The sequence below is a fragment of the Scyliorhinus canicula genome, chromosome 19 (assembly GCF_902713615.1).
Source record: "Scyliorhinus canicula chromosome 19, sScyCan1.1, whole genome shotgun sequence".
Lineage (NCBI taxonomy): Eukaryota > Metazoa > Chordata > Chondrichthyes > Carcharhiniformes > Scyliorhinidae > Scyliorhinus > Scyliorhinus canicula.
In genome coordinates, this window is record NC_052164.1 from 94,721,457 (window position 1) to 94,865,635 (window position 144,179).

General features: G+C 48.6%; 1 protein-coding gene across 1 annotated transcript; it reads left to right on the forward strand.

The window, feature by feature from the left end:
• Window positions 1-19,652: 19,652 nt before the first annotated feature.
• On the forward strand, window positions 19,653-98,061 carry c19h11orf53 (chromosome 19 C11orf53 homolog). The gene is made up of 5 exons (XM_038779885.1): window positions 19,653-19,789; window positions 56,098-56,210; window positions 73,222-73,267; window positions 88,497-88,804; window positions 97,604-98,061. The coding sequence occupies exons 1-5, from the start codon at window positions 19,780-19,782 to the stop codon at window positions 98,039-98,041; spliced, it is 915 nt and encodes a 304-aa protein (XP_038635813.1). The 5' UTR covers window positions 19,653-19,779; the 3' UTR covers window positions 98,042-98,061.
• The last annotated feature ends 46,118 nt before the right edge of the window (window positions 98,062-144,179 follow it).

Here is a 144,179-nt window from a genome sequence, read left to right on the forward strand (position 1 = left end):
TTCTGGCACCCACTGCTTCACACCAAGAAACATGAGCAATAATAAATAGATATTGTTGATAGTGACAGACCGTAAAAATTCAGCAAGTCTTTGAGCAAAGGATGCCTCTGTCGTGTATCATTTACATTGAAAGCAGGCAATGCCCAGATGTGTTTCAATGAAACTTGCTTCTTCTCATTGTAATGTTCTGCTTTCGATAAAAAATAGTGCCCCTTGAATAGATTGGGTTCCATGACAGTTGCTAATTCCATAAAAAACACTATTTTAGCCCCCAGCGGGAGCACTGAGCCCAATTCTAGGCTCCAAGCGTGAGAAGGGTTTGGATACGATACAGTAAAGATTAACAAGAATGATTCCAGTAATGAGACATCATCCATAGAATCCCCATGTGCAGTGCAGAAAGAGGCCATTGGGCCCATCGAGTCTGCACTGACCCTCTGAAAGGGCACCCAACCCAGCATCCCCGGCCCCGCCCTATCCCCGTAACCCCACGTAACCTGCACATCATTGGACACTAAGAGTAAGATTTGCCTTATCTCTCGCTCATAGATAGGTCAGTCCGGTTGAATGGATTTCAGTAATGTTTATTCCTTTAATTTGGAGATGCCGGCGTTGGGCTGGGGTGAGCACAGTAAGAAGTCTTACAACACCAGGAACTTCCAGGAAAGAGCAGTGCTCCGAAAGCTAGTGATTTGAAACAAACCTGTTGGACTTTAACCTGGTGTTGTAAGACTTTATTCCTTTAAGAACACATTTTGGTACATTCATACAAAATTAACTGGAAAATACTTTTTCCCTGTGTCTCTCGAAATGTCTGAGACACCAACGAGTGGAAGCAAAAAAGATAAAAGTGACTTGAGATTTACAAATCATTTCAACAAGGCCTTTAAAAGTAATTTTTACCAATGCTTCAAGGATTCTCCGACGGCTATAATTTCTCTGCTGATCAGTTAAACGGATCACTTTCTTAAGGGTACTCCTTATCACTGCGGTGGCTCGCAAGATGAGTTCTCCCTTCACTGAAAGCACAATACTGCTGATACTGGAAATCTAAACTCAGCAGGTTTGACAGCATCTTTGGAGAGAAACAGTATTAAGGTTTCGGATCAGAGCTCACGGATGAACAGATCTCATATACACATAGGGGTTCATGCATGTGCAAAGTGATGGACATAAACTGTTATTCAGGCAGTGTATTGACCGTCAGAAAGGTTCAATGTGATCTGTCACTGCCTGGAAGGAAACTTACCAACGTAGCAAAGACTGCTGCACTTACAAAGTAACTCATTATATGAACAAGTACACTGGGATATTTCAACATGTACAGTATCATGTTACAGTCAGGGACTGCCCCTCACAACATTGAGACGACTGACACTTTGGAGCAAAACTTTGAGCAACTTTACTTGGTGTTTGTTGCTTAGAGATTTCCAGCTGGGCACACAACTGTACCTTGGGCAACGGTGAAAAAAAGGAGATGGTGTCCTGACTCAGCCTGAGCCATTGTAATTTCTCTCTCTCTCTCAACCTTCCCACAGCCTGATGGAGCGACCGACGTCCGTCTGTTTCTGTAGCTAATTATCCCTGGAACAGGTTGCTAGTCTGTCGCCAGGGGTTGATAGATTGAGGGGAGCCGCTCCACATCAAGCATAGCCGCGCACACACACACACACACACATGCGCAAACTAAGGGCAATTTATAATGGCCAATCTTCTAACTCACATCTCTTTGGACTGTGGGAGGAAACCCGAGAACTCGGAGGAAACCCACGCTGACACAAGGAGAATGTGCAGACTCCATACAGGTAGTGACCCAAGGCCGGAACTGAACTCAGGTCCCTGGGGCTGTGAGACAGCAGTGCTGACCCCTCCGCCACCGTGCTGCCCTTATTGTAATTTCGTACATTGTAATTTAATATCCCATACATGTATTGCCTTAATGCAAAACACCCCTCCCTCTCTCACAGCAGGCCACCTGCGTTTTGTTCTCAAAGGTTTTTACCTTTTGATGCAGTTTCCGCAACTCAAACACATTTTCCCTCCCTTCAGTTCGGACAAAGAGTCAAAGGATCAAAACGATGGGCGCGATTCAGCGGACTTCAAACTACTGTCGGGTGGGTTTAGCGGGGTGTTTCTGGGTGGCTGCAGCGCTATTCAATGGCGTTTTGCCATTTCTTTGGCCTTGGGGAGTTTCCATTAACAGATCGGGGCGCCATTTTGACCGGCTGCACAGATCTCCCTCCCCCCCCCTTCAGGTCCCCCTCCACGTTATTCACCCCCTTAACACCCCCCTCCTCCCAACCTGGGGTGGCCCCTGTGAACCCCCCCCTCCACACTCCCCTCCAGGTGGCATAGCCCCCGCCCCAGTTGGCATTGCCAGGATGTCCAGATGCCAGGAGGAGTGCTAGGGTACCACCCAGTCCTGTCCCCGACCACCCAGGGGTCTCCAAAGGCCTGACAGACCCTCCCACCCCCAGGTGCCATTATGCCTGGTCCACGTTTGTGTGGGCCGGGACTAAACAGCGCCCTCTTGAGGTCTCCCAGGCGTGGCTGTTGAGCTCAGTTAAATATTCAGATCTGGGTTCTGCCCAGCGAGGGCAAGTTTCCGATTGCGACAGGTGGAGTGAGTCGGGTGACCCGCGATCAGTCCGGCGCCTGGAGTGGAGCCCAATTAGGGGCTCTTGCACGATTCAGCGCAACGGGCGGTCGCTGAATGGCACCCATTAACTCTGTTTCTCTCTGACCGGATGCTGTCAGCCCTGCTGAGTTTTAAATACCTGCTGGAATGATGGTTCATTCACTATTGCTGGGTTAAAATCCTGTATCCGCTCCCCAACTGCATGGTGCTTGTGCCGACACCTCACTCCCACCGCAGCACAATAGCATTGTGGGTAGCACAATTGCTTCACAGCTCTAGGGTCCCGAGTTCGATTCCGGCTTGGGTCACTGTTTGTGCGGAGTCTGCACATCCTCCCTGTGTGTGCGCGGGTTTCCTCCGGGTGCTCCGGTTTCCTCCCACAGTCCAAAGATGTGCAGGCTAGGTGGATTGGCCATGATAAATTGCCCTTAGTGTCCAGAATTGCCCTTAGTGTTGGGTGGGGTTACTGGGTTATGGGGATAAGGTGGAGGTGTTGACCTTGGGTCGGGTGCTCTTTCCAGGAGCCGGTGCAGACTCGATGGGCCGAATGGCCTCCTTCGGCACTGTAAATTCTATGAAATCCTCCAGGGCAATTAGGGATGGGGAATAAATCCTTGATGTCACGCTGATGTTCACGTCCCAACAGCAAATACAAGGAATCCTCTCACTTTAAATTAATTTGAGTTCATGTAAAACTTATTTCCTTTCAGAGTAACAATCACAATGATCTCTGAGCCGCAGATGTATCATCAAATTGCCTGAGGTTCAAACAAACTAGATGTGTTGTTTGGGTTTTTAATCTGGTCCAGGAGATGGCCTGTGTTCGGATTGGGCAGAAGCTGTCACAATTTTCTGGGACATGCTGGAGAGATCACCTCTCGTCTCCTCACTGTCCATGGGTGCGATACATCACCGGGAATCACCCCGTTATTCACCTGCACTTTACTAGGTTTTTTTTTGCCTCGGGGAGCTTACCTCGCCGAAGGCTGCACTTAAAAGGATTTCCTGAACAGTTGCTCTTATATTGGAACACCATTTTGATCAGCAGGTCTGATCTCCCCCCTTCCCTTCTTTCAGGCCTCCTCTGCCACTTTGTGCCCCCCCCCCCCTCATCCCCCAACTTTGGCACGGTTTCTGGGGACACCCCCCCCCCCCTCTGATTGGCAAGCCCCACCCCCACCAGGCCCAACCTCTGGCAGTGCCAATCTGGAACCCAGGCACCCTGGCACTGGCACTTGGCACCCTTGAAGGTTAGGTGGATTGGCCATGCTAAATTGCCCCTTAGTGCCCAGGGATGTGCAGGTTCAGTTTTGGGTTTACAGTGTTCGGGCAGGGTGAACGGGTGAGTGGACTGGCTCTTTCAAAGGGTCGGTGCAGACTCGATGGGCCGAATGGCCTCCTTCTGCACTGTCGGGATTCCATGTAAATAATTCTAAGAATCAGTAAATACTTACAGTTAACACACGTATGATTACGGAGACTTCTTCAGACCTATCGAAATGTATCAAACGCCCAACAGCCTTATGGCAGCTTCTGGCAAAACCTCGGAGAAAAATGCAAAGAAAAATGGAAAAAATTCAGCAAGCCAGTCTGAACTGAAGCGAAACTCTGGAAGCACAGGCACAGAAGAAAAATCCTCAGGAAAAACAGCTCCAAAGGAAATTTTGGAAGCAGGAGCCAGAAATTTAAAATTCCTTAATTTGGGGGGGAGGGGGTCTCCATTAAATCTCCTTTGGATGTTTAATTTCTAATCCCAGTGCGCAGAGTCAGCAGACCTAGCTGGGTGATTAAAATCTTGGGCAGGTCATTGTCTTTTTTTTCAAGCTGAATCTGCTCGCCGTTGTGGCAGAGCCCGCCAAGTGCGGCAAATCGCTCTGTCTCCAACGGTGATGCCATCTTGAAATTGAGAAAGTTCTTAAAGCAGAACCGACACTTTTTACCCGTGGATCAGAATTTCACGCATCCAGACCAAACATTACGAAAAATTCGGGGGAGAGGGGGCGGATTCGACGGCCCGCCATCCGCGATTTCCAGCAGGGTGCACCTCAGCCGGCAGTGGGATTCTCCGTTCCTGCTGCCGGCCAATGGGGTTTCCCATTGTAGTCACCCCCACGCTGTCAGGAAACCCGTGGGCATGGGTGCGCTGCCGGCGGACTGAAGGATCCCGCCAACGGAGAATCCCGCTGCGGGTGTTCTGGAGAAGAGAATTTCTAATCCACAGGAGTACATCAGGTCCAAGTAGAAAGTCAGAAAAAGTCTAGATTGATAAATTTTTGTGCTGGTTTGGTGAACTTGTGTGGATGAGGAAATCCTGATGCAGTGGATTTATGAATCCTCAACCAGCTGTAATGAAATATTAAAAGTCTTTGTTAAATATTTAAACCTGCAAGTTGTGGAGTGTGTAAAGCAGAAAGAGAGGGATAGAAAATCCCCAGGATAGTTTCAAAGATCTAAGGTCCAAGGCATTACCCACGCTGACCACACAAGGGCATCAGAGAGGCAAATAACTTTCTGGAAGTCCCAGAAATTGATCATTTTGGGAACCCGGACCCATTTCCTAAAACTGCAGTGCGACATAAGCAGCTGACTGTGAATGAAGGAAAGCTATCTGATGAAGTCCAAAATATACAAACCCTGCAAAAAGAAAATGAAATAAGGGCGGAAAATGTTTGCGTCACAGCTGAATTGGAATATTTGAAACACAAAATTCGGGATAAGTAGATGTGTGGGACTCTCCATTCCGGGACACCTGGAATGCGTTCCCAGATGGGACGGAGAATTGGGTGTCGAGGGAAAATTGGGAATGGCGCTGATCTGAACGTGATGCTCTGCCCCCCCCCCCACCCCCCGCTGGTGGTGTGAACGAGGTCCATGATGCGTCCCAGTGGGTGTTTGTAAACGAATGCAAATACATCTTATTGGGACCCCTCAGAGACCTGTGTAATTGGGGGACCTGTCACAGGGAAACCCCCCCTGCAGGGAACTCTGTATAGGGGGACCACCCCAAAGACCTCTGTAAAAGGGAGACCCCCATACAAGGACCCCTGTATTATTGAGATTCTCCACAGGGACCCCTGTAATAGGAGACAACCCAGGGACAGGATCCCTGTAATATGGGGACCCCCCGAGGGACCCCTGTAATATGGGGACCCCCCGAGGGACCCCTGTAATAGGGGGACACCCTACTGGGACCCCTGTAATGAGGAACTCCCCACAGGAACACCTGTAGTAAAGGGACCTCGCAGAGGGATCACTGTAATAGGGGGACCCCACCACAGGGATCCCTGTAATAGGGGGTCCTCCCAGGGAACTCTGTAAAGGACCATTGTAATGGGGGGGGGGGGGGGGGGGCACTCTCAGGGGCCCTTGTAATATGGGGCCCTCCTACAGGGGCCCCTGTAATACAGGGACCCCCACAGGGACGGAAAGCTGGGAGAGAGAGGTTGCTTGTGCATGATCATAGTGTTATTGACCTGCTGTTTTGTGTATAGTTGACCCACAGTTAATAAATAATTTATAACTTTAGCTACAAGTATTCTTGTAATGTGAATCAGGCCATCCGACAAGAACATTACAAGTATGTTGCCAATCCAACCAGGCAAGGATCCACACTAGACTTGGTATTGGGGAATGAGCCAGGCAGGTGATTGTTTCAGTTGGGGGAGCATTTTGGGCTTAGTGACCATAATTCCATAAGGTTTTGGGCAGTCATGGATAAGGACATGAGTGGCCCGCAGGTGATGGTGCTTAATTGGCCGACATCCAAATTAGACAGGAACTGTGGAATGTGGATGGGGAGCGGCTATTTGAGGGCAAATCCACGTCTGACATGTGGGAGGCTTTTAAAGGCCAGTTGATTGAAGTGACGGACAGGCATATCCCCGCAAAAATGAAGGATAGAAATGACAGGATTCGGGAACCATTGATGACAAGGGAAATTGTAAGCTTAGTCAAAAAGAAAAAGGAAGCATACGGTAGGTGTCGGCATCTAAACACTGACAAAGCCCTTGAGGAGTACAGTGAAAGTAGGAAGGAACTTAAACGTGAATTAGGAGGGCTAAAAAGGGGCCATGAAATGTCTTTAGCAAAGCTGGTCAAGGAGAATCCCAAGGCTTTTATGCCTATATTAGGAGCAAGAGGGTAGCGTGAGAAGGAGTAGGCCCACTCAAGGACAATGGAGGAACGTTATATGTGGAACCACAGGAAGTGGGTGAAATCATTAATGAGTACTTTGTATTGGTATTCACCAGGCAGGAGTACATGATGGATGTAGAGGTCAGGGATAGGTGTGTGAACTCTCTTGAGAACGTCAGTATATCAAAGCAGGAAGTGTTGAGTATCCTAAATTGCATTAAGGTAGACAAGTCCCCGGGATAGGATGGGATCTATCCCAGGCTACTGCGGAAGGCAAAGGGAGAAATAGCTGAGGCCTTAACAGATATCTTCACATCCTCTTTGACCATTGGTAAGGTTCCAGAGGACTGGAGAATAGCCAGTGTTGTTCCCTTGTTTAAGAAAGGAAGCAGGGATAATCCAGCAAATTATAGGCCAGTGAGCCTGACATCAGTGGTGGGGAAGCTTTTGGGAAAGATACTGAGTGTCAGGATCTATGCACATCTGGAGGAAAATGTTAGTGACAGGCAGCATGGTTCTGTACGGGGAAGATCATCTCTCGCCAACTTGATTGAGTTTTTTGAAGAGGTGACAAAGAAAATTGATGAAGGAAGGGCTGTGGATGTAGTTTATCTGGACTTTAGTGAGGCGTTTCACAAGGTCCCACATGGCAGACTGGTACAAAAACTAAAATCACATGGGATTTGGGGTGGGCTGGCTAGATGGATACAGAACTGGCTGGGTTATAGAAGACAGAGAGTAGTGGTAGAAGGGTGTTTTTCAGAATGGAGATCTACAGCTGGTGGTGTTCCATGGGGATCAGTGCTGGGATGGCTGTTATTTGCAGTATATGTAAATGATCTGGAGGAAAATGTGAGTGGTCTGATTGGTAAGTTTGTGGATGACACAAGGATTGGCGGAGTTGTCGATAGTGCTGAGGATTGTCAGGGATACAACAGGATATGGATAGATTGGGGACTTGGTCACAGAAATGGCAGATGGAGTTTAATCTGGACAAATGCGAGGTGATGCGTTTTGGTGGATCAAATCTAGGTATGAATTATTCTGGAAATGGCAGAACCCTCAGGAACATTAACACACAGAGGGAGCTGGGCGTGCAAGTCCACAGTTCCCTAAAAGTGGCAATACAGGTGGCCAAGGTGATTAAGAAGGCATATGGCGCTCGTCTTCATCAGCTGGGGCATTGAGTACAGGAGTTGGGAAATCATATTGCAGTTATATTAAACCTTGGTTAGGCCGCATTTGGAGAATTTCTTGCAGTTCTGGTCAACACATTATCAGAAGGACATGGAAGCTTTCGAGAAAGTGTAAAGAAAGTAGGATGTTGCTTGGTCTTGAGGGTGTTGGCTATGAGGAGATGTTGAATAAATTGGGATTGTTTTCACTGGAAAGATGGAGGCTGAGAGGAGACCAGATAGAGGTCCACAAAATTATGAGAGGCATAGACAGGGTGGATAGTCAGAGGCTTTTTCCAAGGGTGGAAGTGTCAATTACAAGGGGCACAGGTTCATGTTGAGGGGGAAAAATCTAAGAGAGATGTGCGGGGTAACGTTTTCACACAGAGGGTGGTGGGTGCCTGGAACGCGCTGCCAGAGGATGTGGTGGAAGCCGGCACATTAGCAACATTTAAGAGGCATCTGGATGGATACATGAATAGGGAGGAAATAGAGGGATACGGACTGAGTAAGAGCAGAGGTTTTTATTTAGTTAGGGTATCATGATCGGTACAGGCTTGGAGGGCCGAAGGGCCTGTTCCTGTGCTGTGCGTGTCTTTGTTCTTTGTTCTATTCTAACAACAACAATAATCCATTTCCTGTTAATCGATTGACTCAAGAGTTAAAATAAACGCCGACTATAAAATCTAGGCTTACGTCTGACAGCAATGAACCATATATCTAATTTGTTTCTGACATGCTTCAGGAGAGAAAGAGCCAAATTTCCAGCGTGGGGGACAGAAGCCATTCGACAAAGCCTCTTGGAAAGGAAAGTGTTGTTGCAGCTTTCTTGGATCCTTCAATGAATGAGGTCTCTCTGTTGCAGCAGAAGTTGCTGAATGAGTTGTTCAGGGGCAGAAGCTCCAATCAATCAATTCTCTCAGTTGCCCAGTGATACAGTGCCCAATTGAACTGCTCCCAATCCAACCCCAGCTGAGATTGAGGCATTCATAAAAGAACAAAGATTGCACTGATACCAGTCTGTTTTATACGGAGCAGTACGCACAAAAACACAGCATCGTGATAGGCAGGAGCTCCATCAATTGAAAAGAACAGCGAGAATCCAGTGACTGAGATCCATAGGTTGGTTGCTTATCTCGCATCCACTTAAAAAAAAACAATATTGCGCATTTCACGACTTCGGGACAATCCAAAGTGGTTACATTTGCAGCCAATTACGTTTTTTTGAAGTGTTGTCATTGTAATGGCAGAGAATTTAGATCAAACAAACAACAATCAGAGAAATAGCCAAACAATCAGGTTAATATTTCAATCATGTTGTTAAAGGCATTAATCATGCTCCGGACGTTAGGAAAACTCTTCTTGAATTAGGACCACCTGAGAGGGCATACGGGACTTTGGTTTGGTTTAATGTCTCATCCACAGATAACGGGAGCGATTCTCCCAAAGGGAGACAAAGTGCCGACGCCGGAGTGAAAACTGGAGTGTTTCACTCCGGCATCGGAGGCCGCTCCTCGCCCCCTATTCTCCCCCCCCCCCCCCCCCCCCCCCCCCCCAGGGGGCTAGGAGCCTTGCCGCTTTCGTCAAAGCGGTGCCGCCTGAATGACGCTGCCGGCGGCGCTTAACTGACGTCACCCGCGCATGCGCTGGTTGGCCGGCGCAGCATGCGCGGTTGCCATCTTCCCCTCTGCTGCTCCGCAAGACATGGAGGATTGATCTTGCGGGGCGGCGGAGGGAAAAGAGTGCATCTTTCAGAGACGCCGGCCCGACGATCGCGGGCCAGACACCTCCAGAGCACCCCCTGGTGCTCGATCCTCCCTCTCCCCCCCACAGGCCCCACACGCAGCGGTCACGCGCTGTTCACGCCAGCAGCGACCAGGTGTGGTTGGCGCCGGCGTGAACCGGTAGTATTAGGCAGGCCGCTCGGCCCATCCGGGCCGGAGAATCGCCGCTCGACCGGAGCGGCGATTCTCCGAGCGGCCTATCACAAAACGCGACACGCCATTTTGGGGGGGGGGGGTGGGAGAATCTCGTGCGGGTGCCAGGGCGGCGTGGCGTGAATTGCCCGCCACTCCCGTGATTCTCCCACCCGGCGTGGGGGTCGGAGAACCGCGCCCAACACCTCTGAGAGTGTAGCACTCCATCAGTGCTACACTGAAGTGTCAGTCTAAATTATATGCTTAAATCTCCAAAATAGGATTTAATCCCACAGGGTCTGATTCAGAGATGAACATATTATCCATCCAGACAAGATAGATGGGGAGATAGGTCTCTGGTGTGCAAGGATGGGCAATGAATACTGTCAGTAATGCTACATCCCCGGAAGCCATGAACATAAATGCTGCATTGGGCAGATGTTGGATTTCATTGATTAATATGTTTGAATGGCCCAAAGATTTCTTCTACGTATATGTCCTATGAAGCTATGAGGGCGTAACTATAATTATTCTTGATGTGGCGATGCCGGCGTTGGACTGGGGTGATCACAGTAAGAAGTCTTACAGCACCAGGTTAAAGTCCAACAGGTTTGTTGAATTCAGGTTTGGTTCAGGTGAATGAGGAAGGAGCAGTGCTCCGAAAGCTAGTGATTTGAAACAAACCTGTTGGACTTTAACCTGATGTTGTAAGACTTCCTATAATTATTCTTGACATTGTTAGATGAACACAGAACATTTACTGAGTCTGCAGAGGTATTTAAACAGGGGATTTATTGAGATACTGGCTATATTTTAGACAGAAAACCATGTGAGATTGCATCACTCACTGTGATGAGGATCTGATTAGCATAACACGTCGTTAGAGTTAACCCTTTATATTACAGTGGCAGAGCTACACGCATGCTGATTATTTGCTTTGGTAAAGGAGCCTTAAATATTCAATATATATGTATGTATAGTCACCAGGTCACTGAGTAGTTAGACAGATACTTTATCCTTCAAATGCAGGATGGAGGTGGAGTCAAGAATGCTAAAGAATGTCTAGTTGCTTGCTGCCTCAGGAAATGTCAGGACTAAGTCCAATTATCAAGTTGATGAATGTGACCTGGGAGATCAGTTTGGCCGTTTTACGGCCACAGGATGCCCCACAGTCGGACGGGATCTGCCAATGTAAGTGTGCGTGCATGATGTGACCATCAATTCACTCGGAACACGATTGGAAGTAAATTATGGTTTTAATAGTCTTACAACTGAGCCTGCCTGCGACCAGAAGAACTGAGGGCAGGCTCACACGGCTGCAGCACTTTATACTTCCGGTAGTGGGAGGGGCCATGGGCAGAGCCGAGGGTGGAGCCCTGTACAAGCTCCTCATCTCCCCCTATGGGCAGAGCCGCACAATGGCTCACATACAGAGCCCACAAGGACACAATACCATACAATACAATAGTGCGAATTACATTCACCACAGTGCACTGTTGCTATTTTTCCACAATTGTGCCGCAATATTTTAAGTTCCCTGTCTTCCATGTCACATTTCATGGGTGGGATTCTCTGTCCCGCCGCACCCATTTATGGTGTCCCCCCCCCCCCCCCCCCCCACCCCACTCCCCCCCCCCCCCCCCCCCCCTCCCTGGCCGGCAGCGAGATTCTGCATCCCGCCAGCCGGCCAATGGGGTTTCCCGTTGTGGGCACCCCCACGCCAGCGGGAAATCCGAGGGCGCTGCGGCAAAATGGAAGATCCGGCCGACGGACATGGTGAAAACAAGGAGGAGCAGAGCGAGTACTGGCTGTGACATAAATTCAATCTTCACAAACCCAACAATGATGCACACGGTAGTCACTCGCTGGGAAATAGAAACCTGATTTCAGGGGAAATATTCAAAATATGCAGCACATCAAATGTTACAAAATACATCACTCCTATTCCATGAATCACTTTGGCAAATAACTAGACCCATCCTTTTTCTAACTCGTAAAAACTGGATTTAATTTGGCGTTGTCCATCACGTGGACATAGTTTATTGCCAACTTGTTTGGATTGGTCTGTGCAACACCAACGTTAACTCCCACACCGTTCCTGACACCGTCACTCCTCACCGTTTGGAGATAATATATTTCAGGTGACATAAGCAAAGTAACCAGTGTAAGCACACGTCCTTATCAGTTAATTCCTGGTACGATCACTATCATCTCTTTCACTTGTGTTTACAGTTACAGTTTTTACAGTTAAGGCTTACAGTTTACAGCTTATGGGCAAACTTAAATCTCATATATATGAAAATTTTAAGCAATAATTCTGGAAAAATGACTCTCTGATCAGGACCAATGTTATTAACTTTTTTTTCAAATTGGCGTGCCACAGAGTCAATTACTGAGAATGGTTAAACACTCGCTTCGTGTATTTAAGAACGCTACAAAGGATCCAGTTTTTAATGAATGCTACAGGTCATTGCTCTCAAACTGTTGGAGGGTCAACAATCAAGGAACATAGTCAGGCTCAAAGTTCATCTCTTAGACCTTCAGCAGCCCAGACTGTTCACCAAAACAACTAAATAAATGACACTTTTACACCACAGTAACAGGACAAGTCAGCTAGTCTGTGTGCTGTACACCTGCCTCCTCCTCGAGGCAATATGGGACTTCAGTAATGTAGCTTTACTTGTGAAAATACATTTTGCACAGCGGCTAGTCTATATGGTAAATGCCTATCATCAATGCTACGTATCTTTTATAGACCACAAACGGGTCTGGACCGAGTCCATTTAAGAAACTTGGTTTATTAACACAGTCGGGGTGCAATCCATTGGCTACGCTGCACCTGAAAGGCAGTGCGTCACAGAGCAGCATGGCCGATTAAATGCCGGGAGACCTCTCTCCTGGGAGCTATCCAGCTCGCAAGATCCAACGTGATCTCACGAGACGTTGTGATGTAAATCCCGCCAATTGTAGACGGGAGCAGTTTTTGGCAGATCTGCATATTAGAGCGAGACAGCTAGTCTCACCCTAATGTGCAGATTCATCCCCTTCGCCTCGGAGATCTTGGACGAGCGCCGTTCATCACCGGACCCCACAAACGGGGACCAGACGGAACGGAAGTTGTGGGGTCTCTCCCAGGGGACCCCGGAGGCCCCCAGCTCCGTGCCCTTTGGGCAGGATGGTGCCCTGGCACTGCTGGTGCCAGCTGAGCACCCTGGCACGGAAGCCTGTCACCGTTACAGTGCCGCCTTAGTGAGCTCCCCAGTGTACAAAACAGGGCTGTGAATGGCTTTGGCCACGCATCCCCAGCTGAGGCCCCTTGTACAAAGCAGCTAGACGTGCTCACTATGGGACATTGTTCCCAATTAGTTGAATCGAGCCCTTGTAATTACAATAGACACCAGATCCCAGCGGGGCCTGAACTTAAATGAAGTACCATACCTGTCTGACTTTATATGAACTTAACTATGGATGATTTAGGGTTCCTCGCATCTTTAGCGGGGGAGTTTGTATTCAGTGAGACTCACGAGCAGGTTGATTGCTCCAACCCTGTAGGTCTTGTGTGAGTTCTAACAATATGCCACAGTAAGGTTTTTTTTACCTCTCATGGCAACCCAGGCAGGGATAGTATTGTTACCCATCCTTAATTGCCCTTAAACTGAGTAGCTTACTAGTCCATTTCAGGGGGCGGTTACAAGTCAACCATATTGCTGTGGGTCTGGAGTCAGATGTTGGCCAGATTGGGTAAGCGTGGAAGATTTCCTTCCCTAAAGGGAACATTAATGAACCGGATGGGTTTTCACGACACTCTATGACTGTTTCATGGTCGCCATCACTGAGTCTAGCTTGATAATTCCAGAATTAGTGAATTAATTTAAATTCCACCAATTGCGCTGGTGAGATTTGAACCTACGGCCCCGGAGCAGTAACCTGGGTCACTGGATTGCTAGTCCAGTCACATTACCCCACGGCCACCAATGAAGAAGGACAGGATGAATTCCTGGTGTACTTTGTTGGGTTGGGAGTTTTTGTGAAAGAACATCTCGATTTTCTGTCACCAGAGTTAGATCCGGGGCTGGATTCTCCGGCAGCAGGATTCTCCGGGGCTGGATTCTCCGGGGCTGGATTCTCCGGCAGCAGGATTCTCCGGGGCTGGATTCTCCGGGGCTGGATTCTCCGGCAGCAGGATTCTCCGGGGCTGGATTCTCCAGCAGCAGGATTCTCCGGGGCTGGATTCTCTGGGGCTGGATCTCCGGCAGCAGGATTCTCCGGGGCTGGATTATCCGGTGGCAGGATTCTCCGGCGGCAGGATTCTCCGGCGGCAGGATTCTCCGGGGCTGGATTCTCCGGGGCTGGATTCTCTGGGGCTGGATCTCCGGCAGCAGGATTCTCCGGGGCTGGATTATCCGGTGGCAGGATTCTCCGGCGGCAGGATTCTCCGGCGGCAGGATTCTCCGGGGCTGGATTATCCGGTGGCAGGATTCTCCGGGGCAGGATTCTCCGGGGCTGGATCTCCGGCAGCAGGATTCTCCGGGGCTGGATTATCCGGTGGCAGGATTCTCCGGGGCTGGATCTCCGGCAGCAGGATTCTCCGGGGCTGGATCTCCGGCAGCAGGATTCTCCGGCAGCAGGATTTTCCGGGGCTGGATTATCCGGTGGCAGGATTCTCCGGCGGCAGGATTCTCCGCTGCGTCGGAAGCGCACCCTCGCCCCTGGGTTTCCCAGCGGCATGGGGTGGCCAAAGTGGGAAATCCCAGTGGAAGGAGGTGGGAAGGGGGAGTCCCACTACCAGCGAGGGCGCGCCGCCCAGGAAATCCCGGCTGGCAGAACGGAGAATCCCGCCCTCCCCCCATATTTATGCCACATGGCAGCTTGAGAAGCGATGGTTTATTTGGCTAAAGGGAGTGGTTTATTTGGTTCCCATGGTGTAAGTCTTTTCCCGTAATTCTTCAGAGGTCCATAACCACGGCTTCTTCAACCGAACACTAAAAGGTTTCTCTCCATCTCCCTCCCCGAAACTATCACTGGGTTTCCCCCCTCCCTTTTATAATTGCCAAACTACACCCAGCTCTTCAACCACAGACTGACGGATATTTGTGCTTTGCTTCTATTTATTCCGCTTATTCCATCCATTCCACCCATGCTGCTCAGCAACATACATATTGAGTATGTACTGTGCACGTAGAGTGTTAAGTGAATGTGTAAGTATGTATATTGGGTGGGATATTCCCGCTCTTCCCGCCGACGAGATCCTCCCTGTTGAAGCTGACCCCCCCCTCAACAGCTCCCCCCCCCCCCCCCCCACCCCCACACCCGCCCACCTCAGTGGGTTCCCCGGTGTCAGGACCAGGTGAGCCACGCAAAACGCTGTCGCCATCGGCAGGACCGCAAGATCTTGCCAACGGTCAATGGCAAACCGCCACAGGAGGGTCGGGAAATGAGGGTGTGGCGGAAAGGGGAATCCAACCAAATGCTTTGAGTCCATCTGACTCTTTGTTGGCAATTTGAAACTGAACTCAAAGCATTGGGCACGATTTAAAGGGAAAAGTTCTAAGTGTCATATCGGGCAAGCCTTACCGGGTGCTTCCTGATGGCCGAGCCAGCAAGATCTTATTTGTCGGATCCGCATCTGCTAACGTGGGGGAGCTGCTCATAAACGCTCCCTCGGAACTAACTCCCAGGCAGCACACAACCATGGCACCACGTAGACCTGCTCCACGCTTCGGGGATGCTGACCTGGCCAAGCTGCTGGACGCCGTGGAGGCGAGATGGGACACCCTGTTCCCCCGAGGGGGTCTGAGGACCATCAACATTGACGGCAATGGCGCCTGGGGGGGGGAGGGGGGGCAGTGGCAGCGGGCGTTAGTTCGAGCAACGTGACCAGGAGGATCGCTGTACAACATTGGAAGGCCAACGTCCGTCATCGGGCCACAAGGATAAATTAACAACGGGCTCCTGGCATCAGTCCAGCCTGCCACTCCTCTGACTTCCACCCCCCCCCCCCCAACAATTTGGCGGCTGGCACCGCGCACCCCCCTCCCCCCTCCACAGCATATCAACATGCTTGACCCGGCACATCCAGGCACCCACCAGCACAACCTCACCATACCCAGGAGCAGTGCCCACATGTGCCACCTGCCATTGACCCCCAGTTGCATTAAGCGCGTCACTCAAAATGCATTCATTCTGACCCCGCGGGAGAAATTGGCCCATGACAGGTGGGAAAGGGCCCAGACAGACTGCAGCGTTCCGGACATCAGAGTCTTTAATCCCGAGGAGCAACGGATCCTGGAGATCGCGGAGTTGGCCCAGGAGAGCGTGTCGCGTCTTTTCGTCCGACGTCACTTCGTCCAACGACACTTCGTCCACGTCTTTTGGTCCAACGTCTTTTTGTCCGCCCGTCTTTTGGTCCAACGTCACTTCGTCCAATTATCCAATTACAAATTAACTCCGTATAAAACCATTTAATTGATAAAATGCAAGTACAATACAGCAAGTGAATTTAATTGCTAAAATGCAAGTAATTGATAAAATGCAAGTAAAATGCAAGTTGAAAAATGCAGTTAAAAAGTTAAAAAATCTAAAAGTGCAGTTAAAAAATCTAAAAGTTTACTAATTACATAAAATTCCCGAAATTACTTAAAATTGATGTAAATTGTAAATTCCCGAAATTCCCTAAAAGTTAGATTTCCAGAACTGTACCCGAGAGAGAATAATGGGGAGAGGACAAGATGATTTGATATTCTACAATTCCGACAGACACAGATATAAGTGGGAGTCTAATTGGATTTAGACAATGAGTGCAGTTCTGAAAGAAGCAGATTTATTTCTCGATTTTCGTCGAGTGATTAAAACCTCTGGTTGGCAGTGGGTTCTGACATTACAGGTCTGAAATGATCAAATATTCCATCAGATACAATGGCTCTCATCACGCTGGAGCATACATGGGTGAATATCCTGCAGCTTATCTTAATAATGTCTGGAGATCAAGCAGCACAAATGCAGAACTCAACATCAAGAGGCGAAATAGGTGGAGAGGATCCTTGAGCAGTAACATTGAAAAACTAAATTAAACTTTTTGTAATTGGATAATTGGACGAAGTGACGTTGGACCAAAAGACGGGCGGACAAAAAGACGTTGGACCAAAAGACGTGGACGAAGTCTCGTTGGACGAAATGACGTCGGACGAAAAGACATAGCACCCCAGGAGAGAGCGGTCACCGACAGTGAGGCTGGCCTGCGCCCCACAGGTGAGGACTCACTGCCCCGTCACCAGGTGACCTGGTCTCAGGTGAGTTGTTCATGTCAGACAAAATGATCCTTCCTTCTCACTGACCACATGTCCGTTCTCTCGCAGGATCTCCATCTGATGGGGCTGGGCCATCTGGTGTTGTGCTCCTCCCCCGCCCCCCCCCAAGAGCACACTTTATAGGGGAGCACCGAGGAGACCACCATCGTGGTAATCCCCACCCTCCACCAGCGCAGCGACAAACATCTCAGTGGGCGACATTAGTGGACAGGCTTCTGGAGTACATTCTGGTGAACACCACACAGTTACTGATGCACATCAGTTGGAGGCAGCAACGCCCAAGGGATTCAGCAGTCGGAGGTCGAAACCCACGCAGACACGGGGAGAATGTGCAAACTCCACACGGACAGTGACCCAGAGCCAGGATCGAAACTGGGACCTTGGCGCCAGCATAGAGGTATCCTTGCACTTGTGGGCTGTAGAATGGGAAATGCCGCACAAATCCCTGCTCGAGCCCTGTAATGGACCCGCTGCATAAAAGCTCAGGGCTGCAGTGACCTTCAGGGCCACCAGGTGCGGGCATCCTCCTCCTGCACAGGGTGCCAAGTTCTGAAGGACATGGCACAGGTGCCACCACGTCTCCTTGCCGAGACGGAGCCTCCTGCGGCACATGTTGTCCATCGTCTTATTGAAAGACCAGCGACACCTGTACACCTTGGGCCGTTGCTGGGTCACCTCCTCTGGGTCCCTCCTCAGCCTGATGGGCAGCCGGGTCTGCAGGGCGTGCGGTGGGCAGCCCCATGCACAGGGGGTGCTGCCTCCAGCCTGCGTCGTCGCTGCTGCTGCCTTCTCTGGTGTGTGGCTGCTGGGCTGCCACCAGCACCGAGAGGTCAGCCAACCTTGGTTGCTGTAAGGACTTGGAGAAGGAGAGAGATCGACAATCAGTTAGGGCTACCCTCCCCCCCCCGGACCCTCATATCTCTCCAGCCTACCCCCACGCTTATGCGTCCTGCCTCTTCTCAGATTGCCATCCACCAAGCCAGTTGCGTTGGACAATCTCTCTCTACACACTTACCCCCAGTCACAGCAGAATCCCCCAGATCCCAGACCCCTGCTGGGAACATCAGGTTGATCATGCTCAGGTACACTCCCCTAATCCATCCGCTCACCCTCTGGTTGGGGGTATATCCCCAGTGCTGAGGCCCAGCCCTTGGGTGTTTGATTGTTGGCTGCTGCCCCTGTGGTCTGGATGCCCCCAATGTTTCAGGCAAAGTGTCCAGACCTCACAGTTTGATTGCAATGCTAGGCATTGAACCTAGAGCCTGAGACATGGCACGTGAATGCACTTGAGAGCTGTGAAGTTCTCACATAACTAACAATGCCAATTCTTTGTTAACAACAGCCTTCAGCTGTGCAGCCAGAGGCTGCTTACAGTCAGAGGGAGTTAAAGTGACCTGCATCATATAACCCCGCACAGGTTTCTGTGTTGGGGGTGTTTGGTAGGACAGGCAGGCAACAGTCATGGTCCCTGTTATGAGCGTACACAATATCGGAGGATGGTTTGCAGGCCCCGCAGAACCTGAACCCCTCACCCCCCAGCCCAGGGGCCACCCTGACCTATGGCGCCCAACCCTCCACCCCGACCAGGCCCGTCCCCACTGAGGGATCCCGCACCATCCCCGACCCACTGAGGGGTCCCCTACCCGCCCCATTCCGAGCACTGGGGCAGCAGCTCCAGTGCCTCTGGGCTGCATGCCAGGGAGTGGAAATGGCTGCTCACCTCCTCAACTCCCCTCAGCAGCCAGCTTCCCATGTTTAAATAGGAGTGCTAAACGGCACCTGCGTGACCTCTCGGTGGGCAGCTGGTTAGTTCCCTGGAGGCCGTTAGATTGGGTTGCCATCTCACTGATGAGATTGTGATTGCTCTTAATTGGTGTCAATTGGTGCCTCGCCACATCAGGGTGGGATCCGGAATCCACCACTCGGAGCGGCAGATCGCGAGCCGATTCACGTCCAGTGCTGATCCCGATTTCGGCCTCTCCCGCGATTTAACTGGCCCACGACGAGGGTGCAATGCGGCCGTGAAATCTCGCCCATCAAGTCTGTTTCTCTCTCCACAGATGCTGCCAGACCAGCCGTGTTTTTTCAGCGTTCCCTGTTTTCAGTGCTCCCACTGTGACTGGGATCAGCTCAATTTACACTGAGCAACGATCACTTCTGGGGCATGACTGTCCTGTGGACTGTGACCTCACTCCTGACCTGCACCTGCTAAACACAAGCAGAGTTTACCATCCGACAGAAGAAAAATATGTCTCTCGAATTCATATTAACTCTTTGAAACAGAAACCAAAACACTAATTGTGCGTTTGACTATCTTCCAACCACCTATAATGTCGATGCAAATTCCAGAAAATCAACTGCTGGCATATGACTATTTGCATTTAAACAAATTGCGAAAGGTCAAACTATTCGCTGTATTGTATTGATATATATGGGAAATACACTTCAGTAGACCCACAGTGCATTCTGGAAGGGTGCAATGTTCTCAAAGTTCTAACACAATTGCTGGAAATCTTTGCGGCCAAAACTGCTTATTCCTTGAGAACAAAAAGAAAAGAGCCAATCATCATTTTGAATTTTTGAACGAGTCCCATCGTTACTGCTGCACCATGGAAACTGGTAAGCGTCGTTCATTGCCAAGGTGTTCTTTTATTTAGTGAATATGATTGGTTATGTTTGTTAAAAGTCTCACCGGTAAACTTTCTTAACAATAACAAAACTAAGAGCAGCCTTTTTCTAATGGACTGTTGTTTGAATTCTGAGCACGTTCAACTTTTTTCTTCTTTTTAAAAAAAATATAATTTTAGAATACCCAATTCATTTTTCCCAATTAAGGGGTAATTTAGCGTGGCCAATCCACCTACCCTGCGCATTTTTTGGGTTGTGGGGGCGAAACCCACGCAAACACGGGGAGAATGTTCAAACTCCACACGGACAGTGAACCAGAGCCGGGATCGAACCTGGCACCGTGAGGCTGCAGTGCTAAGCCACTGCGCCACCGTGCTGCCCTAGCATGTTCAACTTTAATAACCCCTGTGTCCCTTTTCGAGAAAAGATGCCCTTCTGAATTTTAAAATGGATTGCCTAATTGAGATGTTCCTCCTTCACTGATTTGAAACCAGGGGAAAATGATCAAGAGTAAATCTTTGAATCCTCACTCTAAACTAAGGTGTGTGCCTGGGTTCAATTGTTATTCGGTGCTGGCTTGGCTGACTTCAGCAATAATAAGACCGGCACAACTGAACTAAAAGCGAAATATTGCGATTGCTGGAAGTCTGGAATAGAAATAGCAAGTGCCGGGAAAACGTAGCAAGTCTGGTAGTGGAGAGAGAAAAACAGAGAGTTACCGTTCCGTGTCCAGAACTCTTCTTATTCCAAAGCAGAGTCGTATTGGACGTAAAACATTAACTCAGTTTTTCTCTCCACTGATGCTGCCAGACCTGCTGAACTTTTGCAGCACAGTCTGTGTTTTTTTTTAATTTCAGAGACACAGGGGTTCCTGGATTATAGAATGAAAAATCCAGCACTGGTGATATGCAGAAGCTGTGGTTCCTAGGGTGGCTCTAAACAGCTGGGTTGCTGGAGCTCACTACCAGTTGATGCTCCAGCTTGGTACAGACAGGTACCTCATGCCCCAGGAAAACTGCCCAGCAAGTAGTCAACACACAATCAGTAGGGAAAGGATGAATGTGCTGGAAATTGACAAGGAAAATAAAGGAAGCAACCATTAACTAGGATTTCACGGTGGACAATTGAATATATATTAAATCTCAAGGAAGAAAAAATACGTAGGAAAAGTAACTTAGCTCTGTGTACAACAGGCTCAGAGGCTGATTTACTTACAGCAGACTCAGAGGTGTCTGGCTTTTCAACATCCCACATGAATTATTTGAAGATAATTTAACCACAACAACAGAAACTTTGTTTCACTGAACAAGACAATTATTTCAGAGGGGGCTGTTGGTACGTTAATAATTCTCTTTGCAAGTATAATTTCCAGCAACTGCCACGAGGTAATATGAGGAGGCTGCGATGTGTGTCTGGCAAGACTGGTGTGTTAAATGAAATGTTGAACTGGTAAATGGTTATTGATGGTTACAGCTGTGGGCAGCATTGGGTGTCTTTGAAAAGGAAATGTGGATGCAATCTGCTTTAACTTCGAAGAAAGTGGAAGAATACAATGCATTGGAATATGTAACTAGACAGCCATTGACCAGAGAATTACTTTCAAATTAGTCACATCTTAGCTCTGCTGGTTTAATTTAATATCATCCCATCATTCCATTTGAAACATTCACAACTCTTACGTTCCTTCATCCAAATTTTTGGAGATGTCATTATCTTAAGTGCTGCAACAATAAAAAAAAACACATTTAGTAACTTTAACTTAAGAGCAGTTTTTCCCTGAAGATTTTATGCATTCTCGTTGCCAAAAGCTACTGATAATTATTGGTCTTTGTCAATATGAAAGGTTTTTTTTTTGCATATTTGAAAGATGTGTCACCTTTAGGTATTTTATAGCCATCTATCGGGAGGTGCTCACACTGTACTCTAGGATTCTTTACTATTTCATTGACATGCAAAGCTGTACCCTCAAGTTGGACTACACGGACATTCACCGGGCTACCAGTGTATCTAGAAATTATAGGAAGAGCGGAATACAGGAGGAGGAGTAGTAGGCCATTCGGCCCGTTGAACCTATTCCACCATTCAAACAGTTCACGGCTGGTCATCCACCTCAGCGCCATTACCGTGCCCCCCCCCCCCCCCCCCCGCCCACTATCACCGTCTCCCTCGATGTCATTAGTGTCCAAAACCCCTACCAATTTGTGTTTTAAACATTCTTAATGATTGAGCTTCCACAGCTCTACGGGCCAGAAAATTCCAAAGATTCATCACCCTCTGAATGAAGAAATCCGTCCTCATTTCAATCCCAAACGTAATTCTGAGAAAGAACATTATATTCATTTATTATTTATTATAATTATGATATTAAAATGCTACATTTAACTTTCTTTCCCATCCTGACCTTAAAAATAATCCGTATTTCTATTCTCACTTTTTGATAACCTTTCTACTGCTGAAAATTGGTGGAAACGGTAAACAGGTGATAACTTGCAATTAAATGTTTCTTATAATAATAATAATCTTTATTGTCACAAGTAGGCTTACATTGCAATGAAGTTACTGTGAAAAGCCCCTAGTCGCCACATTCCGGCGCCTGTTCGGGTACACAGAGGGAGAATTCAGAATGTCCAAATTACCTAACAGCACGTCTTTTGGGACCAGTGGGAGGAAACCGGAGCACCCGGAGGAAACCCACGCAGACACGGGGAGAATGTGCAGACTCCGCCGCACAGACAGTGACCCAGGTGGGAATCAAACCTGGGACCCTGGTGCTGTGAAGCCACAGTGCTAACCACTGTGCTACCGTGCTGCCCTTGACTCAGTTTGTGAAGCTGGCCTGTAATTGATGACATAAGCCATCCCATTTCACGACTGTTTTGTTTGGTGTGTGCGCTATTTTTGCAGTGTATTGCAATGGAATCATTTCCCTACCCACTTTGGGAAAATATACACCCAGTCCTGCATAATTTCAGGACAAGTTGCTTAAATTTCAAAATGACCCACAAAGCAAAGGGGCAGTTTCAACTCCAGATCCGCGCATCCGTGTTCACGATTTTGTTATTGGGAATGAATGGTGATAAACGAGGGCCGGGATTCTCCGTGGCAAGTCCGCCCCGCTACCGCTGCCAGTCAGAACGGGGAATTTGGCGCTCATCCAAAACTCCCGGCGGGATTCTCCCGTCTGGTGGACGCGGGTTTCTCGGTAGTGCGCCGCTCTCTGGCGGGAGGACAGATTTCCGCCGCTTGTCAATGGGATTTCCCATTGTAACCACACCACACCGCTGGGAAACCCGCTGGTGGAGGTGCGCTGTCGGCAGGAAAAAAGAATCTCCAAGGCCGGAGAATTCCAGCCTCCATTCACTTCAGCGGGAACGGAGAATCCCGCCTTAGATTGTTCCCGTTGCACAGGTAGAAACTGTTTGTAAACTCCTCTAATATGAAGTACAACTAGGACAATGTGCACCTTCAAATGACTTCCACAAAGACGGAAATTAGGTTTTGTCGTAAAACCATCTCAGAATTTCCCTTGGACATATTGCTTTTCATTGTAATTTATATTAAGAATGACTGGTGAAGTTGCAGCTACGCAGCAAATCAAAGGTAATTTTTCTGAGAATATAATCGGGGCTGGTTAATCACGGAGACAAAAACGCAAGTATGCTCCCTGAATAAGGGTAATTGTTTGCTCCCTTAATTAATAAGGAAAGTTTTTCTCACCCCCACTCACATATATAAATATATTATTCCACAGAAACAAGATATTGATATCAAAATCAGTCATTCAGTATATTGTAGACTGCTTTTATATAGTCTATCTGCTGTTATATAATCTGAGTTTATGCACAGTGAAATACATGGGGGGGGGGGGGGGGGGGGGGGTTGCAGAAAATGTGTTCAAACCCAGCCATTGTGTTCATTAAAGCAACTTATGGAACCCAAGCAATTTAACACTCACATTAACCATTTGGTAGAGGGTGTGTGAAGAGTATAGGCTAGAACCTGTGGCAAATGATGTCCCATCGGGGTCAGGGAGATCATGCGGTGTGAGATGAACAACTCCCTTCGTGACTCTCATGCTTACACACATTTAACGTTTGTGGAGCTTTGCCTATTAAAAAGGTGAATGGAATATGGAATAGATTAGATAAAAGTGGCTGTTGAATCACCATGGGCTGGATTCTCCGGTGCCGTGTCCGTGTGTTTTTTGGCTGCAGTGTTCACTGCTAATGGGATTCTCTACTCCCGCTGCTTGTCAAAGGATTTCCCATGAAAGACTCCCCACTCCGCCGGTAAACCCACGGGGATGCACTGCCGGCAGAGCTTTCCGTAATATCCCGAACAGCATAAACAGCCGGGAAGTTCCACCCATTGAATTCAGCAAAGCTTTGATGTCTTCTTGGGGTTTTTAATGGCAGCTCTTAGACAACGGGGTTTGATGCAGAATATCTCACTGATTGATTGGCTGGTATTGATTGCTCAGCGTATCAAACTAATGTGACACATCAATATTTACGGAAACAATTGAGAATCAACAAATGCTCGTGTATCATTCCACTTCCTCTCACATCTCCCCGTTGACTTTTCACAATTCCTCTGCTTGCCCTCCTTTGTTAATCCTCTCCTCTCACCCATTCTTCTTTTCTTTCATTCATCCCTCCCTGTGCATTCTTCAGTTACTTGCGTTCGAAGTTTCCCTGCTCAGGCACCGATCTAATGAGCGCACCCACACCAGGGATCCGATAGGCTCACCTTTGTGATTCCAAATTAGAACACCCACTCCACCGAGAGATGATGTTTTGAATTTGAAAAACCTGCTGATCTCGGTGGGCCGGCACCCACTAAAACAACAATGAAAGCAGCTGGATTGTCATGGTGATGAGGGGTGTGAACAGAGAAAACAGGGAGAAATCTGTCCCCCTTGCCCAGAGGGGCCAAGAACCAGAGGACACTGACTCAAGGTGATTGACTAAAGAGTTAAACGAAGGAAAATCCTTTTACACAGCGAATGGTTTGGATTTGGAATGCACTGTTTGTGGGGGAAGATTCAATTGTAGCTTTCAAAGGGGAATTGGTAAATGATCTGATTTGCAGGTGTGTGGGAAAGGCAGGGGAGTGGGGCTGGTTGAGTTGCTCCTGCAGGGCCAGCATGGACCTGACCGGCCAAATGGCCTCCTTCTGTGCTGTTAGCAGTCTACAATTCAGGGGCTGGTTTAGCACACTGGGTTAAATCGCTGGGTTTTAAAGCAGACTAAGGTAGGCCAGCAGCCTAAGGTTCAATTCCCATACTAGCCTCCCCGAACAGGTGCCGGAATGTGGCGACTAGGGGCTTTTCACAGTAACTTCATTGAAGCCTACTCGTGACAATAAGCGATTTTCATTTCATTTCAATTCTCTGAAAACCTGAGCTGGCTCACCAATATGTCATCCCGAAAAAGGACCGTCTACACATGTCACCAGTCCAACACAATGTTGGTGACTCTTAATGCCTTCAGAGCCAGTAGATTACTTTGACGTTGTACCCACAATCCAAGAATAAAGGGCTGAATTCTCCGATTTTGAGGCTATGTCCGGAGGAAGTGTCTGGTCTTGCGACAAAAAAGTTGGTGTCACTCCCGTACTGATCCTTTGACCGAGGAGGGGTTAGCAGCCGCGTCACGTAAAATGCATGGCCTTCCCAATATAAATGCCTGAGGGATTGCCAGGTAGGTGGCTGCGCATGCACACGTCGACAACCTGCAGCGGTTGCACCGTACAACATGGCGCCGGGCGCAGGTGGACCTGGCCTGCCAGAGAGAGTGCCCCCCTGGACATTCCCTCGTCACCCCCTCGCCACCCCCCACCAGTCCCCCAGCCCTCGCTGAAGCCCCCCCCCCCCCCCCGGCCAGTGGCATGGCTCCCTCCAGACAGCGTTAACGAAAGCTAAGAGCACACGTGTCTTGCGTGGTCGGGAAGTCGGCCAATCGGGGGCGGAGCATCGGGGGAGGGCCTCCAGGTTATGTCCTGAGACCCCCCCAAAACGCGTTCCTCGATTGGGCCGTTTTGGAGGGGGCGGAGCATCTGAAAACAGGCTCCTCCCCCGATTCGGTCGTAAACAGGGATTCTCCGCCCGATCGCCGATTACGATATCGGCGCTGGGGAATGGAGAGCCCGCCCAAGCTGTCTGTTGAATTTCTTTGGGTAAAATGTGCCGTCTCAGAAATGTTCTTGGAAAGCCTGGCCGGATATTTCTCGACTCTTCTGGGGGCAGTAGGAATTCAACGGGTTGGGGAAACTTTGTGCCAAATTCACAGCTTTGTACATCTTTGGACGAGGGTGGCATCGGGTTCAATCCTTGGTTCCACACAGATGGTGAGGTTCGATTATTAGGCATTTGATTTTTCAGAGGGAATTAGATAAGTTATTGAAGGGTAAAAGCTGCTTCAGAGGAAAGAACAGTGGAGTGGATCTGATCGGATTGTTTTTTCAAAGAGATGGCACAGGAATGATGGACTGAATGGCCTTCTCTTCCGGAGGATTCCATGACTACGGCAATTATATCCAATGCTGTTGGAGGTAGGAATGGTAAGAATCTTTCATAGTTCACGCTGCTCACTGCTGTTTCATGATTGTTACTGGAAAGTCCGACTGGTGAAAGCACGACCAGGGAGGTTTGCGATGACCCTACGTTTGGCACTCAGAGTTTAAGTTCACATTGAAGACTGCACTTAGGTGGCTACTGGAGAGCTGGTTGTACAGCTGGATTCCTGATCGTGAAAGGATGATGGTGGCACAGTGGTTAGCACTGCTGCTTCATTGCGCCAGGGTCCCAGGTTCGATTCCCGGCTTAGGTCACTGTCTGTGCAGAGGCTGCATGTTCTCCCGTTCTCCCCGTGTCTGCGTGGGTCTTCTTTTTCATTATTGTCACAAGTAGGCTTACATTAACACTGCAGTAACGTTACTGTGAAAAGCCCCCTAGTCGCCACATTCTGGCGCCTGTTCGGGTACACAGAGGGCGAATTCAGAATGTCCAATTCACCTCACAAGCACGTCTTTCGGGACTTGTGGGAGGAAACCGGAGCACCCGGAGGAAACCCATGGAGACACAGGGAGAATGTGCAGACTCCAAACAGTGACCCAAGCCGGGGATCGACCTTGGGACCCTGGCGCTGTGAAGCAACAGTGCTATCCACTGTGCTACCGTGCCGCCCAGTTGAAAAACAGTGAAACCCCTGTACAGGGTGGAACAATCCGCACTGAGATCTTATTTGGTGATAAAAAGAAGTGTTGATATTTTGCTGTTGAAGTATCGAGTACTGCAGATTCAATGTGGATATGAATGATGTGGTGGCTCGAGGGAATACCAGGCAGATGGTCAATGTAATAGCTCACACGGGACCTGAGGATGGGAATGACTATCTTCCTTGTGGTCCTTGCAGAGTACGAGCTCCCCCCGTTTGGGGCGGGAGAACTCTATTAAACAGCATAAAATGTCGGCCAGTAAAGCACCAATCAGAACAGGACCTTGGTCGGGATCTACCAGGCATATCATGCTGGAAATAAAACTATGTTTCTTTATTGCATTCGGTGTGGACTCCCTGTGACCTTCTTAAACGAGTAATGAAGTATCTACTGGCAACTAACGAGGGTAACTGATGTACAGGCAGAGAGTATCTAATTTACATGTTAACACACTGACCCCTGGGTTCACTCTGACAAGAACCCCGCTCCCCGGGACTCGCGCTGACCCCTCATTTTCGCAACACTGCACAATAGGCCCTGAACCAGTCACAATGGACCACGAGGGCACGCCCCTTAAAGGAGCCGTGCTACCACAGAAGGATGTGGAGATGCCGGCGTTGGACTGGGGTGAGCACAGTAAGAAGTCTTACAACACCAGGTTAAATTCACCTGAGGAAGGAGCTGCGCTCCGAAAGCTCGTGTTTGAGACAAACCTGTTGGACTTTAACCTGGTGTTGTAAGACTTACCACAGAAGGAGATGGAGAGGTGCAAATATGGTTAAAATATACAATCAGATGTGTAAAGTAGTTCTGGAATCAAAGGACATTTATCAATGAATAAAATTGCAGGCGTGCAGTTGCATTTGTGAAAATGCAGAACAGTTTTAAGTACTCACAGATGCAGAAGTAACAGCATATAGCAAGACTTCAGCAGTCTGACTCCATGGTCTATTACAGCAATGGTTGTGATATTATGTTCAGCAGAAGTGAGATGTCATGTCGCATTGGTTTCAGCCTCCTGTCAAGTCACAGTCCGATGAACCTTGCGGGAATTTCAGAAATTCAACTTTTTAATGTTATGAGAGATCTATCATTCCAACCTGCCACCCACGGAGCGGAGCCCACAAACACTGGGCTTTGTTGTTGCATCGACTTGGCTCAATTGAGGCAACCTTGGACCAGAATTTGCTGAGAAAGCAACAGTGTGTGAATGATGCACACTATCACTTAGCAATAACCTTCTCACTGATGCTCGGTTTGGGTTCCACCAGGGTCTCTCAGCTCCTGACCTCGTTACAGCCTTGGTTCAAACATGGACAAAAGAGCTAAACTCCAGAGGTGAGGTGAGAGTGACTGCTTCTGACATCAAGGCAGCATTTGATCGAGGATGGCATCAGGGAGCCCTAGCAATACTGGAATCACTGGGGAGTGGGGGAAAACGATATGCTGGTTGGAGTCATACCTGGCACAAAGGCAGATGGTGGTGGTGCCCGGATGTCAGTCATCTCAGTCCTGGGACATCACTGCAGGAGTTCCTCAGGTAGTGTCCTAGGCCCAACCATCCTCAGCTGCTTCATCAATCACCTTCCTTCCAACCTAAGGCTAGATGTGGGGATATTTACTGATGATTTGCAGTGTTCAACACTATTTGCGACTCCTCAGACACTGATGCTGTCCACGTGCAAATGCTGAATGACCTGGACAATATCCAGGCTTGGGTTGACAAGTGGCAAGTAACAATGGCACCACGCAAGTGCCAGGCAATGACCATCTCCAATTAAAGAGAATCAAACAATCAGCCCTTGACATTCAATGCCATCACCACCAGTGAATCCTCTACTATCAACATCCTAAACTGTACTGGACTAGCCATAAAAATATTGTGGCTAGGAATCCTGCGGCAAGTAACTCACTCCCTGACTCCCCAAAGCCTGTCCACCACCTATAGTCCACCACCTACAAGGGATAAGTCAGGATTGTTATGAAATATCCCCATTTGCCTGGATGAGCGCAGCTCCAGCAACATTCAAGAAGCTCAACACCATCCAGGACAAAACAGCCTTCTTGATTGGCGCCCCTTCCACAAGCATTCACCCCCTCTACCACCGAGCACAGTGGCAGCAGTGTGGACCATCTACAAGATGCACTGCAGGAACTCATCAAGGCTCCTTAGGCAGCACCTTCCAAACCCACAGCCACTACTAACTAGAAGGACAAGAGCAGCATAAACCTGGAACCCCACCTCCTGGAGGCTCCCCTCCAAGTCACTCACCACCCTGACCTGGAAATATATCACCGTTCCTTCACTGTCGCTGGGTCAAAATTCTGGAACTCCCTCCCTAACAGCAGGGCAGGTATACCTCCACCCATATGGACTGCATATGTCTGCCTGGTTTGATGTTAAAAACACCAATTTTCTCAATTCTTCCTCTGTTTATTTCTCAATCCTTAAACGTCATGGATTAAGGATATTCCCTTTTGGTTCTACTGCTTACTCAATACCGGGTACCCTCGGCGCACCACTACCAGCTCACACATCTAATGACTCAGTAGGCAAATGTTTTGACTGTACAGGAACAGGTCCAACTACCAAGGCCATGTCCCAGCACATTCTAGGCCTCCACCTCTGAGCTATAAAGCCATGAGTTGATGGCAAACTCCAGAACACTGAGCAGAGCATTTAGGCTGAAATTTCAGTGCGGGTTATGTGAGATAATAAACTACGTTCCAAGCACATGTTGGGAAAGATGGTGGTGTACTCGTAATGTCATTGGATGCAAATGGTCCAGAGACTCAGGTTACTGCACGAGAGACATAGGTTCTAATCCCACCACGGCAGGTGCCAGAACTTAAATTCAATTAATAAAATCTGGAATTGAATGGTTGGCACAGTGATCGTGACTATCCCAGGAACTGGAACTGTTATCAATTATCGTCAAAAACCCATCTGGTTCACTAATGTCCTTTAGGGAAGGAAATCTGCCGTCCTTACCTTGTCTGGCCTACATGTGACTCCAGACTCAGGGAAATGTGACTGATTCTTAACTGCCCTCTGCAATACTCTAGCAAGCCACTCAGCTCAAGGGTAATTAGGGATGAACAACAATGATCACCACTCAGGAAAGAATACATTCAAAAGGTAGGTGTGACATGTCCGATTACTTTATTTACAGAAAACGTAGGTACTAGGATCAGGAGTAGGCCATTCAGCCCTTCGAGCCAGCTCCGCTATTCAATATGATCATGGCTGATCCTCAATCGCAGTGTCATATTACCATTTTCTCACAACACCCCCTTGATGCCATTAACATTTTTTAAATGATCTCTTTCTTGAATACATTCAGTGACTTGGCTTCTGTAGTTGAAAATTTTACAGGTTCATTACCTTGGAGTGAAGAAAAGTCTCCTCATCTCAGTCCCAAATTATCTACCCTGCATCCTGAAACTGTGTCCCTGGTTCTAGGCTCCCCAACCAGGGTAAACATCCTCCCCATATCTAGTTAGAATTTTAAATTCAATCAGATCTCACCTCATCCTCCTAAACTCTAGTGAATACAGGCCCAGTCGAACCAATCTCTCCTCACAGGACAGTCCCACCAAGACATGTTTCAGCCTAATGAATATCTGCTGCACTCTCTATATGGCAAGTATATCCTTTCTTAGGTAGGGACATCTAAAACTGCACACAATACCCCAGGTGTGGTCTCATCAAAGTCCTGCAGTAAGACATCTCTACTTCTGAACGCAAATCCTCTTGGAATGAAGGCCAATATAGTATTTGCCTTCCTACTTGCTTGCCGCATCTGCATCTCCACTTTCATTGACCAGTGTACAAGGACACTCAGACCCCTTTGTACATCTACACTTACCAATATATCACCACTTAGATCCATCCTCTTCTGTTTTTTATACTTAACTGTATAACTTCACATTTAGCCACTTTGTACTGCATCTGCCATGTGTTTGCCCACTCACTCAACTTGTCCAAATCACTGGGCAGCACGGTGGTGCAGTGGGTTAGCCCTGCTGCCTCACGGCGCCGAGATCCCAGGTTCGATCCCGGTTCTGGCTCACTGTCCGTGTGGAGTTTGCACGTTTGCGTGGGTTTCGCCCCCACAACCGAAAAAAAAAATGTGCAGGCTAGGTGGATTGGCCACGCTAAATTGCCCCTTAAGTGGAAAAAATGAATTGGTACTCTAAATTTATAAAATTTGAAAAAAAAAACTTGTCTAAATCATCTTAAAGCCTCCTTGCATTGTCCTCACAACTCATAATTCCACCCAGTTTTATGTTGTCAGTAAACTTGGAAGTGTTACATTTGGTCCCCTCATCCATCTCATTTATTTATAGCGTTGACAGCTGGGCCCAAGAGCTGGGCCCCTGTGGCACCCCATTAGCCATTGCCAGTCGCTGGGAAAAAGATTCATTTATTCCCACTCTCTGGTTCCTGTCTGTTAACCAATTCTCGATCCGTGCTAATACATCACCCCGTATCCCATGTGCTTTAATTTTGCCGACTAACCTCTGTTAGGGGAGGTTTCCTGCTCAGTATTTATCCTTCACCTGAAACAGGTCAGTTGGTCGTTTACTTTAGTCACTCAGCGGGATCTTGCTGTGTACAAATTAAATGCTGTGTTTGCCTACATGACATAGTACACTTCAGAAAAATTCATTGCTAATGCGGTGCAGTGGGATGTCCTGAGGGTAAGATGTTGTATGAAGGCACGTTCTTGGCTGGAATTCTCCGGCCGTTGAGATTTCCTTTTCCCGTTGGCAGTGCACCAGTGGGATTCCCGGCAGCGTGGGGTGGCTCCAATGGGAAACCCCATTGACGAGCAGCAAATTGAATCCCACCACCAGCGAACAGCGCGCCGCCGAAAAACACACGGCTGGAGGACCAGAGAATCCAGCCCATCTTGCTGAGTTCTATATGAGGTGCAATCCACAGTATAGCTGTGATCTGACGGTTGAACACTGAACTCTCTTTAAGTTCCAGTCTGTGACAGGCAAATTTATTTTAAGTGAAAATACGACGGAAATTAATTAATTGAAACCGAGCAGCGTGTTAATTCTCTGCTTTCAAAAGATAAGTGAATGAAGACTCATCTTTATGAAGCTTTAAATGCTGCACCTCTAATAGTGGAAACCAGAAAATGCGCCTTTTTCTGAGGTGATGAATGATCATGCCAGTAAATCATAGTGATGCCACTTGACTTGGAAAAGTAGTTTCTGCAAACGTAATTTAATCAGCAGATTATCCATTGTGGAGAAAGACAGGGAAACTCTCCTCATTTTCCATTTAGCGGGAGAAAATGAGCTCTGAGATATCAGGTCGCTGGTTGCTTGACTTTGATCCAGTGCCCAGCGTGCTGGACAACAGTTGCAGGGGAGGACAGCTGGGCAATTGTGGGACATTTGGGATAAAAAAAGATGGCAAATCTGGGCTGAGGGGGCTCTGGTACTCCGCAGAGCGTCCCCAATGAGCCCCAAGTCAAACGCCTCAATGGTTGTGCCATCTTTTATGTTCATTGGGGAGCTAATTCACCGCCAAGGAAACAGGAAAGTTGAGAGGGCAAACACTAACAGGCACACGCACTGACTAAAGGGAAAAGGAAAGGTGCAGAGGGTGAAACAACAGTTTGCAGTATAGTTGTATTCGCACAAAGATTGCTTTGTGTCTGCTGTTTGCTTTCCTCTTACCGACACAAGCAAATCGTATTCTCAGTAAATGCACATCGCCGGAAACATGCTTCCTTTTGTTTCTCTGGTGCATTTAACAGCAGCGATCAGGCCTACCTGATATTTGAATAGTCTCCTCTACAAATAATCCCCAGGTGCAGGTGGTGTTTACCTGCAACAGATTCACTGTGCACTGGCTTTAAAAGATGCTTTGTGCAGGAATGGGAAGCTGTCGTCTCTCAATTCTATTTGATAACTGGCAGCTTCTGAATTCATGTCAAAAAAGCTTTCAAACATATGTTTCCTTGATGTATTCCCCTTTTGAAACAGCCGTTTCTTTGATATAACAATGTGGCTGTCGCAATACAGCGATTTGGTCTTCTTCTCAATACTGCATTTCATATTGGGCTATTGACTACAACATGAGATGTGAAAATATTATTGTTTGTGTTTGATTCACTGATCATTCTTTTAATCCTCTGGTGTAGTGTGCGCTGTAACGGTTATGGCTCTGAGTGACATCCAGTAATAAACGAGCAGAAATTTAAGGACTTGAGCACGGAAATCTATGCTGACACTCCATTGCCATACTGAGAGGTTGCTGCAGTGTCACAGCTCTCTGTATGTGCATGAGATCTTAAGCCAAGGCCCTATCTGCCTTGATTTGCTTGGATGCACATCACTATATTGATCAAGAGCAGGAGGGTTATCCTTTGTCTCTTGGCCAATATTTATCACTTAATCAACATCAATGGGGCAGCACGGTAGCATGGTGGTTAGCATAAATGCTTCACAGCTCCAGGGTCCCAGGTTCGATTCCCGGCTGGGTCACTGTCTGTGCGGAGTCTGCACGTCCTCCCCGTGTGTGCGTGGGTTTCCTCCGGGTGCTCCGGTTTCCCCCCACAGTCCAAAGATGTGCGGGTTAGGTGGATTGGCCAGGCTAGATTGCCCGTAGTGTCCTAAAAAGTAAGGTTAAGGGGGGGTTGTTGGGTTACGGGTATAGGGTGGATACGTGGGTTTGAGTAGGGTGATCATTGCTCGGCACAACATTGAGGGCCGAAGGGCCTGTTCTGTGCTGTACTGTTCTATGTTCTATGTTCTATGTTCTATCACAAAAAAATTAACTGGGCATTAGACATGATTCCCTGGTCCCCCAGGCTCGCTGTTTCTCGATGGTGTGCCATTCACGGGCATCAGCATTCTCTACTCCTGCCACTTGTCAATGGGATTTCCCATTGAAGCTATTCCAAGCCACCGGGAATCCCATGGGCGGAGATGCACTGCTGGCGGGAAAAGAGAATCCCAATGGCTGGAGAATTCCTTCCATTATCACATTAATGTTTGAGGCAGCTTTCTATGTGTGCAAATTGGCTGCTGTGTTTCCTACAATAAACCTCAATCCTGCTCCAGGTTCAAGGATCTGGGTAACCTACTCTTGTTCCAATGCTCCTATATTAATATAACTTCACTTTGATTCATCTAAGAATGAAGCCAGTGCCTTGCCTGAATTTTTATTGTCTTGTTAACTTTTATTGCTACTTTTAATGGCTTGTACAGCCCCAGATCCCTTTGTTCCTCCAATACATTCAGACTGAATTTATAAGGAGAGTGTGACCTCCATATTCCTCTTGGCAAAATGCATCACCCCACACTCAACTATTTTGAAATTAATTTGCAATCCGTGTGCCCGTTCCATAAGATTATTGTCTTCTTTTAATTCATTGTAGTATTCCTCAGTCTGAACTGCACAGCATTTAGTGTCGTCTGCGAATTTTGAAATTGTACCTCTAATTCTCAGGTCCAAATTGTTTATGCAAATCTTGATCAGCAGTTACCCGAGTACTGATCCCCGTGGAAAACCGCTGCCCACTTTCTGTTGGCCTGAATACCTTTAACTCCTCTTTTTTGTAACCAGATCACTAACTATTCTGCTGCTGGTTGCTTTATTCCACAAGCTCTCTGATCTTAGTCACGTGGCTACTACACAATATCTTACCATATAGCAATATGGGAGGAAAACAGAGAAACTTGCAAATGACTGGAACCATCCAAACTGGAGTTCCACTTTATAGTAAACAAAACTGGTTCAGACCAGTTCCTCGACCAATCAGAGTCTACTTGCCAACCAAACAGCACTCTCTTCTCACACAATGTATTTGTTGGTTTCCCACCCATCGTATTCCTGCCAATGTCCTGATCAGTGCAAGGTGAAAAAGTTCCGCGAAACATGTCTCCTTTCTCCAGCAATACTCAAGTTGTGTATGACCAAACGTCTAAAAGACTTTTAAAAATTCCAAGTAAATGAATAGCAATATAGGGGGCGGGATTCTCCAGTTCCCCAGCCGGGTGTTTCTTGGCCACGCCCTGTTCACTGGCAGGGGGACTCTCACTTCCCACCGATTGTCAATGGTATTTCCCATTGTAACCCCCCCCCCCCCCCCCCCCCCCCACACCATCGGGAAGACCACTGGCAGGGGGACTCTCACTTCCCACCGATTGTCAATGGTATTTCCCATTGTAACCCCCCCCCCACACCATCGGGAAGACCACTGGCAGGGGGACTCTCACTTCCCACCGATTGTCAATGGTATTTCCCATTGTAACCCCCCCCCCCCCACACCATCGGGAAGACCACTGGCAGGGGTGCGCGTGCCAGCAGGAAAATGGAATCGCAGCGACCAGAGAATTCTGCCCAAGCTTGTCTTTGTTCACGTTTCCTGCTGTTTCTTCACAGAGTTCCATAAGATTGATCCAGTCTGACCTTCTCTTCTCTGGTGTTTGGAGTTAGTGGGATACTGCAACTGTTGAGTGATTTTTCTTGTTGAAAGTAACACTTGCACTTACATATGTAGCCAGTAGAGTACTTTGCAAGTATGGTCATTGTTATAATCTCGTAACCTTCGCAGCCAATATGCGCGCATCCTGGTCCCACAAAAAGTATTTGAATGAATAACCAAGTCATAGAGTTAGAGATGTTTACAGCATGGACACAGGCCCTTCGGCCCAGCTTGTCCATGCCGCCCAGTTTCTATCACTAAGCTAGTCCTACTTGCCCACTTTGGGCCCATATCCCTCTATACCCACCCTGCCCATGTAACTGTCCAAATGCTTTCTAAAGGACAAAATTGTACCCGCCTCTACCATTGCCTCTGGCAGCCCGTTCATCACCCTCTGTGCGAAGAATCTTCCCCTCTGGTCTCTTTTGTATCTCTCCCCTCTCACCCCCTGTGCCCTCTAGTTCTAGACTCCTCTACCTTTGGGAAAAGATGTCGCCTATCTACCTTATCTATGCTCATTATTGTATAGACCTCTATAAGATTATCCCTAAGCCTCCTACGCTCCAGGGAAAAAAATCCCAGCCTATCCAGCCTCTCCTCATAACTCAGACCATCAAGTCCTGGTAGCATCCTCGTAAATCTCTTCTGCACTCTTTTTAGTTTAACAATATCCTTCCTTTAATCCTTCCTAGGTCACTTGTGATGGTTGAAAGATAAATATTGGCCAGGATGTGGGCAGGTCTCCCCTGCTCTTCATCAAAACATTGTCATGGAATCATTCTCATCCAACTGCGAGGACAGACAGAGCCTCGATTTAATATCAAATCCAATGGGCTGCACTTCCAACATGCAGCAGTCCCTGAGTACTGCACTGGAGTGTCAGCCGAGGTGATGTGATCAAGTCTCTGGAGTGGATTCTCCATCAAGACTTTAATGGCGCCCGTAGCAGCTTTAAAAGTTACTAAAGCTCTTCAGTGTGCATCTTTAATGCTTCTCTAACGTTGTGTTTGTTGCTTTCCAATTTGTGTCCAGTAGAATGATTTCTGAGTGCAGGCTCTAACCACTTCTTCATTGTTTTTAAAATAAATTTAGAGTACCCAATTCATTTTTTTTCCAATTAAGGGGTAATTTAGCGTTTCCAATCCACCTACCCTACACATCTTTTGGGTTGTGGGGGCGAAACCCACGCAAACACGGGAAGAACGTGCAAACTCCACACGGACAGTGACCCAGAGCCGGCTCGGCGGCGTGAGGCAGCAGGGCTAACCCACTGCGCCACCGTGCTGCCCTGCTTCTTCATTGTTAGACTCTGTTAGAACATAGAACATAGAACAGTACAGCACAGAACAGGCCCTTCGGCCCTCGATGTTGTGCCGAGCAATGATCACCCTACAAGCCAACGTATCCATCCTATTCCAGTAACCCAACAACCCCCCCATTAACCTTATTTTTTAGGACACTAAGGGCAATTTAGCATGGCCAATCCACCTAACCCGCACATCTTTGGAGCCACATGTTGTGGCTCCTTCCTGAGAAGTGGTGATGTAATAGTAGACCACAGCTTCCTTTGAGAATATTTCGTTTCTGGGAACACTTCCTGTCAATGCAAGTTTGCTGAAAAAGTGGCCACTTGCTCAAACCAATGGCGCCATCCTGCTGCGCCTTTCTTACTGCTTCACGACCAAGTTTGAGTTTTCTTAACTTGAGTCATTTGATAGGCTTTGAGACTAGTTGACTGGAAATAGTTAGTGCGCCCTAGCCTCATACCATTAATCTTGTTTCAAATTTTAACGAAGAATTCAAATACTGTAATGACGGGATTTGTGGATTTTAGCTGAATAACAGAGTATGTTAATAATGCTCTGAAATCATATATAATAGGTGAAGTTCTCCAGTCCTCCAGCCACGTGTTTCTTGGTGGCGCGTTGTTGGCGAGATTCTCTCTTCCTGCCGCTTGTCAGTGGGATTTCCTATTGAAACCACCCCTCGCGGCAGGGGGCACCCACGGATGGGGGTGCGCTGCCAGCGCAAGACGAGAATCCCAACGGCCGGAGAATTCTGGCTAATATTTTATAAATGAGTGGTCTCAAACATTGCCTTGAAGTTTAGTCGTGGATTATTCTGTGTGTTAATCTGGTTTGCCGATATTACACCCATAGCTGGATGATTACAGGGGCGGCATACGGCACAGTGGTTAGCACTGGGGCTGCAGCGCTGAGGACCCGGGTTCGAATCCCAGCTGTCCGTGTGGCGTTTGCACATTCTCCCCGTGTCTGCGTTGGTTTCACCCCCACAACCCAAAGATGTGCAGGGTAGGTGGATTGGCCGTGCTAAATTGCCCCTTCATTTGAAAGGAAAACTAATTGGCTACTCTAAATTCGAAAAAAAAAAAATAGCTGGATGATTACGGACATCGGAAAATGTAGTTCGGCGGGAAGCAGCTTGAAAAGTTAGTTTTGGGCTACCACAACATTTGATGTAAGTCTGCATCACCTCCTAAAGTGTCCTGTAGATTTGGGGGTGGGGCGGGAGATGAGGAATGCTGGCTAATGAAGCAGAAGTTGCAAAATACTGCCCTGCACCCCAACTCCAACAGCTTGCTCCTAGCTGCTGCCCGCCTTGTGCTCTCGATGAGGTCATGGAGCTAACCACAAGAATTGTGCAAAGCAGGACGTTGCAACAAACACAACCTTCCCTGAAAATATCCAACCTCACGCTGGTTAGCTCGCTGGGCTAAATCGCTGGCTTTTAAAGCAGACCAAGCAGGCCAGCAGCACGGTTCGATTCCCGTACCAACCTCCCTGGACAGGTGCCGGAATGTGGCGACTAGGGGCTTTTCACAGTAACTTCATTGAAGCCTACTCGTGACAATAAGCGATTTTCATTTTTTAATTTTTCAACTGAGTAGTCTGTTGGATAGCCAGGTGATTTTCTACCACAGGCAGGGGTTTGCTGTGTGCACACCACCCTGAATTAGACAGCCACTGCCGTCCTGTTCACTGGACAGAGGAAGTAGAGCTTAGCGCTGGTGTCCGGAAGCCAAATGGATTTTAACGTTCACGGGGCAGGGTCAGGCAGGTAAAACAATAAAATCTTAAAACTAAAATATCTCCAGACCATTTCAAACACAATTTTGCTCTTGTTGCAATAAGTGCTGGACGTAACTATTTGCAGCGTAACCAGAGAAGTAAAGCCCATTAACAAAACACTTGGAACAAATGTAGCAAAACTCTGGGTGGGATTCTCCGGTCTGCCAGCTTTGGGGATAAAGAAGCAGTGATATAGTTCCAACTCAGGATTGTGTGTGGCTTGGTGTTCCTATACATTTGCTCTTTTGTTCTTCCAGGTTGTTCAGGTCAGTAGTTTGGAAGGGGCTGTTTGTAGTATAAAGGGTTAACTGATGAGTTACATTAATGTATAACATAGATGATGATGTACCACCGACACCAGTCAGTCACTTTTTTAGACACTTGAACATGAGAGGTTGGAACATGCCATGTAGCTCTGTATCTAATCCGAAACCTGTTTAAATGTGATGCTAATAAACACGTGCTGAGCAGATACGAGAGTATGGGTGGGATTCTCCGGCCCCCCACCGGGTCGGAGAATCGCCTGGGGCCGGCGTCAATCCTGCCCCCGCCGTGTCCCGAATTCTCCGGCACTGGAGATTCGGCGGGGGCGGGAATCGCTCCGCGCCGGTCGGCGTGCCCCCCCCCCCCCCCCCCCCCCCGGCGATTCTCCGGCCTGCGATGGGCCGAAGTCCCACCGCTGTCATGCTTCTCCCACCAGCGTGGATCAAACCACCTACCTTACCGTCGGGAGCAGGCGGCGCAGGTGGGCTCCGGGGTCCTGAGGGAGGGAGCGGGGTGATCTGGCCCGGGGGGGGGGGGGTGCCCCCATGGTGGCCTGGCCCGCGATCGGGGCCCACCAATCGGCGGGCGGGCCTGTGCCGTGGGGGCACTCTTTTCCTTCCGCCTTCACCATAGTCTTCACCATGGCAGAGGCGGAAGTGACCCCCTCCCCAGCGCATGCGCGGGGATGACGCCAGCAGTCGCTGACGCTCCGGCGCATGCGCGGACTTCCGCCGGCCGGCGAAGTCCCTTCGGCCCCGGCTGGCGTGACGCCAAAGGCCTTCCACGCCAGCCGGAGGAGAGCCAACCACTCCGGCGCGGGCCTAGCCCCTCAATGTTCGGGCTTGGCCCCTAAAGGTGCGGAGACGTCCGCACCTTTGGGGCGGCCCGCGTTGGAGTGGTTCACGCCACTCCATCACGCCGGGACCCCCTGCCCCACCGGGTAGGGGAGAATCCCGGCCTATATCTACAGTCTGTCTAAGAAGAAAGTCCCACGCCTGAAGTCCAAGACAGAATGATCCTATCTCAGAACTATTGGCATTATTTAATGGCCTCTTCAATCCCGATCTGGTGACCCAACAAGGCCGTTGAATCTTTTGGAAGACCTCTCAGGGGATTTGCGATGCTCAAAACATCTCTGGAGTTTCAACGGAAATGCTGCGATCTGGGTCTAGCCATCACATCGCATAAATGAATTTTTAAAATGTGAAAATTGGAACTGGTGCCATTAATATTGAGAGCTTTGTGAATGGTTTGCCTGGCAAGTCTCCACTCCAACATCACATCATATCTACCATTCAATATGAGATTTTGTGGAATAATTAAGGAATTAAATGTTGGTTGAAATGAAATGAGGGGTGCCATTTGTTATTTTATTCGATGAGGTTGTGGGATGTAATCACTGATTCGTGATTGGCAGCAATGGGTCGGCACACCAAATATTATTTCTTGAAAATAATTTTGTCATAAACATTTGTTTGGAGTTTGTATGTTTGTGATTGGCTTGGTTGCAGACACGACTCTGTGGCAAAGTAACCACTTAGGGACTGAGGCTTTGTGTTGGGACAGCATATGGACTAGAGAAGAACGGGTTGTGTTGCCAGTAAAGGAGGTGTGGGCTAGGGTTTCCTGCCCAAAGTCAACGGATGCTCTCCTAATTCTCTGGTCGTGCCGATGCAGATTCCTGCTGCGACCCGGGCGAGATTGGAAAATCCCGGTCATGGATTCAAAAAGTCCTGCGATTGACTTGCAGCCACAAGCCCAGATATAGTTGTCCAGTTCCAACTTTTTAAAAATCATAATATCCTGTTCATTCAGCAACACCAGATGTTACAAAACAACTAGGCGGCGAAACCGCTGAACCCATATCACGTTACATTTTGGATTAAGATGACATTGAAGATACAGTATGAATGAAATTGGTTCAAAGCCAACTTTACACCATTTCTAACTAATGTGTTGACAATGGATCATAATTAATTTCCCAACAACATGCAGCTATTTCAAATAAAAATACTATCGCGCCCATCATATGGTACTGCCGATCTCAAACTTTCAGGCATAGTTCTCGTCATTAGTGTTCACTGATATCATTTTCACCAATGCTTTTCTTTAAACTCTAACAGATGATGGGTAGAGTTGCGTAATGGTTACTGGTAATCCAGGACGAATGACCCGGAGAGGTTCAAATCTCACTCCCACAACAGCTCGGGAATTTTAAATTCAGTTAATTAAATCAGTCTGCAATTTAAAAAGGTAGTATCAGTAATGGTGACTGTGGAACTACTGCATTTTTACAGAACCCACAGTGTCCACTGATGACCTTTAAGGGAGGTAACCGGCTGTCCTTACCCTGGCCTATAAGATATAGGAGCAGAATTAGGCCATATGGCCCATCGAGTCTGCTCCATTATTCGATCATGGCTGATCTCACCCTGTCCTTGACTCCACTTTCCTACCAGTTCTCCATAACCCTTCAACCCATTACCAATTAAAAAACTCCACCCTAAATGTACTCACTGCATCCACTGCACTTTGGGGTAGCAAATTCAACAGGTTCACAACCCTTTGGGAGAAATAGTTTCTCCTCAACTGCGTTTTAAATTTGCAATCCCTAATCCTAAGGCTATGTCCTCTCGTTCTAGAATGCCCCAGAAGAGGAAGCATCTGCTCCACGTCTACTTTATCCATACCTATTATCATCTTGTATACCTCAATTTGATCTCTCTCTCTCTCTCTATATATATATATATATACATATCAATGTGTACGGACAAGGAAGGCCATCTCCATCTGGTTCCTGTTTAATTGTTCGTACCAGATTTAGTTTGAAGCCATTCCCCTGTCCTACTGCTTTGCCTTCAAGCAGTGTTCTAATTTTGCATCTTTAATCTATTTGCGAACTTGGATATTTCATTAGGTTTCTGGCACTGTCAGCAGGTCTTCACAGCACCTAATAGCTTGATGATTTTCCTTACTTCATAAATGTTGTTCCCTGGGGCAGTTTTATGCTCAATATAGTCACTTCTTGATCGTTGATCTTCAGTCAACTCTTTAACATCATTAGCTTAATCTCTTCAAAATTGGCCTTCAATTACAGTATCACATTACTAGACATTTATTATCCTATATAATTACCTTTAATTTAATATAATGTTATGTCTGTTTGCTGAAACTGCCCTTTGAGCAAGTTAGTGCTTCATTGCTGGGGTTATGTTGTCAGACATTATCGTTCCCTTTAATGGTATCGGCTAAAATTGAACTAATTGCGCACTTGTTATCTTACACAACTACAATCATAGTGTCATAGAATCGTGGAATCACTACAGTGTAGAACAAGGCCATTCAGCCCATCGAGCCTGCACCGACCCTCTGAAAGAGCTCCCTAACTAGGCCCACTCCCCAGCCATATCCCCGTAAACCCATCTAACATCTTTGGACACGAAGGGGCATGACTTAGCATGACCAATCCACCTAACCTGCACATCTTTGGACTGTGGGAGGAAACCGGAACAGCCAGGGGGAAAGTGAAAACTTACCACAGTCACCCATTAGAACATAGAACATAGAACAGTACCGCACAGAACAGGCCCTTCGGCCCTCGATGTTGTGCCGAGCAATGATCACCCTACTTAAGTCAAAGTATCCACCCTATACCAGTAACCCAACAACCCCCCCCCCCCCCCCATTAACCTTATTTTTTAGGACACTAAGGGTAATTTAGCATGGCCAATCCACCTAACCCGCACATCTTTGGACTGTGGGAGGAAACCGGAGCACCCGGTGGAAACCCACGCACACACGGGGAGGACGTGCAGACTCCGCACAGACAGTGACCCAGCCGGGAATCGAACCTGGGACCCTGGAGCTGTGAAGCATTTATGCTAACCACCATGCTACCCTGCTGCCCTAATGCCGGGATTGAACCCGGGTTAGGCAGCAGTGCTAACCACTGTGCCATCCTGCCTTCACACTCAAAATGATTTCCATTATTAATCTATATAATGGGCAAATATTTGACATTGATCATCTTAACTTGGAACTATCGCTATTCCATTACTGTTAAGACGGTTAAGAGGTGACTTAATTGAGGCATACAAGATGATCAGAGGATTAGATAGGGTGGACAGCGAGAGCCTTTTTCCGCGGATGTTGATGTCTAGCACAAGGGGTCATAGCTTTAAATTGAGGGGAGATAGATATAGGACAGATGTCAGAGGTAGGTTCTTTACTCGGAGAGTAGTACGGGCGTGGAATGCCCTGCCTGCAACAGTAGTGGACTCGCCAACACTATGGGCATTTAAATGGTCATTGGATAGACATATGGATGATAAGGGAATAGTGTAGATGGGCTTTAGAGTGGTTTTACAGGTCGGCACAATATCGAGGGCTGAAGGGCCTGTACTGCGCTGTAATGTTCTATGTTCTATGTTACAGGGTTAAAAAAACCTAAAACTTCCTCTCTATGGGGTCTGCGGCTGTACCAAAGCCACAGTGACTGGAGTGGTTTAGAAAGGCAGCTCACCACCACAAACATGGAAGCATAATGGTTAGCATAGTTGCTTCACAGCTCCAGGGTCCCAGGTTCGATTCCCCGCTGGGCCACTGTCTGTGCAGAGTCTGCGCGTTCTCCCTGTGTGTGCGTGGGTTTCCTCCGGGTTACTGGGCTAAGGGGATAGGGGTGGAGGATGTGTGTGCTTGAATGGGGTGCTCTTTCCAAGGGCTGGTGCAGACTCGATGGGCCGAATGGCTTCCTTCTGCACTGTAAATTCTATGAAACACGAAGCGCGATCGGGCAGAGAATTAGTCGCCTGGCCAAAGCTGAGGTCCACACCCGGCACAGATTCAGGCGCCACGCTCCGGTCCCTCGATAATGAGGTTTGCGTCCGCGCAGGCGGCAGCACGCAAAACCGCCATTTGCATTAATTTAAATGTGATTAGCGCATTTGACCCACCATGCTCCGGGTCTCTGTGCAAGTCAGGTGGGTGCGGTTTGCTGCAGGTATCTGGAGGCCTCCTGACACGGCTCTCAATTCTGGGGGGGGGGGGGGGGGGGGGGGCTTCCTGACAGGGGACTCATTTCAGGTTGGTCTGTGGGGGTTCTCCCTATATATGGGGTCTCTCTGGATCGTCTTCCTATTTAGGGGTGTCCCTGAGGATGTCTCTTTATCTCGGGGCCCTCAGATGGACTTTGGGGGCATCTTCCTTAAGGAGTTACCCGTCTTGGTCCACTGCAATGTCCACCATGTCAGGGCCACCTAGGGCACTACTTGTTATGATTTTGCCCACGTGATCCCTGGCCCAGGGTGCTGGGGCATTGAAAAGGGCACTGATCCTGTTTATTTTACCCCAATCCCGATTCTGTAGCATATCGGGAACCCTGCTCCCAGCGGAGGGCGACGGAGAGGTTTGACCATCGTCTCCAAAACGGAGAATGTTGTCCTCTGTTTTCAGCCCGTTGATTGAGGGATAAGTATTAGCCAGGATGCCGTCTTGCTCTTTTGCAAAATCATGACATTGAATCTGTTGTACCCACCTGAGGGTCGATGCCACATCCAAAACTCCCTACATTTTTATGCTGAAGTCTCTGTCGTGGGACCTGAATTAATGACCTTCTGTTGTGGCGATGCAAGAAACTGAGCCACAGCTGACACATGGGAAAGGGTGTGAACTGGTCCAAATCCATTATAACTAGCACTTCCCAAGTGTTTTTCCTTATGGGTGTGACTTTTATCCTTTCGAAACACATCTACTTGCACAGAGTTATAATTGGGCACTTCCTTCCCGTTGTCGGGAACGTCCAGTCCCACTGAAGGAGACCTGCCCCCCCTCGTGATGGTTTCCCTGATGGCAAGCTGGGCAAGGCACACAAAACACCTCCAACGCCTGCGGGAAGATCCCACCGCAGCCAATGGTGGCCTCTGTCACTAGAAAACGCACCGTGGGGAGGGGGTTACTTACTCACTGGTCAATGCTACTGTGCTTGACCAGTGAGTAAGTAAAGTCTCCACAGTCCCAGGTGACCTCAGGCTGCTTTTCCCCTTTGAGGGGGGGAGCTGACTGGTGGTGATTTAACCTGAGGATCACCGCACCTCAGGCAAGGGGCAAGGTTGAGGGGTCTTCATGAATAACCTCAGCCGGTACGGGAATTGAACCCGCGCTGCTGGCCTCGCTCTGCATCTCGAATCAGCTGTCCAGCCAACTGAGCTAAACCGACCGCCATGTAAAAATCATGCCAGCTACCTTGTTTAACAGTTAACAATTTCCTGATACCTTTTCCGCCAATCATTTTTTCAAACTTTATTTCTGTAAATACTTCCCATTTAGAAGGTCTAGTTCAATTAATAATGCGTGTAAAAACAATTTTATGTTCTAGTTTGGCCTAGGTATTCTCTCTGGTGATTGTGATACCCATGGCTAGATTTTGTCGGGGGTGGGGCGGGGGTGGATAGCTCTCTCTCTCTCTTCTCCCCCCCCCCCCACACAGGAAGTGAAGGCCGCCATCAATGCACCAGAAAGAAACCTGTCCTGCAGCCATGAAATGCTGTCAGCGGGCTAGACTAAGTGAGAAGGGGGGACTTCCTCCCCTCAGCTCAGTCGTGGGCGCTGCGGGGACGGCAAGAAGGAGGAGGAAGGAAACTGATGGCTCCCAGAGACAGCTAAGTCCTGGACTTTTAGGGCAGGGAGGGATCTGGGTTCCCAGGAGGAGGGGGGGGGGGGGGGGAAGAGGAACGGAGGTGGGCGGGGGTTGCTGGGTTTCGGAGCTCACGTGGCGAAGCACAAAGGGGTCGGGGGTGGTGCCCATGATGAGCGCAGGGCAGCCACTGAATGATATTCTCCCCTTCCTTCCAACTCTTGTTCAACCAGGCCTAAACATACGCATTGCCCAGCCCAGCCCAGTCCTACCCGCAATTGTATTATGGTGTGGACAGCATAATATCCTGTTCATTTGGGTTGGCAACCAGCTCAATTGATCTGTAATTACATATTTAAACATGGTGGGTGGGCCGCCAGGTTCGGCTCCTGCCCCCGAGCTGGGGGTGGGCTGGACACCCCTCATGTTTTTACCAATCCCCTGCTGATAATATGCTGGGTTGGGGCCATAAAACGTAGCCCCTGGAGATTTACAGCTGGCTGTTACATTGATATTTTAGCGGTCACTGTGTGAGATTAGATCTGCAGTAGAACTGATGTCACCACCTGCTTGGCATTCAAATGATATCACAATAGACAGCCAGACTCGCTTTTCATTTGGGAAAGAAACATAAACCACAAATATCTGAAATAAATGGAACTGTCACAACAGTAAGCCGTCATTTCTGGAGAGGTTGAGCCAAGCTCATGTAATTTTTTATTATTCTGTCACAAGGTGTGGGCATCGCTGGTTGGCCGGCATTTAATGCCCATTCCTATCCACCCTTGAGAAGGTGATGGTGGGCGGCCTTCCCGATCCGCGGCAGTCCATGTGGCATAGGCGCACCCACAGTGCTGTTAGGGAGGGGGTTCCAGAATTCCGAGCCAGCGGTAGTGAAGGGACGGTGATACCGTTCCAAGTCAGAACAATGTGTGGCTTGCAAGGGAATTTGCAGGAGGTGTTCCCATGTGTTTGCTGTCTTTGTCCTTCCTGGTCGAAGAGTTTGAGTATTTGGAAAGCCCTCTTGAAGGGGGCATGATGAGCTGCTCCGTTGGGCTTTGCAGGTGGGACACACTGCTGTCACCGGGCGTCAGTGTGTAGGCGGTGCATGTTTAAGTGAGTGGCTTGATCAAGCAGGCTACTTTGTCCTGGGTGGCGTTGAACTCCTTGAGTGTTGTTAGAGCTGCACTCATTCAGGCACTCCTGACTTGTGGCTCATGGATGGTGGACAGACTTTAAAGAGTCAGGAAGTGAGTTACTCGCTGAAGAATTCCCAGCCTCTGACCTGCTCTTGTAGTCACAGTACAGTTCAGTTTCTATTCAGTTGCATCCCGCAGAATGTTGTTGGTGAGGGATTCAGCAGCGCAAAGGCCATTTAAGGCGGCGGGGTAGTGGTAATTCAGAGGCCTCTGCGGACACAAGTTCAAATCCCGCCAATGGCAGCTGATGGGATTTAAATTCGGTTGAAGAAATCTTTGCTGGTTGTCATAAAAACCCATCTGGTTCACGAATGTCCTTTGGTGCAAAAAATCAGCCTTACCTGACCTGGCCTACACGTGACTCCAGGCCCACGGCAATATGGGGCCTTCCCTCTGAAATGGCCGAGCAAACCCCTCAATTGCTGCAAAGTGTAAAAGGGATGAAAGTGGGCAGACCGCCCAGCATTAACCTAGGCCCCAGAAATGGCAGCTGCACGCCCTGCCCTATTGACAACTCTGTCTCACCCCCACAACCCAAAACGATGTGCAGGATAGGTGGATTGGCCACGCTAAAATTGCCCATTAATTGGAAAATTGAAAAAAAAAATTAACAGCTGGCGGCTTGTGCCAAAATTAGGAGAGCTACCTCACAGCCTAGTCAAGCAATAGCCTGACATAGTCATACTCACAGTCATATCTTACAAGATTATGTCCACGATGTCGTGCCTAACTTTTGTCCTGGGTTAATCATAGAATTTTGGACACTAAGGGCAATTTATCATGGCCAATCCACCCAACCTGCACATCTTTTGACTGTGGGAGGAAACCGGAGTACCCGGAGGAAACCCACGCACACACGGGGAGGATGTGCAGACTCCACACAGACAGTGACCCAAGTCGAAATCGAACTTGGGACCCTGGAGCTGTGAAGCAATTGTGCTATCCACAATGCTACCGTGCTGCCCTTAAGAAGAAATGAATCTACACTCCATTATTCTACCCTAATCCATGTACCTATCCAATAGCCGCTTGAAGGTCCCTAACGTTTCCGACTCAATTACTTCCACAGGCAGTGCATTCCATGCCCCCACTACTCTCTGGGTAAAGATCCTACCTCTGACATCCCCTCTATATCTTCCACCATTTATCTTAAATTTATGTCCTCTTGTAATGGTTTGTTCCACCCGGGGAAAAAGTCTCTGACTGTCTACTCTATCTATTCCCCTGATCATCTTATAAACCTCTATCAAGTCGCCCCTCATCCTTCTCCGTTCTAATGAGAAAAGGCCTAGCACCCTCAACCTTTCCTCGTAAGACCTACTCTCCATTCCAGGCAACATCCTGGTAAATCTCCTTTGCACCTTTTCCAAAGCTTCCACATACTTCCTAAAATGAGGTGACCAGAACTGCACACAGTACTCCAAATGTGGCCTGACCAAGGTTTTGTACAGCTGCATCATCACCTCATGGCTCTTAAATTCAACCCCTCTGCTAATGAACGCTAGCACACCATAGGCCTTCTTCACAGCTCTATCCACTTGAGTGCCAACTTTCAAAGATCTATGAACATAGACCCCAAGATCTCTCTGCTCCTCTACATTGCCAAAAACCCTACCGTTAACCCTGTATTCCGCATTCATATCTGTCCTTCCAAAATGGATAACCTCACACTTGTCAGGGTTAAACTCCATCTGCCTCTTCACAGCCCAGCTCTGCATCCTATCTATGTCTCTTTGAAGCTGACAACAGCCCTCCTCACTATCCACAACTCCACCAATCTTCGTATCATCTGCAAATTTACTGACCCATCCTTCAACTCCCTCATCCAAGTCGTTAATGAAAATCACAAACAGCAGAGGACCCAGAACTGATCCCTGCGGTACGCCACTGGTAACTGGGCTCCAGACTGAATATTTGCCATCCATCACCACTCTCTGTCTTCTATCGGTTAGCCAGTTCGTTATCCAACTGGCCAAATTTCCCACTATCCCATGCCTCCTTACTTTCTGCATAAGCCTACCATGGGGAACCTTATCAAATGCCTTACTAAAATCCACGTACACTACATCCACTGCTTTACCTTCATCCACATGCTTGGTCACCTCCTCAAAGAAGTCAATAAGACTTGTAATGACACCCTGGACTGGTGCATGGTCAGTTCCAGCCTCACTTGACCCAGAGTTGCAACACAAGTAAAATTAGATTTCATCATAGAATTTACAGTGCAGAAGGAGGCCATTCGGCCCATTAAGTCTGCACTGGCCCTTATAAAGAGCACTCTACTGAAGCCCATGTATCTACCCTATCCCCCTAACTCCATTTAACATGTTTTGGACACGAAGGGCAATTTAGCACGGCCAATCCACCTAACCTGTACATCTTTGGGCTGTGGGAGGAAACCGGAGCACCCGGAGGAAACCCACACAGAAACAGGGAGAACGTGCAGACTCCGCACAGACAGTGACCCAGCCGGGAATCGAACATGGGACCCTGGAGCTGTGAAGCAACTGTGCTAACCACTATGCTACCCTGCTGCCCGGTATTTATTTAGACAGCTGAGGTCTTTGGTTGAGTCCAATAAACTACAGTCACCAGGTTTATAACCTTAAAACACGAGTAACCTTTTATTATGAACAGTATAGATAAATCGACAAACCGGAAATGTGGCTGGCTATCTACTACCCATTTCCCAACCTTCCCCTTTCAAACTCGCTCCACACTTTATACACAAACATACACACACATGCCATATTGAGGGGAAAAGGTGGTGAAAAGGGAAGGAAAATATTAATGAAATAAAAGGATAAGGATCTCTCATGCCCTGGGATGACTTCCAGTCAATGTCTTTCTGAAGTTCAGGCTTTTGGTTTGGTACTTCCTTTCTTCCAGGCCCGGTTTGATTTGGATTTGGATTTATTTATTTTATTGTCATGTGTACCGAAGTGCAGTGAAAAGTATTGTTCTGCGTTCAGTCCAGACACGTAATTCTATACATGAAAAAAAACATAGGGCATACTTAAATGCACAATGTTATACATAGACACAGGCATTGGGTGAAACATAGAGGAGTGTAGTACTATTCAGTGGAGAAGATGCGTGAAGAGATCAGTTTAGTCCATAAGAGGGTCATTCAGGAGTCTGGTAACAGCGGGGAAGAAGCTGTTTTTGAACCTGTTGGTGCGTGTTCTCAGACTTTTGTATCTCCTGCTCGATGAAAGAAGTTGGAAGAGTGAATAATCCAGGTGGAGTGGGGTCTTTGATCATGCTGCCCACTTTCCCAAGGCAATGGGATGTATCCTGGGGATGTAGATAGAGTTAATGGATGTGAGGTGGGTTTGCGTGATGGACTGGGCTGTGTTCGCGATCTTCTCAGGCAAGGTTGTCTATCTTCCCTGCATTTCAGATTCACAGCAACGGATATGCTAGACACTAACTGCTTTCAAACAATAGATCCGTTCTTTTACTTTTGCCACTGAAGAGCAACAAGATGCTGGTTTTAATACACTTAAAAGATCTTCAGCTTTCACCTACTGACAGCAGGCAGAAAAGAGAAAAAACAGCTTCCTTCACTTCTGATAACGTCTCGAAGGTTCTCGGAGGAACATCACCCATCAGGAACAAATCATTGACTGCTGTCAGGCAGAACATTGTCCCTGGCCAACCCATTGGCTGCCATTAATCAATCATAAATCCCAGCCAAGCTAATATAAAAGCTCCAAAGCCTAGGACTTGGCTGCACGATTTTTGCGTGTCAAACTTTGGTTCCAACTCCATCTACAAGTTTGATGACCATACGACCATAGTGGGCCGGATCTCGAATAACGACGAGTCAGAATACAGGAGGGAGATTGAGAACCTAGTGGAGTAGTGCAGTGACAACAATCTATCCTTCAATGCCAGCAAAACTAAAGAGCTGGTCATTGACTTCAGAACGCAAAGTGCTGTACGCACCCCTGTCAGCATCAATGGGGCCGAGGTGGAGATGGTTAGCAGTTTCAAAGTCCTAGGAGTACACATCTCCAAAAATCTGTCCTGGTCCACCCATGTCGACGCTACCACCAAAAAAGCACAACAGCACCTATACTTCCTCAGGAAACTAAGGAAATTCGGCAGGTCCACATTAACCCTTACCAACTTTTACGATGCACCATAGAAAGCATCCTATCTGGCTGCATCACAGCCTGGTATGGCAACTGCTCGGCCCAGGACCGCAAGAAACTTCAGAGAGTCAGGAACATAGCCCAACCATCACACAAACCTGCCACCTATCCATTGACTTCATCTCCACCTCCCGCTGCCTGGGGAAAACGGGCAGCATAATCAAAACTCCCTCCCACCCGGCTAACTCACTCTTCCAACTTCTTCCTTCGGGCAGGAGATACAAAAGTCTGAGAACACACACAAACAGACTCAAAAACAGCTTCTTCCTTCCCCACTGTTACCAGACTCCTAAATGACCCTCTTATGGACTGACCTAATTAACACTACACCCCTGTATGCTTCATCCGATGCCGGTGTTTATGTTTTCACATTGTGTACCTTATGTTGCCCTATTATGTATTTTCTTTTATTTCCTTTTCTTTTCATGTACTTAATGATCTGTTTGAGCTGCTCGCAGAAAAATACTTTTTACTGTACCTCGGTACACGTGACAGTAAACAAAATCCAACTTAAACTGATTCCCTCAAAAACTGGTTCCTCCCATCTACTTGGCGCCAAAGAGTCTGGCTTCTCCTTCTCCCAAACACAACGCCAGGCAAGCAGGCTGCCTTAAACTTTGATTAGGAAATTATGCTGTCTCCTCTCTACTTAAAGGTACACCCCAATTATTGAACCATGGACCAAAACAATAAAATAAAATAAATGGGAACAAAGGAATTAGACAGGAAGGACTCTTACACGTGGCATCTGGTCAGATATGGACAAGCAAACCACCTGTTGATTACTACATACTGATGAATTAGTACACTTCTGTGTACACTTGGAGGAAGCACTGAGTGTGGTAGCATTCATCTATCCATGGCCACATTATAGGAGTGACCATTGAACGGTCCTTTGGTGAAAGGTGCTGCCTTCACATTGAGGGTACATTTCATGTGGCACTACCACAGTGCCACATGGGACAGATTTCAAACAGATCTAACAGCTCAAGACTGGACACTGTGGGTCATCAGCAGCATTAAATTGTACTCAATCACAATCTGCAACCTGATGACTCAGCATATCCCTCGGTCTACCATTTTTTGTTTTATAGATTTAGAGGACCCAATTAATTTTTTCCAATTAAGGGGCGATTTAGCGTGGCCAATCCACCTACGTTGCACATCTTTTGGGTTGTGGGGCCGAAACCCACGCAAACACGGGGAGAATGTGCAAACTCCACACGGACAGTGGCCCAGAGCCGGGATCGAACCTGGGACCTCGGCGCCGTGAGGCAGAAGGGCTAACCCACTGCGTCACCGTGCTGCCCCTCACTCTACCATTAACACCAAGCCGGGAGAATCAACCCTGGTTCAATGAAGAGTGCGGGAGGGCATGCCAGGAGCAACACCAGGTATACCTGAAAATGAGGTGTAAACCTGGCGAAGCTACAACACAGGAATACTTGTGTGTCAAACAGCAGAAGCAGCAAGTGATAGACAGAGCTAATCGATCCCACAACCAACCTAGACAGAGCTAATCGATCCCACAACCAACCAACCAGATCTAATCTGTGCAGTGTTGCCACATCCAGTTGTGAATGGTGATGGAAAATTAAACAACTCACTGGTTGAGGAGGTTCCACAAATGTCCCGGTCTCAATAATAGGGTACCCCAGCACATCAGAGAGTGCAAAAGATAAGGCTGAAGCATTTGCAACAATCTTCAGCCAGTAGTGCCAAATGGATGATCCATCTTAGCCTCCTCCAAAGGTCCCCAGCATCACAGATGTCAGACTTCAGTCAGTTTGAATCATTCCATGTGATGTCAAGAAATGGCTGAATTGGGCACTGGATACTGCAAAGGCTATGGGCCCTGACAATTTTGTGGCAATAGTACTGAAGGTTTGAACTCCAGAATTAGCTGTGCCCTGAGCCAAGCTATTCCAGTACAGCTACAACACTGGCATCTACCCAGCATGTGGAAAATGGCCCCGTTATGTCCTGTACAAAAAATGCAGAACAAATCCAACCCAGCCAATAACCTACCCCATCAGTCTACTTTCCATCAGCAATGTGATGGAAGGAGTCATCGACATTGCTATCAAGTGGAACATACTCATTAAAACTTGCTCATGGGCGCTCAGTTTGGGTTTCGCCAGAGTCACTCAGCTCCTGACCTCATTACAGCCTTGGTTTAATGTGGACAAAAGAGCTGAACTCCAGAGCTGATGTTTTGAGTGACTGCCATTGACATCAAGGCAACATTTGACCATCAAGGTCAATGTGGCATCAAGGAGCCCTAGTAAAACTGGAGTTGATGGGAGTCATGCAGAAAACTCTCCACTGATTGAAGTGGACACAAAGGAAGCTCAATAAGTAATCTTACAACACCAGGTTAAAGTCCTATGTTTCTTTCAAACACGAGCTTTCGGAGTACTGCTCCTTCCTCAGATGAATGAAGAGGTATGTTCCATAAACATTTATATAGAGAAATTCAAAGATGCCAGACAATGCTTAGAATGCGAGCATTTGCAGGTAATTGAATCTTTACAGATCCAGAGATAGGGGTAACCCCAGGTTAAAGAGATGTGAATTGTCTCAAGCCAGGACAGTTGGTAGGATTTTGCAAGTCCAGGCCAGATGGTGGGGAGTGGATGTAATGCGACATTAATCCCAGGTCCCAGTTGAGGCCGTACTCATGTGTGCGGAACTTGGCTATGCGTTTCTGCTCAGCGATTCTATGTTGTCACGCGTCCTGAAGGCCGCCTTGGAGAACGCTTACCCGGAGATCAGAGGCTGAATGCCCTTGACTGCTGAAGTGTTCCCCGACTGGGAGGGAACATTCCTGCCTGGTGATTGTCACCCGATGTCCGTTCATTCGTTGTCGCAGCGTCTGCATGGTCTCGCCAATGTACCACGCTTCGGGACATCCTTTCCTTCAACGTATGAGGTAGTCAACGTTGGCCGAGTCGCATGAGTATGTACCGCTTCTTACTCTGCTCACCCCAGTCCAACGCTGGCATCTCCATACAAAGGAAGATGGTTGGGGTTATTGAAGGTGCCTCAGGATAGTGGCCCAGGCCCAAAAATCTTCAGCTACTTCAACAATGACCATCCCTCCATCACAAGGTTTGTGATTTTGATAGGTGATTGAAATGAAATTGAATAATCTTTATTGTCACAAGGAGGCTTACATTAACACTGCAATGAAGTTAATGTGAAAAGCCGCGAGTCGCCACATTCCGCCACCTGTTCGGATACACAGAGGGAGAATTCAGAATTCTCAGCTGGTAGAACATAGAACATACAGTGCACAAGGAGGCCATTCGGCCCATCAAGTCTGCACCGACCCACTTAAGCCCTCACTTCCACCCTATCCCCGTAACCCAATAACCCCTCGGAATTGAACCCGCGCTGCTGGCCTTGTTCTGCATCATAAACCAGCTGTCTAGCCCACTGAGCTAAACTCAGATTGGATGAGTTCATTACCATTTGCAATGCCTCAGATACTGAAGCAGCCATGTCCATGTGCAGCAAGACCTGGAAAATAATATTTATGCCAGACAATGACCATTTAGGCAATGACCATCTCCAACAAGAGAGAATCTACTCATATCCCCTTGACATTCAATGGCATTACCATCGCTAATGCCCCCACTATCAACATTCTGGGGGCTCCATTGACCAGAAACTGAATTGACCTACCCATACAAATACTGCGCTGCACGAGCAGCACAGAGGCTGGGAACTCTGGGGAGTAACTCACCTCCTGACTCCCAAAGCCGGTCCACCATCTACAAAGCAAAAGTCAGGAGTGTGATGGAATACTCTCCACTTGCCTGGATGAGTGCAGCTCCAGCAATACTTGAAAAATTTGACACCATCCAGGACAAAGCTGCCTGCTTGATTGCCACCCCATCCACGACCTTTACCATTCACTCCCTCCACCACCGGCGCACAGCTGCACCATTCTGCCTTTCTACTAAATGAGTTGCAGAACTCACCAAGGCTCCTTTGGCAGCAGGTTCCAAACCTCTGACCTCTACCACCTGGAAGGACAAGGGCAGCAGGTGAATGGGAACACCACCACCTGCAAGTTCCGCTCTAAGTCACAGAGCATCCTGACGTGGAAGTATCTCACCCTTCCTTCACTGTCGCTGGGTCAATATCCTCGAAACCCCTTCCCAAAAGCACTGTAGATGTTCCGACAACATATGGCCTGCAGCAATGCAGCTCACAACCACCTTCTCCAGGGCAATTAGGGGCGGGCAATCACCAGCAATGCCTACACCCTGTGAATGAATTTTTTAAAAGTCAGAGTTTAGATTTATGTAATATAAATAAACTACTGATGGCCCATTCATTACTCATTTATAATAATTTTTAACAAATAAATTATTTTTTTGTCGTAACAATGCTGAACAAAAAACATGAAAATAGCCAAGACCCGAACATACAGCTCAATTTTTGCTGGCCAGGGTCTCTCTCAATGCTTATAAATGCAGTTTTTGAACTTTGTGTGTTCGAGTAAGTTCCCTATTTACAGTGGAGCATAGGGCCCTGATCAAGCAGTGAAGGTTTAAATGTTTCGAGGGCTGATCTCCTTCCCAATATTGAAGTGAGCTTCTTGTAATGCCTGGCGGTCTGCAGTGGATTCTCTGAAGATTCTGTAAAGCAGGGTTGGCAGCTCGCGTCCTGTGCCAACCCGAAGAGGAGTAAGGTTTGGAAAGCTCACATCATTTCTGCTCAGTCCTTCAGACCGGCTGCCAGATTCACACGGCTGGTTTTGGAATTTGTTGGCTTGGAAGCATGTCTTTTAATTGAATTGGTGAAAACCTACCTTTCTCTTCATACATTTACCTATGTAAAGGGAGATAGCAATTACACACCAACATGTAAATCTCCACTTCTCTGCTGAATGACCTTTCCTTGGCCGATGCAGCACTTGGCCTATACTTGGCCTCAGTGTCCTTGGTAAGGAAGGCGGGGGATTGTCCAGTGACCCCACACCTGATTTCTAACCTGTGACCCTTTGCTGGAAAGTATAGATAGGTCAAATCAAGTTCATGCTGAGCTATGCTGATCACCTACAATAAATTGTCCCTTCAACAAATTACATGCTCCTGCATTTGTATATGTGCAATGCATTTGCTTATTTTTTTGTTAATGTTTAAATGTTAGATACCATTCACTTTTAATGCCATTCATAGCAGGATGCACGGGGAGACGGTGCTCTCAAGCTGCTGCTGTGCTCATCCATGAGCAACCTTTCCCCTGACACTTTGTCGTTATTTTAACAGTTCACACGGAGCATTCAAAACGTGTTTATCAAGGAGTTCGTGTCAAGCATACAGTCAAAGACCTACTTGCAGAGAAACGGTCCCGACAGACAAATGTGTCCTTCAAGTACAACGTGAGTAAAGTAGGTTTTTGTTCCCTTTATTCGAATAGAAACTGGGCTCAGTCGGGAACAAGGATTAAGACATGTAGTTCTCCATCAAAGTCCCCGTGCCTTTCTTCATAGCCAAAAGACTGTGGTGAAGCAGTTTGCATGTTACTGGTGGGGGTGGCCGGTGGTAGGATTGCCTTTGAAAACTGGAAGACTATACAAAAAATGCTTATGAATAGCTTTCCTGCCTGTTTGATGTCAACTTAACCATTTGTTAACCAGGTGTTACATGCTTCTCTCATGAAGGGATGAATTGGGTAGTAAAATCTTTGAATGAGAGCCTACATTTTAAATTTACGTCTATTTTCTGTTAATCTATTCCTATTTTTCATGCGAATGGTTCATTTGTTGTCAGAAGGCAAAGTGACATACTGCGCATTGAAACAATATCGTTCATTCAATAAGAAGCTGTCTTTTTATTTCTGAGAATTAATCTTTAAACCACAATAACCAACAGGTAGCTAAATAACATCATTGGGTCAGAGAACACACAAATCTTTGTTTTGTTGCAAAGGCCACGTTACAGGAGGAACCAAATGATGCAGAAATGTAGAGGCAACCACCTTAGAGTTAGACTAATCTGGGTTGGAAGATTCTCGCGAGCATGTTGAAATATTGGGATTTTTTGCGTGCAGTTGGGAGTATTATCTTTTTGAATCAGCTTTCAACTCAGCTCCAACTTCTAATGAATTTATTTTCATATATGACGCAGTGAAGTCATGGAGCATGCAGTCCCAGCACCAGGAAGTGTAGTCACTCGCAAATGACATTCAAATATCCCCGAAAAATTTGGATGCGATCCCGAAGGCCAGTTCACCAGATCCAGATACTGGGACTGATATGCAAACTTCCAAATAATTTCACAGACAAGGAGGTCAAAATCTTGCCTCAAGGAAACAGCGCCCTGCCAAAGGACTTTTTCCCCCCTCCCCCAAGTGTGAATGGAGAGACTGCCTGGCTCTGTTAGAATCTGGAGACTAATTCGATGGGCGAGCTTACTTTTCCAATTGCTGGCGGCACTTTTCCACGGGGTGCATCTATGTTCTAGTGGCAGTCAGAAGCAAATTCATGCTTCGTGCAATGCTGCTCATTCAGTCCATCTCGCAACCGGCTTGACCTCGTTCACATTGTGTGACGAGAAAGAGACAAATAGGCTTATAATTATATAGTGCCCTTCATGGCCTTAGAATATCCCAAAGCCCTTCCTGGGCAAACGAGCACTTTGTTATGATGGAAGCAGTGGTGACTCTCCTTAGAAAGGGGAGGAAAGCAGAGTTCCTTTGCATTTGAGTTGGTTTTAAGATGACAAGGGCATGATGGAAGACTGGAATCAGAGTCAATCCTCTCTGGCTGAAAAAATACTTTTACCCTCTATCAGTGGGCAGCACGGTAGCACAAGTGGCTAGCACTGTGGCTTCACTGCGCCAGGATCCCAGGTTTGATTTCCCCGCTGGGTCACTGTCTGTGCGGAGTCTGTACGTTCTCCTCGTGTCTGCGTGGGTTTCCTCCGGGTGCTCCGGTTTCCTCCCAATGTCCAAAGATGTGCAGGTTAGGTGGATTGGCCAGGCTAAATTGCCCTCAGTGACCAAAAAGTTAGGAGGGGCTATTGGGTTACGGGGATAGGGTGTAGGTGAGGGCTTAAGTGGGTCGGTGCCGACTCGATGGGCTGAATGGCCTCCTTCTGCGCTGTATGTTCTATGATCAGGCTAGGCGCATAGCCTATTCGGGAACTGGTGATAAATATGAATAACTAATCAGCTTGACTCATACAGGCAGACGAATTAGAAACAGGAGTGAGCCTGATCTTGCTCTGTTATTCAATATGATCATGGCTGATCTGATTGGAACCACAACCTCCCATTCCTGCCTGCCCCCGATAACTTTTCACCCCCTTCATAATCAAGAATCTATCCAGCTTTGCCTTAAGGATATTCAAAGACTCTGCTTCCATTGCCTTCTGAGGAAGTGTTTCAGAGACTCACGGCACCCTGAGAGAATAAAGCCTCTCCTCCTCTCTGTCTCAAACGAGTGACCCCCTATTCTTAAACAGTTCTGGATTCTCCGACAAGAGGAAACATCCTCTTCATGTCCACCCTGTCAATACCCCTCAGGGTCTTACATGTTTCAATCAAGTCGCCGCTTACTCTTCTAAACTCTAGTGTATACAAACTTACCCTCTCCAACCTCTCCTCATAAGATAACCCGCCCATTCCTGGTATTAGTCCAGTAAACCCACTCTGAACTGCATCTAACACATTTACATCTTTACTTAAATAAGGAGACCAATACTCTGCACACAATACTCTGATTGTGGCTCACCAATGCCCTGTACCATTGGAGCATAACCTCCCTACTTTTGCAATCAATTCTCCTCATAATAATTCTATTAGCTTTCCTAATTACCTGTTGCACCTGTAATTCTTGCCTTTTGTGATTCATGTAATAGGGCACCCAGATCCCTCTGCATCCCAGAGCTCTGCAATCTCTCACCACTTAGTTAATAAGCTTATTTTTTATTCTTCCTGCCAAAATTGACAATTTCACAATTGCCCACATTATACTCCATTTGTCAGGTTTATGCCTACTCTCTTAACCTATCCATGTCCTTTTGTAGCCTCCTTATGTCCTCTTCACAATTTACTTTCCTACCTATCTTTGTGTCACCAGCAGGTTTATCAACCATACCTTCAGTCCCTTCATCCAGGGCATTTATATAAACTGTAAAAGGTTGAAGTCCCCGCACTGGTCCCTCTGGTACACTTGTCACATCCTGACAAGCAGAAAAATAAACATTTATGCCAACTCTGTTTCCTGCCAGCCAGCCAACGTTCAATCCCTGTCAATATGTTACCCCTTACATCATGAGCTTCTGTTTTCCATAGAAACCTTTGGTGTGGCACCTTATCAAATGCCTTCTGGAAATCGAAGTATAGTACATCCACCATATCCCCCCCCCCCCCCCCCCCCCCCCTCCCAACCATTGATTGGACTCAGAGGATCTTGCCACTGACAGAGGAATGCCTCCCATTCAGCTCCAAGTAATCCTTCAAGGCAACGCACCATTGGGTAGTCTCAGCTGGAATGACAACCAGAAAGTTACCTTTGTTCTAAGCTGCCTTACCATCAACCCTGGACACTCTTTGGAGTCTCTAAATTTTGGTCCTAATCAGGCTGTAAATAAGTGAGGAGAATATTTGTTCCATATGGACAGAATAAAAAGTCTATTCAAGAATCTAAAATGTGACAATGTTGTCCACATGAGTCAGACATCAGGGTGATAGAAAAACCGTCAATGAGCTACCTTGCTCGATGCTTTAAAAATTCTAATCATGTATTTTGTTGCATTCTAGCATCTCGGCATGACTTCAAAATCTGTAGATCCCCATGTGATAACAATTTTCCAATTATTGGGGGGGGGGACATTCCATTGTCATCTGTGGCAGGAATGGATGTGGACAGGACTGGGAAAAATTTGGAGAGCAGCCCAAAAGTTTCTTGACTATGGGTGGGAATTTCCTGTCCCACCAACCCATTACAATAACTTGATGGCAGGTATTTTCCAACATCGGGGGCAGCCTAATAGCTGTCCAAATATTCCTGTCCCACCCGCGGCAATGCCAGTAACGAGACCAGAAGTTTGAAATTTTAGGACAATGGTTTTTAAATTGGGGTCTCTTGGGAGTTTGTAAAGGGGATGCGAAGGGGCCAGTGAGGGTCCACGTGAGGTTGACAGATTTCAACAGTATGTCATTACTGTTGATTTATGAGCATGTTATTTGGTGACCTCAATACAGCCTTGGTTCAAACATGGACAAAAGAGCTGAATGCCAGAGGTGAGCTGAGAGCAACTGCCTTTGACATCAAGGCAGCATTTGACCAGGTAGGGCATCAAGGAGCCCGAGCTAAACTGGAATCAATGGGAATCAGAGGGGAAACTCTCCGCTGATTGGAGTCATACCCGGCACAAAGGAGGATGGTTGAGGTGGTTTGTGGTCAATCATCTCAGCTCCAGGACATCACTGCAGGAGTTCCTCAGGGTAGTGTCCCAGACCCAACCATCTTCAGCTGCTTCAACAATGAACTCCCTTCCATCATTAGGTCAGAAGTGGGGATGTTTGCGGATGACTGCACAATGTTCAGCACCATTTGTGACAACTCAGATAATGAAACACTCCATGTCCAAATGCAGCATGACCTGGACAATATCCAGGCTTGGGCTGACAAGTGGCAAGTTACATTCGTGCCACACAAGTGCCAGGCAATGACCATCTCTTACAAGAGAGGATCTAACCATTGCTCTTTGACATTCAATGGCATTAACATTGCTGAATCCCCCACAATCAACATTCTGGGGATTACCATCGATCAGAAACTGAGCTGGGCTAGCCACATTAATACTATGGCTCCCAGGGCACAATCCAGGACAAAGCAGCCCTGTTTGATTGCTCCATTTCCCACAAACATTCAAACCCTTTACCACCAATGAACAGTGGAGCCGTGTGTACCATCTACAAGATACACTGCAGGAACTTGCCAAGGCTCCTTAGGCAGCATCTTGCAAACCCATGACCACTAACATCTAAAAGGACAAGAGGAGCAGATACCTGGGAACCCCACCGCCTGGAGGTTCCCCTCCAAGGCACTGCCTCCAAGGGGCAGCAGGGTAGCATGGTGGTTAGCATAAATGCTTCACAGCTCCAGGGTCCCAGGTTCGATTCCCGGCTGGGTCACTGTCTGTGTGGAGTCTGCACGTCCTCCCCCTGTGTGCGTGGGTTTCCTCCGGGTGCTCCGGTTTCCTCCCACAGTCCAAAGATGTGCGGGTTAGGTGGATTGGCCATGCTAAATTGCCCGTAGTGTCCTAATAAAAAAGTAAGGTTAAGGGGGGGGGTTGTTGGGTTACGGGTATAGGGTGGATACGTGGGTTTGAGTAGGGTGATCATGGCTCGGCACAACATTGAGGGCCGAAGGGCCTGTTCTGTGCTGTACTGTTCTATGTTCTATGTTCTATGTTATCCACCTGATTTGGAAATATATCGCCATTCCTTCACTGTTCAAGAAGACAACTCACCACCACCTTCTGAAGGGCAACTAGGGATGGGCAATAAATGCTGGCTTAACCAGCGACGCCCACGACCCATAAATTAATTTTTTTTAATTGGGAAGAAGAATAGCAGCAATGGATGGGTGCACATAGCTTCCTGTCAAGGTCAATAAGACGTGATCAGTGAAGCCAAGGAGAGGGACAATTCTGTCAATATTTGCATGGGGTCCCCACACAAAAACGCTTGTAAACTACTTTCATTGCTCCACTATTGGTGGTAACGTCTCCGATTGTCTTGCAGCTAAGCTGTGGAATTCCCTCCCTGAAATGTTTCACTTTCTACCTCTCTCTCCTTTAAGACTCTATTTAAAACAAATTATTTTGCTAACCTATTTACCACCTGTCCTAATATCTAATTTGCTTCGGTATCAACTTTAGTTTGATAATGCTCCTTGGATTTTCACACAGCGAGTGTCTTGGGTCTGGGTTGCACTGCCTGGTATTGTGGTGGTGGCAGGTTCTGTTGGGGCATTTAAGAGGGTGTTCGATGATTATTTAAATAGAAAAAATGTGCAGTGGTATGAGGAAAAGGCAAGGGAATGGCACAAAGTTATGATGCCTATTTGGAGAGATGGGGCAGACACGATGGGCCAAGTGGCCTCCTTTTCACCCCAACAACTCTGTGATTCTGTGAGCACAGTGAGATGTTTCACCGGCCTTGGCAAGCGTGGCCCTGATGTGGTGGACCAAGGGAGTAGCTCTTTAAGGGAGTTTTCCCCAAAGTCCATCAGAGGGCCATCTTCCACCCCACAATGCAAGACCTGCCCACCCCACCCCCACCAAACACTCCCCCCCACCAGAGACCGTTCCACAGAGACCCAGAAATAAGGAGACCCCCACAGAACCCCCATAAGAAAGACTCCTGTCAGGAAGCCCCCCCCCCCCCCCCCCCAGAAGAGAAGACCCTGTCTGGACTCTACAGTTCAGTCCAGGCAGAGGAGGTGAACAAAATCACAGCTATAAAACTCACCTGTGCAATACACCTGCTGGCTCAGGCACAGGAAGCAGCACCTGTCCCTTCCTGGGAAGAGAAAACCAGTCAGCTGGGTCTAAACCCCCTCAGATCTTTGATCTGCAAGCCATTCATTCATTTCTCTTTGATATTGATGTTGCTCGGCTGTGTTTGACAGCTTCCACACACCCCAGCTGTCAGCATTGTTCCATTCACCTCCCTTCACACCTGAGTAACTTTGAAGTGGTCAGCTAGTGGAAACATCTAGCTTTGATTGACAGCTCCTGGACCACTTCAAACAGAATTACATTTTTTCCAATCATCTCCTTTCACGGTTGAGTGACTGGACTGCCACGTGGGGGATGGGAGGGGTGACCAACCACGGGACCTCGCTGTTGAGCAGCCCGCTCAAACTGGCGGCCCGATAATGGGATTCCCTCAGGAAAGCCCTCACAATCCTCGTCATGCAAAAAGTTGCATGGCTAAGGATTGGGAATTGCTTCATCATTTGCCTTCCCAGTGGGAGCACAAATCAAGTGCGATTCAGTTCTGGCAGAAGAAGGGAGGGCGAGATTCTCCATTGCCCGACGCCGATATCGTAATCGGCGATCGGGAGGAGAATCGACTCCAACACCAAAATCGGGACCAGCACCGGTTTGACGAGGGTCAGCCATGCTCCGTCCCGTCCGAAATGGCATCATCGCGCTGTGCACCTTTGCAACGGCGTTGACCGTTCCTGACGGCAGGGGGCACTTGTGGCCTTAGCCCTGCGGGAATCCGATGTGGTGGCTGCGGACTGTGTCTAGCACCGCCATACTTGGCTGGGATCCATGCCGCTGGCCAGGGGGGCTACTGCGAGGGCTGGTGGGGGATGACCAGGGCGTGGCCAGGGGGGTGGGCTGTGGGGTCGCAGATGGCAGGTCAGGTCCGCGTATGGCCGGCGCCATGTTGCACGGTGCGACCGCTGCAAGTTGTTAGCCATGCGCAAGCGCAGCCAGGGACCCGGCCATTCCCCCTGCTGGAGCCGGGAATATCACCCAGCGCTGGTGCTAGCCACTCACCAGTCCCGGAATCACTGAGGGTTTCAGGCAGATTTTTTGGTCGTAAAAGACCACACATAGTCCGCCAGCTTAACCACTGAAACGGATAATCCAACCACTCGTCTCCCAAATGGAGAATCCTGACCGTTGTATAAATGCACTTTGTTTCTATTAGAGCTGTAAATTATCACTCCCTTTTTAAAGATCAACTGAAATCAATGAGCAAAAAATGTTTATTTGCATAATTTAGATGAATTTCACCTTGCTTTGCCAAAAAATAAAATGTAAGCTCACTTTTAATTATTGAAGAATTTTAGGATTGTGCCCAATGATTAATAAGCCACAAATCTAGATGCCTATTTCATGTAAAAGAACACAAAAATAGATTTAAAGCATATTTTCGAATGATCTATGGGAAAGATGGATTGAATTTTTGTAAAATTAAATAGCTGCTTCTATTTAATTTCCTTTGACTGAAGTCAAAAAGGATCAGAAGAAGAACCTACAAATTAAGTCAAATATAAAAATAAATCATCGGAATTGTGACTCAGGTTTAGGATAGCATTTCTGTTTGATGGTACTATTTCCTGACAATCTTTTAAGACCATGAATATTTACAAATTGAGTGGAACGTACGGTGACTGATGCAGCAAAAGGAGGTTTTGAGAGAGATCCAAAAGCCAATTGACCCCCAACCCCCCAGCCTGATAGTCAATATTAACACAAGTTCTGGGATAAAAGAATAAGAAAATGCGAGGATACTGCTTTGCTGATCTTTTGGATGATTATTGAAGAAAATGGAGTTATCAGGGAGGTGGTGGCAGTGAATCACATTGACAATTTTAAGAGATCCATCGATACAGCAGGGCAGGTGTGAGAATGATAAGTCCTTTGGGGCTGGCCTGAGGGATGGTTCTGTGTTTTTGGTTCTGTATAATTGGCAACAATAATGTGCATTTACATAGCACCCTGAGAGTAGCAAAACAGCCCGAAGCACTTCACAGGAATGGTAGCAGGCAGAATTTGACACTAAGGGTGAGATTTAATGGCCTCGTCACGCCCAAGGCCATTGGATATCATGAGATACTTGACACTCAAATCAACTCAAGAGATCTAATGAGATCTAACAAGATCTCACCAGATGTCTTGATCTGGATGTCATCCAGCAAGGGAGAGATCCTGATCAGAATATTTAAATGAGCAACTAGGCTAATTTAAATATGGTTTAAATATGTCTGCGCTGTGTTCTCCCACGGCCCAAGAACTAACAGCCTGTCTTGGGAGATCTCAACATGGCTCCGTTAGTACTGGTCCACACGAACATGCACCAGGCATAATGACACCATTCGAAAACCCTGGGCGGCTGGACTCTGGGCAGGGTGGTACCCTTGCACTTGCGCTGGCACCTGGGCACCTTGGCACTGCCACCCAGGCACCCTGACAGTGCTCCTGTCTGCCTGGCAGTACCACCCAGGCACACTGGCAGTCCCACCCTGGCAGTGCCATGGTGCACAGGTAGCACTGTCAGGCTGGCAGGGGCACTTTGGCAGTGCTACCTGTGCACCACGGTGCTGCCAGGGTAGTGCTGCCAGTGTGCCTAGGTGGCAGTGTCAAGGTGCCAGTCTGGCAGTCTTAAGGGGTCCAGGCGCCAGCGGGGAGTGCAGGGTGCCAGCCTGCCCAGTCCCCAACCACCCGGGGGTCTCTAATAGCCTGGGAGATGCCCCCAGGAACTGTTACACTGGTCCAGGTTTGTGTGGACTACTGCCATAAGACCATAAGACATAGGAGCAGAATTAGGCCACTTGGCCCATCGAGTCTGCTTCGCCATTCAATCATGGCTGAGATTTTCTCATCCCCATTCTCCTGCCTTCTCCCTATAACCCCTGATCCCCATGGTGCCTAAATGACACCATGGCCACCATGGCGATGTCTCCCAGGCGAGGCCATTAGTTCCTGGGCCTCAGGAGAATCCGGCGTAGACACATTTACATTAGCTTAATGGCTCATTTAAATATTTGTATATCTGGATCTCCCCCAGATCGTGGCGTCTTGCACGATCTCGTTAAATCTGGCGAGGCCTCTCGCGAGGTTGAACCGCCTCGCTGCGTCACCTAGTCGAGCGCGACGAGGCCATTAGACAGCAATCATTATTTCCCTGGAGTTTGCCTGACGCCTCCTGTTTGAGCAGAGCTTTGGTCATCTACCCTAAAGCTCCCTTATGGGTTCGGTGTCAAAACCTGTTTGATAACACTCCATAAAGTACGTTGGAATGCTTTACTGTGTTGAAGGTGCTATAAATATGTAAATTATTGCTGTGAGTCACCTCGGGGGCTGAGGAATGAAGTCCCAGTATCCTTCCCTCTGTCTCTCCTCCCCAGGCATTGCCTCTGAGGAACACGGTGCGTGAGATTGCACAGCTTTGAAGGGTCAGGTCAGTATAATTGGACAGTTGGCCTTTCACCTTTATATTGTCTCTTTGTGTGGACGTGTCCGTGGACAGTTTTTTTTTTCTTCTTTTTTAAAAATAAATTTAGATCATCCAATTGTTTTTTCCAATTAAGGGGCAATTTAGCGCGGCCAATCCACCTACTCTGCACATTTTTGGGTTGTGAGGGCGAAACCCACGCAGACAAGGGGAGAATGTGCAAACTCCACACAGACAGTGACCCAGAGCCGGGATCGAACCTGGGACCTCAGCGCTGTGAGGCAGCTGTGCTAACCACTGCGTCACCGTGCTGCCCTCACTGGGACAGTTTAACAGCAGACTTAATATCTGTTTAATTTTTCACCAAAATGACATAGCAGCTTATTCTGCCAACTCAGAATAATCGAACATTAACCGCTAATTCTGGTGCACTTCATAACATCTGAATGCTTTATCCCAACGTATGAGTTCTGGTAACCTCCCCAAAAGGAAACACATACATGGCTTTCCATTAATATACTGCTAAAGGTGAAGTGAAGCACTCTTGAAATCATTTTTGGAATATTCAGTTCCGCTCACTTGCAGGACCATGCGTCAGTTTACAGAAACTCCAAAGGACACAGGGGTTTACTGACCACAACTGCTTATGTCCGTACAGCGAGTTAAATAGTGAGTTGGCTTATCTGAATCAGTCTACCAATTTGCGAATGAATTAGGGACTCTTTTGTGACACGTGGCTGTGCCTATTTGGAACTGCAATATAATTGACCAAAATAATTCCATATACTCCCAAAACAGAAAATGCTGAAAAAACTCAGCAGATCTGGCAGCGTCTGTGGAGAGAGAAATAGAGATAACGGCAGCAATTCTCCAATATAGAGCCCAATGTGTTTGCGCCATTGTGAACACCGTCACGTTTCACGATGGCGCGAACCGGGCCCGGGTACGACTGATTCTGCCCCGGCGCTGGAGCAGTTCACACCACTTCAGCCTTCTTTCGCGGCGCCAAATGGTGCTCCGCCAACCCGCGCAAGCGCAGTTGGGCCACGCCAACCTGCGCATACATGGGGGACTTCTGCGCGCCAGACGCGACTCAACATGGCATCGGTGTTCAGGGGCCGGCCGTGCCAGAAAGTAGGCCCGGGAGGGGGGGGAGGCCGGCCCGCTGACCGATGGGCCCCGATCACGGTCCAGACCCCATCGGAGGCTCCCCACCCCGGGGACGGAGTGTTGTTAATTCAGGGTGATGGTATAAATTGGGGTATATTGAATTGACTGTTAATTACAAATCTTGAAGAAGGAGTGAGGGTGGAGTCCATTCCCAAGCGGGTCCAATCCCCTTGCCCGGGGCCATTGCATATGAAGGATTCTGATGGAGGGGAGATGGCTCCTGTTTCTCCAAACCCCCCCCCAGCTGTGCTGTAACCCCCCCCCCAAGCAGTACTGTAAAGACACTTACCTCCCCTGAAACCTTTCCCGCCTCCCTTTAGCTGCCGGGTTTCCTGAGGCCCAAGAAAACAAATTCAGTCAAGGCTTCCAGGCTCATTAAAATATTTAAATTGCCATCATTGCCTTTTGGAAGGTCAGCCATCTTGAAACTTTCCCCACTGTCTGGGTGCACGCTAGGGTGATGCACGTTGGGTGTCTCAATGCGTGCACCACCCCAATTACTTTACATTCAAAACGTCACACAGGAAATGATGACGGAAGCATGGATGAAAGGGGCTTTGGATGTAAAGTAATTGGGGTGATGCGGGAAGAATGTTCCTCATGTTGGTCACAGCCTAAGAATAAGGGGTCAGCCATTCAGGACTGAGATGAGAAAGATCTTCTTCTCTCAGAGAGTTGTGAACTTCTGGAATTCTCTACCACAGGAAGCAGTTGGGGCCAGTTCGTTGGATATATTCAAGAGGGAGCTGGGTGTGGCCCTTGCGGCTAAAGGGATCAAGCGGTATGAAGAGAAAGCGGGAGTGGGATACTGAATTTGCATGATCAGCCCAGGGGTGGATTAACCATTAAGCAAAATAAGCACGTGCTTAGGGCATCAAGGAAAGGGGGCACCACAGAAATTTTCCATAGCCGAATTTACCATGGTCCCTGGGCCATATGGTGCAGTACTGCAAATGGTGCAGCTGAACCAGGATCCGCATAAAGGGGCCCCCACATTAAATGAAAAAATTACATACAGATATATACAATAATAACAAGAGCACTCAGAGAGTGCAGACCTCCGCCAAGGGTTATGAAATCGAAGGAAAAAAAATTCCCCCCCCACATAAATGAAAGCAGTTTCATTCATATGTGCGCCATAAGTTCAGTGCAACAAAAAAGGTAAAAACAAGATTCAGTCATGCTGAACTTTATAAAATAATTGTAGAAGACAATATTGAGTGTGCCTTTCCAAATGTAGACATTGGCTTTCGTATATTTTTAACATTAATGGTCACAAATTGCTCAGCTGAGCGTTCATTTTCTCAGTTGAAGTATATTAAAAATCCCATCAGAACAACTATGCAACAAGGCAGGCTGGATGCCTTATCTCTATTAAGTATAGAAGCAGATGTGTTACATAAGATCAGTTTTGAGGATCTGATCAAAGACTTTGCAATTAAAAAAAGTAGGAGAAAACTTTTCAAATATAAATAAAGTGGAAGTATACAAAAATAAACATTATTTTCCATCTTACTGTAAGTTTTGTTTAATTTCGATAAATAAAATTTTATTTTATGGTTTATAATTGTTTATATTTTTAATTACATATATATGGGGGCACCAAAATCTTTTAAGTGCTTAGGGCCTCTCAGGGTCTTAATCCGGCCCTGGATCAGCCATGGTCATATTGAACGGCGGTGTAGGCTCGAGGGGCCGAATGGCCTACCCCTGCACCTATTCTCTATGTTTCTACATAGACCGGTCCCTTCAGCTAGCAGAGCAGGTGGATGCAGTGCTTAAGAAGACTTGTCTTTATTAGTCGAGGCATAGAGTTTAAGAGCAGGGAGGTTATGCTGGAACTGTATAAAATGCTGGTTAGGCCACAGCTGAAGTATTGTGTGCAGTTCTGGAATCCACGTTATCAGAGGAATGTGATGTAACTGGAAAGGGTGCAGATGCAAAGGAGATTTACCAGGGGGTTACCTGGGTTGGGGCGTTTTAGCTGTAAAGAGAGATTAGATAAACTGGGGTTGTTTTCCTTGGAGCAGAGGAGACGGGGGGGGGACACACCAGGATTGAGATGCATAAAATTACGAGGGGCATATAGGGTAGACAGGAAGAATCTTTTCCCTTTGGTGGAGGGATCAATGACCAGGTGAGGGGCACCAATCAAGATGAGGTGCAGGAGGTTTAGAGGGGATGTGAGAAAAAATGTTTTTACCCAGAGGGTGGTGGGAGTGTTGAACTCGCTGCCTGAAAGGGTGGTGGAGGCAGAGACCCTCATAACATTTAACAAGTATTTAGATGGGCACTTGCAATGCCAAGACACACAAGGCTATGGGCCAAGTGCTGGAAAATGGAATTAGGATAGTTCGGGGGTTGTTTTTGACTCAGATGTGATGGGCTAAAGGGCCTTTTCTGCGCTCTAGAGCTCAAGATATTTCATCCTGGGCAAGTATATCCTTCCTTAGATAAGGAGACCAAAGTTGCACACAATACTCCAGGTGAGGCCTCTATGCAACTGCAGCAACCCTTAACTCCTGAACTCAAAATATCCATGTTGCTATGATATTAGAGATAAATGGAAGGTTCAGACATCCAACACCAGGGCAAAAAGTAGAGACTCAAGAACATGTTGCCTTTCACAGTGAGGTAGCGTGTTGCTAACACACCTGACTGATGCAACGTTTTCTTCGCTCTACTCAGGGTTAAGGTAAAGATAGCAAACAACTGCTGCTGGGGAAATAAAATGCTCCTCTGCTGATGACTAGTTACAGCCAAAAAAGTATTTAGCCAGATAATAGTTTGTTTCTTTAAGCAGACCAGAACACTCATGGCGAGTAAATGGTCACAGCCCCCAGCGTCCTACCTGCAGCTTCCAAGCACAATAACTGTTGCTGCATGCAAACTATGCTGTTCGTGTATTTGCATAAAAAATTATTCCTGGAGGGGGTGAGGGCTGGTGCTAGCTTAATGGGCAGTTGCACAAAAATGGTCTGTGACATCGACTGATGCCGTCCTTTAGTGTTCAACATGGGGAGAGTTATGACCATCATTCCCACAACAAATATCTCCTATTTAACAGGTCCTGCATTGTTTCCTTGGTACGGCTTACACTTAAATGCATTTGTTTCTTACCGTACATGTACATGTTATTAGGTGCTTTTCCTGGATTATTCCGTCTCATTTTTTAAATGTTCCTTGTTTTTTTTAAACCCCAAAGGACTTTTTACTGCTGGAATGACTTCCCTGGGGTTGGCAAAGGAATTCCTTGAATTCATCCACGGGGAGTGGGATTTTGTTGGCAAGGGCGGCCTTCGCTGCCCATTTCAGTTGACCAGCTGATGTTGGTGCTCCTGATCTGACTGGAAAGGAGTTACTAACATGCTCAGAACGTGCCCAGTTTAGCTTTTTGCCAGCGTTCCCCTTGGTTTAAGTTCTGCGCCTTTTTTGAATTGCCCAGGAGCCTATTGTTTCCTGTTTTTTTGCCACGGCAATCCCTCAGCCAATCAGAGTCAATCTGCCAATCAATCAGCACCCTTTTCTCCTGTGATGTAAATTGTTGTGTGGTGGTATAAATGGGAGCACTGCCATTGGTGCAGAGCACTAGTTTCCCATTGGCTCTGGCTGGTCATGTGCCTCTCGTCTGATTGGCTGGGACTAGTCATGTGACTTCTCACCAATTGGTCAACAGGCAAGTAGACCCCGCCTCCGAGGCGGGGTATAAGTACCCAGAGTTCCCGGCGGTTGGCCTTTCTCTGTAGTCGACCACCGGGCTAACAACTAGCTGATTAAAGCCACAGTTTGGATCTTCATCGTGTCTTGCGTCCAATTGATGTTACATCATGATGCGATTGTTTAAAATTTGGCATTCTTGCATTTTTCCTGATGCGAGCAAGAAAAAGAGCTTCGGTAGCGTGTCTTTTTTTGCAGCAATCAAAATGTTTTCACTCATGTTGTCTTTGGTTCCTTTGCCAATCACTTTATATCTGTGGGGTCTGGCTCTCAACTCTTCCATCAGCAGGAACAGTGTCCAAGGGGAGGGCCCATCCTCTGTGCCTGACTAGAAGAAGTTAAAGACAGTATAAAACTGATGGGAAAAGCATATATCAGCCCAGAGATGTGTGGGAGGTCAGAAGATTGGAAAGAACATGAAGAACATCGCAGAATGAGAAAAAGTTTGACAAGGAGGGAAAATCTGGAGTCCAAGAGAAAGCTAGCCAGTAATATAAAGATGGTCAGGAAAGAGTTTCTAAAGATCTTGAAATAAGAAAGACGTTAACAAAGTGAGCGTTGGTCTTGTAGAAAGTCTGGGTAATTGATAATGGAATGTAGGGCTGTGGTGGATGAACTAAGCAGGTATTTGCATCCGCCTTCACTAGAGAGAGCACATACTACATCCCAGAAATAGCTGTAAATTAGGAAATGGAAGGGAGGGAGGAACTCAGGAAAATTACAAGAACTAGGGAAGTGGCATTGAGCAAATTGTTGGGTCTGCCGACTGACAAATGCCCTGGTCTGGATGAAACTTCACCCTAAGGTGTTGAAAGAGGTAACTAATGAGATAATTGATACACTGGTTTTAATTTTACACAATTCCCTAGATTCCATTAGATTGATACAAAGCAAATGTAGCTCCTTTATTCAAAACGGGAGGGAGAGAGAAAGCAGGAAACTACAGGCTAGTCAGCCCAACATCTGCCATTGGGCAAATGTTAGAAGTTGTTATTAACAATGATATAGCAGGGCACTTTCAAAAATTCAAGGCAGTCAGACAGGGTGAACATGGTTTTTTAAATTATGTTTAACCAATTTACTGGAGTTCTTTGAGGGAGTCACTTGTGCTGTGGATACAGGAGAACCAATGGATGTACTGTATGTAGATTTCCAGAAGGCATCTGATAAGGTGCCGCATCAAAGGTTATTGCAGAAAATAAAAGCTCATGGGGTAGTGGCTAACATATTGACGTGGGCGAAAGATTGGCCAGCTAACAGGAAACAGAGAGTTGGCATAAATGGGTAATTTAATGGTGGGCAGGATGGGATGAGTGGTATACCACAGGGATCTGTCCTGGGGCCTCAACTCTTTTCAATTTATGTACATGATTTGTACAGATGCTGCCAGACCTGCTGAGATTTTCCAGCATTTTCTCTTTCAATGTACATGACTTGGATGTACAGACTAAAGGGATGGTTGCTAAATTTGCTGATGACACAAAGATAGGTAGGAAAGTAAATTGTGAAGGGAACGTAAGGAGGCTAAAAAGGTAGATAGGTTAAGCGAGTGGACAAAAATCTGGCAAATGTAGTATATTGTGGGCAAATGTGAAATTATCCATTTCGGCAGGAAGAATAAAAGAGCTTATAATCTAAGTGGTGAGAGATTGCAGAGCAGAGGGTTCTGGTGCGTGAATCACAAAAGGCTGGTATACAGGTAGAGCAAGTCATTCGGAAAGGTAGTAGAATGTTGTCCTTTAATGTGAGGAGAATTGATTGCAAAAGTACAGGGCATTAGTGAGTCACATTCAGAGTATTGTGTGCAGTATTGATCTCTTTATTTAAGGAAATATGTAAATGCAGGTTTACTAGACTAATACCAGGAATAGGCGGATTGTCTTATGAGGAAAGGTTGGAGAGGTTAGGTTTGTTTCCAGAGGAGTTAAGAAGATTAGGCTGGCATTTGATCAAAACCTTTAAGATCCTGAGGGGTATTGACAGGGTGGAAGTGGAGAAGATTTTTCCCTTTGTAGGAGAATCTAGAACTAATGGTCACTAGTTGAAAATAAAGGGTCGCTAATTTAAGATAGAACTGAGGAGAAATCCTTTCTCCCAGAGAGTCGCGAGTCTCTGGAACTTCCTTCCTCAAAAGGCGTTGGGAGCCGGGTCTTTGGATATTTTTACGGCAGAGCTAGATAGCTTCTTGATTAACAAGGGAGGTGAAAGGTTATTGGAGTCAGCAGAAATGTGGGGTTGAGGTTACAATCAGATCAGCCATGATCGTATTGACTTGTGGAACAGGCTCGAGGGGCCGAGTGGCCTGCTACTCCTGTTCCTAATCCATATGTTAGTATGTTCACATCACCCCTTGTGACTTTGCACAGCTCGACAAAATCTCTTCTCTACCTTCCCTTTTCTAAGGACAGTCCCTTTTTCTCCAATCTGTCAATGTAACTGAAGCCTTTCATCCCTGGGAACATTCTGATCTTGCTGAATAGTGAAGAGGCTTGAGGGGTGAATGTCTTGCTCCTAATTTGCGTGTTTGTATGTTACTAGTTAACATTTCTTTTCCTTTCTCCCTCTTCTAGACTGGAACTAACTCTTCTCAAACTCCAGCTTACGTCCAAATGTCAGGTAAGTGCAATGTTCTGCCAATTATTCCCAAGGAACCAGAGCCAGAACAAAGAATTTTAACAGACTCATGCCTCTTACTTCTGTGCTTCCTCACTTCATGACTAAAACTTCACACAAACTAAACAAAATACATTAGGCAAGTGTTATGTGGCAGTGCCAGATGATTAATAGTTATGTATTCTATCACACCTCATTTGAATACCAGCATGCTTTTCATAGAATCATAGAGTCCCTACAGTACAGAAAGAGTCCATTCAGCCCATCAGTCCTGCACCGACCCTCTGGAAGAGCACTCCACCCAAGCCCACTCCCCCGTCCTATCCCCATAACCCCCTAACTTAACCCACACATCTTTGGACACTGAGGGGCAATTGATCATGGCCACTCCAGCTAACCTGCACATCTTTGTGACTGTGGGAGGAAACCGGAGCACCCGGAAACCCACGCAGACACGGGGAGAGCATGCAAACTCCACCACAGACAGTAATCCGAGGTTAAAATTGAACCCGGGTCCCTGGCGCTGTGAGGCAGCAGTGCTAACCACCCCTCCGCCTTTATCACTTGAGATTCTGCACAGTATTATCTCAAACTGGGTCGTTTTAACTTTAAGGTATGACAGGCCAGATACTATAGTCAACCCTGGAAACAGAGGGCAGGATTCTCCATCCTCGTCCATCCGGCGACCAGAGAATCCTGCCCGAGGTCAACGGATTTCTCCATTGTCGGCGTCTCGCCTATGGCGTTCTTGCGGTGGACGGGGCGGACGAATCCAGCCCAGAGATTCACATAAAAATTATTTTAATTGAGAAATCATTTTTCAATCCATTTAAAATGCATTTCACAGAACACAGTCAAATGATGACCATGAAACCATTGTCGATTGTTGTAAAAACCCATCTGGTTCACAATCTGGACTTCCGGTGGTGGCCATGGTGTGAGTGGTCGCACAAAAGGCAGTTCCTGCGTGAAGGCGTAGAAAAGAGCTCTTTTAACCCGAAATCGGGTGTAACTTCGTTGGAAAAGTGTAACTGAAGATCGGAGGAGACGTTCCCCCCAGGAGTGGCATGCCTGCTGGTTACAAACCCGGCAGAACGTGAAGGACCTGGCCAAGGGGTTGGAAGAGATCTGTGGCGCAGCAGCCAGTGGAAAGATGGCGGAGGGGGGAATGGCCAGTGCAAGTTAGAAAGCCCCAGATGGAACAGTTGATGGCCTTCATCAAGGAAGAGTTCCACAAGCAGAGGAAGGAGATTCTGGAGGATTGCTCGAAGGCCATCAAAGGGGCTGTGGCACCCCCTGAAAGGCTCGGTGGAGAGGGTGGAAAAATGTCTGGAGGCTCAGGGGTCGCAGATCCGACAGATTGAGAGGGTGATCTCTGAACACAGCGATAGAGTGGTGGCACTGGAGGCGGAGGTGGGGCTCTTTTGCAAGACATTGAGAGCAAAGATGGAGGAGCAGGAAAACAGGTCGAGAAGGCAGAATCTGTGAATAGTTGGCCTGCCTGAAGGAGTGGAAGTTGCGAGTGCCACGAAGTATGTTTTGAAGATGCTGGCGCGGCTGGTGGTGGAGGGGGTGCTGGACAAAGCCCCTGAGGTGAACAGAGTGCACAGGTCTCTGAGGCAGAAGCCAAGAGCTGGGGAGCCGCCGAGGGCGGTGATTGTGAGATTCCACAAGTTTGGGGAGAAAGAGACGATCCTGCAGTGGGCCAGGGAGAAACGGAACTGCAAATGGGAGGGGAACAAGGCCCGAATATGCCAGGACGTTGGAGCTGAACTGACAAAATGGCATGCGAGGTTCAACAGGGCCGAGGCGTTGTTATATCGACGGCAGATCAGTTCTGGGGTGCTCAACCCGGTGAAACTACACGTGACTTATGAAACTGGGAATATTATTTTGAGATCCCAGAACTGGTCACTGCCAATGAGGGGGACATGGGACAGTTTTTAGACAAACTGGAGTTTCCACCGTTGGAGTAAGAGAAGAGGCAGACACTAGAGGAGCCCTTGGGGCTCAGGGAGGTATTGGACACTATAAGGGGTATGTCATGGGGAAGGCCCTGGGACCCGATGGTTACCCGGCGGAATTCTATAAGGAGTTTGCAACGGACCTGGCACCACATCTCTTGAGGCCGTTTAAGGAGGCATTGGAGATGGGGGAGAAATAATGACGCAGACAACAATCACATTAATACCAAAGAAGGGGAAGGACCTGTTGGAATGTGGGTCGCATAGGCCCATGCCGCTGTCAAATACCGATGGAAAGTAGGTGGCGGGAAGGATGGAAGGTTGTGTCCCGGGGGTGGCTGCGGAGGACGAAACAGGTTTCATAAGGGCAGACAGCTTTCTAGTAATATAAGGAGGCTGTTAAACATAGCCATGACCCCGTTGAGAGCTTAGGTACTGGAGTTAGTGGTGTCCATGGACGTGGAGAAGGCATTTGACCGGGTGAAGTGGCGGTACCTGTTTGAGGCCCTGGGAAGGTTTGGGTTTGGGCTAACGTTTGTGGCATGGGTGCGCCTGTTATATGTGGCACCGAAGGCAAGTGTGCGGACCAATGACATGGGCTCACAAAACTTTGGACTGTACAGAGGAACAAGGCAGGGGTGCTCACTGTCACCGCTATTGTTTGAACTGGCATAGAGCCTCTGGCAATGGGTCTTAAGGGGTCGACAGAGTGGCAAGGGATTATGTGGGGATGAAGGGAGCATCGGGTACCCTATACATGGACGACCTACTATTGTATGTTTCGGACCCGCTGGAGAGCATGGGGAGGATCATGGGCCTGTTGGGAAGTTTGGGGCGTCCTTGGGATATAATGTGGGGAAAAATGAAGTATTCCCGGTCAACAAATTGGGTCAATGAGCCAATCTCAGGGCTTGCCATTCAAGGTGGCCAGAAACAGTGGGTTATTCCAGGGGGTGGCAGACGAGTGTGAGAAGTGAGGGCGGGGACTAGCGCATCACACACATGTGTTCTGGGGCTGTGAAAAGTTGGAGGGATTCTGGGCGGGAGTGTTCGCGGTGCTGACAAGGATAGTGGGGGAGGAGGTTGAGCCCGACCCTTTGCTGGTGATATTCGGGATATCGGAGAAGCCGGAGCTGATGGAGGGGAGGAAGGCCGGCATTGTGGCCTTCGCCTCTCTGATTGCCCGGGAAGAATCCTGTTATCGTGGCGGTCAGCAACACCGCCGGGGGGGGGGGGGGGGGGGGGGGGGGTAGCGGTCTGGCTGGGGGACTGATATGACTTTCTTCAGCTGGAAGAGGTCAAGTACGATTTAAGGGGTTCAGCGGAGGGCACGAGGTGAGGGGGGGGGGGGGGGAATGTTCGTGGCTGTGTTTGAGGAGTTGTTTGTCACGGGGGGGGGGGGAGGAGGATGAGAAAGGGAAAAATCTGTATAAACTGTATAGTTGTGTGTTGGGGAGTTTGCTCCCCAAATGCTTTGTAACCTTTCATATAAGTTTGGAATAAGAACATAAGACCTCGGAGCAGGAGTAGGCCATATGGCCCCTCGAGCCTGCTCCGCCATTCAATGAGATCATGGCTGATCTTTTGTGGACTCAGCTCCACTTTCCGGCCCAAACACCATAACCCTTAATCCCTTTATTTTTCAAAAAACTATCTATCTTTACCTTAAAAACATTTAATGAAGGAGCCTCAACTGCTTCACTGGGCAAGGAATTCCATAGATTCACAACCCTTTGGGTGAAGAAGTTCCTCCTAAACTCAGTCCTAAATCTACTTCCCCTTATTTTGAGGCTATGCCCCCTAGTTCTGCTTTCACCTGCCAGTGGAAACAACCTGCCCACGTCTATCCTATCTATTCCCTTCATAATTTTATATGTTTCTATAAGATCTCCCCTCATCCTTCTAAATTCCAACGAGTACAGTCCCAGTCTACTCAACCTCTCCTCGTAATCCAACCCCTTCAGCTCTGGGATTAACCTAGTGAATCTCCTCTACACACCCTCCAGCGCCAGGATGTCCTTTCTCAAGTAAGGAGACCAAAACTGAACACAATACTCCAGGTGTGGCCTCACTAACTCCTTATACAATTGCAACATAACCTCCCTAGTCTTAAACTCCATCCCTCTAGCAATGAAGGACAAAATTCCATTCGCCTTCTTAATCACCTGTTGCACCTGTAAACCAACTTTCTGTGACTCATGCACTAGCACACCCAGGTCTCTTTGCACAGCACCATGCTTTAATATTTTATCATTTAAATAATAATCAGCCGTCCTTACCTGGTCTGGCCCACATGTGACCCCAGCCTCACAGCAACGTGGGTGACACTCAAATGCCCTCTGAAATGGAGGACAGTTAGGGACGGACAACAGTTGCTGGTCCAGCCAGCGACACTCACGCCCTGTAAAAAGGAGGTAAACATTTGTCCCACTTGTGTTGTCTCATATTGGGGATGGTTTGTCATCGTTGGATTGATTTGTGAAAGCCTATTCCTCTTTCCAATGTAACAAAAATTCTCCAGTTCCTTTAATAAAAAGTATACGACCAGATGCTAAAGTAGCGTTGAAATGCAATTTTAAAAAAATCTTCAGGGCATTGTTTAGGAAGGTCTATTTCTGTAGTTCTACGTATTTATCTGTTTAATACCTGTCGGGCAGGATTCAGTATGCGAATATGCACAGAGATTTAAACCCGCTCCTGAATGTGTGCATTTTTAACTAGAATACCTTTGCCATAATAGTTCTGCAATTACCCGAGGCTGATTCTGCTCACACACTTTACCCAATGGAGAGAGGGTGGAGAGTCTCTGGGGAGAAAAACACAACACATCAATCAATTTACTGGAAAAGTTCATCGATTCTGCTTCCAATTTCCACCCTTCCCTCACATTTACCGGGTCCACCTCCAACACTTCCCTTCTCTTCACTGACGTCTCTGTCTGTATTTTTGGAGATAGACTGTTTACCAATATTCATTACTAGCCATCAACTTCCACAGCTACCTCGACTACGCTTCCTGCAAGGACTCCATTCCATTGTTCCAGTTTCTCCGTCCCTGTCACTCAATTCTGATCACAATCTTACACAACGGCGGTTCCAGCTGGTCTTCCTTTTTTCCTGAACAATGATTTCCCCTCACACTATGGTTGACAGGGCTCTCAACCATGTCTTACCCTTTTCCCACACTTCCGCCCTCACCCCTTCCTCTCCTACCCATAGGGTTTGCCTTGTCCTCGCTTTACATCCTCTACCATTTCTGCAACGTCCAGCAGGGTGCCATAGCCAAACACACCGTCCCCTTCGCTTCCCTGTCAGCATTCCCTCCGTCACGCCCTGGTCCACTCTTCAATCACCCCCAACATCTCAAATCCTTCCCTCGACACCTTCCCTTGCAATTGTAACACCTACATCCTTTCTCCTCGGCATGTGGCTTGGGGCGGCAGGGTAGCACAGTGGATAGCAATGTTGCTTCACAGCTTCAGGGTCTCAGGTTCAATTCCCGGCTTGGGCCACTGTCTGGGCGGAGTCTGAACGTTCTCCCCGTGTCTGCGTGGGCTTTCCTCCGGGTGCTCCGGTTTCCTCCCACAGTCCAAAGATGTGCAGGTTAGGGTGGATTGGCCATGCTAAATTGCCCTTCGTGTCCAAAAAGGTTAGCCAGGGTTACTGGGTTGAGGGGATAGGATGGAGGTGTGGGTTTAAGGACTTTTGATGGGCCAAATGGCCTCCTTCTGCACTGTAAATTCTATGATTCTATATGTAGCCTCGCTGTGCGAGGGCCCAAACACTCCTTTTGGGTGAAGCAGTGATTTGCTTTCACACATTACAAGGGGCTGGTTTAGCTCACTCAGCTAAATCGCTGGCTTTTAAAGCAGACCAAGCAGGCCAGCAGCACGGTTCGATTCCCGTACCAGCCTCCCCCGGACAGGCGCCGGAAAGTGGCGACTAGGGGCTTTTCACAGTAACTTCATTGAAGCCTACTCGTGACAATAAGCGATTTTCATTTCATTTTCATTTCATACAAGCTATTCTACAGTGTTTGATGCTCACAATGCGCTCTCCTCTATATTGTAGAGACCAAGCACAGACTGGGTGACCACGTTATTTTTTTTTAAAAGATCTATTTATTCAAAGTTTTCAATAAGTTTACAAAACCCTCCAAAAAGGAAAATAATAGAAAGAAAGAGGGGCAACATGCCAACAGAACAGAACAACTTAACCCTCTAAACGATACAGTTTAGCAAATTAACACTAAATTCGAAACAGGATAGAGCATGCGCCCCTTACAAAAAGGAAAATAAATCCCCCCCCTCCACCTGGTTGCTGCTGCTGTTTTTTTTTAAATTAAGGTTTTGCAAATTTTTCTATATTAAATAGTAATAATCTTAACACAGCAACTTGGTGAACATTAATCTCGTGCATAAAGAGAATATACATCAGCAACCCAGTAGACGTTACCCCGCGCGCCTCAATCCTCCCACCCACCCCACCCCCCACCCCCCCCCCTCCCAATTGGTCGCTGCTGCTGCTGAAGTGTTAATTTTCCCCGCGGAATCAGCGGACAGTTTTGTGCCCCCGCTCAACAGCGGCAGCTCTGTACCCTTGGCAAAGTTATTTACACACATATATGTAGGCATCCGTTCGTGGTTGTCCCTTGCTTCTTCCGGACGGATTTCGCTGACGTTCTCGTCTCGTGCGCACTTCCGCTTCTGCGGCCCTCCCGTATTCCCCATTTTCTCTGTTTCTGTGGATGCCAAGTTTGTTAACGTATCCCTGCCTCCCCCCTCCCCTTCCCTGGCTCTCCTCTATTGTTCCCTGTCTCTCCCCTCTGCCCCCCCCCCCCCCAGCTTCTGCTCCCCCCCCCCCCCAGCCCTGTGGTTCGCCTTTCCTTCCTCTTAGATTTAGGTGTCCCTCCCCCCCTCTCCCGGTCTATCTCTCCCTCTCATGCTTTCGACTACTTTCCCGTTTCTTGGCTACCTGGCTGCTCTTCTGCTTGTTTGTTGGCCACGAACAGGTCCCGGAACAATTGGGTGAACGGCTCCCACGTTCTGTAGAAGCCGTCATCTGACCCTCGGATGGCGAATTTGATTTTCTCCATTTGGAGAGATTCCGAGAGGTCGGACAGCCAGTCTGCAGCTCTGGGCGGTGCTGCTGACCGCCAGCCAAACAGGATTCTACGGCGGGCGATCAGGGAGGCAAAGGCAAGGGCGTCCGCCCTCCTCCCCAGGAATAGATCTGGCTGGTCTGAAACCCCGAAGACCGCCACTTTCGGGCATGGCTCCACCCTCACCCCCACCACTTTGGACATGGCCTCGAAGAAGGCTTGTCTAGTGCTTAGAAAAAGGTCTTGGGGATGTAGATTGGGATGGATCTGAATAGGAAGAGGAACCTGGGCAATACGTTCATTTTGATCGTCTGGACTCTCCCCGCGAGGGAGAGTGGGAGTGTGTTCCATCTTTGCAGGTCCTTTTTTACTTCCTCTGTCAGACTGGTGAGGTTCCATTTGTGGATCCCTTTCCAGTCATGGGCTATCTGGATCCCCAGGTAGCGGAATTTGTGTTGGGCTTGTTTAAACGGCAGCCCCCCCCCCCCCCCCCACCCCCCCCCCCCCCCCCCCCCCCCCCCCCTTGTGGGTGTACCAGAAAGATCTCGCTTTTGCTCATATTGAGTTTGCAGCCCGAGAAGGGACCAAACTCTTTCAGGAGCGCGATGATGGGTGACCACGTTATTGAACACCTCCTTTCAGTCCAAAAGTGATGACTCTGACCTTCCGGTCGCTGGCCATTTCAATTTGCCATTTTGCCCCAAAAAACACTTTTCTGTCCTTGGGCAGCTGCAGTATTCCAGCGAAGCCCAGCGTTAACTGTACAAACAACACCTCATTTTCCAATTAGGCATTTTACTGCCTTCTGGACTCCATTTTAAATTTTTAATCCCCCAAGTTTCAGTTTGCATCTTGTTTTCATGTTTCCTTTCTTCTGCTATTAACACCTACTCTGTACTAATGCTTTGTTTCTGTACCAACACCATATCCCTGTCTTTGCCTTTTGATCCATGACATGGTTGGTATTTAATCTCCCTCACACTCGATTTATCCCTGTCCTTCCCTTTTGTTCCCCTCTCCTCTTTTGCAACTGCATAAAACTAATCACATCCAGACCTCCCTTCGCTACCTTTGAGACTGGAATAAGCTCAAGCGCATACTTGATACAGCGATCAATAGATTTTTGGACATGAATGGAATAAAGGACAATGGGCATTGGGAATGAAGGACTATGGGCAGTGGGAATGAAGGACAATGGGCATTGGCAATGAAGGACAATGGGCAGTGGGAATGAAGGACCATGGGCATTGGGAATGAAGGACCATGGGCATTGGCAATGAAGGACAATGGGCATTGGGAATGAAGGACAATGGGCATTGGGAATGAAGGACTATGGGCAGTGGGAATGAAGGACAATGGGCAGTGGGAATGAAGGACAATGGGCAGTGGGAATGAAGGACTATGGGCGGTGGGAATGAAGGACCATGGGCATTGGCAATGAAGGACAATGGGCATTGGGAATGAAGGACCATGGGCATTGGGAATGAAGGACCATGGGCTTTGGCAATGAAGGACAATTGGCATTGGGAATGAAGGACCATGGGCATTGGGTATGAAGGACCATGGGCATTGGCAATGAAGGACCATGGGCATTGGGAATGAAGGACAATGGGCATTGGGAATGAAGGACCATGGGCATTGGCAATGAAGGACAATGGACATTGGGAATGAAGGACAATGGGCATTGGGAATGAAGGACTATGGGAAGTGGGAATGAAGGACAATGGGCAGTGGGAATGAAGGACTATGGGTGGTGGGAATGAAGGACCATGGGCATTGGGTATGAAGGACCATGGGCATTGGCAATGAAGGACCATGGGCATTGGGAATGAAGGACAATGGGCATTGGGAATGAAGGACAATGGGCATTGGGAATGAAGGACTATGGGCAGTGGGAATGAAGGACAATGGGCATTGGGAATGAAGGACTATGGGCAGTGGGAATGAAGGACAATGGGCATTGGCAATGAAGGACAATGGGCAGTGGGAATGAAGGACCATGGGCATTGGGAATGAAGGACCATGGGCATTGGGAATGAAGGACTATGGGCAGTGGGAATGAAGGACAATGGGCAGTGGGAATGAAGGACAATGGGCAGTGGGAATGAAGGACTATGGGCGGTGGGAATGAAGGACCATGGGCATTGGCAATGAAGGACAATGGGCATTGGGAATGAAGGACCATGGGCATTGGGAATGAAGGACCATGGGCATTGGCAATGAAGGACAATGGCATTGGGAATGAAGGACCATGGGCATTGGGTATGAAGGACCATGGGCATTGGCAATGAAGGACCATGGGCATTGGGAATGAAGGACAATGGGCATTGGGAATGAAGGACCATGGGCATTGGCAATGAAGGACAATGGACATTGGGAATGAAGGACAATGGGCATTGGGAATGAAGGACTATGGGCAGTGGGAATGAAGGACAATGGGCAGTGGGAATGAAGGACAATGGGCAGTGGGAATGAAGGACTATGGGTGGTGGGAATGAAGGACCATGGGCAGCGGGAATGAAGGACTATGGGCAGCGGGAATGAAGGACTATGGACGGTGGGAATGAAGGACCATGGGCGGTGGGAATGAAGGACCATGGGCGGTGGGAATGAAGGACCATGGGCGGTGGGAATGAAGGACCATGGGTGGTGCGAATGAAGGACCATGGGCAGCGGGAATGAAGGACCATGGGCGGTGGGAATGAAGGACAATGGGCAGCGGGAATGAAGGACCATGGGCGATGGGAATGAAGGCCCATGGGCGGTGGGAATGAAGGACCATGGGCGGTGGGAATGAAGGACCATGGGTGGTGGGAATGAAGGACTATGGGCAGCGGGAATGAAGGACAATGGGCAGCGGGAATGAAGGACTATGGGCAGCGGAGCCATATTGAACTTGAAACATTAACTCTGTTTGTCTCTCACCTGATGAAGGAGCTACGCTCCGAAAGCTACTGTTTGAAGCAAACCTGTTGGACTTCAAACTGGTGTTGCAAGACCTCTTACTGTGCCCACCCCAGTCCAACATGTCCACAGTCCGGCATCTCCACATGTCCACAGATCACCAGACCTGCTGAGTTTTTTCAGCCCTTTCTGCCTTTATTTCACATTTTCTTCCTTCTGCTTTTATTTAGATCAATCGATTTTGGTCTTTCTCCGCAGAACTCAGATTAAAGTAGCAGTAATGCACGAGGTTCAGATCAAGATGACTTTAGCAAACTCACATGTAGGGAATGGTCTCTTCTGTTTCTAAGTAAGGGGCACTTTGGCATGGCCAATCCACCTACCCTGCACATCTTTGTGTTGTGGGGGTGAGACTCACGTAGATATGGGGAGAATGTGCAAATTCCACATGGACGGTGACCCGGGGCCGGGATCAAACCCGGATCCTCAGTGCGTGAAGCTGCAGTGCTAACCACTGCGCCTGAGAGAATGGTGTTTTGCTGCAGAATGCCACTTAAGGTGTGAACGGCACCTGATCTTGATGCATTAGGTAGAGAAATAGTACAGGGTCATCAAATTTACAGCACAGTACTGGAAGATACTGGAAGGTAGAAATTGTTACCTTCTAGTGCCAGTCCTTTCAGGATTAAAATGGGCGCTAAACAGACCAATTTAGAAATGTGGGTTGGACTGTGCCTGATTTGCTGAGGAATTGATTGCACTCCTAAAAGTGTGGCCCCATTTTTAGCCTGAACAGACATTAATCACCTTGAATGGAACATAAGGCCAATAGACATAGGAGCAGAATTTAGGCCACTCGATCCATCGAGTCTGCTCTGCCATTCAACCATGGCTGATATTTTTCTCATCCCCATTCTCCTGCCTTCTCCCTGGGTCTATTCCTGAGAATTGAGAATTTGACCCCTTGACCCTGCCTTGCCATCCCATTAGATCATGGTTGTACTTTTAGGTCAACTGCATATTCCCAACCGCTGCCCATTGTCCTTCATTCCCGCTGCACATAGTTCTTCATTCCCGCTGCACATAGTCCTTCATTCCCGCTGCCCATTGTCCTTCATTCCCGCTGCCCATGGTCATTCATTCCCGCTGCCCATTGTTCTTCATTCCCGCTGCCCATGGTCGTTCATTCCCACTGCCCATTGTCCTTCATTCCCGCTGCCCATAGTCCTTCATTCCCGCTGCCCATGGTCCTTCATTCCCACTGCCCATAGTCCTTCATTCCCACTGCCCATAGTCCTTCATTCCCTCTGCCCATTGTCCTTCATTCCTGCTGCCCATTGTCCTTCATTCCCACTGCCCATAGTCCTTCATTCCCAATGCCCCTAGTCCTTCATTCCCGCTGCCCATAGTCCTTCATTCCCACTGCCCATAGTCCTTCATTCCCACCACCCATAGTCCTTCATTCCCAATGCCCATTGTCCTTCATTCCCACTGCCCATAGTCCTTCGTTCCCACTGCCCATAGTTCTTCATTCCCAATGCCCATTGTCCTTCATTCCCACTGCCCATTGTCCTTCATTCCTGCTGCCCATAGTCCTTCATTCCCACCACCCATAGTCCTTCATTCCCACTGCTCATAGTCCTTCATTCCCACTGCCCATAGTCCTTCATTCCCAATGCCCATTGTCCTTCATTCCCACTGCCCATAGTCCTTCATTCCCTCTGCCCATTGTCCTTCATTCCTGCTGCCCATTGTCCTTCATTCCCACTGCCCATAGTCCTTCATTCCCAATGCCCATAGTCCTTCATTCCCGCTGCCCACAGTCCTTCATTCCCGCTGCCCATAGTCCTTCATTCCCACTGCCCATAGTCCTTCATTCCCACCACCCATAGTCCTTCATTCCCAATGCCCATAGTCCTTCATTCCCACTGCCCATAGTCCTTCATTCCCACTGCCCATGGTCCTTCATTCCCGCTGCCCATTGTCCTTCATTCCCACTGCCCATAGTCCTTCATTCCCACTGCCCATAGTCCTTCATTCCCAATGCCCATTGTCCTTCATTCCCAATGCCCATTGTCCTTCATTCCCGCTGCCCATAGTCCTTCGTTCCCACTGCCCATGGTCCTTCATTCCCGCTGCCCATAGTCCTTCATTCCCACCACCCATAGTCCTTCATTCCCAATGCCCATTGTCCTTCATTCCCAATGCCCATTGTCCTTCATTCCCGCTGCCCATAGTCCTTCATTCCCACCACCCATAGTCCTGCATTCCCAATGCCCATTGTCCTTCATTCCCGCTGCCCATAGTCCTTCGTTCCCACTGCCCATTGTCCTTCATTCCCGCTGCCCATAGTCCTTCATTCCCACCACCCATAGTCCTTCATTCCCACCACCCATAGTCCTTCATTCCCACTGCTCATAGTCCTTCATTCCCACTGCCCATAGTCCTTCATTCCCACTGCCCATAGTCCTTCATTCCCACTGCCCATAGTCCTTCATTCCCACCACCCATAGTCCTTCATTCCCACTGCTCATAGTCCTTCATTCCCACTGCCCATAGTCCTTCATTCCCACTGCCCATAGTCCTTCATTCCCACTGCCCATAGTCCTTCATTCCATTCATGCCCAAAAATCTATTGATCTCTGTCTCAAATATACTCAATGTCCACAGCTCTCTGGAGTAGGGAATTCCAAAGAATCACAGTCCTCTTGAAGAACATTCACAGCATCGTGGTCCTAGATGGGGGACCTTATCTCCTGAAACCTTGACCTCTGAGTTTGAACTCTCTAGCCTCCTGGCATCTACCCTGTCTGGCAGTTTAAGAATTGTATATGTTTTAATGAGAATCTATTATGGAGAGGCCTATGCCTGTTGAACAGTCCTTTTTCAAAATGAGATCTCAAAGTGAAGGAAGGCATTGTGCTCATTCATCAGCCACCTCTGCAGGGTAGGTTTGAGAATTAAAAAGATTAAATAAAAATAATTCCTGTGGCATTGGGAGTGTTGGTGGGGGCGATTGCTGTTTGAAGGCAAAATGGCTTCCTGAATCCGCGGGCAGTGTGATTGATCATCTTGCCCCCGCTGGTATAAACTCAAGTGTGTCCCTTTGCAGGACCTACCTCAGGATCTCGAGCTGGTGAGCTCCGGAATTATTCTTCCCTCTTCGGGTGAGCTGCCGGTAGAGACATGCTCAGTCTTGTCAGCTCGCCCCAATTATTCAGCCGAGGCCTGGTGGTAAGGTTGGCAACGCTCTCGGATTGGCTTGGAGTCTGCAGGACTTGAAGGCCAATCTCCAGGACACAGCATGTGCAACCCTGGAGAAAATTAATGAGCGCATGAAAAAAAGGTTTTTGTTGGTAATTTTCTTTGATCATTTCCCTTTACCATATATAAAAGAAAATTGAAAATGGAGAAAAAAGGGGCTATTTGGCTGAAAGTCAGACATCATCTAATATGCTTTCCAGTCGGTGTAGGAAGGCTACGCGTCACAAGGTTGGATGTGTTTGCCGACTAACGGCTGGAGCATGAGGCTAGGTCATTACCTCCAGTAATATATTTAATCACAGTTGGCAACTCTACGTGGGGACCAATTTATTTTGCTCATTCACAAATTCTCAAAATCGTTACAGTGCAGAAGGCCATTCGGCCCGTCATGTCCGTACCAGCTCTCCAGATGAACATCATGACTTAGTGCCAATTTCCCTGCCTTTTCCCTGGACCCCTGCACATTGTTTCTCTTCAAGTAATAATCTAACGCCCTCTTGAATGCCTCGATTGAACCTGCCGCCACCACATTTCCAGGCAGCGCATTCCAGACCCCAACCACTCGCGTCCCATTTGCTACTTCTGCAAATCAGTTTAAATCTGTGCCCTTTCGCTCTTGGATCCTTTTGAACAGTTTCTCCCTGTCTGCTCTGTCCACTCCCTCATTTAGAATTTAGAATTTAGAACAGTACAGCACAGAACAGGCCCTTCGGCCCTCGATGTTGTGCCGAGCAATGATCACCCCACTCAAACCCACATATTCACCCCATACCCTTAACCCAACAACCCCCCCATTAACCTTATTCTTTAGGACACTACGGGCAATTTAGCATGGCCAATCCACCTCACCCGCACATCTTTGGACTGTGGGAGCAAACCGGAGCACCCGGAGGAAACCCACGCACACACGGGGAGGACGTGCAGTCTCTGCACAGACAGTGACCCAAGCCGGGAATCGAACCTGGGACCCTGGAGCTGTGAAGCATTTATGCTAACCACCATGCTACCGTGCTGCCCAAATGTTCATGATTTTGAACATCGCTTATCAAATCTCCTCTTGGTCTTCTCCTCTCCAAGGAGAACAGTCCCAACCTCTCCAATTTGTCTTTATAACTGAAGTTCCTCATCCCGGAACCACTCTTGTAAACCTCTTCTGCCCTCTCCCCAATGCGTTCACATCCTTCCCATAGTGTGGTGCCCAGAACTGTACCCAGCTAAGGTCTAACTAGTGCCTTGTCTAAGTTCAGCATCGCCTCCTTGTTCTTCTACACAATACCCCTGTTAATAACGCCCAGAATACTAAATACTTTATTGACTGCTCTCCACCTGTCTCTGCACATGTACACCCAGGTCTCTCTGCTCCTGTTTACTCTGCTTCTTTTGTGCACCATCACCGACACAGCATCAAATGAAAGCCTGAAAACAGATGAAGACTAATATTTACCCCAGTGTATGCCCAGCTTCTCGGGACAGTACTTATTTGTGTTTTTAGTTTGACTAAAAGGTTTTGGGCAAGACGGGCAGCATGGTCAGTGCAGGCTTTCAGGGCCGAAGGGCCTGTTCCTGTACTGTACTTTCTTTGTTCTTTGGATGAGGTTGCTGGGTTACAGGGAAAGGGTGGAGGTGCGGGCTTGGGTGGGGTGCTCTTTCCAAGGGCCGGTGCAGACTCGATGGGCCGAATGGCCTCCTCCTGCACTGTAAATTCTATGACTGATGAAAACTGAACAACTTTAATTCCATAAAATGGCCAAAATAAAAAGATAAAAATGAGCATTTGAGTGCTACTGCATGTTTTGATTCCCTTAACTGATGATTCGTCCATCCAGGGAGAGCCCCCTATGGATCCCTGTAAAGGGTCATTCCCGTAAGCCGCTTTTCTAGTGATTATTCATTGTGAATTTGATAGGCTGAGCTTCAATGAGTGATTTATATCATCTGAAGAGAAACCAGAGTTCACTGCTTCAGTGAGTAATAACACACCTCATTTTCTTTTTGAATAGGTTCCCACGTAATACCGAGCTACTACGGCGTCAGAAGGCCTTACCTGTCAGATTTGGAGCTGTCACATTGCCAGTCGTCTAAGCAGTACACAGCAGACGTATACTCATCTTCCCTGGGCGGCAAGTCCCTTGGCTGTGACCCACCAGGAATCTCTGGGTATCAATCCCTGTTTGACCCGTACCTTCCAGAACCATTCGGAGATTACCGTGCATCGACATTCTCATCTGGAGCAAATTCCATTTTCACACCCCAGGTTCCCCCACCTCTCATCCCTTCCTTTCCCAACGAGTCAGCACATTTTCTGCTGGTAGGTAATTATTTACCTTTGCCCGGTGATAGTGGCTGATAAGCATTGAGGCATTTGGATTGATATTTGGACTGAGTAGCTTATGGTTGGAAAATTTCAGGTTAGGAACTGCAACGCCACATTACGCATTTGAACACCTTGCACAACCTGTGGACCCCTTCTTCTGAAACCAGGGCATGACCTCTACCCACTCAAAACCCACTCCTTGTACGGATTTAAAACTGAGCCAAGAAAAATTCACTCAGTGTCTGTTACTGAATTTCAGGAATTCCAGCAGCAAAGTGGTAAACAGCCACAGCATTAACTTACATTTTTAAGGTACCTTTAAAGTAATTAAGGTGATTCATGAGAGCACAATGAAGCAAAGTATGACACCGCATCACATCAGGCGATTTTGGCCTGAATTTGTGCGGAGTCAGGCCTACTTTGAAAGTCTGTTCAAATCACCCATTTCTGGGATTCCTGCTCCTATTCCTGGCGCTGGCAAGTTTCGCTGCCAAGTGTTGAGGGTGTGGGTAACAAATTCACACCTTGTATTCCCAGCCTGGTCAGTTCTACTGTGGGGTAAGCGTCTCATAGCTGCCACAGCTCCCTTCTCACCCTCTCACAATCTTCCGACACTCTGGCCAGCCACTCAGCGGAGCCGTCAACCATAGTCTGGATTCTGGGGCCTTTCGAAGGGTAAATTTAAAAGCTCTTACCCCATGCTCCCTCATGCATCTCCCCTCATATCTCACACGACCCTGTCAAGCCTCACACACACATCCAGTTTGGGAGAATCCACTAAATTCTGATGGGCTCAGGGATCGTCGAGTTTAAGTGGTTAATTAATGAGCTGAATTGCCTTCTCGCCATGAGAGGTTGGGATTCCTGCATTCGGCCCTTCCCGGTCCCAACTTAATTGGGGGCAGTGTTCCCGATGTTGAAAATCTGATGCAATTCCTCTTACCTGATTCCCCCGACCCCCACCGCCAATGCCCACTCCAATGGACTCCGTCAAACCAACCCTGAGTTCCTGAGTTTAATTTGTAACAGAAAGTAAGAATGGCTGTAACAGTTTTCTCGACATGAGCAGCAAATGTGAGACGGACCTGCCTGAAGAATCGTTAACAACCCCAGGCAAAATTACTCATCAGACATGCAGTTCCTCTTTCAACATAACCTACGCAGCTACAAGCATTAAAATATTTGGCAGGCGCGAATCTGTCTTTGATCCTATTTGTATAAACAGCGTAACATCTTGGTCACTTTGTACCCAAGAGTCCACAACACGCACAGAGAGCTGCGCACCTGTTCACAGTACAGCACCCAGTGGAGATATTCAAATATTTGCCTGAAAAATATTATTCTTTGCCAAGATAATCTTGCTCGTCCTGCTTTGAGTGATCAGGTGGATAGCATTTGGTGGAGAGTCGCTACTGAAGCCAGAAGCAAAACTAAGAGAATAACTGTGCCCGTGTCGTTAACAGTTGAGAAATGAAATGAAAATCGCTTATTGTCACGAGTAGGCTTCAATTAAGTTACTGTGAAAAGCCCCTAGTCGCCACATTCCGGCACCTGTCCGGGGAGGCTGGTACGGGAAACGTACGCAACTGGGGCAGCACAGAATTTAGAAGCCCAGGGAGTGGCCATTTGGTCCAGCTAGTCTCTTCCAGTGTTCATGCTCTCCACGAGCCTCCTCCCACTCCTCTTTCTCACTCACTCCTCTTTTGGGCAGCACGGTAGCACAGTGGTTAGCACAGTTGCTTCACAGCTCCAGGGTCCCAGGTTCGATTCCCGGCTTGGGTCACTCTCTGCGCGGAGTCTGCACGTTCCCCCCGTGTCTGCGTGGGTTTCCTCCGGGTACTCCGGTTTCCTCCCGCAGTCCAAAGATGCGCGGGTTAGGTGGATTGGCCGTGATAAATTGCCCTTAGTGTCCAAACAATGTTAAGTGGGGGTTACTGGGTTACGGGGATAGGGTAGCTGCGTGGGCTTCAGTAAGGTGCTCTGTATAAGGGCCGGTGCAGACTCGATGGGCCGAATGGCCTCCTTCTGCACTGAAAATTCTATGATGATTCAATGATTCTCTAAACCTACAGGAACCAGGAGCAGGAGCCTGAACAGGAGCCCAAGCGCCATTGCCCCCCACTACAGTGGGCGTGATTTAATGGAAAGGTTTCTAAGTGTGGTAGTGAGCGGGAACTGCCGGGACCTTCCCGGCGCTCGACCACCGATATCAAACACTAATTGGTCCACTTAAATGATGGTGCTTCCGGCTGATTCGGCAGGACCCTGCCCGGCAGCTCCCTGCCAATAATAATAATCTTTATTGTCATAAGTAGGTTTACATTAACACTGCAATGAAGTTACTGTGAAAATCCCCTCATCGCCACATTCTGGCGCCTGTTCAGGTACACGGAGGGAGAATTCAGAATGTTCAATTCACCCAACAGCACATCTTTGGACTGTGGGAGGAAACCGGAGCACCCGGAGGAAACCCACGCACACACGGGGAGGACGTGCAGATTCCGCACAGACAGTGACCCAAGCCGGGAATCAAACCTGGGACCCTGGAGCTGTGAAGCAACAGTGATAACCATTATGCTACTGTGCTGCCAATAAGGGGAAGCAGCACTTTAACCGATCCTGCACAGCAAACCCCACACAGCTCGCAGCCATGCCACCGAGGAGGCCAGCCCCACGGTTCAGGGCCGCCAGCCTGGCCGGATTGTTGGACGCGGCTGAGTCCTGTCCAGATGGCCTGGCCCCTCCGAGGGACTCGGAGGGTCAGTCTCAAGGCAGCCAGTATCGCCTCGGAGGAGGTGGTAGCGGCCGTCAGCTCGGGGAGTGTCCCCAGGAGGACCGGCACCCAGTGCCGTAAGAGGCTCAACGACCACCACCGGCCCACGCCTCGAACCTCTGTTGACGCTCCTGCCACGCCCTCTCCAGCTTCAGGCAGCCTGGCCTGCCAGCAGCATCGCAAGGGTAGCCTCCACTTGGTGCAAGATATCATCCAGACTGTGCCATATCTGTAAGGAGAAGGTGAGAGACTGACAACTGGCGGTGTCTTTCTCCTGGGACCCTCCATTCCCCCATTGCTCTTCTCTCCTTTCCCTCTCCCCCCACATCCCCTGCCATCCAATATACCCTGACAACCCTGGCCGCAGCGCGGACACCTGGTCACTGGACTCCAGACCCTATAACCCAGACCCCGCATGTAACATCACCTGGATGGGGCGCTTGTCCCCTCCCCGATACACACACACCCACCCTCTAGTCATGGAAATGTCCCCGTTGCTGGGGCCCAATCCCTGGGTGTTCGGACGTTGGCTGCTGCGTCTGTGGTGTTGCCTCCCGTAGTGTTCAGGCACAGTGTCCAGGCATCACGGCCTGATTGGGATGCTAGGCCATAACTCCCACATGCTACATGGCGTGCACAAAAATGCACTTGGGAAGTGTGAAGTGCTCACTTAACTACGATTGCCAATTCCCAATTAACAATATCCTTCAGCCACACGGCCAGAGGCCTCCACAGTCAGTGGATGCTATGAGTGGTTGGTGGAACAGACAGGCAGGGACTGGGGATGTCTCCGTAATGGGTACACACGGTCCAGGGGGTGGTATTCCGCACCCGTGGCCGCTGAGACCGGGTTGAATCCCGGCCCGGCCCCGGGTCAATGTCCATGTTCAAATGTTCAATGTTCAAATATTCTCCTTGTGTCTGGGTGGGTGCCCACAACCCAAAGATGTGTAGGATAGGTGAATTGGCCATGCTAAATTGCCCCTTAATTGGAAAAACTGAATTGGGTACTGTAACCTTTGGGGCTGAATATCAATCGTATCATATGTTAGAGTCAATACAGTACTTGATATGTCAATGCAGCACTTGATACAGTACTTGCAAAGGCTTGGGAGATCAAATAAGAAAGGGTTATCCAAATGGGTTTCCTTAAAAAGTTCTCCACTTATTCTCCTCACCAAAGAGAAATTCTGAGTCATGACCAGCGATTTAGATTCAAGTTGTTCAGGTTTTTCTGACAGCTCGTCTTCAGCGAGATCACCTGGCTGGTGCTTTTTCCAGTGGAGTGCTCAATGTATTTTTCCAGTGTTATTCCACAATTTAGTGCACATGGGACCATATTTTGTAAACTCTAACAGTGCCACACTTCCTCAGTACAGCAGTGGCGTGTCAGCATAGAGTTTGGGCTCCTGTAGTTGGGTTTGAACCAGCAGAGCTGTGACAAAGAAACAAAGAACAAAGAAAAGTTCAGCACAGGAATAGGCCCTTCGGCCTTCCAAGCCTGTGCCGACAAGTGTGACAGTGTCACCTACTGAACCATGTTATACACCTCCCACAGTTTATTTTTCCTAAGCTAAAGAGGTAAGTTCAATATAGGCACATTGAAGTAATATTCGACATTGGAGTATCCTCAACCTTCGGGGGGTAGAGAACCTTTGAGTGAATTAATTTCTCCTCACCTTAGTCCGGTATGAACCATCCCGAATTCTGAGATTGAATCCCCGTGTTTCCGACTTCCCGACCAGTGGGAACAATTTCTCAGTGTCCATCCTATCAAGCCCCTTAAGATTCTCATGTCTTCAACGAGAACGCCTCCCATTCTTCTAAACTTCAGAGAATATAAGCCCAATTTACTCAGCCTCTCATCGTAGGGAAACCCCCTCATCCCAGGGACCAATCGAGTCAATCTTTGCTGCACCTCCTTCAATGCAAGTAGATCCTTTCTTAAATGTGGAAACTAAAACTGCACACAGTATTCCAGCTGTGGTCTTACTAAAACCCTGTACAACTATGGCAAGACTTCTTTGATACTGTACTCAAATCCCCTTGCAATGAAGACGAACATGGCATGTGCCTTCTTAATTTCTTCGCTGCTCACAACTTGTTCACAACTTGTGTTGTGGCTCAACTCAGTCACCAGCAAGAGACTCAGGAACAGGTTTCAAAGGTTGATTCCAACATACTCAGGGAGAGAAAGTAGGTAGTTCAAGATCTACTCAAAAGATTCACAATAATCACCTTCTTATAGAGAGTCACATATACATACCATTAATATTGTCATTTACAGTCATGTGCGAAGCATATATCTCAGACTCTAGTTGCTTGCTTCCCCTGAGTTTACGTATTAGGCATTGTTCCCACCCATACAGGATGCCACATGTCACACTAACCCTTGTGCTTCTGTCCCAGTAGTTTGTTTGTCTCATTTCTCATCTTGACCAGAGCACACCTCATCAGTTCTGCCTTTCCTGGCTTGGTGTTTGATTTTGCTAAAAGATACTTTTCAACTAAAACCATTTTACACCTTTCAACCTGCTTACTAATGTTCTTCATTCCTTGTACGAACACACCCAAGTCTCTTTGAACATCAACACTTACAAGTTTTTCACCTTCTGTTTTTCTAACCTTATGACCAAAGTGAATAACTGTGCACTTCCCTACATTATAGTCCATCTGCCATCTTGTTGCCCACTCACTCAACCTGTCTATCTCTCTTTTCAGGCTCTCTGTGCACCCCCTCCCCCCACCACACACCTTACCCTTTCACCGAACTTTGTAAATAATAAATAAATAAATAATCTTTATTGTCACAACTAGGCTTACTATAACACTGCAATGAGCTTTTCTTGCTGAGTTTTTGTTTGTCAGTGGATTGTATTTTTGTCGAACATTTTGAATTGCTTCTTTAAATGTCTCCCACTGTTCAATGGCCACCATACCTTTTAGCCTATTACCCAATTAAACTTAGCCAGTTCTCCATTCATACCAATAAAATTGGCTTTCAGTTTCTTGGAGTACATCACTTTCAAACCTAACTTGGAATTAAATGGTATTATGATCACTATTTCCAAGTGGATATTTTACTCTGACATTACTCATTAACCTTTCTTTATTACACAATTCTGGATCTAAGATAGCTTTATTTGGTTCATCAATATACTGCTCCAAGAAACTGTCATGAAAAGCTCTACAAACTCATTTTCTAGACTATTCTTGCCATTTGATTATCCCAGTCTATATGAAGATTAAAGTCCCCCATTACATTGCCTTTGTTACAAGCTCCAGTAGTTTCTTCTTTAACACTCTGTCCAATGGTATAACTACTGTAAGGGAGCCTAAAAACGACGCCCACCTTAATGTTTTGGCTTTTGCAATTCCGCATTTCCGTCCAGACCAATTTTACTTCATGATCTTCTGAGGCCAGATCATTACTCACTAATGTCCATAGAATCCTTACAGTGCAGAAAAAGATCATTCGGCCCATCAAGGCCCGACTCTCTCAAAGAGCACCCCGTACAGGCCCACTCCATCCCCCTATCCCCATAACCCCACGTAATTGCACATCTTTGAACAGTAACTGGCAATTTAGCATGGCCAATCCACGTAACCTGCACATCTTTGGTCTGTGGTCAGAAAACGGTGCACCCAGAGCAAAGCAAATTACTGCAGAAAATCTCAGTAGGTCTGGCAGCATCTGTAGGGAGAGAAAAGATCTCACGTTTTGAGTCCAATGACTCTTTTCGCCTCCGTCTCATTTGTTCCGATGATGCCACTTTCCAAACTGGTACGTCGAAAACGTGTTCCTTCTTCCTCAACTGTGATTTCCCACCTACAGTTGATGACAGGGCCCTCGACAGTGTGCGGTCCATCTCCCACGTCACTACCCTCACCTCCTCCCCTCCCTCCCAGAACAAGGATAGAGTCCCCCTCGTCCTCACATTTCATCCCACCAGCCTCCGTATGCAAGACATAATCCTCCACCATTTTCACAAACTTCAGCGTGATGCCACCACCAAACACATCTTCCCTTCACTCCCTCTTTCAGTATTCTGCAGAGACCGTTCCCACCGAGATAATCTAGTCCACTCCTCCATCATACCCAACACTACTCCCATCACCCATGGCAGCTTCCCATGCAATCGCAGAAGGTGTAACACCTGCCCCTTTACCTCTTCCATGCTTAACATTCCAGGCCCAAAACACTCATTCCAGGTTAAGCAGCGTTTCGCTTGCATCTCTTCCAATTTGGACTACTGCATTCGCTGCTCCCAATGTGGTCTCCTCTATATCGGAGAGACCAAACGCAGACTGGGTGATCGCTTTGCTGAGCATCTTCGATCTGTGCGCATTCAGGACCCTGACCTTCCTGTCGCTTGCCATTTTAACAAAAGACCCTGCTCCCATGCCCACATATCTGTCCTTGGCCTGCTGCAATGTTCCAGTGAAGCTCAACGCAAACTGGAGGAACAACATCTCATCTTCTGGTTAGGCACGCTACAGCCTTCCGGTCTCAACATCGAATTCAACAACTTCAGATAATTAGCTCTACCCCACCTCGACCCATTTGTTTTCATCCCATTTTCATTTCAACTGTCTCTTACCATTTCTTTCTTATCATTCTTAAAATATATTTAACCCCCCCCCAATCTTAGCCACCTTTCCTTCCCCCTTTTCCGCTTTGCCTCCCCCTTCTCCCTCCCCACATCTCCATCTGTCACAGTTTAGCCTCTGATGTTAGTTTCTCTGCTGTTTGGCCTCTCTCACCTTTTGTCCTCTCTGGGGACTGCCATTAGCACTCTTTGCCCTTGGTATCTGTGGTCATCAGCACCCAGTTTCCCTGGGTTTCTGTGGCTATGACTCATCTTTCATTCTCACTCCACAGTATAAATAATCCCCACATTCCCTGACTGTTAGCTTTGACAAAGAGTCATCGGACTCAAAATGTTAGCTCTTTTCTCTCCCTAGAGATGCTGCCAGAGCTGGTGAGATTTTCCAGCATTTTCTCTTTCGCGCCCAAAGCAAACCTACGCAGCCAAGGAGAGAATGTGCAAACTCCGCACAGTCACCTCAGGCCGGAAATCAAAGACAGGTGCCTGGCGCTGTGAGGGAGCAGTGCTAACCACTGTGCCACCGAATAATAATAATAATCTTTATTATTGTCACAAATAGGGCGGCACGGTGGCACAGTGGTTAGCATTGCTGCCTACGGCGCTGAGGACCTGGGTTCGAATCCCGGCCCTGGGTCACTGTCCGTGAGGAGTTTGCACATTCTCCCCGTGTCTGCGTGGGTTTCACCCCCACAACCCAAAGATGTGCAGGATAGGTGGATTGGCTACGCTAAATTGCCCCTTAATTGGAAAAAATAATTGGGTACGCTAAATTTAAAAAAAAAAAAAAAATTATTGTCAGAAATAGGCTTACATTAACACTGCAGTGAGGTTACTGTGAAAATTCCCTAGTCACCACACTCCAGCACCTGTTCGGGTACATGGAGGGAGAATTCAGAATGTCCAAATTACCTAACAGCATGTCTTGCAGGACTTGTGGGAGGAAACCGGAGCACCCGGAGGAAACCCACGCAGACACGGGGAGAACGTGCAGGCTCCACACAGACAGTGACCCAAGCAGGAATCGAACCCGCGACCTTGGCGCTGTGAAGCAACAGTGCTAACCACTGTGCTACCGTGCCGCTTAGGTCATCCTTTACTATCAAGGCGACTCTTCCCCCTTTGCCATTTTATTTGTCTTTCCAAAATATTGTGCGAACTGGAATATTTTTCCTTGTTCTTTCCGGAAGTGCAGAAGATTTTAGTTCAGACGGGCAGCGTGGTCGGCACAGGCTTGGAGGGCCGAAGGGCTTGTTCCTGTGCTGTACTTTTCTTTGTTCTTTGTTCTTTATTTATTTCCCAACCTTAAGCATCTGGTAACCATGCTTGATGGACTTTGTAAAGTTAGCTGTGGTTCATTGTGGTATGAGTTATGTGTTAAAGTGCATCTTTCTTTCTTGCTCTCAAATGCAGAGAGATTCATGGGACAGTGTTCCAGACAGCATCAACCAGGGTGAAGCGATTTGTAACTCCCTCCAGCAGATGCAGGCGAGCGTGACTAATTGTCACGCTTCTCACGACAGCAGCCACTCCCTGCCTGGCCCTGACTCCACCTCCCCACCTCAGTACAGGCACACCAACCGGAACAACAGCATGTCAAGCCAGGGACCGCAGCCGTACCCTCTTCACCCGCTGGAGGAGATGCACTTTGACCCCAGTTACCAATCCGCCTCGGGATATGGCTGTCCCCCGTTCATGACTGTGCCCTCGGAATTGGCTGCCAAGGTCATCCACCTCTCGTCTGAGGAATCTTCTGACATACCAACACCCTCGATGCTCGACGCCTCTTCTTGGGCCAAGGAAGATACCAGTACCACCTGGCCTTTATATGAAGTCAGGCGGACCTATTAAAATGGCCATTAATTTGTAAATGTAGCTGGATGAAGTTGTTTTCTTCAGGCTGTCATGTGCTTATTGTAGGGGGGGAAAAAAATCAAAACGTAATCAACTTTTAATTTTGAATTGGCAAAGGACTTTCAGACAATGATGTTGCCTATATCTGTTGTAATTATAGAACATGAAATTAATGGTTAATTGGAACTGAAAATATGTAGCATAGACATTTCAGCTATGTTAAACCTGTGTAGTTAATGGAATACAGGTAAGTGAACTGTGGTTTGTAACAATTAACACAGTCTGTAACATTGCACCTGTGGGCAAACGTGATAGACAACTTGGTGAGAGACAAGATCATAAAAAATAGGAGCAGGCGAGATCATACACCCCTCGTGATTACTCAGTCATTCGAACTTATATTGGCGGATCTTCTGCCTGAACTCCACATTGTCCACCTGCTCCCCAGATTCCTTGGTTGCCTCAGAGATCACAAATCCGTCCACTGCAGCCTAGGAGCACGTACAACCCTCAGGGATAGAGAATTCCGAGGATTCTCATCCCTCAGAGTGAAAAGTTTCTTTTCATCTAAATGGACAAAATTCCTATCCTCAGGCTTTGCTCCTGTGTTCTAGATTCTCCAGTCAGGGGAAGCAGCCTGTCCATATCTGCCCCTTCAGAATCTTGTACCGTTTAATCAGATTCTTCTAAACACCAGAGAATATGGGCCCGATTTACCAGTCTCTCATCGCCGGGCTCAATGAGTGGGCTGGCAGGCTGCCCAGAGGCAATGTGCCATAAACCTCCCGGACTGCAGAGGGGATGGCGGGGCCCTGCAGTTCGTTTGCCACCATCTCCTGCTCCCCACAGCCCTACCTTTCCTTATAGGGGAGCAATTATCCTACCTAATTCCAGGTGCCTTTAACAGTGAAGTCCTGAGTACAGCCACTGCAGGAAAAGAGGTTTGGGGCTAATACAGAGAATCATAGAATCCCAACAGTGCAGATGGAGGCCATTTGGCTCATCGGGCCTGCACCGACCCTCGGAAAGAGCAGCTACCTAGGCCCCTCCCCCATCCGATCCCCAGAACCCCACCTAGCCTACAAACCTTTGGACTACAAGGGGCAATTTAGCATGGCCAATCCACCCAACCCGCACATCTTTGAACAGTGGGAGGAAACCCACGCGGACACGGGGAGAACGGGCAAACTCCACACAGTCACCCGAGGCCCGAATTGAACCTGGGTCCCTGGCGCGGTGAGGCAGCAGCGCTAACCACTGTGCTGCCATGCCGCTCTGATCCATCGTGCCGCCCCCTGTGCATATTGTACAGCTAAACCAATCTGATTATTTATATTGTGCAGCATGATTCAATAAGCAAGCAAAATGTGACCAGACATACTGCACATGAAGAGTTATCAGCGCTCAATGAAACAGCTTTATGTCTGAATCGCTGTAGTGTTCAGACACCATCTCAGGCATTAAGGATGATGCCCAAGAGGTTCATAATCATTTCCCAGACCACCCCTGATGTGATTGTGGTGTTGAAATTTGCCCCATATATTGCTATTTATTTTACTATGTGCACTGTGGAAATATTGGGGTAATTTTCTTTAATTGCTAACTTTATTTGAGCCACTGACATTGACGTGGTCAATGCAGCTTATCAGGGCATACCCAGCAAATGGTTCATTACTGGTGAAAACATATTAATACTTGTAGATATGCTGTGTAGGCGGGACATCTATCCGAAGCCGTTTATCATTTCAGTTTTTTTCTGTCAAACTCTTAATGGAATTTTTTATACACTATCGTTATTGATGGAAAAACAGTTCAACACTAGACCTGCCATTGCATGGAGGCCATACAGATGTGGGAAACGGAAGAAATGTCACTCGTGCAATAACAGGTGACATTCTGTGGCTGTGGCGGACAGAAAGGAGCGTGACTTAACATATAATCGTACTGTAACTGATCCGGGAATGCTTGATGCTGGCAGCGGTGGGGAATGAAAAATTGGTCTGCTCATAGTCTGGAACCACATTGCAAACATTGCGTAAAAGTAGGTAATGATAACTTTTACAAAGGGCCAAAAAGACAGGGGTGAGAGTACATCAGCAGTCTATTGTACACCTGACACAGTTTGATTTTGATATAATAAACAGGTTGTTAGTTCTGTATCAGCCTTGTTTGGCCAACGACAATAGTTAAGTTGATATGAACACCAATTGAACACAAAGTTTTACTTTGGCTCCAAACATTCATGAATGGAACCGGGCCCTCCATAACCTTGCAATTCCAGGTACGACCGATGTATGACCTGAGTTAACCCTCCCTTGTACCCGCAGGACTGGAAATGGTTGTGTTATACCGTCAATTCACTGTGACACCGTGAGAACGAGTGAACATTAGGCTTTAATATCCATGAACTCGCCTGCCAGAGTCGGCTGTATGAATGAGTGCCACCAGCAGGTGGCTGGACTATATATGGCCCCGGTGAGGGCGGAGCCAGAGGCGGAGTTCCAGTACAGTACCTGGAAGTAGCCTGTATCATCACTTCCAGGTCATGGGTCACATAATTGTACAGACAGTACAGACAGCTCATGCATTAGGTGAAATACATTCACCACAGGTTGCTTCCATGTGCCCTCTGCCCATACGGCGTTGCCCGGGGAAATGTCACGGAAGGCCCCGCTGCCAATTTTATTTCTTCACTTCTGAGTGTTTGCTTTAAGTTAGAAAGTGCTGTGGAATGTAAGATTTTGGCCTCGTGTATATAATATTCAAACAAATGTGTGGTTAATGAAGGAGAATAAATACCATTCCCAAAAGAAATGCTGAACCGGCTAACTTGAGCGATATTTTCATTAATAATGTAGCAGTTTCTACCGGAATGGACCCAACAGACAGAATTCTAACAGCTGCACTTGCTTCAGAGATGTTACTCCTGAGACTGGTGGCTTCACCTGTAATTCAGTCCCACGGACCTGTACGAGACCTGAATTCGCGAGCAGTCATGAAGTGAATCCACTCGTATACAACTGCAAAATTAATCCTTGCGTGCATGAATATAGATTGGGGGGTGGGGGTGTGTGGGTGGGGGGGGGGGATGGGGGTGTGTGGAGGGGGGGGTGGGGTGGGGGTGTGTGGGTGAGGGGGGGATGGGAGGTGTGGAGGGGGGGGTGGGGGGGGGGATCCCAGAGCCCAGGGAGGGAGGGATGTTGGGGAGGGAGGGGGGGTTGGGGAAGGTGAAATGAAATGAAATGAAAATCGCTTATTGTCACGAGTAGGCTTCAAATGAAGTTACTGTGAAAAGTCCCTAGTCGCCGCATTCCGGTGCCTGTTCGGGGAGGCAGTTACGGGAACCGAACCGTGCTGCTGGCCTGCTTGGAAGCGGTGGGATGTGGCCATCTTGGGCATGCAGATGGGGTTCCCCCGATACAGGAACGGGGCATCGAATGAAGTGCACCCCTTCACGCCCCACCATTGTTTATACTAGGCTGTGAGTACAGCCTGCTCTCTCCCACCGCCTGCCCATGCTAACTGTACAATAGGCTAATTCCTTCTCGAAAACGTACAATGTTTTGACCTCAACTGCTTTCTGCGGCAACGAATTCCTCAGGCTCACTACTCCGTGGGCAAATACATTTTTCATCCTCTCAATCTTAAACGGCTTACCCTGAATCCTTAGACTGCGACCCATGGTTCTGGTCTCCCCCCCCCCCATCATCAGGAACATCCTTCCTGCATCTACCCAGTCTAGTCCTGTTAGAATTTACAGGTTTCTATGAGATTCCCCCCTCATTCTCCGAACCTCCAGCGAATATAATCCTAACCGACTCAATCGCCCCTCAAAAATCAGTCCCGCCATCCCAGGAAAACATTCGCTGCACTTCCCCTACAGCAAGGCCATCCCTCCTCAGGTAAGGAGATCAAAACTGCACACAAAACGAAGTGTGGCCTCACCAGGGCCCTGTATAACTATAGCAAGACATCCCTGCTCCTGTCCTCAAATCCTCTAGCTATGAAGGCTTAAATGGTCCCTAATTATTTATTTACATGTGATGGGTATGCTGAGTGGGAGGGCGAGCTGGGATGGAGATGCTTCAGTGGAATTTGGACAAGTTAAGTGAGTGGGCAAATGCATGCAGTATAATCTGAATAAATGAGAGGCTATCCACTTTGGTAGAAAAATCAGGAAGACAGATTATTATCTGAATGGCTATAAATTGAGAGAGGGGAATGTGCAATGAGAACTGTGTGTCCTTGTGCACCAATCGCTGAAAGTAAGCATGCAGGTACAGTAGGTAGTAAAGAAGGCTAATGGTATGTTGACCTTAATTTCTACACCAAAGAGTGGAGAGCCTGTGGAATTCATTATCACAGAAAGCAGTTGAGGCCAGAACATTGTGGGCTGGATTCTCCGTTTCAGTGGCAAAGTGCTGACCCCAGTGGAGCACGTGTGGTCTTTTACGACCCGAAAGATCTGCTCGAGTCCCTCGCTGATTCTGGGACCAGTGAGGGGCTAGCACCAGCCCGAAAACGGCAGGAGAATGGCCGGATCCGGGCCACGCATGCGCATGGCTGACGACCTGCCGCGGTCGTGCGTACAACTCGGCCCCGGCTGTGTGCGGAACCGACCCGCAATCCACGACCTCACAGCCCACCCTCTGGCCACCCCCCCCACCAGTCCCCCCCCACCCCAGCCCTCGTAGAAATCCCCCCGGCCAGCGGTACGGATCCCGGCCGAATGTGGCGGCGCTGGACAGTCCGCAGTCTGATACTGAGTGCCAGGTGATGCACTTTGGCAGGAGTAACAAGACAAGGGATTGCTCAAGGAATGGCAGCAAACTGGGAAATTCAGAGGAACAAAGATCTTCTCAAGTGTTAGGAAAGTAACCTCATACTTAAGTTAGAATTGGGGTTTTAAATGTTTAATAGATTGCACTCATTGTTTATTAAACTGCACCAATAAATAAAGGGGATACAATTGGCATTGTTTTTGTTGCTGTCTACGTGATTATTGAACACAATAAATTGGAGTCGAAGAAGCCATGAATTGCTCTCTAGCTCTTATTATAGAGGTACCATCAAAGCTTTGCACACAGATCCCTTGAAGGTGGCAGGACAGTTTAATAGGGTAGTCAAGGTGGCATGTCAGTTGTGGCATAGGTTATAAAATATGTTGGAGCTGTACAAAACCTTGGTTAGGCCACAGTTGGAGTACTGTGCCTCAACATAGGAAGCATGTGATTGCATTGGAGAGGGTGCAGAGGGGATTCATCAGGACGTTGCTTGGGATGAAGTGTTTGAGCTATGAAGAGAGGCTGGATAGGCTCAGGTTGTTTTCTTTAGAGCAGCGAAGGCTGAGAGGGGACCTGGTTGATTATGAGGTGCATGGACAGGGTGGATAGGAAGCAGCTGTTGCCCATAGTTGAAGTGTCAATAACATAGGGGCATAATCTTAAGGTGAGGGCTTGTGCAGCACGGTAGGGCAGTTGTTTGCACTGTTGCTTCACATTGTTGCCAGGGTCCCAGGTTCGATTCCCAGCTAGGGTCACTCTCTGTGCAAAGTCTGCACGTTCTCCCCGTATCTGCGAGGGTTTCCTCCTACAAGTCCGGAAAGACGTGCTGTTAGGTGAATTGGGAATTCTGAATTCTCCCTCTGTGTACCCGAACAGGCGCCGGAATGTGGCGACTGGGGGCTTTTCACAGTAACTCCATTGCAGTGTTAATGTAAGCCTACTTGTGACACTAATAAAGATTATTATTATTATTAATTTGGTACCCATTCACCTGGCACATTTTGGGTGTGAGCTGGGGGGTGGGTGGGTGGGAAGGTGATGGGCTAGCCAACATACTTATTTGATATGTCGCCCCTGCCAAAATGACGCCCAGCGGGGGAATGTAAAATAACCACTGCAAATGTCAACAGTTATTGTCAGCAACGTTCCCCTTTCCATTTGATTTTAGCTCCATTCTGATGGAGATCCTGTCCCTGAAGGAAGCTGAATTCAAGGTCAAGTCATTGATTCCAATTAAATACCGAAGGCCCAATTCGTTAAAAAGATAATGGGGGAGGCTTTCCGCCAGCCTTCGCTGCGGGCGAGAATGGCAATGCTGGCGGAGAATCCCACCAGGCTGCGGGAACGGGAATGTCGGCGGCAAGTTCTCGTTCCCAGATTTTCCCTGCCCCACATTGGTGACACAACAAGGTGCCCACTTGAACTTCATTTGAACACATTTAAATAAATTAAAAAGTATTTAAAGGGCTTCCCCGACCACGTGGGACATGCCTGGGAAGTGCCCGGTAGTTGCCCCCGGCACCTTGGCATTGCCCCCTGGCAGTGCTACCTTGGCAGAGAGAAAACCCCGGCTGTGCGGCTGGCGACCTCCACGCTGGAACCAACAGCTCTGACGAATTATCCGACGATTCCGCCCAACAGGTGGAATTTTCCGGCCTTTGCCGTCAGCCGGCAGGATCCTCCTGTCCTGCCAAAGATGCCCCCCCCCCACACCCTCAACCCCAGAGAAAGCGCACTGAGAGATAAGCTGGCGTAAATGATAATGGAACACATCCTGTCAGAGCAGATAGCAAGGGCCTGGATTATGGTCAAACACACCATCATTGACACTGGCAACTGAGAGACAGTCCCTGATGTCTGTGACCTCTGGAGGCTGCCCCATTTGGAAGGTTATTGGAAGAGGCCAGTAGAATGAAAAGCTGAGCTGCCCGAGAGGAGGGCATTGGGAAAATACATGCCGGTTGTGTGATATGCCTGTGCACAGTTCTGTATATTGTTAGTAATGTGACCGCCAACCAGCTGGTGGCGATAGAGATCCATCACGTGACATGAGACACCTGCCAGTTGGTAGTAAGAAGTACATGAGGATAGTGGCACTATAAGTAGCTCCAGGGGAATTCGCTGAACTCATTTATTCGTTACTGTCTGTAGCGCAATTTGTTAGTTATCTTTCCACGTGTTAATATTGTTAATAAATCATCTTACTAGTCAAGGAACTAGATGTCCAGTGTGCATCTGTGCTATGCCCATAGCACAGAACATAAGACCGGTGAATTGCGCACCTTCTCAGCCCCACTGTCTGCCTCTGCTCCCGCCGATTTCCCCCCCCCCCACCCCACCCCCACCCCCAACCCCGCCAACAGTGGTGGATTTTCCTGTGGCGGAGGCCTCTTGCCATTGGACCTCAGTGGGGGTCATCTGGTCCTGCCAGATTCAATGGGAAATTGAGTGGCTTGCCCAACAAGCCACCGGTCAACTTCGGCAGGTGTGGAAGGTCCTGATTCAGAAAACCCCCAACCTTAGATTTTCACTTGAAGTGCTGGAACCTACAGGGCTACGGACCATGCCCTGGATAGTTCATGAGTCACAGGAGCGGAATTAGGCCATTCGGCCCATCGACTCTGATCTCCCATTCGATCATGGCTGATAGGTTCCTCATCCCCATTCTTCTGCCTTCTCCCCGTTACCCCTGATCTTCGTATTAATCAAGAAATCCCCTCACTGACCATGAGCACCAGATTTGTGCTCAGGGTGCTGTTGCCGACAGGTCTACAGACCAAAGAGCTGGACGGTGAAATCAGCCAGCGTCGTTCTTTCTCAGAACACATGAACTGGGAGCAGGAGTGGGCAATTTATCCTCTCGAGCCCGCTCCACCATTCAACACCATCACGGCTGAGCTCGCCCCGGTCTTAACTTCACCGTCCTGCCCATTCTCCATAACCCTTCAACCCATTGCCAATTAAAAATCTGTCTCAATCCTCCTTAAATTTACTCACTGTCCCAGCATCTGCCGCACCCTGGGATAGCGAGTTCCACAGATTCACGATCCTTTGGGAGAAGTATTTACTCCTCAATTCTGAGGCAGGATCCCGCTTATTCTTTCAGCCAGGCTGGTGATCTCATTCAGTAACAGAAATTCTTTATGGCCAGGGTTTCACGGTCCCAGCTACCCAGTGGTGTGTTGCAGTCCCTTCGAACTGAATGGGGACGTAAATGGCTTGCCGCATCCGCCTGGGGGGGACGGAAGGGGGGTGGGGGGTGGGGGGTGATGTGCCCTGCAGGGGGACAGCAAATCGTCAGGCCTGTGTTTCTAAGGTCTGCTTCATGCTGTTCCGACATAAAGCACTGCCCAATCCCACTGCATAGCTCGCCATCTACTGGCCACGTTCAGAAACCCCACAAACTTAGTCACTCGGAAAAGGTACTCATGTCTAACAATTGTGGTTTAGAGTTTCGAACTTGCCTGCTTGGGATGCTCATAATCTAGTGTTGTATTCACTGAGCTGATCAGCATCATCACTTTCATCTACCTCTCCTCTCTTGAGTGGAGACTCTTTTACATTGAAAACCGATTGCTACACACCAATTTCATTTTCCAAGGCCACATGCACATGTCTCAACTCCCCTCTTGTGCATTAATGACAGCATTATCGGGCTTAAGAAACTCAGAGATATCGGCATGGGAGCGTATGGCGGCGGCTTCGGGCAAAAGCATCAGTTTAGGGGCATTGATAACGGCGCCTCTGCCGTTCCTGCCGACACTCCACCAGCCCCGTGGCGGCCCTGAGAGTCTGGGGGCAATGGAGGAGACATGTGGGAGCGGAGGGAGCATCGGTCTGGTCTCCAATCTGCAATAATCACCAGTTTGTCCTGGGAAAGATGGACGGGGGGTTTCGGAGATGGCAGAGAGCAGAGATTGAGAAGATGGGGGGTATATTTATAGAGGGGAGCTTTCCTAGCTTGAGGGAGCTGGAGGAGAAATTTAGATTGGCGAGGGGAAACAAATTCATCTACCTGCAGGCTCCGGACTTCCTACGGAGACAGGTTTCAACCTTCCCGCTCCTACCACCAAGGGGGATACAGGACAGGGTAGTTTCCAGAGGGTGGGTGGGAGAAGGGAGGGTTTCTGACATTTACAAGGAGCTTATGGGGTCAGAGGAGACGCAGACCGAGGAGCTGAAGCGCAAGTGGGAGGAGGAGCTGGGGGGAGAGACAGAGGATGGTCTCCGGGCGGACGCGTTGAGTAGAGTCAGCGCGTCCACAACATGCGCCAGGCTCAGCCTGATACAGTTTAAGGTTGTTCACTGGGCTCATATGACAGTGGCCCGGATGAGCAGGTTCTTTGGTGTAGAAGATACGTGCGCAAGGTGTGTGGGTGGGCCAGCGAACCACGTTCACATGTCCTGGTCATGTCCGAAGCTCAAGGGATTCTGGCAGGGGTTTGCAGATGTCATGTCTACGGTGTTGGAAACAAGGGTGGCGCTGAGTCCAGAGGTGGCGATTTTCGGGGTGTCGGAAGATCCGGGAATCCAAAGAAACAGACGTTCTGGCCTTTGCTTCCCTGGTAGCCCGGAGACGGATACTATTAGTTTGGAGGGACTCAAAGCCCCCGAAGTCGGAGACCTGGCTATCGGACATGGCTAGCTTCCTCTGTTTGGAGAAAATCAAGTTCGCCTTGAGGGGGTCAATGTTAGGGTTCACCCGGAGGTGGCAACCGTTCGTCGGCTTTTTTGCGGAAAATTAATCGTCAGCAGAAGGGGGGCGCGGTTAGCTTAGTTTAGAGTAGGGGGTTAATAAAGGTGGGATATGTAAGGCAGGAAGGCGGCTTTGGCACTATGTTTATAAATTCATGTACATTGTTTATTTTATTGTTGTTGTAAAACCAAAAATACCTCAATAAAATGTTTATTAAAAAAAAAAGAAACTCAGAGATAGAAATTATTCAATATTCAGAAACTTTATCACGGTGATATTCTTCAAGATTTTCGTTGCTGGTGATTATAAACTGGTGTATACAAAATTGAACCCTTTCAGAAACATTTCTCAATGGGCGTGCGGCGGGAGTGTTTACTATCTGGTTGTATACCCGACATAATGTAATGAATAATTCAATGATGCTGAGTTTATGCAAACACCTACCACAAGGGGGCAATGTTTCCCCTGCTTGCTACCTGTAATGCAATTCACTTCTTATACTCACCTCTACAATATTGATAAGACCGCTTGCAGGAGATGTTTGCAGCTCTCGTGAGACAATACAAATATAGCGCTTCTTGGGAAATTTCTCCTGGGCTAAGGTGAACAATGAAGCTTTGCCTCACTCATAACTAAAGCCTAAAAAAAATCCAGGTTACCTGGTTGTTAACTTGCTCCACATGGGAGCTTGCTGTGCAGAAATTAGCTGTTGCCTTTCCGACATTACAACGGCGAGCTTTTAAAAATATTCTTCAGCTGGAAGGCGCTTTGGGACAATGTTTCCTCTGCATCTGCTTGCTGTGCACTGCACTGTCCCTTAAAGGTTGAATCACAGCCATTCTTATGCAAGGTGGCACGGTAGCACAGTGGGTTAGCACAGCTGCTTCACAGCTCCAGGGTCCCAGGGTCGATTCCCGGCTTGGGTCACTGTCTGTGCGGAGTCTGCACGTCCTCCCCGTGTCTGCGTGGGTTTCCTCCGGGTGCTCCGGTTTCCTCCCACAGTCCAAAGACGTGCAGGTTGGGTGGTGTTACTGGGTTACAAGGTTAGGGTGGAAGTGTGAGCTTAGGTGGGGATGCTCTTTCCAAGGGCCGGTGCAGATTCGATGGGCTGAATGGCCTCCTTCTGCAATGTAAATTCTGTGATTCTGTGATCTTAAAGGGAGTGGTTTTTGTGCACAATCTATTCGTTTGTTCATGACCGTTGCGTGGCTGCACCCATGCTGTTTAGAGGGGACATTGATCTGGGTGTCCTGGCATCATGATAGGCACTATATAAATGCAAGTTTTTCTTTCGTTCTTCATATCGACATGAGGGACAAATTTCCCGCATTCTATTGTGTAAGATTTGAGTGGTTGTTTTTGGACTGGGCTGCGGGATAGGACAGAAGTCACTTCTACCAATTATCCTTTTCTTTCTTATCCTCCACCTCCCGTTGCTGTCGCTCTGCAGTAAAAGGGGGAAGACGTGTTAAAAACTACCCCGCCGGATTTAACAAGTTAGAAAAAGGAAGGTGAGGGGCGTTGGTGAAGAAGGGATTGCAGTTTGTGCCTGGTTAGGGCTCCTCAGGTATTCTGCAGCATCCTGCAGGCAATGCTGTCACTGGCCTGGCTCTGGCGTCAGCCTTGCTGTCTCTCACAGCAGAGTCGATTGAATGCCCAAAGGCTCCATGTCCTTGTCCCTCCGCTTTGGGGGTGGTGTGGTCATGGTCTTTAATGCCAAGATGCTTCTTCCAATGCCCTTCACACATACCAACCTGTCCTGCAACAAGATTGAGTACATTAGGTAAAGATTGGCGGGTGTTGAGTGATTGCCGGGCAGGATGGGATATTTGTCTTAAGCCTGCTAAAAGTGATTTTTTTTAAATGTCTCACGGGATGTGGGTGCCACTGGCACAGCCAGAATTTATTGCCCATCCCTAATTGCCCTTGAGAAGGTGGTGGTTGAACTGTTGCAGTCCATGTGGTGTAGGTGGACCCACGGTGCTGTTAGGCAGGGACTTCCTGGATTTTCACCCAGTGACAGTGAAGGTTCGGCCGATATGTTTCCAAGTCAGGGTGATGGGTAACTGGGAGGGGAGCTTGGAGAGAGTGGTTTTCCCATATGTCTGCTTCCCTTGTCCTTCTAGGTGGTGGAGGTTAGGGATTGCCTTGGTGAGCTCCTGCAGTGCATCTTGTACATGGTACACACTGGCGTCACTGTGCGATGGGGCGATGGAAGTGAATGTTGAAAGTGATGGATGGGCTGCCAGTCAAGTAACTGCTTTATAATAATGATAATAATCTTTATTAGTCTCACAAGTAGACTTACATTAACGCTGCAAAGTCACTGTGATAATCCCCCAGTTGCCACACTCTGGCGCATGTTCGGGTACACTGGGGGAGAATTCAGAATGTCCAATTCACCTAACAAGCACGTCTTTCGGGACTTGTGGGAGGAAACCGGAGCACCCGGAGGAAACCCACGCAGACACGGGGAGAACGTGCAGACTCCGCAGAGCCAGTGACCCAAGCCGGGAATCGAACCTGGCTCTGTAAAGCAACAGTGCTAACCACTGTGCTATCGTGCCGCCCCTGGATTGTCCGTGATAGTGTCACGCCTCTTGTGTGTTGGAGCTGCAGTCATCCAGGCAAGTGTGGAGTATTCTATCACACTCCTGGCTTGTACCTTGTATATTGTGTACGGGCTTTGGTGAGTCAGGAGATGAGTTACTCACAGCAGGATTCCTAGCCTCTGATCGGCTCCTGTATCCACAGTATTTATATGGCTAGTCCAATTCAGCTTTTGGTCAATGGTAACCTCAGGATATTGACTGTGGGGGATTCACCATGTTAATGCCATTGAACGTCAAGAGGAGATGGTTAGATCATCACTTTTTGGCGATGGCCATTGCCTGGCATTTCTGTGGCTACTTGCCACTTGTCAACTCAGGCCTGGATATTGTCCAGGTCTTGCTGCATTTGGACATGGATTGCTTCAGTAGCTGGGGAATCGTGAATGAAATGAAAATGAAAATGAAAATCGCTTATTGTCACGAGTAGGCTTCAATGAAGTTACTGTGAAAAGCCCCTAGTCGCCACATTCCGGCACCTGTCCGGGGAGGCTGGTACGGGAATCGAACCGTGCTGCTGGCCTGTTTGGCCTGCTTTAAAAGCCAGCGATTTAGACCAGTGTGCTAAACCAGCCCCTATGTGGTGCTGAACATTGTGCAGTCATCCGCAAACATCCCCACTTTTGACCTTATGATGGAAGCAAGATCATTGATGAAGCAGCTGAAGATGGTTGGCCCTGAATTCCCTGAGGAATTCCTGCACCGATGCCCTGAAGCTGAGTTGATTGACCTCGAACAAGCACGATCATCTTCCTTTGTGCCAGATATGACTCCAACCAGCGGAGAGTTTTTCCCTGATTTCCATTGACTCCAGTTTTGCTAGGGCTCCTTGATGACACACGGTCACGCTCACCTCATCTCTTGAATCATATCCATATCCACCAGGCACATTAATAATTTTTTTGTTATTTACAGTATCAGAAGTAGGCCATTTAGCTCCTCCAGCCCACTCCGCATTCAGTTACGTCCTGACCCTTCTGCACCTCATCTCCATTTAGCCACCAACGTTCTAAATTCTTTGATACCTTTAGCAGGAAAAGATCTATTGATCTCTGTATTGACAGTTCCGATTATCCCAGCATCCCAAAGCCTTTTGGAGGGCAGCACGGTAGCACAAGTGATTAGCACTGTGGCTTCACAGCTCCAGGGTCCCAGGATCGATTCCCGGCTGGGTCACTGTCTGTGCGGAGTTTGCACGTTCTCCCCGTGCCTGCGTGGGTTTCCTCCGGGTGCTCCGGTTACCTCCCACAGTCCAAAGATGTGCAGGTTCGGTGGATTGGCCATGCTAAATTGCCCTTAGTGACCAGAAAAGGGTTTGGAGGGGTTATTGAGTTACGGGGATAGGGTGGAAGTGAGGGCTTAAGTGGGTCGGTGCAGACTCGATGGGCAGAATGGCTTCCCTCTGCACTGTATATTCTATGTTCTATTCCCTGCTCCGACTACCCTTTGTCTACAAACGTGCTTCCTGATTTCTTTTCTAAATGGTCGAGCCCTAATTCTGATGATGGTGTCTCCTTGTTTTTGATTCCACCATCAGCGGAAATTGTTTCACTGTATCGGCCCTATTTTAATATTTTAAACATCTCAACCAGATCGCCCTTCAATCTTCTATACTCAATATACCCAAGGGAACGTAAGCCACGTTTATGCAACCTACCTTCATTCTGCACCCCAAAGATCCAGAATCATTTGAGTGTATTTGTGCTATATACCCTTCAAAGTCAGTATCTCCTTTCCGAGGGGAATGCCCAAACCTTTCTTTTAACTTATTTTTTCATGGGATGCACTGCTGAGGTGGTATAAGGCTCTGGTCATTTGGAATATTGTGAGCAGTTTTGGGCCCCTGATCTTAGGAAGGATGTGTTGGCCTTGGAGAGTGTCCAGAGGAGGTTCACAAGAATGATTCCCAGAATGAGGGGCTTGTCATATAAGCAGCAGTTGAGGACTCTGTGTCTGTACTCGATGGAGTTTAGAAGGATGAGGGGGATCTCATTGAAGCTTATGGAATACTGAAAGGCCTGGAGAGAGTGGACGTGGAGAGGATGTTTCCACTAGTAGGAGTGACTGGAACCTGAGGCACTGCCTCAGACTCAAGGGATGATCCTTTAAAACCGAGCTGCAGAATTTCTTCAGCCAGAGGGTGGTGAATCTGTGGAACTCATTGCCGCAGAAGGCTGTGGAGGCCAAATCATTGAGTATCTTTAAAACAGACAGCTGGGTTCTTTTTTAATCAGGGGTTACGAGGAGAAGGCAGGAGAATGGGGATGAGAAACATATCAGCCATGATCGAATTGCAGAGCAGACTCAATGGGCTGAATGGCCTAATTTTGCTCCTATATCTTATGCTCTTAGATGGACATTGTTAGCAATTCAATGCTCAATCCTAATTACCCTTGAACTGGGTGGTGTTGTATCTGTAAAATCTCAGACCCTTTCGACCGGTGTATCAATTGAAAGTTTTACCCAGATGACTTGATTGAAGAAGCCCAAACAAAGGACAACACAAGTATAAAATCAAACCAACTTTATCTAACAACAATATTTACCCTTAAATAACTCAATAACATTTACTAAAGATTCCCAAGATTCGTTATACTTCCCATAAAGTTGACTTTAGTTGAGCCGTGGGTTCGATTCTCTGAGTCTCTCAGGTCCGTCGTTGCGAAGGTGGGTCTTGCACACTGCTTCCTTCCGCCTCTGGTCAGATGTCTCGATTGCCTTTGCGGGGAGTATTCGTTACTGGTGTGTCTTGGGCAACTTTATTCCCCTCCCTCCCCGTCTTTCCAGAAACCTCTTTGGCTTCTGGCCAATGAGGCCTTGGGAAGGGGTCCCATCACCCAATGGGCTTCTTGATGTCCGCTTGACAGGACACCGGGGACCGCCCCCAGGTGTACATCTCCGGTCGTGTTGCCTGCACATATAAGGAAACGGCAGAACCTCGGGTACCCGAGTGTCTGGCCCGGTCTGGGTTATCCAAAACAAACGGTAGCATAGTGGTTAGCACTGTTGCTTCACAGCTCCAGGGTCCCAAGTTCGATTCTCAGCTTGGGTCACTGTGTGCGAAAAATCTGCATGCTCTCCCCATGTCCGCGTGGGTTTTCTCCGAGTGCTCCGGTTTCCTCCCACAGTCCAAAGATGTGCAGGGGTAGGTGGATTTGCCATGCCAAATTGCCCTTAGTGTCCAGAAAGGTTAGGTGGGGTTATGGGGATAGGGTGGAGGTGTGGGCTTAAGTACTGTGCTCTTTCCAAGGGCCGGTGCAGACTCGATGAGCCGAATGGCCTCCTTCTGCACTGCAAATTCTATGATTCCATAAAATTTGTGCATAACAAATGTAGTAATCCACGGGAGGCAGGAGTTCCGTCACCACACCAATATTTATTTACAATAACGATTTTACAGGAGCAGCTGCAAACAGTGCTGCTAGCAGTCCAGTCAACTTAAGACTGGCTCACAAAGCCTACACAGGTGATTATATGGGCCCCCTCAATGAGCTATCATTGAGGGAGCTCATACTCCAATTGGCCAATCAATAAAGCCAGTTGGAGTTCATTACAGCAAAGGAATAGATGATCTCTTGATGGGTCATTGACAGGGCAGGTCCAGGCATGTTCTGGCAGTTTCTCTGTGGATTGTGTGTTTGACATTGGCCAAGTCCGTATTCCCATCAGCCTGCCTGTGGTTTGGACAGCAGTTTAATTTGAGATGTTCAATTCTTTAATTTAAGATATCCAATTTAATCGGGACTCAAAACTAGTCCCTGGAAAGTTACCACAGTGGCTTGCATGGTCATTTCAGAAGGCAGTTAAAAGTTAGCACATTGTTCTGGCAGCACATGTAGGCCACATCCAGTAAGAAAGAGAGATTTATCCCACTCAAGGACATTACTGAACCAGATAGTAAGAAGTCTTACAACACCAGGTTAAAGTCCAACAGGTTTGTTACAAACACGAGCTTTCGGAGCACTGCTCCATTCACCGAGGAAGGAGCAGTGCTCCGAAAGCTCGTGTTTGAAACAAACCTGTTGGACTTTAACCTGGTGTTGTAAGACTTCTTACTGTGCTCACCCCAGTCCAACGCCGGCATCTCCACATCACTGAACCAGATAGACAGTTTTTTGTGACAATTTCACAGTTACCATTACTGAAACTAGTTTTTAATTTCCAGATGTTCCTCTGTATCCTTTTGGGCATTAGTTAATAGCATTAATCAGTGGATATTGGATTGAGGAATATGGGGCGCAATCTGAAGTATGGATTCTTCCTTAACAGGAATCAACATGTACAGAGACGAAATATGATTCACAAACCAGACTTTCCAGTTTTCTTTTTAAAAAAAACAAGAAACGGCTTTTAATAAAAGTTGATATCGGTGCCAAAAAACTTCCCCTTCCAATATAATATGTCAGCTCAAAAAACTAGGCCCAAGAATGGGACCAGAAACTCAGGATGACTAAATAATAGGTCATGAATATTTACACCTCCCACTCCACTACCCTAATAACAGGGTTTAACATGAGGGGCTGAACAACTGTAACATTGAATGACATTGTTGGCATGTTGACTAGATTGTGATGTGGAAACCTAACTGGTGCCAAGTGCCAGTGGATTGATTCATTCTCTTAAGCAACTCTTGCATTTGGAATAAGACTTGCCATTATTTTACCAGATGGGGTCCTGGCACACCTTGGATGCCTAACCCCTATTGCTGAACTACTGCTGGTTGGGTGGCATTGTGGTTGGCGTGGGCCAGTTTGGGCAAAAGGGCCTGATTCTTCCGCGTCCCTGGCGAGGTGGCCGATGTTGATGGCTGCAACCGGAGATGAGATGGGATCCAGAAGTGTGCCAGCAACAGAATCCTGAAGGAATAAACAAACACCGTCCGGCGCTCAATTAGTATTATATCAGTCACAAGATCACCGCTCCTTCCTCGTATACATCCTCTCTGTGCCGTAGTCCCATTTCCTGAGCCACTCTGGTGACCCATCTACAAATACAGATAAGTCCCATTACAAGTGCCGCAGCTGGCAATGCCATGGCTACTTGGGTTCGCTGACCCACCGGAGGGTTCTCTCAATCCTTGTGACCGTGGGATGACTCATGAGGGTATGATTTCAACTGCGCCCAGCGCCGCCACCGCCGACCGGGTTTCTCATGGATTGTAAGATGTCTGCCTCCAGAAGCAGAGTCACAAGACTATGGCAAGCCAGTTGGTCAGTACAGCATTGCATTTCCAAAACCCCCAAATCCCATTTTTCATCTGGGCAGCACGGTAGCATTGTGGATAGCACAATCGCTTCACAGCTCCAGGGTCCCAGGTTCGATTCCGACTTGGGTCACTGTCTGTGCAGAGTCTGCACATCCTCCCCGTGTGTGCGTGGGTTTCCTCTGGGTGCTCCGGTTTCCTCCCACAGTCCAAAGATGTGCAGGTTAGGTGGATTGGCCATGATAAATTGCCCTTAGTGCCCAAAATTGCCCTTATTGTTGGGCGGGGTTACTGGGTTATGGGGATAGGGTGGAGGTGTTGGCCTTGGGTGGGGTGCTCTTTCCAGGAGCCGGTGCAGACTCGATGGGCCGAATGGCCTCCTTCTGCACTGTAAATTCTATGTAAAATATAAAGAAAGATACAAACATCCACATTTTTCCCAGCAAACAAAAGGCAAGTTTGCATACACGATCCTGTGTGACTTTGAGTTGCCCAGGTGACCCAAAATATACCCATTGTTTTTATGCTTGACAACTATTTGGCCTACTATTCAACATCTGCACATGCATTGCACACTGGGGCGCAATCTTACGAGAATTTGGCAAAGTTCAGGCTCAGATTGAAAACTGGCGTCTAACTCTCCAGTTGCACAGACCAGTTTTCTCTCCAAATATTGTGCCTCTCTGAGAAATGAGTGGTCATGGCTTCCATCATCACTCTGGTAGGGCGGAGCCTCATAGAGCTGGCAACTGGCTCGACAGAGTTCGGGGCGCCATATTTAAAGGGTTCCCCAATGAGCACTGTCGACGAATACCATCACCCATCATGGAGGTGTCAGATGCTCTCTTCCCCCCTCCCCATCGACAATCCTTGCCAGCAATCCTCACCCACAACCGACAATCCTTGCCAACATTCCATGACCCCCCCCCCCAGCTTTCAGCATTCCGACAAAACCCCCCCACCCTGCTGCCGTCAATCCTCTTCTGCATTTCCACCCCCACCAACAATCCTCGTTGGCATTCACCACTCGACAATCTGTGCCAGCGTTCAACCCCCCCCCCCCCCCCGCCCCCAAGTGTCTGTTCTCCCCTTCCATAGGGTTCCCACTAGGGCCCAACCCTGGCACTGCCTCTGGTATGGGTTTGCACAATGCTAGGCTGGCATTGTGCCAACCTGGCAGTGCCAACCTATGACAGAGCGCGGTGTCAGGACTCTCCTAGGGCTTGTTCCACTCCCCCCACTCTGGGGGTTATACTTCTACCTGTGTCCCAGAGGTATCGCCTCGTCTACCTTACATCTGGTCAAACATATTGTAAATGTCGCCGATGTATCACCCAGTCAGCGAGGTATGAATATTTATTGAGGGGGGGGGGGGAGCGGATCATGTGGTAGGAGGCTTGTCAATGTGGGGCGGGATTCACCCGTACCCGGCGGGGCGGGGGGTCCCGGCGGGATGGAGTGACGTGAACTACTCCGGCGTCGGGCCGCCCCAAAGGTGCAAAATCCTCCACACCTTCAGGGGCTAGGGCCCGCCTAGGAGTGGTTGGCGCCCTGCCGGCCGGCGGGATAGGGGCCTGGCACCACGTCAACCGGCGCAAGTCGCCGCATGCGCAGGAGCACCAACGCGTGCTGGCATCATCCCCGCGCATGCGCAGGAGCACCAACGCGTGCTGGCATCATCCCTGCGCATGCGCAGAGGGATTCACTTCTGCATCGGCCATCGCGGAGGACCACAACGGCCGATGTGGAAGGAATAGAGTGCCCCCCATGGCACAGGCCCGCCTGCGGATCGGTGGGCCCCGACCTCGGGCCAGGCCACCGTGGGGGCACCTCCCAGGCCAAGATCCCCCCGCGACCCCCCAGGACCCCCGGGACCCGCCCGCGCCACCAGGTCCTGCCGGTAAGGGACCTACTCTGATTTACACAGGCAGGAGCGGCTACAGATGGGTGGGACTTGGGCCCATCACGGGTGGGAGAATTCGGGCGGCCCCGGCACCCATTGAGTCGTGCCGGACCCCGCCATTCTCCGGGTCGGGCGGCGCGACTCATGCCGGGCCGGTTTTTGGGGGGCGGGATAATTGGGAGGACGACAGGGGCGGGATTCACGCCAACCCCCCCGGCGATTCACCCACCCGGCAGGGGGTCGGAGAATGATAGAAATGTATTCCGTTTCTTGTCTGTTGTGTGTGATAACCACGTGATGATGCTGGTGAGGGGTGGGAAAATCAGGAAATCAGGTCTCTCCGGCGAGAATCGCAATTCCCGATTCTCCCATTATTGAATTGATCATCAGATGCCTGCCTCCAGAGTCCTCATGGCAGAGAAACATGACGATGGTAAGCCAGTCAATTCATACAGCATTGCAGTTCCAAAATCCAAATATAAACATTCTGAGCCATGAGTGATTTGATAATTTATTTACAATTTCGGGTTGAGACCAGTAACCTTTCTTAAAAAACAAGAAGAAATGAAAGGTGAAAGGTGAAAATCGCATATTGTCACGGGTAGGCTTCAAATGAAGTTACCGTGAAAAGCCCCTAGTCGCTACATTCCAGCACCTGTTCGGGGAGGCTGGTACGGGAAATCCAAAATCCCAATTTTTCTGAAATGAAAGAAGCCACAAGATTCCATGGTTTAAAGTTAGCTCAGGAGTCCACATAGCAGCAAACTCAGTCACAAAGCTCTTTAAAACCTTGTCTTCTTTGCCAGGAATTTCAGCCTCTCTCCTTCTGAGATGTAGACTAATCCCCAGCTGACTGCAGCTCACAACCATTCCGAGTTGAACGGGCATGACCTTCACCAAAACTGGCACACATCTGCACGACCTGCTCAGTTTGGCCTGGATGTTGTGGATCCGTGTTGTCCAACGTATTTGCATGAGGGGCCACATTTCAATCTTTTGCTCACTCAGGGGCCATCGAACAAATTTGAGAAAGACCAGGGGTGGAATTCTCCAACGCCCCGGGGGGTCGGAGAATCGCCCGGGGCTGGCGTCAATCCCGCCTCCGCCGTGTCCCGAATTCTCCGTCCCCCGAGATTCGGTGGCGGCAGAAATCGCGCCGCGCCGGTCAGCGGGCCCCCCGCGGTGATCCTCCGGCCCGCGATGGGCCGAAGTCCCGCCGCTGTCAGGCCTTTCCCGCTGGCGTGGTTTAAACCACCTCTGGTACTGGTGGGATTGGCGACACGGGCGGGCTCCGGGGTCCTGGGGGGGGGGGGGGGGGGTGGGGCGATCTGACCCCGGGGGGTGCCCCCACGGTGTCCTGGCCTGCGATCGGGGCCCACCGATCGGCCGGCGGGCCTGTGCCATGGGGGGCACTCTTTTTCTTCCGACCCCGCCATGGCCTTCACCATGGCGAGGGCGGAAGAGACCCCCTCCCCTGCGCATGCGCCGGTATGACGTCAGCAGCCGCTGACGCTCCAACGCATGTGCGGACTTCTGCCAGCCGGCGAAGGCCTTTCGGCCCCGGCTGGCGGGGGGCCAAATGCCGTTCGCGCTGGCCGGCGGAGCGGGAGCCACTCTGGCACCTTTGGGGAGGCCTGACGCAGGAGTGGTTCACGCCACTCCGCTACGCCGGGACCCCCCACCCCGCCGGGTAGGGGAGAATCCGGGCCAAGGTTTGGTACCACATTAAACATGAATTTCAAAAAACACATGGCGGTATGAAGAAATGAAACAATTTACCGAGCAAAAGAAAACAACGTCAAAGAAATAAAATTATCATTTTTTAAAAGTCGTAATTAGTAAGGTTGACCATTAGAGTGAGTAAGAGTGGGTGGGAGTGTAAAAGAGAGAGTGCGTGTGAGAGTGAGTATGAGTGTGTGATTCTGTGTGTCCAGCGCATTCCCCCAGTCTCAGGGTTTGCACTCACTCACCCTCACCCACACCCACTGTGTGAGTGGTTGTGAGTGTGTGTGGGTGTGAGAAAGAACCCTGAGACTGGTCGTAAGCCAGACACACAAAGAGTCACTCACACACACATACCCACTACTTCTCTCACACCCATGAATTCATTCACTCTCACACACATTCACACACTCATACACGCACAGTCACACAGCCACTCACTTGCTCGCTTGCACTCGCTCACTCTCACATACACACTTGCTCACTCTCACACACGCACACTCATTAGCTCATTCACACATTCACTCTCACACAGTTTGGTTGACTCTTAAATGCCCTGTAAAATGGCCGAGCGAGCCACTCAGTTGTATCAAAACCACTACAAAGTCTAAAAGGAAAGAAACCGACGGACCACCCAGCATTGACCGAGGAAACAATAACAAACCTAACTCTGTCGACCCTGCAAAGTCCTCCTTATAACATCTGGGAACTTGTGCCAAAATTGGGAGAGCTGCCTCACGGACTAGTCAAGTAACAGCTTGACACAGTCATACGCACAGAATCATACCTTACCGGTAGCGTCTCAGACATCACGATCACCATCCCTCAGTGTGTCCTGTCCCATCGATAAGACAGACGCAGCAAACGTGGCAGTGGCACAGTGGTATACAGTCGGGAGGGAGTTGCCTTGGAAGCCCTTGACATCAACTCTGGACTCCGTGGCTGCATGGGCAAGGAACCACATACTGGCCACCATCAGTCCTCCTCCATGTTGAACACCATTTGGAAAAATGCACTGAGGGTGGCAAGGACACCAAATATGCTCTGGGTGAGAGACTTCAATGTCCATCACCAAGAGTGGCTCAGTACATCACTACTGACCGAGCTGGCCGAGTCCGAAAGGACATAACTGTTAGACTGGGTCTGTGACGGTTGGTGAAGGAACCAACAAGAGGGAAAACATACTGGTCCTCATCGTCATCAATCTGCCTGCTGCAGATGCATCTGTCCATGGCAGTATTGGTAGGAATGACCACCGCCCAGTCCTTGTGGAGACAAAGTTCTGTCTTCACATTGAGGAGACTGTCCATCGTGTTGTGTGGCATTACCACCATGCTAAATGGGATAGATTTAGAACAGATCTCAAAACTAAAGACTAGGCATCCATGAGGCGCTGTAGACCATTAGCAGCAGCAGAATTGTACTCAGCTGCAATCTGTAACCTCGTGACCTGGCATATCCCCCACTCTACCATTACCACCAAGCCAGAGGATCATCTCTGGCTCAATAAAGAGCACAAGTGCGTATGCCAGGAGCAGCTCAAGGTATACCGAAAAATGAGGTGTACACCTGGTGAAACTACAACAACGGACTACATAGATTACATAGAATTTATAGTGCAGAAGGAGGCCATTCGGCCCATCGAGTCTGCACCTGCTCCTGGAAAGAGCACCCTACCCAAGGTTAACACCTCCACCCTATCCCCATAACCCAGTAACCCCACCCAAAACTAAGGGCAACTTTGGACACGAAGGGCAATTTATCATGGCCAATCCACCTAACCTGCACATCTTTGGACTGTGGGAGGAAACCGGAGCACCCGGAGGAAACCCACACACACACAGGGAGGATGTGCAGACTCCGCACAGACAGTGACCCAAGCCGGAATCGAACCTGGGACCCTGGAGCTGTGAAGCGATTGTGCTATCCACAATGCTACCATGATGCCCACTTGCCTGACTACTTGCCTGACAAACATCATAAGCAGCAAGTGATGGACGAAACTCTGAGATTCCACAACCAACGGATCAGAACTAAGCTCTGTGGTCCAGCCAGAGCTAGAATGGCGAAGTCATGGACGAACAATTAAACAACTCACTGGAGGAGGAGGCTCCACAAATATCCCCATCTTCAATGATGGAGGAGCCCAGCACACTTGTGCAAAAGAAGAGGCTGAAGCATTCACAACATTCTCCAGCCTGAAGTGCCGATCCATCTCCTCCAGAGGTCCCTTGCATCACAGATGTCAGTCTTCAGCTAATTCGATTCATCCCACATGATATCAAGAAATGACTGAAGGCACTGGATATTGCAAAGGCTATGGGCCCTGAAGATATCCCGGCAATAGTACTGAAGACTTGTGCCACACAACTTGCTGCACCCCTAGCCAAGCTGTTCCAGTACAGCTACAACACTGACATCTACCCGGCAATGTGGAAAATTGCTCAGGTATTCCTGTACACTAAAGTCAGGACAAATCCAACCCGGCCAATTTCCACCCTGTACCTCTTGGTTCGAACATGGACAAAAGAGCTGAAATGCAGAGGTGAGATAAGAATGACTGCCATAGAACCATAGAATACCTACAGTGCAGAAGGAGGCCATTCGCCCCATCGAGTCTGCACCGACACTCTCAAAGAGCAACCCTAACCAGGCAACCACCCTATCCCTGCCACGCCATTACCCAACCAAACCCGCACATCCCTGGGCATTAAGGGGAAATTTAGCGTGGCCAATCTACCTAAACTGCACATCTTTGGAATGTGGGAAGAAACCGGAGCACCCAATCTTGTGAGACGTTGCTATGTGAAGCCCGCCCCTTGTGAGCGGGATCACGTTTTGGCAAATCTGCACATTAGAGCTAGTTTTACTTTAATATGCAGTTGCCTGAGGTTCTAGCCCCTTCACCATGGAGACCTCGGGCGAGTGCTGTTCAGTACTGGTCTCCACAAACAGGGATTGGAGGCCCCAGGTGCATGGCCGGTGACACTGCCAGGGTACCAGGTTGGTGGTGCCCAGGTGGCACTGCCAACTGGCAGGGGCAGAGCCAAGGTGTCAGGCTGGCCAGGAGTGAACTGTGTGGGCAGGGCGGGGTGGGGGGAACCCCTTCAACAGTAAGTTGGGGCTGGGGGGGGGGGTTTGGGCGTCGTGTTGGCAGCTTGAGAGATCAGGGTGCCATTTAAAAATGGTGTCTCGATCTCTCCCTGCACGGAGGAGTTTCGCTATGCGGAGCTCCTCAGTGAAGGAACCGGGACTACATGGCACGGCCTGGACCGTGTGTTCCCCACTGAGGCCCCACGCCAAAGTATGCAAAAGTACTGCGACCAGCAGGTGCAAACTCGCATCTCATCATCACGGATGACGGCATTGTATTAAGGTGACACAGAAGAGCTCTGCTGAAAGTTCAGCAAATTGTTTTTGTAACGCACCTGCAGGACAAAGTGGTTAATAGTCCTAAGGCACTTGAAGAAGATACGGTAGCATTGTGGGTAGCACAATTGCTTCACAGCTCCAGGGTCCCAGGTTCGATTCCAGTTTGGGTCACTGTCTGTGCGGAGTCTGCACATCCTCCCCGTGTGTGTGTGGGTTTCCTCCGGGTACTCCGGTTTCCTCCCACAGTCCAAAGATGTGCAGGTTAGGTGGATTGGCCGTGATAAATTGCCCTAAGTGTCCAAAATTGCCCTTAGTGTTGGGTGGAGTTACTGGGTTATGGGGATAGGGTGGAGGTGTTGACCTTGGGTAGGGTGCTCTTTCCAGGAGCAGGTGCAGACTCGATGGGCCTAATGGCCTCCTTCTGCACTGTAAATTCTATGATTCTATGATAACCTCAGTCCAGCAAACAGAGCCACAACAACAGGATAAAGATGCAAAGATGCAGAGACAACAAGCAGCATCCACAACAAAGGAAGGTGAAGTAACTTCACAAGTTCAGCAGCCACTCAGAAGATCAACAAGGCAGGGCAGCACGGTGGCACAGTGGTTAGCATTGCTGCATACGGTGCTGAGGACCTGGGTCCGAATCCTGGCCCTGGGTCACTGTCTGCGTGGAGTTTGCACATTCTTCCCGTGTCTGCGTGGGTTTCGCCCCCACAACCCAAAAGATGTGCAGGATAGGTGGATTGGCCACGCTAAATTGCCCCTTAATTGGAAAAAATAATTGGGTACTCGAAATTTATTTAAAAAAAGATCAACAAGACTAAGATGGGTACCTGAGAGACTGAATTTGTGACATTCTGTAAATAGTTTAAAGATGTAAAGATTTATGCATATGTTGAATTGTAAAGATGATCTAATGAATGTAAGTAGCTGCATTTCCAAAGGAATCGGGATGTGATGATATGCATCGGAAAGCTTGTCCATAATAATGAAAATCACTTATTGTCACGAGTAGGCTTCAATGAAGTTACTGTGAAAAGCCCCTAGTTGCCACATTACGGCGCCTGTTCGGGGTGGCTGGTATGGGAATTGAACCGTGCTGCTGGCCTGCCTTGGTCTGCTTTAAAAGCCAGTGATTTAGCTCAGTGTGCTAAACCAGCCCCTAATAATGTACACGACCTCCAACCACCAGGGGTCAGTGCAAACCCACCATGTGACTCTGCCTAAGCGAGTTGGGAGTAAGTCGTGTTGGTGGATAGATATATTTTGCAATAGCTCCAGTATTGTTGGTTAGTGTCAGTAGTTTGTGATGTATTTATTCCAGTTATCTTTACCATGCAGTTGTTTCATAATAAATAATTCCAACTAGTCAAGAAGTAGATGTTCTGTAGTGTATTATTCATACCGGCCAGTCTACAGAACATGACATAAACCTCTAAGGAAGGGAAAATAAAACACCTTAGAATCAAAAGAATTATCCCCTGCTATACTTGTCATGAATCATTGCATTCAATGGGTTTAGATTTCATTCAGTCCTGAATTAGTGTTTTGCATCTACCTGTAGCTGTGGAGATGATTAAAATCATTGTGGAGCCCAAACAAATTCCTGAGCTATTCAAATTGTAATGATGTGCGAGACAGACTTAATTAGAAACACAAAAGGCATTCATTAATAAGGGAAAGCTGTGCATCAACCAGCGACCACATGGCTGCCCCGAGCACCCCACACAGCTGTACCGGTCACTACATGTCTTCTGCCTGAGAGAGGACTCCACCCCCTGGGGTGATAACCTACACTCTGTCCCAATTGGCCCACTCAAGCCAGATGACCCTCTTCTGCTGTTTGGCCCTTAAAGGGACAGCCACTACATAAATATCTATCAAGCTCTGCGTTGAACAGCATTATGCATGTACGCTCAGCACAGTGTTGAGTAAGGCTTCAGGTGAAAGCGACTCCTGAATATATGGGGAGACCAGCTAGTGGCAGTCGGGCTCTCAGGAATCCCTACCCTGCCCCCAGGGAGATTATAGATCCAAAGTAGCATACTTGCAGTTACTGTATACCAAGGGGTGGTTTAGTAATATTTTCACTGGACTAGTAATCCAGAGAGCCAGGGTAATGTTCTGAGGATCTGTGTTTGACTCCCACCATGGCAGATGGTGTCATTTGAATTCAGCAAAAATCTGGAATTGAAAGTCTAACGGTGGCGCAGTGGTTATCACTGCTGTCTCATGGCACCCAGGACCTGAGTTCGATCCTGGCCCCGGGTCACTGTCCGTGTGGAATTTGCACATTCTTCCTGTGTCATAGAATCATAGAATTTACAGTGCAGAAGGAGGCCATTCGGCCCATCGAGTCTGCACTGGCTCTTGGAAAGAGCACCCTACCCAAGGTCAACACCTCCACCCTATCCCCATAACCCAGCAACCCCACCCAACACTAAGAGCAATTTTGGACACTGAGGGCAATTTATCGTGGCCAATCCACCTAACCTGCACATCTTTGGACTGTGGGAGGAAACCGGAGCACCCGGAGGAAACCCACGCACACACGGGGAGAATGTGCAGACTCCGCATAGACAGTGACCCAAGCCGGGAATCGAACCTGGGACACTGGAGCTGTGAAGCAATTGTGCTAACCACAATGCTACCGTGCTGCCCGTGTCTGCGTGGGTCTCACCCCCACAACCCAAAGATGTACAGGGTAGGTGGATTGGCCACGCTAAATTGCCCCTTAATTGGGGGGGGGGGGGGGGGAGAAAGAATTGGGTACTCTAAAAAAAAATTTTAAAGTCTAATGATGACCATGAAACCACCGTTAATGTTGAAAGAATCCATCTTGTTCAATAATGTCCTTTCGACAAGGAAACCTCCCCGTCTGGCCTACAAGTGACCAGACCCACAGCAATGTGGTTGAATCTTAAGTGGCCCAGCAAACCATCCAGTTTGAGGTGGACTGGGCAATTAATGCCGGCCCAGCGATAAATAAAAGCAATCCAGGGAAAGTACCTGTACCTGTATCCAGCAGAGATTGAGGTTTATCTCAGAGTTGCGTTCCTCTCCGTTACATGAACTGAATCTAAACAGTTGAGGCTATAAACACATACAAAGCTGATGGACAGGAATTGACCAGCAAACCTGATGGCCCAGGCAACATGATCAAACACTCTGATTCTCCCACTCCTTCTCCTTCTACTCCCTCCACACGCCCTTCCCCACCCAGCCATTGAGAGAGGCAAATAAAATGAGAAAACAAAACAGGGCCAATAAAACCAGTTGAGGAGATCACATGGACCAAGCATTACACTTGCATGTGACGTGATCACTGCCCAAGTAAAGAACCAGCCCAGTTCCCTAAGGCCTCAAACCTCTGCTTTATCTCCTTTCAGGCTCTCACAGGGAGTTTAGCAACATTCGTTAGCCTGCGTTGCTGGGTTACGGGGATGGGGTGGAGCCATGGGCTTAAGTTGGGTGCTCTTTCCAAGGGCCGGTGCAGACTCAATGGGCCAAATGGCTTCTTTCTGCATTGTTAGAATCTATAATACAGCAAGCTCCTACAGCCAGCAATGTGATAATGACCAGAAAACTAATTTTCTTGTGATGTTGATTGAGGGATTGAGGTCAGGCCAAAGGGGGTTACTTCATTGCTTTTCTTCAAAGCAATACCAGGAGATCTATTTTTTAAAATTAATTTACAGGATGTGGCCGTCACGGTTAGGCCACCATTTGTTGCCCGTTCCTAATTGCCCTTCAGAAGTTGGTGGTGAATTGCCTTCTTGAATCCCTGCAGTCCTTGAGAGGTAGGTGCACCCAACGTGCTGTTAGGGAGGGGAGTTCCAGGATTTTGCCCCAGCGACAGTGAAGGAACGGCGATATATTTCCAAGTCAGTTTGGGGAATGACTTGGAGGGGAACCTCCAGGTTGTGGGGTTCCCAGGTATCTGATGCTCTTGTCCTTCTAGATGGTAGTGGTTGTGGGTTTGGAAGGTGCTGTTGAAGGAGCCTTGGTGAGTTACTGCAGTGCACTTTGTAGATGGTACACACGGCTGCCACTGTTCGCCAGTGGTGGAGGATTTGAATGTTTGTGGAAGGGGGAGCAATCAAGCGGGTTGTTTTGTCCTGGATGGTGTTGAGCTTCTTGGGTGTTGTTGGAGCTGCACTCATCCAGGCAAATGGAGAGTATTCCGTTACACTCCTGACTTGTGCCTAGTAGATGGTGGGCAGACTTTGGGAGGTCAGGAGGTGAGTTATTCACCATAAGATTCCTAGCCTTTGACCTGCCCTGGCAGCCACAGGATTAATATAGCTAGTTCAGTTCAGCTTCTGATCAATGGTAACGTCCAGGATGTTGATTGTGGGGAATGCAGCTATGGTAATACCATTGAATATCTGGGGGGGGGGGGGGGGGGGGGATTAGACCCTCTCTTGTAGGAGATGGCGATTGCCTGGAATTCTGTGACACGAATGTAACTTGTCACTTGTCAGCCCAAGCCTGGATATTGTCCAGGTCTTGCTGCGTTTGGACATGGACTGCTTCATTATCTGAGGAGACGCGAATGGAGCTGAACATTGTGCAGTCACCCGCAAACATCCCCACTTCTGATCTTATGATAGAAGGAAGGTCATTGATGAAGCAGCTGAAGATGGTTGGGCCTCCTACACTACCTGGAGGAGCTCCTGCAGTGATGTCCTCGACCTGAGAGGACAGACAAGCCCCGGAGTTCAATTTCCCATTTCAAAGTTGGCACCTCCAACAGCACAGCACTCGCTCAGTATTGCACTTTTTGATTTTTTTTGTCTCCATGTGCGGACGTGGGTCTTGAACCCAGAGGTTTCTGACTTAGAGGCAAGGGTGCTCCCAATATGAGGCACAGCTCGCACAGCAGAAGAGAGAAAACCAGTCTCTGGCATTGCTCGGCAGCAGTAATTTTATATTTTGTTATCGCTGGCGAAGAGCCAATTTTGAAAAGTGTTGTTGAGGCGACAAAGTAAATCTAGAAAACTGTAGTGCCAAGTCTGGTTTTAAAAGTCTACAGGTTGTAGGACAAAGGTAATGCCACAAAGGAGTGAACCATTCCCTGCTCGCATTGTTCAGAAAGAATGAATTGGCAGAGTCGGACAAGCGATGATTCAACACAGTTGAAAACTCAAAGAAAACAGGAAACAATAAGATGTAATCTGTGCTTTAAAACAGTGATAAAATATCTACGATTTAACCAAACCCAAGGGAGATGTAAAATGACACTGATTCCTTTGTCGGTGGACAGAGAAAGAGCATTTGTGCTGGAGGTTTTGAGACTCTTTGTTGGCTGCATCATGTTTCCACAAAATTTCCGCACAGTCGATTACAGGTGATTAAGCAGATAACTGGAGCTGTGAAGTGCAGGGTGACAGGCGTGGAAATGCTGTGCCCGGGTAAACTAGCATTTAACAGCATGAAGCTTCAACACGCTGTCTGTTAATTATTTTTAATCCTGAGCCGCCCATCGCCAGGCAATTCGATTTCCTTTGCTGCCTTCTCACCCGACACCGCTGTCTCCGCCAACGGCATCAACATCCCTTCTCCACCGTCCTCAAGGGGCCGTTCACTCAGAGAGTGGTTTTGCATGCTATTCAACATTGCAGGGCATCGCAGCTCAGACCAATCCTGCCCCACCTCAGATATTGACAAAGTTATATTCTGCAGGTTGGTCTCATTGCAGGAGCAGGGACACAGATCCATTGCGCCCCCCAACCTTTTTAAAACATATTCTTTCATAGGTATGGAGGTTGCATCAGTGAATAATTGCTCAGATGTGCCGAGACCATCGTCCCGGATTGAGCATAACTAGATCAGCATAGACCGGGAATCAAGCCTGGGACTTGTGGCAGGTATATGTCGATGCTGTACTGAGCCCTTTCTTTAACTAACAGGATTGCAGGAAGCTGTACTGGATCCTTTGACATATTTTGGGCTGGATTGTCCGGTTCCCTAGCCGCCTGTTTCTTGGCGGTATGCGTTCGCTGGCAGCGTGTCAATGGTATTTCCCATTAAAGCCACCCCAGGCTGCCGGGAAAGCGACAGGCAGGGGTGCACTGCCAGCAGGAAAACGGAATCACAACAGCCGGAAAACTTGGTCATAATTCCTCCTTTAATTGAAAGTGAGCGAATTCCTGTTTGTCCCTATAATTAATAAGCCTACATTCTCAGAAATGCAAATGTCTTAAAGTTTAGCATTCCAAGACTTCATGGGCAATATTCATCAAATATTGGAAGGAGAACCCTCATTTTCCAATCAAACTAAATTCTGGCCCTTATCGGATGCACTGCCCTTGGCCACTGCACACCCTGCCAATGTTCACTTTTAAGTTTGCTATTAATAATAATAACACTCTTTATTCGTGTCACAAGTAGGCTTACATTAACACTGCAATGAAGTTACTGTGAAAAGCCCCTAGCCGCCACAATCCGGAATTCAGAATGTCCAATTCACCTAACAAGCACGTCTTTCGGGGCTTGTGGGAGGAAACCGGAGCCCCCGGTGCGTGCAGACTCCGCACAGTCAGTGACACAAGAGGGAATCAAACCTGGGACTCTGGTGCTGTGAAGCAACAGTGCTAACCAATTGCGCTTATATAAACAGATTTGTCACCCTGAGCAAATCCCCACTCAGCGCATACTACCAATTATTTGTGAATGCAGCTCAACATGTCACTGACATGTGAAGTTTTAATCTGTTTCTCCTTAACTCACTGGCAAGTAGCTTCTGTGAAGTAACCCTTGTGGTTAAAGAGTCTATTTAGTGCTCAATAGAGCTTCCTTTCAGTGATAAGAAACAAGTTAGGACCAGAACCCTGCTCTCGTCCGGATCACCAGGTTTCAGTATGAATTAAATACAGCGAAATTCTGAACAACTTGTTGTAACAGTTTCTGTGGTTAGCGTGTACAGATTGGAATGCCCACCAACCCAAGTGTCTTAGTCAGTCTCATTCCTCCCTCTGATTCAGAATGTTGTGAGTCCCCTGGAAAAATACATTGCAAAAGAAAAATCAAGGCCGACAACCGAGCGGAGGACTGGTGAAGTATTTCACTGTTGCCGGCTTTCTGATTAGCCCTCGAACCAAACTCCCTTTCTCTGATGTATGTTAAAGGTTCCCACTGTGTTATTTTGAAGAGGAGCAAGGTAGAAATCCCTGGTAGAATCATGGAATGGAATCATAGAATTCCTGCAGTGCAGAAGGAGGCCATTCAGCCCATTGGGCCTGCCCTGACCCTCTGAAAGTGCAACCCACCTAGGCCCATTCCCCCGCCCGATCCCCGTAACCCCACCTAATCTGCACACCTTTGGACTGTGGGAGGGAACCGGAGCACATGGAGGAAACCCACGCAGACATGGAGAGAATGTGCAGACTCCGCACGGACAGTCACACGAGGTGGGAATCGAACACGGGTCCCTGGCGCTGTGAGGCAGCAGTGATAACCACTGTGTCACCGTGCCACCCCAGGTGACCTGACTAATAGTTCATCCTTTTTCTAAAGTAAATTTAGCGTCCCAATTCATTTATTCCAATTAAGGGGCAATTTAGCATAGCCAACCTGCCTACCCTGCACATCTTTGGGTTGTGGGGGCGAGGACCAAGCAGGCACGGGGAGAATGTGCAAACTCCACACGGACAGTGACCCAGAGCCGGGATCAAACCTGGGACCTCGGCGCCATGAAGCAGCAATGCTAACCACTACGTCACCGTGCTGCCCGAGAGCTCATCCTTTGATCAGCATCAGAACAACAGATTATCTAGCCAGTATCGCATTGCTTTCTTGGTGAGATATAGCCGTATGCAAGTTATGAGCAAGTTTTGTACATTCCAACAGTGACGACACTTCAGCAGCTCTTTGTTGGGTGTAGAGTGCTCCAGTGATCATGGGAGGTGCTACATGAATGCAAGTGGCCTTCAAGGCCTAACTGGCTTGTCATAAGATACATACAGGTATATGATGGTGCACAGACAGGCAGTGATTGACACACAGGATGACCAATGAACACACAGGACACAGCAGCCAATCACCAGACAGGACACAACCACTATAAAGCCAGAGGGCACTAGTTTTCCCGCTCTCTCGGGATCCAGCCTCTGAGACAGTCAGAGCCCGTGAGCAACAACTAGAACATCCACCATGTGGTAGGAAGATAGTCTGGCCAGGTTAGCCTCAGGTCTCCAGTCAAGTCAGCATAGTGTCAACCCACAGTTAAAAGTATGTATGATAGTTAAGAGTTCAATAAAATCGAGTTGCATTTCTCCAAGTGTTGGAATCCTGTCTCTCTCACTACTGCAGTAAACGCAGTCCTCGTAGTCCCAGTGTACCCAACACATCATGGCTCTCATTGGAACCTCTCTGATTTGAGAAGAGAGTTAATACACTCGGGTGATGGGAAAGATAATAAGCCTTTTGAAGGCTTCATAGTGGACAGACAGTAACTTCCGCAGAATGGAAGTCGCCAGCGGTTTGCCACTCTCACCATAACTTACCTGCGCTGAGATTCCGAACCTCTGAATTTTCCTTACTCAGACTGGGTGAGACAGGAGCAGAGAGCGAGGCACCGGCAGCAACATCCCGGAGTAACTGGGGCGCAGAGAGGTAAGTCACACCCCCTTTTACGGCAGTATCAGGTGTAAAGGGGAGGTTTCAAAGGAGAATTTACAGCAGGTCACTTATGAAGCTGAAGGAGGGGTGGGTCGGACCCAATTGCAGGAGAGGAGTCCGTCCGGGAGGGGAGGGGTCCGTCCGGGAGGGGGGGGGAGTCAGTCTGGAAGGGGAGGTCTGTCCGGGAGGGGAGTTCAGTCCGGGAAGGGGGGGGTCAGTCCGGGAGCGGGGGGTCATTCCGGGAGGGGGGTTCAGACCGGGAGGGGAATGGTCAGTCCGGGAGGGGAGGAGTCCGTCCGGGAGGAGGGGTCAGACCTGGAGGGGGGGGTCAGACCGGGAGGGTGGTGGTCAGTCCGGGAGGGGGGGTCAGACCGGGAGGGGAGGAGTCCGTCCGGGAGGGGGGGGGTCAGACCGGGAGGGGAGGAGTCCGTCCGGGAGGGGGGTGTCAGTCCGGGAGGGGGGTGTCAGTCCGGGAGGGGAGGTCAGTCCGGGAGGGGGGGTCAGACCGGGAGGGGAGGAGTGCGTCCGGGAGGGGGGTCAGTCCGGGAGGGGGGTATCAGTCCGGGAGGGAAGGTCAGTCCGGGAGGTGGGGGTCAGTCCGGGAGGGGGGGTCAGACCGGGAGGGGGGGATCAGTCCGGGAGAGGGTGTCAGACTGGGAGGGGGGGTCAGTCCGGGATGGGGGGGGGGGTCAAACCAGGAGGAGGTGTTAGAGCGGGAGGGGGGGGTCAGACCGGGAGTTGGGGTCAGACTGGGATGTGGGGTCAGATCGGGAGGGGAGGAGTCCGTCCAGGAGGGGGGGGGGGTCAGACCGGGAGGGGGGGTCAGACCGGGAAGGGGGGGATCAGTCCGGGAGAGGGTGTCAGACTGGGAGGGGGGGGTCAGTCCGGGATGGGGGGGGTCAAACCAGGAGGAGGTGTCAGAGCGGGAGGGGGGGTCAGACCGGTAGGGGGGGTCAGACCGGGAGGGAGGAGTCCGTCCGGGAGGGGTTTCAGTCCGGGAGGGGGGGGGGTCAGTCCGGGATGGGGGGGTCAGTCCGGGAGGGGGGGGGTCAGTCTGGGAGGGGGGGTCAGTCCAGTAAGGGGGGGTCAGTTCAGGAGCGGGAGGGGGTCAGGCTGGGAGGGGGTCAGTCCTGGAGGGGGGGTCAGTCCGGGAAAGAGGGGTCAGTCTGGGAGGGAGGGGTCAGTCTGGGAGGGAGGGGTCAGTCCGGGAGGGAGGGGTCAGCCGGAGGGTCAGACCGGGAGGGTTCAGGCTGTGTGGGCGGCTCAGTCCGGGAGGTGCGGGGGCGGGTGTCAGCCCGCAAGGGGGGGCATCTGTTTGGGAGGAGGAGTCAGGCTGGGGAGGGGGTGTCAGTCTTGGAGGAGGGGGTGAGGTCAGTCAGCAAGGGGGAGTGGTCAGTCCGAGAGGGGGGCTCAGTCCGGGAGGGGGGGGTCAGTCCGGGAGGGAGGGTCAGTCCGGGAGGAGGGGTCAGTCCGGGAGGGGGGCGGTCAGTCCGGGAGGGGGGGTCAGTCCGGGAGGGGGGGTCAGTCCGGGAGGGGGGATCAGTCCGGGAGGGGGGGTCAGTCCGGGAGGGAGGGTCAGTCCGGGAGGGGGGTCAGTCCGGGAGGGGGGCGGTCAGTCCGGGAGGGAGGGGGTCAGTCCGGGAGGGGGGGTCAGTCCGGGGGGGTCAGTCCAGGAGGGGGGCGGTCAGTCCGGGAGGGGTGGGTTAGTCCGGGAGGGAGGGGTCTGTCCAGGAGGGGGGGTCAGACCTTGGGGGGGTCAGTCCAGGAGAGGGGGGGTCAGTAAGGGGGGGGGTCGGGGGGGGATCAGTCCGGGAGGGGGGCGGTCAGTCCGGGAGGGGGGGTCAGTCCGGGAGGGAGAGGTCTGTCCAGGAGGGGGGTCAGACCTTGGGGGGGTCAGTCCAGGAGAGGGGGGGTCAGTACGGGGGGGCGTTAGTCCGGGAGGGGGATTCAGTCCAGGAAGGGGGGCGGTCAGTCCGGGAGGGGGGGTCAGTCCGGGAGGAGAGGGGGTCAGTCCGGAAGGGGAGTCGGTCTGGGATGAGCACATCAGTCCAGTAAGGAGGGGTCAGTCTGGGAGGGGGGTCAGTCCGGGAGGGGGGTCAGTCAGGAAGGGCGGGGTCAGTCCAGGAGGAGGGTTCCGACCAGGAGGGAGGGTCAGTCCAGGAGGGGGGGTCAGACCGAGGGGGGGGGGGGGGGGGGGGGGGGGTCAGTCAGGAAGGGCGGTGCCAGTCCAGGAGGGGGGGATCAGTCTGGAAAGGTAGGTCAGTTCAGGAGGGGGGGGGGTCAGTCCGGGAGGCGGGGGGGGGTCAGAATTGTATCCAGTAGAATTTAGAAAAGTAAGAAGTGACGATCAAAACCTTTATGATCCTGAGGAGGTACGTGGAGATGATGTTTCCTCTTGCTGGAGAATCTAGAACTAGGGGTGACTGTTTAAAAATGAGGGCTCATTTATTTAGGACAGAGTTGAGGTGAAACCTTTTCTCTCAGAGGGTCGTAAGTCTCTGGAATTTTCTTCCTCAAACGGCAGTGGAAGCAGAATCTTTGAATATTCTTAAGGCAGAGCTGGATAGATTCTTGATTAACAAGGGGGTGAAAGGTTATCGGTGGCAGGTAGAATTGTGGGGTTGAGGTTACAATCAGAGCAGACATCCGCCACTCCTCCACAGCGTCCAGAGGGTCTCCAGCTCGGCCGCTGTGAATCTCGGCGCTGCTCTCATCGCTGCCAGCTTGTTGGCTGGGATGGTGTGTGTGGGGAGTGCGGCTGCAGCTTGTCAGCTTTTGGGAGTCAATCCCGAACCCGCCGAATCCGGCACTGTTTCTCATCGATTGTGTTCCACGTGGCGCCGGTGCCAACCCCTCAACGGCCGCAGAATCAGTCCAGGTGCGGCGCCGGCTTTTCTGTCGTGAAAGTCCCCGAATTCTGCGTTGGTGTCAACGCTTAGTCTCAGAAACGGAGAATCGAGCCCACAGCCGACAGAGTGAAGACCAGGTGCCTCTTGTGGTACCGCTTAGGGTTACTGAGTTTGTTGAAGCCAACAAAAGACAGCTTAAGAAAGTGGAAAAAATAAAGGAACAAATAGAAATCAAGATGTATATAAAGGTAAAGTAATATTTCAATGCATCATTTGTGCAGAGTGCGGTCTCCCTAAGTCAACATAATTTGAACGAGTGTCAAAAATTCATAACAATCCAAAAATCTGACAGCCGCCTTAAAACATTCAACCGTAGTGTGACCTTCGCTCAAGAAGATTTTAAGAACACAATTATGGGATATGGCGCTGCAGGTTTTAAAGTAACAATTGCTCTTTTTAATGACCAGGAAGCCAACGGTAGGAATGGCAAAGGATTTATTTAACAGAACTTAAAGTCTGCCCGTATCAGTAACTATTCACACTTTATACATTGGGACAGCCAATATGCCGGTCCCTTCTCAGGCCGGCTTTTATGCTTCATCTCACGAACCCCAGTTGGATGAGTCTCCGCTCCTTACTACGGAAACTCGTATACCACGAGCCCCAAGGGAAATCGATTACGGTTTCCCTGTGGGCCTTGTGGAAGTTATCATGGTGATTATTTGATGATCATGGCTGATCATCAAATCTGGACAGCACGGTGGCGCAGTGGTTAGCACTGCTGCCCCACGGCGCCGAAGTCCCAGGTTCGATCCCAGCTCTGGGTCACTGTCCGTGTGGAGTTTGCACATTCTCCCCGTGTTTGCATGGGTTTCACCCCACAACCCAAAGATGTGCAGGGTAGGTGGATTGGCCACGTTAAATTGCCCCTTAATTGGAAAAAATTAATTGGGTGCACTAAATTTATTTAAGGAAAAAAATGTTCAATACACTGATCCCACCTTCCCCACATATCCCTCGATCCTTTTCGCCCAAAGAGCGATATCTAATTCCTTCTTGAAATTTACACAACGTTTTTGCCTCAAATACTTTCTGTGGTCGTAAATTCTACAGATTCCCCGCTCTCTGGGTGAAGAAGTTTCTCCTCACCTCAGTCCTAAAAGGTTTACCCCTTACCCTCAAACTGTGACCTCTAGTTCTGGACTCCTCCACCATCGGAAACATTCTTTCTGAATATACCCTGTCTAATCCTGTTAGAATTTTCCAAGTTTCTATGAGATCCCCTCTGACTCTCCTAAACTCCATGAATATAATCCTAACCGACTTAGTCTCTCCTCATTTGATGGTGCCTCCATCCCAGGAATCAGCCTGGTAAACCTTTGCTGCACTCCCTCCTTAGCAAGAACATCCTTCCTCAGATAAGGAGACCAAAACTGCACATAATATTCTGGGTGTGGTCTCACCAATGTCCTATACGCTTGCAGTAAAACATCCCTATTCCTATACTCCGGTAGTGTGCAATGGTTGGTGGGCCACCGTTTTGAAGATGATCTCCGGAGGACTATTGTCGGGATCTCGGTCCCAGGCATGGCATTGTTCATTTGTGCAGATGCCTCTGTATCCATTTATGAGCCAGAATCCCTTTGGCCTGGTTGTCAGGCTGTTGGACCATGGTTGGATGCACTCCCTGGCTAAAGAGTGGTTCTTCGCTATGTGGATGTAACGACATCCCTGCCCCAGGGAGTCCTCTTGGGCATCCTGTAGACTGGGCTCTCACTTCCTGAGGTGGTCCACGTGCTTCTGTAGGGGCTTCCCACAATATAGAATTGATACAGTGTAGAAGGAGGCCATTCAGCCCATTGAGTCTATACTGACCCTCTGAAAGCGCCTATACTTAACCGCACCAAGCCTGAACATCTTTGTATGGTTATGGGCAATTTAGCATGGCCAATCCACCTAACCTGCACATCTTTGGGCTGTAGGAGGAAACCAGAGCAACTGTAGGAAACTCAGGCAAATGGCACACAGTCACCCAAGGCTGGAATCGAACCCTGGTCGCTGGAGCTATAAAGCAGCAACGCTAACCTCTGTGTCACCATGTCATCCGTTGGACCTTAACGTTGTATGAGACGGGCCTTATTTTCTCCACTATGACTCCTGGGAGCCAGAGTATGCAATCTCCAAAATTACTGGTATAAACCATGGCTCCCGGTTGGAAATTCCGCCCAAGCATCCAATGGTCATGATACAACCGTGGCGGGTCCTGCTGCGGCTCTACTTTCCTGACCAGGTTTAGGGAAAGTCAGGCTGAATCTGGCTCTGAGATGTCGCCCCATCAGCAGCTCTGCCAGTGCCACTCCTGTTGTAACATGCAGTGTAGTCCTATAGTTAAAAAGATATCTTGCCTGTCGCTTGTCCAGGGAGCCTGTGGCCTGCTTCCCCATGCCTTTCTTAAATGTCTGAAGCGCCCGTTCGGCCCAGCCGTTAGATGATGGGGGAATACAGGCCGGTTAGGTTCTGATTCTGTTCATCCTTACGAACGTCAGAAATTCTTCCCTTGTGAATGGTTTCCCAGTTGTCAGTGACCAAGACTTCAGGGATCCCTTGAGTGCTGAAGGAGCACCTCAATTTCTTGATGGTGGCCCTTGATGTGGTAGATGCCATCTTACAGATGGTGAGCCATTTGGAATGGCCGTCCACAAGGAATAGAAACATGGAGCCCATAAAAGACCCGGTGAAATCAGTCTTACCCAGGGACGCCCTGGCCATTTTCAGGTGGAAAGGGAAGCTGCAGGTGACGGTGTTTGGTGCTCCTGACATGCTGGGCAACTGTGCGTGGCTCGCTCAATGTCCCCATTGATTTCAGGCCACCAGACATACTTTTGAGCTAGCATCTTCGTTTTTGAGGCTCCCGGGTGACCACTATAGATCGAGGTTCTGTGTAATTCCTTGGAGTAGGGGGTCCCCTATTATGGCCTGAACCTTCTCCTCCGAGGGTGCAGTCCGTCTCTGTTCACCCGCTACCACAGCTCTGTCGCTTCCACTCTGAAAACCATTTGTTTCTTTTCAGGTGGGTGCCAACCTGGGAGAGCCGTCTGAGAAACTCCTCTGGGTTGTCCACATGCTCCTTGTCAGTGGTCCCCGTAATGATCATGTCATCCTGGTTTAGCTGGTTTAGCTCACTGGGCTAAATCGCTGGCTTCTAAAGCAGACTAAACAGGCCAGCAGCACGGTTCGATTCCCATACCAGCCTCCCCGGACAGGCGCCGGAATGTGGAGACTAGGGGCTTTTCACAGTAACTTCGCTGAAGCCTACTCGCGACAATAAGCGATTTTCATTTTTCATTTCATTTCATACACCGCCACCTTTGGCAGCCCCTGAAGTATCCCTTCCATCAGCCTTTGGCAGATCGCAGGCACTAAAGACAGAAGTAGGATTAGGCGGTGGTCAAGGAACAGAGTGGAGTAGTGAAAGACTGTTCTAGGGGAAGAGTTATAATACTGTCCAAGGGGGAGTCAGTGACTGTCCTGGGGCTGAGGCCATGCTGTCAGGGGCTCATTGAACAGACTTTCCAGGGGCTGAAACCAAGTGCAAGGACTGAGTATCCATAGTGGTTGTAAAGCTACTGGAGGACCACCAACAGAAGTATAACTGTGTCTCCTCGGACTTGGATGTTTTAATCCTAATGAAGACCATCACCATCACGGTGAATGCACATTCTGAGAGGAAAGCTCAGTCACCTGTCTTCCTCCAGGATGATATCATTCTCTCAGGGGTGTGCAGGCTAAAGGATAGTCAAGGGCTGGAGATTACATAGCTGCCTTGTATGTGGCAGAGGACCATTCAACAGGAACTAACACTGATAGCTTCATTCAGAGATACAAGCAGAAGTGTAGAATGCAGGTTGCAGGCAATGCGGCCTTCCTGATAGATTTAATTAGAATGAGGAAATGAAGGTACCTTTGCAGATTGAAACTGGCGGCCGGTTTAGCTCAGTGGGCTAGATAGCTGGTTTGCGATATGGAGCAAGGCCAGCAGCGCGGGTTCAATCCCCGTACCAGCTGAGAATTCTCAATTCTCCCTCTGTGTACCCAAACAGGCGCCAGAATGTGGCGACCAGGAGCTTTTCACAGTAACTTCATTGCAGTGTTAATGTAAGCCTACATGTGACAATAAAGGTTATTTATTTAACAGGTAACACTATCTCCGAGGAACAAGAGTTAGTGGGGGCCCGGAAAGACCCAGATGCCGATGAGGAGGGATCAAATTCACAAAGATATTTGGCATGAACAAGGGTTTACAGAAGGCGAAGCTCATAAATGGAGGTGAGCGAATGACCTGTCTCGGGTCTCTGTGGGGGTATCATGAACGGAGAGGTCATCCAAAGTCAGTTACACTGAACATTACCGGCGCACTGAATTTGTTTTCCAGTGGATCCTTCCAGGGCTCAACGGGGAAGTTTGTGGAATCGCACAATTGGTGACACGTAAATGCATAAAGGAAGATTACAGATACAGTTTTTGATAAGACTCACCATTATGTGCAGTTCCACATGAAGAAAGCAAGTCAGAACTGTGGGATTCACTGCGATCTCAGACTTCCTGCAAGTGCAATGCACCATCGACTGGACGCAAGTGGCCTTGAGAGCTCCCTGGCAGCAGCCTGTGAGATTTATTAATACCAAAGGATGCACTCTTTAAATAACTAGCTCGTTTATGATCACAGAAAGAAGCTCATGCGTGATTATTCTAGGCACCCAGGGAGCTTACGTGGATTGACTGTCAGTCCTGCGGATGAATGGACAGTTGAAAAACACGCCTGCCTGGTGTGTATGCAGAGCCCCCCCAATAAAGTATTAAGTCACTATTTATGCGTGATCTTACATGAGATGGTGATCTTGAAGTGGCTGACAGACATTCAGTGCTGATATCCTACCTGCTGGCAGTGTGTGATGTCCCTGTGGACTTTAGCCCTGAGACTTGCTGATGCCCTCGTGATCACATGATGTTGGAGCAAGGAAAAGATTCACTTACCTTGATGGGGTGCATCAGATCTTTAATTTGATACCTGAACTTTGCAGGGCAGTCCTTTTCCACAGGCACTGACTTCCGTGGCAACCTCCTCCCTCTTACTGGGTCGGCAGCATTAAGAAATTACCTTCCATTTGTAAAGTGGACAGTGGGCAGCTAGTTAGGATGGTGGAGACAGAGTGGTAATAATCCAGAGTGTCAGGCTGATGGGCTGGGAGCATGGGTGCAAATCCTATCAGCAGCTGGTGAATCCGTAACCTCATGGCCTTGCATAACCCCCACTCTACCATTATCATCAAGCCTGGGGATTACAGAATCACAGGATCAATCTTCGTTCAGTGAAGAGTGCAGGAGGGAATTTCCAGGAGTAGCACCAGGTATATCTAAAAACTAACGTATCAACCTGGTGAAACTAACACAAGACTATTCCGTGCCAAACAACAGTTTGTAAGTAGTATATGATAGACAGAGCTAAGCAATTCTACAACAGCAGGTCAGATCTAAGCTCTGTAGCTCTGCCAACCCAGTCAGAAATAGTGGTGGATAATTAAACAATTCACTGGAGGAGGAGGCTCCACAACTATCCCCATCCTCAATGATGGAGGAGCCCAGCACACCAAAAGATAAGGCTGAAACATTCCCAATAATCCTCATCTGGAAGTGTCGAGTGGATCATCCATCTCGGTCTCCTCCAGAGGTCCCCAGCATCACAGATGCCAATCTTCAGCCAATTCAATTCACTCCACATGATATCAAGAAACAGCAAAGGTCACAGGGTACTGCAAAGGCTATGGATCCTGTCAACGTTTCAGCAACAGTACTGAAGACTTGTGCTCCAGGACTTGCCATGCACCTAGCCAAGCTGTTCCAGTACAGCTACAATACTGGCATCTACCCGGCAACGTGGAAAATTGCCCAGATATGTCCTTCAACTGCTTCATCAATGACCTTTCCTCCATTATAAGGTCAGGAGTGGGAATGTTCACTAATGACTGTACAATGTTCAACACCATCCACCACTCCACAGATATTGAACCAGTATGTCCATTTGCAGAGTGACCTAGACAATGCTCAGATTTGGGCTAATAAATGCCAGGTAATGTGCACCAAAGAAGTGGCAGCAATAACCATCTCCAACAAGAGAGAATCTAACCATCTCCCAATGACATTCAATGGCATTACAAATTTGCAAAACTAATCCCCAACATCCCGGGGTGTTACCATTGACCAGAAATTGAACTGGACTGGCAATATAAATATTGTGGCTACAAGAGCAGGCCAGAAGCTTGGGATTCCGCAGAGAGTAACCCACCTCACAACTTGCCAAAGCCTGTCCACCATCTACAAGGAACAAGTCAGGAGTGTGATAGAATACTCTCCACTTGCCTGGATGAGTGTAGCTCCGACAACACTCAAGAAGATTGACACCATTCAGGGCAAAGCAACCCGTTCGTTTGGCACCCTTCCACCATCACAAACATTCACTCCCTCCACTACCGATGCACAGTGGCAGCCGTGTGTACCATCTACAAGATGCACTGCAGCAACTCACCAAGTTCCTTTGACAGCACCTTCCAAACCCGTGACCAATGCTGCCTAGAACAAAATGGGCAGCAGATACCTGGGTACTCTGCCTCCTGCAAATTCCCATGAAGTCACTCACCATCCTGACTTGGAACTATGTCGCTGTTCCTTCACTGTTGCTGGGTCAAAATCCTGGAACTCCCACTCCACCGCTTCACAGCACAATGGCTGTACCTACAATACCAAAGGGATTACAATGGTTCAAGAGGGTGGCTCATTACCACCTTCCCAAGGGAAATTGATGTTGGGCAATCAATCCTGACCCACACCCCGTGAATTAATTTAAAAACAATTGCTGAGCCGGTCCGACTGTTAGTAAGTGTGGGCTCGTTTCTCTGTCAGGGCCCCAGAGCCTGTGGTAATATTGTGGCCATAGTATCTAAAGTGAGTAATGTACTTCTATGAGTTCTGACAGCATTGCCCATATACTCCATATTTATGTTGATTTCAGGTTCACAGCGCCAGGGTCCCAGGTTCGATTCCTGGCTTAGGTCAGTTTCTGTGCGGAGTCTGAACGTTCTCCCCTTATCTATGTGGGTTTCCTCCGGGGTGCTCCAGTTTCCTCCCACAAGTCCCAAAAGACATGCTTGCTAGGTGAATTGGACATTCTGAATTCTCCCTCCGTGTATCCGGACAGGCGCCAGGGTGTGGCGACGAGGAGGTTTTCACAGTCACTTCATTGCAGTGTTAATGTATGACTACTTGTGACAATAATAAAGATTATTATTATTGAATTTTGTTCATTAACATTGGAAACATTTATTAAAACGACACCTCTGCCACATTGTGTCTGCTCTCCCATAGTAATCGCACCCCCCCCCTTGCAGTGGCAAGCCTTGCATTTCCTTGATGCTTTTACACATCTAATTTATGCTCTGAAGTGAATACGTTTAGAGGTAAATATTTGAACATTTTTGCCCGTGACAATACACTGTGCACTGCAGTCATGTGTACGCCAGACGCCCAGGTAAATGCTGACAAATTTGCTGTTTTAGTTCAAATGTTTCAGGATTAAAAACAACAGATTACGTTGCTCAAGAAGATGGCAACCATGTTGTTGCAAGACTGGCCATCAGCCATTTCACCTGGTTGGATCGCACATAGTTTTCAACCATCCGTAACCACTTTTTTGGATAAGTTTCCTTCATTATGAGCCAATCCCAAAGCTGTCAATTCAGTCTGTTTACACTAGCGGGGTGGGGGGGTTGAAAACTTGAACATTTGTCAAATCTGATTCCCACTTGGATGATAAGAGGCTGGGAATTTTCTGTTGAGAGACACTACCCCGGAGAGTTGATACTGAAAATACATCAATTCTTCTGATGTCAAGTTGCAAACAAATTTTCTGCCAATCTTATCAGTTGCCACTGTTAGGCTAAATCCAGCTGCAGAAATATACCTTACACCACCCAAATGTAAAATGGGAGTATCGACTGCCGTCATTGTTGAGTGGGGTTTGAATGAAATTTGACTGCCTCGCTGGAGAAGCCTGCCAGAAAGAGGACTTTCAATGTCACAGAAAAACATCAGAAGGTTATGTGGTGAATGTCACACTGTATAGTATTGCGTTCACACTATATAGCATTGCGTCCTTGTGGGCTCTGTCTGTGAGCCGTTGCGCGGCTCTGCCCACAGGGGGAGATGAGGAGCTTGTACAGGGCTCCACCCTCGGTTCCGCCCTCGGCTCCGCCCATGGCCCCTCCCACTACCAGAAGTATAATGTGCTGCAGCCTTATGAGTCTGCCCTCAGTTCTTCTGGTCACAGGCAGGATCAGTTGTAAGTCTATTAAAACCACAGTTTACTTCCTATCGTGTCTCGAGTAAACTGATGGTCACATCAGGTTATTCCATATCAGGTAGGTGGAAGAGGGTGACTCAGATCCACCTATATCCCTGCCCACGTGTGCGGTCAAGTAGCAGGCATGGCTGGAGATGGCAGTGCTACTGACTGCCACATCTACCGTGCCCACAATGGTGGGCCAGTGTTAAAAAAAATCAATGATCTGACCACAACAGGGAAGACAGAACACTCTGGTAGCATATTATAATTTATTTCCTTATGTAAGGTGAATATCACACCGAGATTTCTGGAGTTCCTTTTAATTGACTTTGCAAAAACCTGGAAACATACAGAAAAGTAACTCTTTTAATTGTTGCATGTATTCAAATAACTACAGGAGTAAACCAGTTTTATTTTTGACTTTGTTGGGCACGGCAACACGCAGGAGAGAGCAAAGATTGCGTTGGGGATCTCAAACCTCTGTGCCCCCCCACCATATGAGGCGAAGCTAATCGAAATGCAGAGTTGTACTTGACGCTTGCTACCTTTTGATGCTCAATGTTCGAGGCCCAAGCTTCTCCCAGCTATTGCAGCATTGAAGGACAATTTTGCCCTTCATTGCTAGAGGGGTGGTTTAAGACTAGGAAGGTTATGCTGATACTGTATAAGTAGTTAGTGTGGCCACACCTGGAGTATTGTGTTCAGTTTGGGTCTCCTTACCTGAGAAAGGACATACTGGCACTGGAGGGTGTGCAGAGGAGATTCACTAGGTTAATCCCAGAGCTGAAGGGGTTGGATTATGAGGAGAGGTTGAGTAGACTGGGACTGTACTCGTTGGAATTTAGAAGGATGTGAGGGGATGTACAGAAACATACAACATTATGAAGGGAATAGATAGGATAGATGTGGGCAGCTTGTTTCCACTGGCGGGTGAAAGCAGAACTAGGGGGCATGGCCTCAAAATAAAGGAAGCAGATTTAGGACTGAATTTAGGAGGAACTTCTTCACCCAAAGGGTTGTGAATCTATGGAATTCCTTGCCCAGTGAAGCAGTTGAGGCTCCTTCATTAAATGTTTTCAAGATAAAGGTAGATAGTTTTTTGAAGAATAAAGGGATTAAGGGTTATGGTGTTCGGGCCGGAAAGTGGAGCTGAGTCCCCAAAAGATCAGCCATGATTTCATTGAATGGCGGAGCAGGCTCGAGGGGCCAGATGGCCTACTCCTGCTCCTAGTTCTTATGTACAATCAACCTACCTCTCCATTTTCTTTCCCTGCACATCATTCATGTGGCGCACGGTAGGCGGCACAGTAGTTAGCACCGTTGCCTTACAGCGCCAAATACTCAGGTTCATTTCCAACCTGGGATGACTGTGTGGAGTTTGCACTTTCTCCCCGTGTCTGCGTGGGTTTCCTCCGATTTCCTTCCACAGTCCGCAGATGTGCAGGTTAGGTGGACTGTCCATGCTAAATTGCCCTTAGTGTCTAAAAGGTTCATTGGGGCTGTAGGGTTACAGGGATGGCTGGGAGAGTGGGCCTAGGGAGCGTGCCTTTTCAGGATGTTGGTGCAGATTTGATGGGCCGAATGGCCTCATTCTGCCCTGTAGGGATTCTATAATTCTAAGGTGGTGGAGGGTCGAAGAGGAAGATGGCGGAGAAAGTGATGGGGGGGGGATGATGGATGTTGCAGATGAAGCACACAGACTCTGGATTGGTTCTCCAACCTGACCTCATTCAACTTCTCAAGGGCAATTAGGGATAGGCAATTCCATTCCATTATTGACGAGACAGAAAACTGCCAGGTGAATAGAAAATCAGAGCTTCTCCCTGGCACTATTTCCTGGGAATGCACCTGGTCCATCACCTCAAAGCAGAATCATCATCACCCGACTCTCCAGAACTGGGCAGATTCCACCTGGGCACCATCCCAACCCCGGGTCATCACCTCCAACTTCACTATCCAGTTCCCGGAGACTCTGAA

Bases quoted from the DNA above. Each gene is read 5' to 3' on its own strand.
- c19h11orf53 (XM_038779885.1), top strand. The intron at 56,211-73,221 runs GTGAGTAAAGTA...TCCCTCTTCTAG, and splicing joins ATGTGTCCTTCAAGTACAAC to ACTGGAACTAACTCTTCTCA. The intron at 88,805-97,603 runs GTAGGTAATTAT...TCTCAAATGCAG, and splicing joins AGTCAGCACATTTTCTGCTG to AGAGATTCATGGGACAGTGT.